General features: G+C 39.8%; 3 protein-coding genes across 9 annotated transcripts; 2 read left to right on the forward strand and 1 right to left on the reverse strand.

Annotated features, from left to right (window-relative positions):
* Positions 1-15,442: 15,442 nt before the first annotated feature.
* On the reverse strand, positions 15,443-39,789 carry TRA2A (transformer 2 alpha homolog). Of its 5 annotated transcripts, XM_041466131.1 has the most exons (9): positions 39,526-39,772; positions 30,894-31,205; positions 30,482-30,615; positions 28,757-28,922; positions 26,162-26,350; positions 17,955-18,070; positions 17,384-17,491; positions 16,610-16,677; positions 15,443-16,430 (listed from the first exon to the last, which is right to left on the reverse strand). In XM_041466131.1, exons 4-9 carry the CDS (start codon positions 28,787-28,789, stop codon positions 16,420-16,422), a joined length of 525 nt encoding a protein of 174 aa, XP_041322065.1. In that variant the 5' UTR covers positions 28,790-28,922; positions 30,482-30,615; positions 30,894-31,205; positions 39,526-39,772; the 3' UTR covers positions 15,443-16,419. The 5 variants fall into 5 exon arrangements, with proteins under 5 accessions (XP_041322065.1, XP_041322064.1, XP_041322063.1 ...); XM_041466130.1 differs by lacking the exon at positions 30,894-31,205 and having other exon boundaries at positions 28,757-28,916; positions 39,526-39,789; XM_041466129.1 differs by lacking the exon at positions 30,894-31,205 and having other exon boundaries at positions 17,384-17,488; positions 39,526-39,789.
* Positions 39,790-44,260: 4,471 nt separating this feature from the next.
* On the forward strand, positions 44,261-59,642 carry CCDC126 (coiled-coil domain containing 126). Of its 2 annotated transcripts, none has more exons than XM_041466563.1 (4): positions 44,261-44,783; positions 54,637-54,776; positions 55,380-55,783; positions 58,043-59,642. In XM_041466563.1, the coding sequence occupies exons 3-4, from the start codon at positions 55,546-55,548 to the stop codon at positions 58,222-58,224; spliced, it is 420 nt and encodes a 139-aa protein (XP_041322497.1). In that variant the 5' UTR covers positions 44,261-44,783; positions 54,637-54,776; positions 55,380-55,545; the 3' UTR covers positions 58,225-59,642. The 2 variants fall into 2 exon arrangements, with proteins under 2 accessions (XP_041322497.1, XP_041322498.1); XM_041466564.1 differs by having other exon boundaries at positions 44,261-44,576.
* A 6,284-nt stretch (positions 59,643-65,926) lies between these two features.
* Positions 65,927-74,738, forward strand: FAM221A (family with sequence similarity 221 member A). Of its 2 annotated transcripts, XM_041466658.1 has the most exons (7): positions 65,927-65,982; positions 67,853-68,026; positions 68,475-68,665; positions 70,656-70,862; positions 71,668-71,778; positions 72,539-72,627; positions 74,321-74,738. In XM_041466658.1, the coding sequence occupies exons 1-7, from the start codon at positions 65,927-65,929 to the stop codon at positions 74,381-74,383; spliced, it is 891 nt and encodes a 296-aa protein (XP_041322592.1). In that variant the 3' UTR covers positions 74,384-74,738. The 2 variants fall into 2 exon arrangements, with proteins under 2 accessions (XP_041322592.1, XP_041322593.1); XM_041466659.1 differs by lacking the exon at positions 67,853-68,026.
* Positions 74,739-144,179: the final 69,441 nt, after the last annotated feature.

Genomic DNA, 144,179 nt, shown 5'->3' on the forward strand with positions numbered 1-144,179 from the left:
GATCTCGGTTTCCAAGCAGTGGGAGAAGGGGAGACACCAATATTTCCCTTTGTGCTGACCTCGCGAAAGATGCCCCAATCTCACAGCCAAGGAAAAGCCAAAACCACCCCAAAATGTTTGAGCATGTGCGGGCTTTTGCATTAACAATTCACACTTGGCTCTATACATATTTAAATTGGGACATTATTAAGCTTGAGCCTATTCAGACATATGCCCCTAGCAGGGATGCTGGCTCCTCACATTTTCTTTGTGGTGTTGAAGACAGTGGAGACAGAAGAAGAAGAGTGTGTACATGTGTGGTTCCCAAGAAAGTGGATTTCACATCCCTGCATGGATAAAACACACCATTCTTCCCAAGAGCCATAGGTAAATCTGATCTCAGAAAGACTGATGTCCTAAGCAATGATGTTCAGAATATTTCCTTTTCTGCCAGCAAAAGCCAATGGGAAAAGGGTAGCAAGCTCTAAGCCAGAGAGCAAGTCACCCTGTGGGATCTGTATCCCACAAATAGGCTGGATTCAGCCTTACCAGGGTACCAGCACAGTCCCTGCAGACCTGTTCAGAACCTCTCATTTTAATGAAATACAGTCCTATCCTTCCTGGTGTCTTCACATTCTCATTTTCAGGGCAACAGGATCCTTGCTGTTTGACAGAGGCAGCTAGTTGTGAAGTTTGATGTGTATTTACACAGGAAAAGCGTGACAAACCTCTGGTGCTGCTTATTTTCCTACTCAGTCTCTACTCTTCTTTGCCCGACTTGTAGCCATGCCTTTTCTGATTTGTCTGTGTTTCTTTTCTACTCCTTCCTTCCCTTTACAACTCTTGACCTTAATATTCCACCCAATTTTCTTTCCCCAGCTGTTATTCTCTCTCTCCCTGTCTCTTCACCTGCCTCCTTCCCCTCTTCTCCTTATTGAACAGTATTTGGTGCCTCTATCCCTCCGGAAGCCCATTTAGGCAATGAACTATGGAGTGATGTACTCCTCATGTAGGTTTCCCCATTTGCAGGGTTCCCACTTGCCTCTGAGAACAGATTTGGTGAGTATCAGGCTTTGCTGGAGCTTTACTGCTGATTTAGGGAATCCCTGTGAGTTCCAGCTGGGTTTTGAAGGGGGCAGAGAAGAAGCAGCCCCAAGGGGCAGTGAAAGACTGTTTCAATATAATATGCTTGAGCAGTTCCTTCAGGGGATTTTTCTTGAAAAACAGTGCTCAGATATCTTACAACTCTATTTTGATGAGTGATCTCCCATGAGTAGGACTTTGGTGGCGGAAATATCTCACCAGACGCATGGGTGGAGCAGCTGTGGGCTCGGGAAGCTGCTGCTGGTGGAAATGCTGGGGTCAGCATGCTCTGAAGCTCAGGCAGACACTGGCTACAGCAGAGGCAGTTTCTGCCAAGAAATTGGCACTATGCTGGAGAAGAAGCAGTGCAGACCCTGAGCTGAGAGGAGGAAGTTAAAAGCAGATGAGATCTTTGTGGGTTTGCAGTAACCGATGTCTGACAGGAAGAGCAAATTCATGCCAGCATAAAGGAAAGCAAAAAAAGGAGGAGAGCCATAGTCAAAAAATCCATATTGTTCACTCAGTGACTAAACACTTGTCTGACTCCAGAAGAAAAACAGTGTATTAGCTGCAAGAAGAGAAATAAAACTCTTTCTGTAGCTTACTCTGAAACTGAAGTTCTGCTTCTTTATTAATGACTTTTAGGAGTGTAAACATCACCTTCTCCGCCCTGTAAATCTTTCTGCTGTTTATGTAATTTTACAAGTTCCATGGTTATTGATTCAAATGTTAATGGTTTGTACTCAGCAACATACCATACAAATGGATTCATCACAAATCAACTTTCTGTAATAAGAACCTTCATTGCAGCTGGAAGTGAGAGGCGACAGTGTTGCAGAGAGATGAGGTAACAGAGAGGGATTGGTGGGAGGGAAAGTCTTAGCACTGGTTGGAGAAAGCAGATAAAACACTAAGCTCCGGGTAGTGTCATCCACTGCCAGAAGTGACTTCTTGGACAAGAATAATTTCTTCTTCATTTTCATCTTCATCTTGCTCAGTCCCACTCTTCTCCATAGGCAGAAATCACAAAATTTCCACAGCCACCTGCTCCACAGTGTGTTTGGCCAATGGTGTGTCCCAGAATGTCCTGTTTCCACAAATTGTTTCTCTCCAAATTCTTGATTCCAGTAACCCCTTCCCTTCCCTTCCCTTCCCTTCCCTTCCCTTCCCTTCCCTTCCCTTTGTAACTTCCCAAGCATTTCAATCTCTGAATTTTCCAATTTGCACTTCTGTCCTCAGCCTTGTACCTTGTTTTCCCCTCTCCTTGCCCACATTCCAGTGTGGTTTAGCAAAGCAACAGGAAATTCCTTCCTTATACCTCCTTTCTCTCTTCACTTCTGGTGCATTCATTATTCCTGTTGCTGAAGCTCACAAATGCCATTTAGCTTTTGCCAAACACCCAAATGACTGGCAAATCCTTCCTATCTCTCTCTTGCACATGACAGTTTTCTTCTTCCATCTTTGCCAATGAGGAACTGTACTTTGATTATAAAGGTGATGCTGATTTAGGTAACACTTTGTCTTGTTAGAGGAGAGGACCACCTTCCCAGCACAGGAAGAGAATCAAAGCGGATCCTTTCCTGATTAAGCCTGATCCAATGCACCTGGTGAATTTTGGAAATTCTTGGGTACCTCCTCAGAGTTCTACTCACATTCCTCCTGATTAGTAGAAGATTATGGGAAGTTTTTGCATGGATATCACCATCAAGAAAGTAAGCTGGCAGCATGTTTCAATGAGCCGTTTTCATGCTGATATTTAAGAAGCTAACTCATAAAATTATCACTATTGCCATGGAGGCTCATCTTTCTTACTCCAAACAAGTTAGAAATCATAGAATCAGAGAATCATAGAACATCCTGAGTTGGAAGGGACCCACAAGGATCAACAAATCCAACTTTTAGAAAGAATAGTGTGGCAAAAAGACCTTGGCAGTGTTTGGAGCTGTCAGAGTTTTTGGGGCTGCTTCTTCCCTGGGGTTGTTATTAATTAGGGACTCAACACTGGTCCGTGCTGATTTTCAGCAGCAAGCGGGTCAAACAGCTGCTCAGATACATTCAGTTGCCTGTGACGTGCCTTCAGTAAAAGGCAGTGAGACAGCAGAGTGCAGTCACAGTGGAACTAATGAGCTAAAAGTAGAAAGAAGGAGGGGACAAGAGCAGGTGGCTTTAGCAGGCGGGAAAAGGAAGGTTTATATTTCCACATGCCACAGAGGATGATTTTAGCTATCTGGGTAGGTATTCAAGTGGAAATCCTCTCTGCTGCTAGCCAGGCTCAGCAAGAGATGAGCAGAGATGCTGCTCTTAGACCCTGGTTACCTCCCCATATCCATTTCACCAGTCCCAGTGGGGTAAATGGGTGCTGAAGCCCAGAACTGGATACATCGACAGCTGCTCTTGGTTCAACCAGAGACGACAGCAACCCCCTTGCTTGGATTTGCTAAGCTCCCCTGTGTGGGGTGCTGCAAAAGAGGCAGCAGCTGCAATTTACTTTTTCTTTGAGAAGTTGTAGCAGGAATGAGTTGCATCTTTGGGACACTTTGAGACTTTGTCAGAGACAGCCATAATTTATCACCTGCAGCCTCAGGACGACTCTGGGCTGGCTCACGGGCTCGTGCTGGTGGGGGACACAGCTCCTCCCTTGGCACTGTGAGGCTGGACAAGCTGGGAGGGCAGGGGTGGAAGCTCCTCCTGGGTGAGCCGGGGATCACTGTGACACCCCCGCAGGTGTTGGGGGGTTGTGACTGTAGGTCTGTCCCAAGCAAACAGGAAGCCCATCAGGAATCATGAGCTTTCTGCTGTGCTTCCAGAGATGTTTTTCCTATGCTCTCTCCTCTGTGTGCTTTACAGGACAAGTAGGGAAGGGGTAAGAAATCAGGTGTTTCAGAAAAATTCATCCAGATCAATCCCCAAAAGAGAGCAAGCTCTTACAGAAGCTCGAGAGGGTTTTATAGCGTCTCTGTGATAAGCATAGCTTTGCTGCCCATCAAACACCTTAATAACTTGGTGCTTGTGAGACGTCCCAGTTACACCTCTGGAACCACTGTTCCTGTAAGAGTCACCGTTCTACCTCAGCCTTCTGCCTAAGGATTAACACAGGGAATGGTTTTATTAACGTAAAAATACATGGCTATCCAAATGAGTTACCTCAAATGCTTGAAGTCTTTTGCTTAACTTCACCTATCCAGTGGCTGAACTGGGTGCAGAAGACGAGAGGCAAAACTGTCTCAACTCAGGAGACAGTGCAGAGGTGGGAAGCCACCAGACCTGCCCTGCTTATCCTCTGCTAATGCAGCCCAGCTCATCCTCAGGGCAACACAGACCATCTGCGTGGAGAGACAGAGTGACAGTGTCTCAAAGGGCTTATTTGGTCATTTGGTTTGCTTACTTTAGAGGGTAACACCTGTGACACCTTGGAAGCTTGCACTTTAAAAATGGTATTCAGTGCTTTTTTGGGGCAGAGGAGGGAAAAGCAGATGAGTGTCTATGAGTGATTAGTCCAGGCTCTGTGGACTTGGAACCAGGCATTGCCATTTAGAAGGTTACTACACTTCATATAAATAAAAACTGTCTGTTGAGGATGACTAAACCTCACTAGTTTTGTTTAAAAATAAGAATATAAATAAACATTATACACTGTTTTGCCATTGTTCCCAGTCTATTTTTCTAGCAAGTCAGAAGAAGCTGTAGTTTTCTCCAGGAAACAAGTTGTGGATACATTCCTGCTCCCACCCTCCTCTTTCCCATCCTGCTCTTCCTCTTGCTTTCTCATTACATCACTTCGGTTTCAGCAGACTAACAGTTGCTGCAGGAATTGAAGAATCTGCACCTACTCCAAGACAAAGAGACTTGCCGTTAAAATGCTTTAAAAAAACAGTTATTACCAGAAGTTATGGTCAAGAAAAAAAGATGAAGATGTGTTTTAAAAGATCAGAGAGGTTGGATCCAGGCCGGAGCAGATTTTGCTTCTCTATTCAGAGAAGCAAAATCTTCTGAGGTCTTGCCCCTGGTGATACAAGATGTTGCTCCCCCACTCTTGCTGTCTCTTGCCAGGAAGGAGGAGTCCCAATTGCTATGGATTCTGAGTGGGTTTCTGACCACACAATAGAGGAAAGGAGTCATTGTTTTTCTCCTTGTGCCAGAGTGGAGCAATAAGAAATATTTTTGAGTGACTTATATCCCCAAGGGCAGGACATGAGAGTTCGTGTATCTGTGTCAATAACCTAGCTCTCATCTCCAGCCTTACTGCAGGAGTCTTCTCCGTGGCATTGCCTGTAGATCTGCCTCCTTCAGATCCCTGTGGTGCTTATCTCATTAAACACCACCTTCCTCTGACAGTGGCTTTCTTCCCCTGCTAAGCTCTAAAGCTGATGTTAAAGCTCTCCATCTCCTCAAAGATACATTTCTGCATGGGGACCCCAATGTTCTGAGGCAGGTTGGTGCAAATCATTAGCTCTTCTACCTTTTTCTCCATTGAGTTTGAGCTCAAGATCCCTTGCAGAGGGATAGGTCCATGCTTAGAAAACAAATGTTTTGTTTTTAGCTAAGTTTTGGTTTGCTAATTTTGCTGCAAATTTCAGCAAAGTTTTCATTTGACTGGTTCCTCCACACTTCCCCCACTGTGGATACTCCAGCCCTGTTATCTACTTAACTCTCATTATATTTGCTTACTTGCCCCTCTTATGCATTAAAGAGCTCTTGCCCACTTTCTCCTTCCCTATGCAGCTTGCAATACCCCAGAAAGTCAGACACTTGTGGCCACAAGAAGAATTGGAAAAATTGAGAACTGTAAAATGTTCACTTGTGAAAAAATATTTTAAAGATGCTAAAGGAAGAAATAAGCAAGTAATCTGCCCACTGTGGGGAGTTCATTTAAAAAAAGGGCATATCCTTTATAGGTCTAGCAATTTCCCAGCTACCTGCTTCTATTAGTTAATTAAATTGATTAATGATATTCTTAGTCAAAGAAGAATTGCAACAGTCACAAAGAAAAAGACAAAGAAGCAGGCAGATGCTGCTTTTGTATCTCTGGTTGTGCAGTTCCAACAGACAATGAAAATTTTCTCTCTGTGAGTAGCTGGAAATCCACTATTCCCCAGAGAAGTTGTTTCTTTTTGCAGCTTGGGAACTCAGGTAAAATTATTTCATTCAAAGTTTTCCTATTTTAAGGCTTTGATAGATTCTAGCCAGGTATCATCCTCTTGATTTCCCTCTTCTTGTCTCTCTCCTCAGGATTTCATGTGTGCTGTCTGAGCAGTATTTAGCCTGGCTGTGGTAGCACACCAGGGTTGGAGTGAGCACCTCTGCTTTTCTGCTTTTTACACAGCTGAGATGCACACAGGCACCGAGAGCCAGCAGCACCTTGCTCACCTCGAGGCACACCTGGGTGCCAAAACATCACTGGTGTTTCACCTGGACACAGCCCAGAGGGGAAGCGCCCAGGCGGGGGGTCCAAGCCCCCGTTCTGGCTGACCACTGTGCAGGCTTGCCTGGAGCCACTGCTGTGCTGTAGCATGGCTGGGACTTGGATGAAGGCTCCACTGAGTCTTCCTCACTGGTGCAACACAGAGATATCTTTCTCAAACTGAAAAGACAAGGTTGGAGGCATGGCAAGGCAGGGGTTAAGCACAGATGGAAGGGGCAGAAGCAGACATAGATTCTCTTTCTCTGTACTCCCCTGACAGAGGCGGGCACCAGGGACCCTCATGAAGAAAAAATGAGCTTTTTTATTCATCAATTTCTGGACTCCTCTGGCCATTTAAAAAGAAATTAAAATCTGGAGCACAAGTAGCACCTTCTTCCCAAAGGATTCAAACAACAGGAGGGCCACAATTCAAACTTTCTAAATACTTCTGCTGGCCACAGTCCAAACTCAATACCAGTTACTTCCAATCCCACCTGCTCAGACAGCCACTGGAGCAGCTGGGCTTGCAGCACAGTGTGGTTGGGGGATTTGGAAGCTGCCCCAGAACAGGTGATGGAGCTGCTGAGTCTCTGACCAAGCACATTTCTCTCCCTCTTCACCTGGGACTGGCAGGGCAAAGGATGGGGAATCCCCAAGGTGCTCCTGGCTGGCATCAGTCACTGTTCAGCTGCAGGAGGTCTTCAAAGTTAGAAATCCTCAACCCCCAGTTTTGGCAGCAGTGAAATGGGAGAATATATTGGCAGCAGAGGACTGAGAGCATGTTTTGTCTTTCCTAGGGCTGGGGGGTGGGTAGAGAAGCCCCCAGGTTTTGCCCACAACAGTCCCCCAGATTTCAAGGTGGGGAACAGTTGCAGCCCAGGGACCCCTGTTTGACAGTGGGGTGTTGGGGGGTTGTCAGTAGGGGAGAGTGAGCCAAAATCCTCTTGGGTGCTACTGGTGGGAGGTTTAGGCTGTATGATCAGCCTCTGGACTGGGCTGTACAACTGCTTTTTGATTAAACCAGGGATAACCACTGTCCTGAGTGACTCTGATTTCTGTGGTTAATATTTCAGGTTTCTCTGGCTTTGAAGACCTAAATTAACTCTGTGGTAAACTCTGTTAACTCTGTAGTAAAGATGTGCTAAACTGCAGAAATTTAAGGGAATATTAAAACATGGATTCTGTAATATTTTTAAAATGTCTTGGTGTTTGAGCCTGTGTTTCCAGCTGCTCTGCAATGTGCAGCTTGCAGGCACGGTGTGAGTGCTCAGCAAGGAGGGGCCTCCCCTCCAGCACTGGGCTGGGGACATCACGGGTGGGGTGGGATAGGCATGGACTGAGACATGGGGCTCAACCCTTCCTCACACTGAAGAAAGCTCTCTGTTCCTTCATCATCTGAATCCACATGAGAAAGAATCCTCTTGTATTTTTTAGTTCCAGAACTGGATCCTCTGAAAACTCATCTCCTGTGACATCTGTTTGGCACCAGACAGCCCGGTCCTTAAGGCTGTCCCTGTGCATGAGGCCACTCTTACATGTTCTGCGTCTGTCAGTACTAGCTTAGACTTTATACACTTATTTTTCGATTATATCACGTTGTTTAATCATCTTTCACAGATCCTCTTGCAAATCGCCCACCATCTTCCAAGGCTGGAACAGCCAAAATAAAAAAAACATTGGAAGAGCATTTATTAACTTCATACATGGAAAACTGGGAGCAAATCTTCTCTCCAAGGTTACCCATGTACCCATCCAGTTCTCCTACATTCCCACCACACCACATGACTCAGTCCCAGTAGGAATTTTCCTTTGCAGGGAATATTTTCAGCTATATCAATATTTAGTCCAGCTGCTAACTTCCATAAGGTTTTGTCTTTTTGTATTTTGAAGATCTACTGTTCTCAACTCCTTTCTATGAAATTCACAGGTGAGTTGCTGCATGGGTTCCCTTCTAGCCTCCAGTAGATAGAAATTAAACACACTGTATATAAAACAGTCTGGAAATCTAGACTTTGATAGAATGTTTAACTTTAAAACAATAGAGAACCCTGCTCTATATGTTCTACTCTGCCTGTGAGCCCGGCACTGGGGATTTTTGGGGTTTTTTAGGGAAGTTTTGCTCTTGCTACCTTTTCTCTCAAGTGCCAGCAGTGGATGTGGTGGTATCACATGCACCCTTGGCAGAGCCAGCTGCATTGGAGGGATATTCACCATGGCTGCACAGCAACAGCCGTGATTATTTGTGCTACTGTCACTGCTCAAGCAGAAGATTTGGCATCAGCCACTTTAAATATTACTTATATTTGTTGTAAACATATGAAAGACACTTGGACACAAGCAAGAATCTGGTCTTCAGCTTGGCAAATAACCCTGCTTTCCCTGCTCTAGAGAGGCAGCAGGTCTGCTAGGTGCTCCTTTAGACATGGCCCAGTGGGATGAGGCTGGCATCCTCCCTGTTCAGATGTCCACTGATACACGAAGAAGAAAGGCTTTGGAATGTGAAATGCAGGTTAGGACCTGTTATCTCTGCTTTTTTCCCCCTCTCTGCCAAGGAGAACAGAGCATTCAGCACACTTTCATATGCTCCACACTTTGCAGGGGGGAGAAGAGAGCCAGTGAGAGCAAGAGGTGCTGAGCAGGAACCCCGCACCTGGCTAGGGGCAGCAGCTGGGAAGTCAGTGTTTAGCTAATGGGAAACTTGACTACTTGTAGTTAACCTTCCTCTAAAGTTAATTAATTGCTTGGAAGGAAGAAAAATATCCATGCCTCCTAGAAGTATAAATTGTCAGACTGAAGTTATATTTGATGAACTGTTAAAATCTTTGGGGCTTGGGGTGTTTTTTTGTTGTGGGGGTGGGGATAATTGTTTTGGGGGACTTTTGAGTTTGGGTGGGTTTTTTTTGTGTTTGTGGGGTTTCAGAGGGTTTTGGGGGTTTTTTTGGTAGTTTTTTGTTGTTGTTGTTGTTTTGTTTGTTTGTTTCTTTTAAAGAAACCAGTTCCTAAGCATTTACCACACAAAACTGTTAAAGATACAACGCAGAAATCCAAATTATGAGCTCTGCCTGGAAGTAAGAATCATCAACCAGACAGAATTCAGCTGTAAAATAACTATGGGATTTGACATCTGGGATTTTTCAGTGTGAAAGAGATCACCTTTTTGTTCCTTGGATGATACTCCTCTCTGCCCAATCCTGCACTGAATCCAGTGGTCCGGAGAAAGGGGAAAGCTGACATCCAGATCAAGGAGGAGACAAGAAATAGGAGCACTGGGAAAGCATGTCAGACTGTGAAAGGTGAGAAGCAGGAGACAGCTGCTGGCTGGAAAAGTCCTCCATTCTGTTGCCATCCTAAGCACAGTTCAGATCACACCAAAATATCCCAGCAGTGCACGTGAGAGTCATCAACCAGTTGAATGTTCCCTGGTGAAGGCAGTTTGTGTGTTTATTGTGAGATTAGATACTAGACAATATTTGTAATGATGTGTGTTGTTAGTGTAGTGGAATCATGTATCACCAACAGTGATTTAGCAATCAATGCTCCATGGTTCCTCTCTCCGGCACTGCTGTGGGAGTTAGGCATCTGCTTCCACAGAACCTGTAAAAGACAATAGAGTCACTGCAAATTATTAAATCCCAATATCATATAGGATATGATACCCTACCCATCAGCTACCTTTAGCCATCCATCAGGTTATCTTTATCTCCATGACTTTTACCATGGATTTCTACCATGAGACAAAGAGACCTCTTACAATTATTGAGGTAGTACTGCAAATACACATCTCCCTCATAACCTTGGATCCACAAACCAAACTGGCAAAAGGCTGGCTACTTATCATGCTGAGAACAGGAGCAAAAATGGAACAGTGAGAAAAAGGGGGTCCAGGCAGCCCATAGTTCCACCATCCAGAGAGTTGCAAGACTGCACTCCACACAGAACTGATCCACTGTTCTACCCCAGTTAGTTTATAGATTTTATTTTAAAACAAATATAAAGGTCTGTACAAAGCCCTGTTATACACCTGAAAGCTACTTGAGGAGTTCTCTGTCTGTACTTTTCTTTGGGGTAAATGCTGAAAGACAAGGAAGCATGGTGGAAAATTACCTTGTGCCTGTGCTGCTTATCACTGCTGCTATTATCCAAGTATTATGGGACTGGTTCAGCATGAGAAAATTGAGCTTGGAAATTTTGGCAGATTCTAAATCACTGAACTTGAGATGCTATGCAGAGAGTGCGTCCTTGTCCTAATGCAGTACTGGAAGAAGAGCAAGGGTGCAATCACAGATCAGAGCTGGTGGAACTGCTACATCAACATTGGCTCTTGGTAACCACAGCTCTCCATTCTTGATCCCTAACGTATCAGATACCTTCCCAGTTGCAAGGCTCCACCAGAAACAAAGGAAAAAGAGAAAAAGGAGGGTACAGAGAAACAACTACATTTTAAGCTTAAAAAATAATCTTACACAGGAAGTACCACTAGCCTTTTGCACAGTGGGACAATTATTTCCACCATAGCACTTGCACATAGACTTAAAGAAAGGTTTGCAGACCTTTGTTGACAAAGATCTTTCATGTTTTGCCGAAACAATTTAGTTGCTATTTGAATGTGAAAGAGATCTACCATTAGATATCAAAAATGTAACCTCAGTTGCTACTACAAAGGTTAAGAAATCATTCTGTATAAGGTGGTCTCTCAATTCCTCAGGAAATTCAGCAACAGACGCACTGAAGTGGCTTGTAGCCTTTCTAAGGCCATTATTGTATCTGCCAGTTTTAATGAATGTTTCAACTTCTGTATCTAAAGCAAGAGAAGGAAAAGTATTAGGGTTTATTTGTTCCAATTTAATAACAAGATACCTCAAACTGAGAAAGTGTGATGGTGATATTTTTTGTGCTCTCTGGACATACTGACCTACTTAAGGCAAATTGTTTTCTACCTTTACTTGATCAAAGTGTTGTATTTACAAATACAAGTGCATGAGAGACAGAAAAACATCCCTCTGCTGAACCTAACAGTCCCTACCCATCTATGTACAGATGCAGTGCTACCTGAAAAATTTTATGCAGAAGTAAAATGTCAGCAAGCAAGAAATTGTCTACAGGCACTGCAGATGAGGTGGCTTAAGTGCATTTTGTGTTCTCCTTTATGCTGCTCTTTAAAAGGCAAGGGCAGTGACTGCGAGAATGAGGAGAATTCATTCACATCATGTGCCCAGCCAAAAAACCAAATTGCTTTTGTAGAAAGCAATAGAAAACGTTTATCCCAGATTGTTTTCCTTCTCTGGTTATTCACATTAGCTCTAGAGGACTGCAGCAGCTAAGTGGACTGATAGTAAAGGGTGGCAGTGGTCAGGCTAAGTCTGCCTGACCTGTTGTTACTTCGTGAAGCCATGCAGCAGAAGGTGCTTTCCCAAAAAGCATGCTCTAGCTGCCTGGGCCCCACCATTTCCACATCATGCAGTACCACAGTCAAATGCTTTGCTGAGTACTGCAATACCAAGTCTTAATGTCATTACAGATTTGGAGTATAGTTACACAGGACAAATGACTAAACAACAGTCTTGATGAACTTCCTCTTACGTACATTGTCTTTATGCACACACCCCCTCTTGGAAGGTATTCTGTCTCCACATGTGAACCAGTATGTCTCTTAACTGTTGCCATCGGGTGCAAATTTTCCATTACATACACAGTCTCGGACTAGCCTGGGTAGCAGCTGTTGTGAACTTCTTGTGGCCACTTCTCGGAAGCATTTGGGAACACAGCATATTTAAGAGCAAGTGTTATCTTGCATTCTCTAGGCTACGCCTAGAATTGAGGCTATACATAAACCCAGATAAACGTCAGGTTTGCCTAAAGTCAGTATTTAAATATTCCCTGCAGCTCATTGTGAACTTTGGCTTCTTGTGTATTAGCACAGAGTAACATCAAGGTTTTTTACTTAGGTTGACTTGTTGTCACTCTGTTGTAAAAGTGTAGTATTTGTTCAGAGTTCTGACTACACTAATAATTCACCTAGGACAAGAAGTACAAAAATGTCTAGAGAAAAGTATGTATGTTTCAGTAGCTGTGTTTGCAGAAACAGTGTAAAAATTTGGCTAATTAACTTCATATATAGAACCTGGAGCTTAAAGAAACCATGTTCCTAAATCCATTCACAACAAAGCAGAGATGACACTGCCATTCCTGGGGAGAATGCAAGCCACAAAAGTTAAAAAAAAAACCCTGCTAACCCAGAGATCTCTGCCCAAGTGATCTCAGTTAAAAAACCCCAACCAACCAACAAACCAACCAACCAAAAAAACCCCACCCACAAATGAGGAAACAGCTGCAAATGACCCTTTCCTTTCAGGACTGCCAGTTTTAGAGATGGCCAATTAAGTCCAGCAATTATTCATACATTTCAGACAAGTATGTCCAGGACAGTAAGAATTACCACTTTCACCTGTTCATCAAGTGGACTGCCTTACATCACTGAACATGAAGCACAAAATGAACCATGTAATACAATGCTGCTATCACTGATAACTTTATAAGGACTTGTGCTAATAAATAGGACATTTAGGTAGACAGATCTATCTGTTGGAAGATACAATTGCCAAGCTAAGTATCGCAACACTTCTCCGGCTTCCAGGCAACATATTTGCTGAACTGCTCCCCAGCTGGCAAATACAACTTCTCAAGCCTGGACAGTTACGGGCCACAAATACCATAAACTGCAGAAAGTAGCCACCTCTCTCTCTCACTTCCTGTTATCCTAATTCCCTGAGCCTGAATGCCTCCCTCAACCCGCACTGCAGATACTCCCCATGCTTTTGCATCTGGCTGCCTCACTGTTTCTACACACCGTTCCATAATCCATACAGAATGATCCAGGCTGGAAAAGACCTCTGAGATCAAGTCCAACCTTTGACCAATCACCACCTTGGCACTAAGTGCCACACTGGAACACAGCACCTTCAGGGATGGTGACTCCACCACATCCCTGGGCAGGGAATCCATTCCAACATTTAACCCTTTCTGTCAAGAGATCAGAATGTCTGACCTGAACCTCCAGAGGCACAGCTTGAGGCTGCAGTCCTCTTGTTGTATTGTCTGGAAGAGGAGACTAACCCTCAGTTCTCTACATCCTCATTCAGGAACTTGTAGAACGATGCAGTCACCCCTGAGCCTCCTTTTCTCCAGGCTAAACGCCCTCAGCTCCCTCTGACATTCTACAGAGATCTTGTGCTCCAGACCCTTCCCCAGCTCCGTTGTCCTTCTCTGAACACACTCCAGGGCCCCAAGGTCTTTCTTGAGCTCACAAGCCCAAAACTGGACACAAGATTCGAGGTGTGGCTCTCCAGTGCTGAGTAGAGCGGAACAATCACTGATCTTGCTGGCCACACTATCCTTGATCCAAGCCAGGCTGCTGCTGGCCTTCTTGGGCATCTGGGCTCACTCCTGGCCCATGCTCAGCCAGCTTGTGGACCAGCATCCCCAGGTCCTTTTCTGCCAGGCAGCTTTCTGGCCACTCTGCCCCCAGCCTGTAGCACTGTCTGGGATCGCTGTGACCCAAGTGCAGGACTTGGCACTTTACCTTACTGAACCTCAGCCCATCGATCCAGCCTGTCCAGACCCCTCTGCAGAACCTTCCTACCCTCCTGCAGATCAGTGCTCCCACCCACCTTGCCATCACCTGTGAGCTTGCTGAGGGTGCACCCAATCCCCTCATCCAGGTCACTGATAAAAGACATGGACAGGATGGGACCCAGTGCTGAGCCCTGGAGAACCTCTTGGGACTGCCCAACAGCTGGATGTGGCACCATTCCCCTCCACCCTCTGGGGCCAGATATCCAGACTGGCTTTTTATTCAGCAAAGAGTCCCAAACCATGGGACTGCCAGCTTTTCCAGGAGAAGGCCATGGGAGACAGTACCTTTCAAAGGCCTTGCTGCAGTCCAGGTAGACAAGATTCACAGCCTTTCCCTCTCCCACTAAGTGGGTCACTGGGTCATGGGATGAGATCAGGTTAGTCAGGCAGGACTTGCCTTTCCTAAACTTATGCTGGTAGCGCCTGATCCCTTGGTTGTCCAGCATGTGTGATGGCACTCAAGATACCTGCCCCATGACCATCCTGGGCCAATAGGCCTGTAGCTCCCTGGATCCTCCTTGCAGTGTCACACTGGCTAACCATATTTTGAAAGAAAACCAAAATTAAATATAGCAATAGTTCTTTATCTTGAGATATTGGGACTTTGGTTTAGAGAGAACGATTTTCCCAACATTTTCTAATTTGTCCGGATCACCAATAAATATTGGTAAATTCATCAGAGTTGGAAGATTTGGCTTCAGTGTTTCAGCTACTCTGCTTTCAATTTACTAAGAATTTTCAACTGCAATTTATGGTAAGACATCATGGATTCAAAGGTATTGAACAACAGAATTTGTTCAAGGTATTGAACAGCTAGAATTTTTTTTGTCACCAATTTCTCCTGGCATATTCTATCAGGCTTTTAAGATGTGTGCTGGTGTTTCTTTTAACTACTTGTTAATAGTTCCTGGCACCAGCACTCAGAAACAGCTAATGCAATTACATTTTACACACTTAACTCTGTTAAAATCATGACAAACTCTCTTGCTGGCCTTCCCTGACAATCAGGATGAAAATCTGCTGCAAGGGCTTTGTGGCTGTATTCCTCTTCCTGTGGCAACATCAACGTTCAACCAGCCACTTGCCACAAAACTAAAGAAAGTCAACAGCGTTTCTCTTATTCGACCATCTCACCACAACTCCAGCAAGTGACAAAGATGGCACAAGAGAAAGCTGGACTACCCACCCTGCTTAGCCATCCCGTATGATCCAACATACTGATTCTCAGGGAAGACAAGGCTCCTGAAAAGACAGGTAAAAGCTGACTTTATCATCCACACCCCAGTATCAAGTATTGTTTAACCAAAGTGACACAAGACGCAGAATGAAAGACAAGAAACCACATTATCAGTGGACTTAACTTTTATTGAGGGAAAAAAAGGCTTACATGTAGCTATAGGTTTTTCTATCTACACTTCCAAAAGTTCAAAAAGGACTGGAAACAAAACTTGCTCCATCATTATTTTAATACCAAAAAGTTGGCCATTTTTTATTTCATGAACAGCAAATTATATAACTAATTGCTATGTTCAATAAATATTTTTTTCTCCTGCACCAATTAAGGGGAAATATTCAATGAAGTACCACAAAGACTCCAGAAATTTAACAATTTTAATTTCAACTGTTATCCACTGTGTAGCAATCCAGAAACTTTTTTCTATAAAACACACAGCCTTAATTTTGAGTGTACAAGGATCTATTCTCCCAGTCAGTCAAATACCAAACTCTGATCTAGCTCAAATAGTCTACTTTCAAAAGTAGACAAAAACTACTTGACAAAAAAAAAAAAATTAAAAAATCCTCTGGTTCATGACTATCTAAGCAAATTCATCATTACAGAAAAGACTCAAAAGTCATTACTTGTTTATCAAAGTAATAGGTAAACATTTTAACAGAAAGATTAACAAGTTACTTGGAAATGCAGGTTTATGTTAAAGTATCCGAGTGTGTATACTACATATGACATGCAAGCTTTAAAAATATCAATGTTCTCTTCTGATTAGTCAGGAGTCCAACTGTCTTAGAAATAAAATAGGAATGACTTCCAAAATGTATCAGCACTTTGGGGTTCTCTATTTTTTTGCTCAAGATGTTTTACTACACAAAAACTACAACAATTACAATATTTAAGAGTATTACAATAAGAAGGGATCGAAAATGGGAATACTTCAACTGAAAATATGTATATCCTAAATGAACCAAAGACTTGTGAAAGAGCTGGAAGGAGGACAAGAAAGGGAAGATGGAAGGGAAAGCAGTAGGGATGCTAAAGATCTGAACTTTGTATTTAAAAATCAAGTCCTCAACTGTAACTCTTCTGATCTTCAGTAGCGCCCTGGAAAACACAAAAGATGACACAATTACTAATTACACAATCATAAACTAACTGTACACATTATCTCAGCTTAACTGTGCCCAGCTTTTTTTGCTTTCACGTTCAGAATCCCCAGTGATCAATTCATATAACAATGTTTGTGTCAGCCAGATTCTGTTTATTCACTTGTATTTACTTACTTGGACTATAGGAACGGGATCTTGATCGCGATCGGTATCGACTATAATAAGGCGATGGTGATCGTCTCCTTTAAAGGAAATTAAAAAAGAAACCAAACAACATCCATTATGAAAGAAGCCTTATTCACATCACTTCTACAGAACAGAACCACTTCCTTAGCACTGAAAGACTTGGCCTGCATGAATGATTTCTGCTTTATTTGGCTGTGGCTTATGGTTACTTAACAAATGCTTTTATATTTCTCTATTTGATGTATTTAAAGTCTAAGATATTCGCAGACAAAGAATTTAATAAACTCTCACTAGCCTTACAAACACATGAAGTGCTTTTCCAGATGCCTACAATTCTTGTTGAACAACATTCTCTGAAACCAGATAACTTTCAAAACAGCAAGATGGTTATGAAATGTCAAGCATTAAAAATCCCATCTACAAATAATCCCTTTTTAAACAGCAGTGTGTATCAGCTGTCCCTGGTTCTATATACAGCATAGAAAAATGAGTTCCCTTTTTATCTGTCCACTTGATTCCTGGGATACATGCTCTACACCTCCTTCACATAGCAAAATTAACCCCTTGCCCCACAGAAAAACCAAGTTACATAAACACTGAAGATTCTGACTACTTCACTATAAAACCTAAGGGAATGAGGCTCTAACACATAACAGGCATGTATGCAGAATATTGCTACAAACTGAATAATATGTTTTATCATCTAACTTTCCAACAAATCAACAAATCCACTGTTACAGAAATGAAATAAAGATAAGGTACCTGTATCTGTAGTCATATTCTTCATATCTGTCATATCCTCTGTCATACCCTCTATCATAATATGAGTCCCGGCGACGACCTGCTCCACCACCACCACCTCCTCCACTGCTATTAGGGGAAAAGAAAAAACCAAAAACAAAACCCCCTTTATATATCTAGTCTTCATCTTGAGTTAAATCATTAGATACAAAGTAAATATAAATTATTTTAAATCTTTTTTAAAGTAGTCTTGTAGTAAGTCAGACACCTAAGACTATATCACAAAAATAGACAAACAAAATATTTAAATAAAAACACCTTCAAAATTCCCAGAAAAATGAAGGATTTGACCCTAATTCTCAACAAAATCAAAGGCAAGTGGGCACCTTAGTATTTCAGCAGGCTAAGGATACATTAATTGATCATGCTAGATATTACTTTTTATTAACAGGTCCTTCAATATTTTTATAAATAAGGATACAATAAACAACAGTAGGATTTAGAAGTGTATGTGAACCACAGTACTGCATTCTTTATGTTAGTAATTTCTTCAACCAGAATCCAGCATTCAGTTTAAATCCACTGAACTTACTGTGTTGGCCTGCCCATGTAGATGCCTGGGGTGGGTGTATGTGCTCTTTTGGTGATTGAATAATCCACTCGAATCCTCCTGCCATCCAGCTCCATGCCATTTGCATGCTCCATTGCCTGCAGGAGAGACAAGGAACAGGGATGTGAAATCTGCAACCACTGGTAACTATGGAAGGCTATGTACAAACACATTATTTTCCACCAGAAAAACAAGCCCGGAACTTGTCTTGTTTAGGCTGGTTACTAGTGCCCCACTGTGGCGACCGGCTCATCTCTTGTCCCCATGCCTGTCTGCCGGTGGTGTTACAGGACTGCACTGGGGCGCCGAACTAATGCGACTCTCAATCCCTTCTTAAGGGAGCACAGGCTAACCACTAACACAGCCACTCTCCCTAGACTTTATCTTCTACCCATCTGAAAGGTAAACTGAAAGTCAAACCAGCTTTTTTCTGAAAATTGCATCCTTCCTACCGCCGTCTCTGACCCAGAGGGGACGGGCGGATTCAAAAGCTGTGCAAAACAGTGGCTTCCTGTAGGGTGCATATGGCCGGATTACTGCTCGTCGGCTGCCATTTCATGCTCTCCCAGCCTCCTGCCATCTCCCTTACAAGGACCTACTTCAGCAGAGCTTAGTAAAATGGCGGGTTCAGCCTACATGGATACCTAATTACAACCTTCCTCCCCACTCCCTCTCACAATAGCAGCTCGCTTAAGTGATACACACAAGGGTCTGCGCTCAGACGCCCGTGCCTTCAGAACTGCCCGCAGCCCCTGCACGCACTCGCTGGGTGTTCCAGCCCCAGCTTCTCCACTCTGAGAATCAATACAATGGCCTTTCACAAACTCAAACCATCAAAGTAAGTTATTCAAAGGAGCACAATGTACTTTTGAGATTCACAGTCATTCAAAAGTAACCTAAAAACCCAAACCCCAACAAATCCACAGCAGTTAATTTTAACAGCTAATGATGGACTTTCAAGGATTCTTTTTTAAATATGCTTTTTGAATTTTAATAGCTTTTGTTTTCTGCTACAGAATCCCTAAAATACCAATACACACCACTTACTTCTCAACACTAAGCACAACACTTAGTCCAATACACATTATTTTGATTTTTCATGTCTGGAGAAGAGACACTCTTACAATCTTGAGTTAAAGAACACAGCCACCTTGCTATTTTTTTATCTGCAAAACACAATACACAACCTCAAAACATGAAGGTGGCTCTAAGCAGAGAAATTTTTTTTCTTCTTTTTAATAATGAAACATTTATTCAAAAATCTCAGCGCTAACAAGAGCCTTACTGAACTTACATACAAATCATAAAGGAGATACAGAAACCTGATATCCATATGATTTAACTGTTGTGTCCAAACTGGAGGTGACTGATGATCATGGATGTATTTATTGAGAGCGAGTTTGTATTTTAGTAATGCTGTTTGTGTCCATACTATATCGCCACCTAGTGATTTGTGTTCCTGTACAAAACTAACTACATTTAGCCAACTGCAAGGCACAGCAAAGAGCATTCCCAGCCTTTTGACATACACTCAGGTATATTTTGTGACTAAAACACATTCCTCAGCTTTAGCCTTGTAGTCTTAACATTTTTTTTTTTTTTTTTCCCCACAAGGACGATGTAAATGAAAATAAATCTGTGCACGCATCCTAGGAAAGTATGTGTGCACAAGCCTAACAATGAAGGCTGCAAATATCTGGCTAAAAAATTACCTTCATGATGAAACACATCTTTCTGGAAATGCAGCAAGTTAAATTGTAAGAAATTTTCTGCTGCATGGCATTTTCAATTCCAGTCAACAACTTGCAGAATAATAAGCTTAGCTGACAAGAAGCCACCTCAAATCCAGAACATCTGGCATGTTTGTCTTATTTAGTTATGCCAACAAACACCTCTTCCAGAGGAAGAATTCTTTGACAGAGGGAGCAGTATAGAGAAGACCAACAAAACAGTAAGAGAAATGAAGAATTAATTTTGAGAGTTGCCTGTTTGTTTTAGAAATACCAGGAAATGTATTACATTTCAGTGGATAAAGATCATGGTTAGCAGACTGCACAGAACTCCTGACACCCTGGCCATAATTTCTAATGTCCTACCAAATATTAAAACATTTTATTTTAAGAGCTGTCAGGAATAATTGCCAACTAAAATTTTATAAAATAGAGAAAATCTTTAATAGATAGACAAAAACAACAAAGCCTCTTATAGTTCTGACTGCATCCCCAAACACAGGAAAGCCAAAATCTACAACAATTAATAGTATGGATCATTCACATTCAGTAATTAGCAACTGGAAATTGCTTCTAAAGAGAAGATTCTCTGCACCACTCTTAACTGCACACCTCAGGTCATTGGAGTAAAGTACTTAAGCTGACATTTTTAGGTAAGGACTGCTGCAAGATGACAAAAAGCTCTCTCTGAAAACCTGTGTTCATGTAACTGATAAACAGTATTTATTTTGTATGAAGGCCGTAAAAATATTTAAGTGATCCTAATCACAGGCAAATCTGTGCTTTATTGAAAGCTGAAGTAGTTTACAAGAAAATTTTGGATTTTACAGTCTTACTGCATGCCATATTGAAAACAAATTTCAGTTTCCTTTTCTTGATGGTTTTGGGTGTGCATGACTGCTGTGTTAAGAATATTTGAGTGCCAAAGAGAAAAAATTGCATATTCTCTCTAAAAATGCTGAAGACATTCTCAAATACTGTTTAAGATGATGAAATTAAACTTTAAAAAGAAAAAAATCAAATAATATTGGGTTTAAGACAAACAGTGCCCTCTTAGGAGTCTTTAACGATCAACAATCTATTTTTATTGCAGCCTGGATTATTTTCCAAATATCTGAATGCCATTAAAAGACTTGCATGGCTTTTGCTAGAGGACAGTAAGCAAGAACACAGCATTCCTATAAACATACAGTAACAATTCTAGTAGCAAATTCTAAGGAAAACTTGATTTTTGTAGGCTAGAATATACACCTATATGTTTGCAGTCAGAAAACAGAACTAGGACTGGGAATGGCATAGGTTCAATCTTGGATCAAGTTTTTAAAGTTTTGGAGTTTTAAACCTTCAGCAGACTATCCATAATGAGAAAACTGATTATCTATAAGGTGTTAGTTTACAAAATGCGCAGTTCCTGAACTACAGTGTCATCTCCAGCGGCTCAAAAAAGTCAGAAAGCAATAAATTTAAGAAAGATTTCAATGTCATTTGATATTTAATGCAGTATGTAATGTTTTCTGCATGTATGACCAATTAGGTAGATAGAGTAAAAAGATTGGAAACACAACTTTTAATTAAATGCATAAACTTACATGGGTGGCTGGTATTAGTTAATCCAGAATTCACTAAAAAAATTAGAGACTTTCAGTCTGGATAACTATTTCAATAACTTTCCATCACTACAAAGTCAGACACATAGAGACTGAATATGCTTAAATAGTCAAGCACAAGCAGTTTATATTGTGACTTATTTTAAAAATGTGTTCTCACGATTTAAAAATAACTGCACAAGGTACTGCCTTTTCTTTTCCTCACTGCAGTTTTTGGAGTTTCTTTGTTAGTTTTTTACCAGAAGTTCTCTACTGCATTTAACGATGCTGAGAAAAACATCATCTCCATTCTATCACAGGTACAGCAAGGGATGAAAGACACAATGGGTTAAATTCCCCCCTCCAGTAATTGATTACTCATTCAGTTCTGGATTTACTGAGAACAACTAAAAAAAATTCTGAAAAAAACCCCAAACTGATGGAATTAATAAAGAAACTCATCTTTTTACACTTGATGCAGTCTGCCAAGCTCAATTCAAGTGTCCATTTCACTTTTGAACAACATTCATTTTACATTCTCCAGTCTGAGATTTCAATAACGTTTAAACATATACAATTACGACCTTCAGCATTGATTGGTTCAATGTATTATCTTTAAAGCATACTTTAGAGCTTCAGAGTCAAGAAATACAGGATTTTAGAGAACCAGAATGAAGAACTGGATGTCCCTGCAAGTATTAGCAATTCCATGGTATTTCAGAGTGTCCAGAAGTCTGTAACTTGTAATTCCAAACATCTGAGACCTTCTAGTGCTCTTTTCTGGTATATCAGGGGCTTTTTTGATACCATGAACAATACTTAAACAATACTTAAAAATACTTCAACAAGCCATGGGAGTTTTGTTCAATAACATTGGTTATAAGCAAGTTGCTTGCACCACAGATTGTATGTTTTTCAAGCTGAACTAATAAACTCCATTATTATTTTGGTCTTTGGCAATTGAATGATGTTACTGGTTTGTGTTGATTGTTAATCAACAGCACTTAAGAAAATGGTTCTGGAAAGGTACTCAAAACTTTTTGAAGAACAACATCTAACTAGCATTAGAAAATTCCATATTGCCAACAGCTGCTGTAGCTGATGCTTCTTAGATGCGTTCCTCCTACAGACAGTACATTCACAGTAGCCTCAGTTTAAACAACTAACACTTCACAGTCTGAGCTACTGAAAAGTTGGTTTAGCAGCATATGACATCCCTGGTAATTGTAGTAAGAACCACGTCGCTAGAACAGCCAGCACTTTTCACTCATGATTTTCTCAATTTACTGTTAAGTAAGACCCTGACACAATCAATTCTCCCCCATCAACCTAATTTTTTTCTCATCCTAGTACATAGAAATTTGTAATCCTCTTAAACACAGGAGGAAAATCCTTATGTGATGGGCTGATAAATATCCTCTATAATTTAGTGAAAACATTGCAAAACAACATTACAACACTGGCTGCATGCCAGTGTTGCCAATATTGAGAACTACGTAACAGAGTGTGAGAAACAAGTCTTGAACAGATGTTTACAGATATTGCCCTTTGCATGTTGCACATGCAAAGGACTTGCACATTCTGAGGACTTGGAAAAGAGTGGCCAAGACAAAACACTGCACCACCCAAGGCAAAAAAGCAACACCAAATATTTTTAAAAACCCATATAAAATAAAACAACCTTACAATAAATGAAACCCACTATACTCATTCTAAAAACAGGTACATAATGACAGAAGCTTTTCAAACAGGTTTTGAACAAGCTGAAAGACAAGAACACTGGCACAGCAAATCCTCAGGCTTCCATACAATCATCAGACATTCAACAGTTGTTTCCTAGACACCCATCAGTCCTTGACATTTACTGTCTGCTATCACACTTTGAACTAAAGACAGTGTCCATGAGCATCTTCAGAAAGGATCAAAACCTAAGAATTCAGACGAGTGTTATTTTGCAAACACTGTACCACAGCAATAAAAGACATCAGATGGAAAAGGAACCTTATGTCTGATCATGAAGTTTCATCTTAACCTTGGCAGAGTTTCAAACAGAATAGAACATATCCTACAAGAAATCTCCTGGACTGGACACATGCTTTGAAAACTTCTTTCTCAGTACTGTTATAGTGGAATGTCTGAAGCTACTGTGATGCTTTGGCAGCTTCTCTGGGTAGTAGTTATCAAAAGCTAAGCTTCTGTTCCTCTTTATAATAAAGATGCTCATGAACAGCTACCAACAAGGCTGCTATGGTGTCACAAACTGAAATTCTGAAGTTCTAAAACAGTTTAAGTAAAAGTAAAATGTCCATTCTGTATTTTTAGGACACTGAGAAGTATCACCTTTAAGAAATGCTATTTTACATTGTCTTTGGTGTTCCAATACATTGATTTAGTTGACAACTTAAAATGTCTTTACCACCATATGGACACTGCACAACTTGGTTTCAAAATCATGACTCACAGCAACATTTTAACTAGTTCAATAAATGATCCAGTTAGTAAAAGCGGTAACAGGGATGACAAATAACCTGAGGGATTTTACCTGCCCAAGAATCCATGCACAACTGACAGTGATTAATCTTTAAGTTAAGAAAGTTTAAATGTAACTACTCACAATTAATTTGATGTAAAATTTTAGTATTAGCTGTATTTCAGAGCATGTCTGCTGGGAAGCTTCCCTATGCTAGCCTTCCTGAAGGGCAATAGTAAAGATTATGAAAAATCCACCTTTTTCTCTAGAGGTCTACTCTCATTTAATCCATCTTTCTTTAAAAGGGCCGGAATTTAGTTCAACATATCAGCTCATTATTTAGATGTTTAGGATGTTGGAGGTTTGGGATTCTGGTTACTGTTTTTGGTTGGTTGGAGTTTTTGAAATTATTATTTTTTTCAGAGGAGTTAGTTATTCAGAACAGAAGTAATTCAAGTATCATTGCTTTTATACACACGCAACCTTTCAGACTATCTTCCAAACACAGAATTCCTACATTTCCTTCAGTGTTCTCCTACAGGGCCTGTCACAAAATTTCACACCTACAGCTGTCTATGTATCTATATTTATATATCTCCCCTTTTACTACACCAGCTGCTGCTTATTGCCATCTTCACATCTGTCCTCAAGGCTCATGAAATAAGTAAAATAAACAAGTTTTGCTTCTGTCCTTCTTGCCAAAGTATTTCAGTTATTTAAATTCCAGGTGTTGGGAGAGTTTGCATCCTTTCCCCCCTCTTCAGGCACCAATCCATTGGAGAAAAGAAAAATGGGTTTAATTACATTCCAAATTATTTCAGTTCCTGCTTAAGGCCCTAATCCTTACTTCTGTATTTCTGAATGGAAGTAACATCCCTTTTTGTTTTCCTTTGCATTCCAGTTTCATAGCATCTGCCAAAACAGCTTTATACTAAACAAATTACTTCATGCTTTTTACACGGAACATTTTAAGAAATGCATGGTATCACACATGACCATTGCCCGTGGCAACCAGGGAAAAAACCTACCTCTAAAGACATATGAAGCTGTAAAACAGACAAGACTGGTATATGAATGTGCCAAGAAATACTGTGCAAATATTTCAGATGTGAAATGTTTTACAAAACAGCCACTTTTTTGGCTGTTTCAAAATCCCAGCATATTCAGTGTGCAAAGAAATACAAAGCCAGAAGTTAGAACAGAGCAGGCCATTAAAGACAGATGGATATACAGCTGTCCACCCCATTAACCTCTCTACCAGCCTCTCCAACTGAGACTGCAGGAGAATACAGAAGGGACACTAAAGGAAGTTTTGTGTCCTTTTACTTACCTCTATTATTTGCAATAACCACACATATACACATCTACAAGACTGCTCTTCCCATAAACTGATTCTCAGTTGGATCATACCAGAAGTCAAACACAAGAACTTAGTTCAGTCAAGTAATCCAAATAAAAGTTTTTTTCTTTTAAACAACATCAAGTAGCATCGTCATTCTTATTTTTCAGCTCCTGATAGGTTCCAGAGCTGTCATCCTCCCTGCCTTCAATACTAAATGATCTATAAAGAGAGGAGTCACATTTAGTATCTCCTTATAAATAAAACTTAGCAAATGCACACGGCACATCTGCCCAAACCTATTAATCCATAAACAAGATGAAGTCCGTGACTCTGTCTTAAAAGAAAGAGATGCACAGAATGCAGGCTTAAAGATGATTTTAGAGGGTGTCTTTACTTTTAATAGCAACTTTATCTATGAATTTCAGTTTATGTGGTAAAGTTCACAGTATCATTACAGCGGTAAAAAAACTACTGCTTATTGTAAATTGTGGTGAATCATAACACAGGCTGCTGTTCATATTCTTTGATTCTCTCTTTACAGATCAATTATACTAACAACTCAGTCTAACTATTAACAGCTATCTGTTAAACAACCAGGAAAGCAATGGACCAAGGCACAAATCAAGACAAACCCCACTGTTTTTCAAATGTACAATGACATGCCTAAAAGGGGAAAATACACAGGGAATCTCCAGAATTTTCATTCAGAAAACAACTTAAAACTTTAACTTCCAAAATGTTTCAAAAATACTTTCAACATAGGAGCCTTAAAGACTTGCATTTTGAAGTAACAGACTAAAATCCAAGTCCAGCGCTTATTGGCGATTTAATAATCTTATTTTGAGCTTATGCTCAAAATCTGCCCATGCACCTGAACACTGAACTCCAATGCTCCATTTGTTTAGAAGTGCCACATTGCTTGAACAAAGCATTTAAAATTAATCTCAGTGTGAGAATCTGCACACGAATACACACTCAAAAACTTGTCTTTTTTTACAGGCAGTTAATGAAGATAATGCATAAAGAGCACACCTGAAAAAAGTAGCAAAGCATGCATTTACCTCTTTAGAGTCATCAATTCTCTCAAAATACACAAAAGCAAATCCTCTTGAGCGTCCAGTCCGTTGATCGTAAACCACATTGACACCAGTCAGAGGTCCGTAACGGGAGAAGACTTCACGCAAATCTCTCTCAGTAGTGTACAAACTGAGACCAAACACTCCAAGACAGGTATTAGGATCTGGATTAGCCTGGTAACACAAATGTTCAACTCAGTTTTAAAAAAATTAAAAACTGAATATTCTTATAGCAAAAAATTATCAATTATAAAAAATTTAATCTGAAGAAAACTAAACAGGTAATACACAGTTTAACACTTTTAACAGTTACCATTTTAATTGTAAGATTGTTTCAAAAAGCAACTACTTTCAATGGGTTTAATTTTAGAAAAAAGACCACGACAAATTTCTCATATTGGTAAAAAACTCAGTTGACAAAATTTAGCATTCTGATTTACAAAAAAGCTATAGAACAGGAGTAACCCATGCTATTAGTATTTCATACGGAAGTTACCAACAAGGGGCAGGCACCACACACAAACCTGTGCTGAGAACAGGTCGGCCAGCCTGAACTCCCACCTTCAGCCCTTTTGCACGGTCATCACAGGCACTATAGAGTGCACACTGCCTGCAGCTGACCACACTACCTGTGAGCACTTGAGCCCCTAAGCACAGACAACTTAACTATAATCTAGCTTCTACTGAAACTTCCTCCACCTCAGCATTTCCTATCCAATATACTGAAAGTCAATATTTACACTTGTCAGTTAATCTTTCCACTTGTAAGCTGGATGAAAGGCACCCGATTCTTTCATCTAGAAAGCAGCAAGTGTTGAAGGCCAGTTCTGTGAAACTGTAATCCAAAAGCATGCGTATTTCTTTAGCACAAAACTCTTCAATCTCTATCATGATGTGGGATACTTAATAAATTTCACTTCAACTGGACAAAGTCAAATATGTAATAGTACAAGGTTCAAGTTCTCTTTTAGGTTCAAAATTTCTTTACATGCCAGAGAATTTGTATCTAATGCCAAATCCTCTGTAGGAATTATTTTGATCAAAATCAACGTATTTTTCAGTTAGGTCTCTGGCACCTCTAATACGAGATGCAGCAATTTAAAACACCAGCAACAAGCAAAGAGATTTAATGTTTCTGCCAAAATAACAAGTGGAAGCTGACACAGCTGAAATTTTTATTTCAGTTTCAGGTAAGTCGTCTATGCATAATAGTTTATGTCTCAGAGCCTGCTTTTCAGCGTGATTCAAAGACTGAAAAGGTTTAGATCGTCTGTCATATTTTTTTCAGCACATTTGTTCAGGAACCTATTGTGAAAATAAGATGCCTGCACTATTCATCTATTTGAAGTTCCTTTCTTTCCATTTGTCGAAGTGCAAACTTCTGTTTTAAGATACAAATATTCTGCAATTCCTCACTATAGCTGAAGAGCACAAGACCTGGCAGTTTGTAACTGAGAAGTTTTAATTATATACATCAAGATATGTAATTTATACTCCATATTTCAATGGCACTGGCAACTGCACTAATTTTATTACTGAAATCCTGTAAGTATAATGAAATTTGTCTTTTAAATCATTGTTCAGGTGAATTCCTCCACACATCCATACCTGTTCCATGTTTTTAACATCCCTCTTACACTTAAACCCTGTTAGTTTTTTCGAAGCAAGAGAATACTGAGGTCAGTCTGCAGACCCTAAGAGCCAAGTGACAACTACATCACCACTGGAAGGCCTAAACAGATTGCGGACAACTAGAGGGCAGCTTCTGTATTAGGTTTTTGTACTGCCTCCCATCAACCTAGTATGCAAGCTCTCTCTACAAGAAGTGGCAAAATTGCTTACCAATTTTCAACCCCAACCATTCTGCTGTTACAAAGAAGGCCACTGGGAGAAATCTCAGAATGACAAGATTAGTATTTTGGATTTTGGCTAGTGTAGCTGTATTTCCTCCTGCTCATACAGAGACATTTCTCATCTATATTTTGAAAGACTTACTGTGCCACCTTTTCACAACTGTAAGTTTTTCTAGTCTACTATTAAGATTTACTTATTACCTAATAACACAAGGCTTTACTTCAAGGTAAACCAAATTAAATAATCAGAAGTATAAAATCACAAGCAACCTTCAACATATGCTCTACAAGCAAATAAACACTTGGGAATTTCCTTCTGTGGATCCCTATGTCAATCTTATTAATACTTGCAGGTTGCCAGCACACACAGATGTGGTCTCATTTTTGTAAAGGTTACATATACTTTTTTTAAAAAAAAAAAAGAATCAGAACAGCTCAACTTCCAGAGCTGACTGAAGCCCATGTCACCATACCTGCACATGCTGACTTGCAATAGCATGTTTTTCAATTAAATTCTACAACTTCCCTGCCAGTTAGCTGCAGGCCCAAGAAGTAAGTGCTCAGCTGTAAGGACAGATTGCTCCACACATAACCCCCACTCCCACACAATTCCTGTACCCTCCAGTTACAAAACAGCAGGTCAAACTCAGCCTGCAGGTAAGCTGGACTACACTGATACAAGCAGCAATTGTTTTGTCGATACTCAGCCTTTTTGAACATGACATACTCTGCTGCCAGTGTGCCTTCTCCTGTTGGACATTGGAGAATGACTACGGCTCCTGCGACGACGGTATTCTGGTGTGTACGACCTGCTTCGAGAACGTCTCCTATGGGAATGAGAATGCGATCTGGAACGAGTGTAACGTCTGTGCGAATGTCTTCTGGACCTGGATCTTCCACAAAGAGAAAGCCTTCAGTCAGGTCAAATGCATATGGTCATAATTTATTGAACTGTAAACAGTACATTTTCTAGAGAAAAATCTTGTTTTAGATGGTGTCTACAACATTAAACCCATTAAGCTTTTTCTACCTTGCACATCTAAAGATTGCATGGATCTCTAATCACCTGCTCAGCAGCACCACTTCTAACTCTTCGAGAGTACTTCTGGCATACACTAAGGATTGTATCCACAACAGTTTTCAGGAATTTCAGAGTTTAAACTTACATCAGCTTGGCTGCTTATTTAACTAACAACTACACAGTGACACAGAAACTAGACATGCCACACTGCAAAATACTGTTTTGACTGAAAAATTGAAATATCTGGCAGGACTACAGTGTTGCAATATCTACAAGCAAAGTTTACCTAGGCATGAAAATTACTCCACACAAAAATAAAGCAAACCCCAACATCTGCTCTACTACTCAAAACTCTTCCTTGCAAATGTCTTGCTGATAATAACCTGTTTAAAACAGGTAGGTAATAATCATCTGGCTAAACATTACAAGAAGAGAAACTGTAACATTAATAGAACTTTGGCAATTCAGAGCACAGCAACTCTTTCAGCTGCTCTGGAACAAAATGTATAAATAGAGAAGATGTATTACTGATCTCTCCCAAGAACTAGGAAGGAGAAACAACATAAGACTATTCCTCTTTCCCCTCTAGTGCTACAGATGCTGTTTCCTGGTTTCTCCTATGGTTGTTAAAGAAACATTCAGTAGCTCTCCCCATTTTCATCAACATGTTGCTAAAATGGAACAGAGAAGATGGGCAGAATAAACCAGGTAATATTTATGGCATATGTAGAGAAAAAAGCCTGACATTTCTCTTCTGATCCATGCAAGCTCCATCAGACCTGAAAGCTATAAAGCTTTACCTCCACACATCCATACTTGGGGGTAGAGAAGGAAAGAGAAGACATGTGCAGCACTGAAAAATTAATGTAAATCTTAAAACTCTCATAAATAAAGAACCTATCCACACCCAATTTAAGACGTAGTTTTTGATTATATTTTTAAAGCTTCCAATGAAAGAATGTCAGGAACATTCACAAACACTGTTTTCCAGTATTTCTAACAGTTAGACAACTTACTCTTTTTATCTAACCCTTATGCTTTGCACCAAGTCTGACCTGACTTTTTTTTTTTTTGTTTTTCCCCTTAAAGGAGAGGTCCACACAAGAATTCCTCCATAAACAATTTCGGAAGAAGGAAGCAGGAGCTTCACAAAATTGAAACGCAATCCATTCTCTCTCTTCTGGACGAGAGAAACCCATATATTTCAGCAGTGATTTCTACATTACTACTTTTAATAATGGTATTTCCTCTATTCATACCCATGAAATCATTTCCCAACTTTGTACACCTATATGAGCACAAACAGGCAAATTAACTGTTAATACATCCCAAAAAGTTTGTCATTTTTACAACAGGGAAAAATAAACTTTGTCAACCTACCAAAATAACAGCAGTAACACTCAGCTGACATGAATAACTTTCTGAACATACCTTGATTTTGATCTTGACCTAGAGTGCGACTCAGAATGTTTGGAAGCCCTCGATGGACTGCGAGATCCTGACCTGCTCTCTGATTTTACACGAGCAGGACTCCCAGCTGGAGATTTTGACTGGGAGCGAGACTCCTAACAAAAAAGATAGTATTAAAAATGGTATTGGTTGTGTAAATGCCTAACTCCTAACATTTAAAGTACAGTAATTCTATTATATTGATTGCTCCTGGAAAACAAATGGTTAGACAATACCCTCCAAAAAAATTTCATTTTGCTAACCCACTGTTAATATTGTATGCTTGCCTCAAATAGGTCCCTGCTTGAACCAGATCACCAATTCTCTATTAACTAAGCAATCATGCAAATTCATCTACAACTTGATCATACAGACACTGGAACATAAACCATACATTTACTTAACCTAGGACCCATTCATTCTTCCAGATTCTTTTAATTCTACTTCACTCTTGCTTTCTACTTTTCTTCATTCTTCATTGAGTTTTTCATTTTTCATACTTCGTGTATTCTTCCCCAATTCAAACAATTCATTATAGCCTTAAAAAAATATTCAAGTGCTTCTATCTGACCAATCTTCTGTTCAATTTTTTCCCCCATTCAATTTTAATTTTCTGATCTTTAATACTTTTCATTAGCCTTCTTTTATCTTGATTTATCTTCCACATTCTTGGAAAAAACTCTTCAATTTCTTCACGAACATTAACCTTAATGGAAAAAGAACATTTAGTATATTTAAGCACGTGGGGATTATAAAACTCTGCTGGAGTTCAGACGTTATCTACCAAATTGAAAAGCCAGCAGGTAAAGTGCAAGAAACTATTTTATAAAACAACTTTTTAAAAAAGATATCTTTAAAACTGTATAAGTGTCTATGTTCTAACAATAAGCTTACTGAGTTCTCAGTGTTTTACTGTATTTGCAAAGCTACCCTCCTCCCCTCTGAGATTTTGTTTTGTAAGATACATAGATACACTAAAAACTAATTAGCACAAATATACTGAAGTGTTGGTATCAGTGATTCCCCCCCCTAAAATAATAACTATGCGCTTCCAATATTAAATATCCCAAATTTTACTCCTACAGATTACTAACACATTAAATTCAACAGAATGGCCCAAGATTTCCAGTCAAAACCTATCTATGCACATACTTACTTGCATAATACATGCACATAGGTATAAGCAACATAAATTATTATTCTTCCTACTTTTTCTTCCTCATTGTTATCCTGTTTTCCTTATATAATCCATATAAACTAAGATGTAGAACCGTACAGTTAAAGCAATCCAATAGAAGTAAAAACAGGAGGGGTTTTTTTCTTGCATGGTAAGGCACACAAGAGAAAAACTAGGAAAACAAGCAAACAAAGAGCAGGTTAGGATTTCCTCACATTTTATAGTGTACAGCATTTCTAGGGAGCTTAGCTATAAAACCCCTACAGAACAGTATGCTATATACATTTGTAACTTTACGAAATACTTAATGAAAAAATGCATACCAAGTTCACCTCCCCAAGGTGTCACATTTCATGTTTATTTGCATGATTTCTTCTCCTGACCGTCCTCACAATTTTTTCTCTTTCTTACTCTACCTATATCCAGTTTCTTTTGCAGTTAAAATTCTTCACTACCTTGGGTGGGAGTTCTTTTTCAAAGGATGCTGTCTTCATATTTCAAGACAGTAAATTCACCAGAAATGGAACCTGAGAAGCCCCTTACTAACAACTATTGCAGGCACACTACTGTTCCCCTTTACCACAATAAAAAGGACAAAGGACTCATGGAGAATGTCACCTACCAGGATGATAGCCTGCCAAACTTTAACAATGAAGGCCAAATTCAAAGCTTGGCTGTAAACGGCGGACCATGTAACCCTTATGAAGATGGCTATGTACTGAGCTAACCACAGGACTTCACTGAAATCAATTATGAACATGCCCTTAAATATTATCAAATTTGGTGGTTTAACATTTGAAATCCACTGTTTGCAATAAAGAAAAATTTCTCATATAACCACTAACATGATTTTTTATCACCTCGCCTCTTTGTACTCTTCAATGTCTGACAGCCTCTTAAAATTCTTCTCTTTATAACTCATCACTTGCAACAATTGCTGATTTCTCTGGGAACTATTTGTATTTCTCTCCCCAGTCAAAATGAACAGTAATAAAGAAAAGCAATCAAAGTTACATCAGACTTAGAAAACACCCTTCAATAAAAAGGCAAAGAATTCACCCTCCTCAGACACTCCTTCTTCATAAGGGTACTGCATTGTCCATATTTTTTACATCTGAAAGATCAATTCTTGAATCAGAACTCTGGAAACTTGAACAAAGGCAACCCCCATCCCACCCCCCAATCCTGCACAATCTAGAAGTGTTGGGAGGTGCCAAAAATACCATGGACACAATTGCTCCCATACAATGTAGAAGTCAGCTTAGTGTTCTTGGCTATTCAACTGAAGCATCTTACAATACCCACCCATAGAGTCTTTAATAAAATCAGCTATGACACCAAAACTATATAAAGTTAACAAAAGCAAATATTACATAATTAGATATTGTTGAATATAGTTTGATATAGTTTGGAAGTTTGAGACCCTTATGGGCTGTATTCACAAACACACAACTTGAAAACTACAGTGACACAGGGGACGATGTAAATTCTTAGAGATTTCAAACTTCCTCAACCAAGTAACTGTGGATGTAAACTGCGGCTGAAGAGAGATTACCTGATAGCAGTTGCACACTGTCATTGGCAACCAATTACATCTCATCTTGTAATGCAATATAGCTCACCTAGTTACAACTCCTACAATGCTTCTAAAGGAGACTAAGAGAATCACAATAACCTCCAAAAGTTTGAGGACTTAAGGACAATGCTGAAAAAGTGCCTCGTAATATTTATATCAGCAAAACTACAGGCAGGGATTAAGGGATTCAGAGCTTCAAGGAATCACAAAGAGATTTTAAAGAATTTTTCTTTTCTACTTACCACTATAATTAAACAATTAGCAAGCTGTATATTAGTCTACATCACAGGCCAACCCAATTGTTCTTCATTAACTACTTATATCCATTCTGCAATATGTATGACAAAAGTCCTCAACACTCTTAGTATGTAATCTTTAACATAAGAAACCAGACAACTCTACTACCCCAAAGCACTAAAATGCCTTAAACGCCTTAATTTTGTACCAGTCTTAAAGCAACCTATGCATTCTCATCTTAGCTCTGTTATTACCACAGAAACTAAATATTGTGTAGGAGAGAAAAGACTAAAATTGCACTTTGGATCCTCAGCACTTTCTCATCTTTCTGTTCTAAAGATCCGTAGTCATGTAAGGGTCACAGATGAGACTCAGCTTTAACTCAGCTCCTCATCCCACCAGCTTCCTACAGTACAGTACCTATCTTAATGCCTTGGGCTTCATTATGCAGCTGTCCAGTCACTACTTTCACCCTTACAAACTTGTAGGCAGATAATTCACTATCCCCATGTCAAACTATCTAGATTTGCTGCCACTAGAGTCTGCAGGAAAAGAAACAGAGCTTTGTAAGATTCTTCAGGTAAGACTTCCCTTTCAAAAGACATCCTGCATCTGCCAATAACACTTTTCCCAGGAAACACCTCTCCCCAAAACACCAAAAACACCTCTCCCCAAAACACCAAAAAACCCCATACACCCTCCCCATTGCCAATAACACTTACAAAAACCCAACTCGATTGTAACAGTGTGCTTCTTTAGAGTAAGATGTAAGTGGTTTCTTCAAATACACACCAGGAAATGGGACTAATGATTCACCACGAATTGAAACTTGGAGCCAAAATCTTAGACAAACAATAAATCTAAGGTTTGCAGCTTCAGTTACTGATTCTCTGGATAAAATACACAACTAGAAGCATTTAAAGAGAGTTCTGAGGAATATTTTTAATCCTTGTTACTGTCCTTTATCCCAGGAAGTAACAAACCAAAGTGATATAGAAAGGATCTCTCCTCCACCCCCATTACTCCACAATCATATAAACCCAGACACTGAACAACTATCAGCAACTTTGGATGATCCATCTGAGCCAGGCATCAGTCAGTCCACGTATGTCATCTATCCTGGTAAAACAGTTTAACTGATCAAAAAGTTCTATCACTTAAATTCCTTGCAATTTATGAAAGAAATACTACTTTCCAATGTAATTACTATTTTAAAAGCATTTAAAACACTTTTATGCAGAGGAGAATTGCAGAAGTCTTGAAGAAGTATGCTTTCCATTTTCCAGCCATCAAGAGAAGGTATGATAAAGAACATGGGGGGATCCACAACAAACAAAACAAACAACTGACCAACCAACCAACACCTTTATCAAACCAACCAAACAAAACAAAACAATCCCATGTTCTTTCACACTACTCTTCTGTCCTGAACTTGTCATGCCTCACCCTAACTCTCACCTTCCAATTTCAGAGTATGACTGAAAGGCTATCAAAATTTAGAGTGAGATGCTAACTAAAAATAAGGACGTAAGTTTAAACTAAGCTTTCTATAGCAAAGCATGGGAAATTAAAAAAAAAAATAAATCCCTGACATTAAATCACAAATTTCAGGTGAAATTCATTTGACCCAGAGTGAAAAAAAAAGGACAGGACAAGTGGTCTAGCAATACCATTTCCAAAAATCTTATTAAAAATTCCTACCCAAACTAGAAAAATAAATTAAGTCAAACTCTATTAAAAGGGGACAAAAAATATAAGCAGTCAAAAAAGATATATGAATTTAGCAGCAGCCCACATTTGCTGGATAGAACTGTTAAGCTAGCGACATCTCACTTATGAGGACAAGATTACTTTTTGGCAGGAATCTACCAACTTTTCTTGAAACTCAAAAGAGAAGTTAAACCCTTTTTGCTTCATACTGTGATGTGCCACCATACTAAAAAAAACTGGATCCCTTAATTAGGTAATCGTCTATAAATATGACAACAGTACATGCAATAAGCTTCTGTATAAAAAGCATCTTATAAGTTGTTATCTAGAAGACCTGGATATTTTAGAAGTTACTAAAATAACCAAACTTTATGTATTTCTCAATGATCCACCTTATGAAAAGAAAGAAAAGGTTTCAGCAGTAAACTTTTTTAAATTACAAGCTAATCTTCGCACTGAGGCTTGAAAATACACCTCTTCAGGGAGGGTTCTGTAGCCATTCCTCTACCCCACATAGAAGACAGTAAAAAGAATTTTTGTTCAAATTGAGCAGTTTTCCCAGCTGACATGGTCCAGAACAATGCAGAATTTATTAAGCTTGATTAAAACAATAAAAATTAAAAAACTGACTCCCAGAAAAACTCTCCCACATTGTCATTAGACACCGCAGGGTGACCACAGCACTCTCCAAGTGAAGGCAGAACCCCTGAGCATTAGCAGTCCATTGTGCTTGTGTTTGAAAAGGTGTGGGAAGCAACATTCCTTCCTTTCCATAGAGGTGGCAGAGTGCCACTGCAGGAGAGGTGGAATACAATAGCAAACAAGCCCTTGGGGTTTTTTTTGCCAAAGAAATCATCTCAAAGTTGATCAGTTAGGTAATTCTATACGTATCTAAGTATTTTGCATCCAAACTTCATGAAGAAAATATAAAGCACTTTCACAGCTAAACTAACCCAAAAGCCACTTGTGTACCTATAAAATAGGCATACTTCCTTCAACAGGATGGACCACATGCAAAATCCTGCATTTCTTGAAGTGTATTATTAGATTATACTATTTATTCCCCTACAAGATCCTGCATACTGCAGGTTCATTAGAAGGAAGACAATCAATACAGAGCTGTAAAATGGAATTTTACCTTTGTTCTGATAAAAGGTTTTGCCTATTTAGACAAACAACACATTAATACTGGTAGAAAACAACTAAACTGTTAAGATTGCAGAAATGAATTGTTACCAGAAGCTCAACAGAAAAAACTGATCAAAGTTTCAAGTGGATCTACTGAAGTGCAGGTTTGTTTAGACTCCCTTCTGTTCATTGCTCTGGGAAACATCTAAAGTTGCACCACAGATTGAACACCAAATAAACAATAGCCCATAAAAAAATAACAAAAAATATGAAAGGAAGTAAGAGTTGCCTGCCATCTGACAGAAATAAAAGATTAAAAAAGCCTCATTTGTCTAACTGCTCACAAAAAACACGCAATAGTGATAAAATACTTTGATGTTTCCAAAACCAAGTCACTGGATAAGAAGCAGAATTTAAAATCTTTTTTTATTCTTAATGTCCATAAACTTAGCTCTAGCACATCCACTGTATTAATAATTCCTCTGTCAATTTCTTTCTATTAAATAACCATGCTTGAGGAGGGGATTTTCTTCTGTTCAACCAGCCACATTCTTAAGAGAGAACTTGCTTAAGTTGAAACAAAATGGCACAAAACCAGAGCAGATGTTGATTAGTCTGAGCATATTTGATTAACATGTGCTTTAAAAAATAAAAAGTCAATAAAGGAGTGAGTTTAAGTAGGAAAAGCTCTACAATGATTTCACACCCAACACTTTAGAAATAGAAGTTTTAAAGAATGCAAACTAAGAAATTTCATTGAAAGTTATTTCCATCATTACTACTGGCCTGTTCAGGTTAGTCAATATGATTTAAAACAAATAAATTAGAAGTAAAGCACATACAGTATCTTACTGTCGATAAAATTAGCATTTGAAACAATTCTGCTGATACTCAACTTTCACTAAAGTGCTTTTGGGACAATATGCATTTACACAGATGAAATATAAAAGGCCTCAAAGTAAACTTAAAACACCCTTACTCTTTCGGCATTCAGTTTATAAAAGCACATCACACTAATTAGCACTTAAACTGACAGGGGGTGGAAGAATTGAAAGGGTACTCAGAATTCTTATTTGTGCCAAATTCCATGAAAATAGGTTATTTACAAACTTTCTTCCAGTTTCTGCAGTTCTTTCTCCCAGTGACAACTTCTGCTTTATTCTCAGTGCCTGGATGTAGCCAACTGAAGCATCAGGACATTCAGTGCCTGACAGAGTCCTATCCAATTGGGAATAGCAGACTGAACACTACAGCCCCAAAATTATATGTGCTTAATTTTATGCCTGTGAGCACTTTCAGTGGAAATGAAAAATAAAACATTACTCTGAAATATAATTTCTTTTTTCAAGAATGTTAGTACCATCAAAACAAAGCAGCATTACTGAAGAAAAAAAATGAAAAGGCTTACAAATGTTCTTCAGTAGAACCACAAAACCCCCAACTAGAAATCAATCGAGTACCTGCCATTATGCTCAGCTATGCCATACTGATTGAGAATTTTCAGTGTAGGAAGCAAAAACAAATGAAGTTTTCCAAATGAAGACTCAACATAGTCATCAGTTCTTTCCAACAGGTAAATTTTCCATCACACCAAAAAAAAAGAACAACTGATAAGCAGAAGTCACAGAAACTGCTACCGTAGGACTTTTCAGACTTCATGTTCTCTCAAAACATTTTACTTCTACATTTGGGAGGAGGTGGTGTGCAGAAATGCTGAAACTACAGAGCTGTAACAGCTTTGTAACATAAACAACAGACCCATCAAAGAGCCCAATACCAATGTTCTGACAACTAACCTAACATAACCTCTTTCCTAACAATAACCTATACTGGGAATACAGATAACAAAATAATCCTTAAAGATATAATTCTTGACTGTAAAATGGGAGATTACTGTCATCTTAAAAAAGAGAAAAAACCAACCAAGCATACTCATTGCTCATGTTTCTGAAACTTAGCTGTTTCCCCTTCAAAGATCTGTTTATTTACCCCAATACTGCTTAGCTACACAGCCACCTTTTGTCCAAGCAACCAACACAAGGGCAGGTTTTTACCTCGCGCGAGCAAGCAGCAGTACTTATTGCATAGCTAAGTAAAGAACTTGCAGCCTATGGATTTTTTTTTTAATCACCACAAAAATGGCAACAATAGTAATGCAAAAGTAATTTGTGGAAGGTAATGCCGTTCTTCCAAGATTTTATTGCTCGTTTCCCCAGACAGTAGCTATATATGTAACTGCAAGGCTGCTGTCACTGGATCATCACAGAGAGTCACCAAGAGGATGCTCAGGTGTTCTTCTACAGAATCTCTTAAAAGAACAAACAAAAAGAAAACCTCTGCAAAATTTAAAAAAAAAAAAAAGTAAATTGTGAGGGAGGAGCGCACATTTCGTTCCTGTTTCAAGCAGCTTCTAATTCCTGCTTGACTTGATCATCACTAACAAAAAAAAAAAAAAAAAAAAAAAAGAAAAACAAAAAAAACCCAAAAAACCGCCACAAAACCAAAGTCACAAAAACACTGAAAATGGAAGGGACCTGTCACACGTGTGCATGAAAACCCGCAGCCATCAGGGGGAAGACACAGGCCTAACGAGGTTACAAAGCCACAGCAGCTCGTTCGAAGCCTTCAGCTTCACGATCGATGACTTTCAATGGTTTAATAACGACGGCCGGACCTCCCCAGTGGCGGGAGGGGGCTCCCGAGCCAGGACAGACCGCTCACCTCGCACAAAAGGGCGCGGGGTCCCTCCACTCTCGGGCGGGAGGAGGCCTCGGCGGCCCGGCCGGGGGAGCGGGAACGGGCAGGACAGCGACCCCCGGGCCCGGCGGCAACCAGGCGGCTGGGGACCGCGGGAAGGGAACAGAGCAGCGGGGGGAACCCCGGGGCTACAGCAGCGCTGTTTGCACAGGATCAGCCCGCGCTGGCTGGGCAGGGGCCGGGCCGCAGCACCGGGACCCGGCGCCCGCACCCCGCCGGGACGATGGGAGCAGGGAGCGTGTGAGGAGAGACGCGGGCAGCGGAGAGGGACGCGGGTCGTCACCCACGGCCCAGGCAAGCCTCGGGCGCCTGAAGGAGCCATTTTAGAGCTAAGCTGCGCTGCCCCCACCCCCACCAGGCCCGAGGACGCCGAGTGTCGCCACCCACCGCTCCCGGGTCCGATCCCCCCTCGACACGGCCCGCGCAGGGGAGGCCACTCACCCTCCCCTCGAAGTTGTTCTCCTCCACGTCGCTCATGTCGGCAGAGTCCTGGCCAAGGGGCTGGGGCGAAAGGGGGACGCTAGTCCCGATTAGCAGCAATAACACCCACGGCCGCTGTTATCGCCACCGTTACCGCTATTACCGCTACTGCCGGCACTATCGCCACAGCCACCTCCCGCCCGCGCCTCCCGCACCGCCGCAAAATGGCGCCGCCGCGGCCGCTCCGTCTGCGCCCGGCACCGCGCTCGGGGCGGGGCCGCGCCCGCCCCTCACAAAGGAGGCGACGAGCGCTGCGGGGAGACCCGCCGCGCATGCGCGCCCCCGCCGCCCCGGGAGCGCGCCCTTGCCAGCGCGGGAGCGAGCGCGCTGATCCCAGACCCGCCCCGGCCCGCCAGGTGTGCGGATGTTGCTGCCGAAATGCGGAATATGTAAACAAATCTTCTTAAGAAAGGATGTTCTTTGATGTCTGATATTTGTGAGCTTTCAGGCCTAATGAGTAAGAAGAGAGATTTAATCCCTGAAACAGGCAGCTGTCAAGCAAGCGCTGAGTGATGTCCCGGCGTTAAAAAGACAAATTAGCTGTCGGTGGAATTGCCTTGTCAAGGTTCAGGGCTGGACATGTTTCAGTGATATCCGACCTAGGGGAAGGTTAACAAAGCCTGGGAAGAAGGCGTTACCACTGATAGTGGACACAAAGAAGGCAGAATTCACGGGAGAACTCCCAAGATAAGGAAGAAACTGCTAAAGACAACTTGACGATGTGCGGAAGCAGCTGACTGGGGAAAACGTAATTCCGGCAGGGGGAGATGTGTGACCGACTCAACAAACCCACCGACCCAAAAGAAGAGAAAGACTGAGCATGCGGGCCAGTTAGCATGAGAAGCGAGAGAATAGTTAACCAATAGAAGATAGAATACTAGTAAGAGAACGAGGTAACTTGTAGCCAATGAACATTAGCGTCTTTGTTGCTAAAATGTATAGTAGCGAAAAGTTTTGGGAGTCGTCGTGAAGGCTTTGTGGATTTCCCACAGCACCCCTTTCTGCGCAGAGCTGTCAATAAACCAAATACCTCGACGCTGTGTGTGGACTGGCCTCTTGCACACCGGCTGAAGGGAACTTATTTGAGACAACAAGGGGCAGCGCCGCAGCCCTGCTGCCTCTCCACGCACAAAGCCTCCTCCTCTCGGCTACCAGGACTGCTCCTTCACACCGTGAGAATTATCAGCCTTGCTCCTGGGTCCCCTTATCTTCCACCTCCCCAGCACATTCTCTGTGCTCCCGCGGTGCAAGGAAGAACGTTTATATGAATGTGTTTATGCAACCATATGAATTTGCGTGGGTCTGTGCCATCGGGGGTGCTGTGTTATGGCAAGAGGATATTTAATATGCAAGGCTGGGGGGCTGCTTTTATTGTACACACGTGGAGGTAAAGTCACAGGATCCAGTCTTGCATGCTTCTATGAAATAAAGGCCTAAATTTTGACTTGCAATCATGAGAATTGCATTTTTAACCATGGTTTTATTAAAAGCTTTATCCTTTCTGCTCAGTCACCTCAGAAAGGTTTCTCTGATCCTGTATCCTATGCAGTTTTGGTGCTTCCTCCTCCAGCATGCACCAATAGCTACAGGAGCTGATACCTTGCAGGCATTTGAGACCAGGCAGAAAATTTCCCAATGTGATGAAACATCTAAACTTGCTCTGCCAGTGCAGGAAAACACTGGATTCCCAACAACTGCTTTGTCCCAGTGGAGACGTCACGCAAACACTGGTAGCCAGTGGTCACCACAGCTTGAGGTTCTAACAGAGCCTTGACATACACTCTTTACAGGAATGGTTCTGTTTCTTCCTACCTGGAGCATAAATGGTGGTTGTTTTGTGCTTCTGTTGTAAATGGAAGGCTGGAACTCTACATGCCAGCCCTTGCTCTTTTTCCTCGGTGATTCAGAAACAAATAATCAATTGAAGAGTAAATTATCTCACAATGGTAAAGAAGGTAGTATTGAGGATGAGTCTTCCTTGTCATCTAGGTCTGCAAAATATTTAGTTTTGGGTAAAAGTTTCTTGCACGTCACTTACTTAAATAGTTTCAGTCATTGCCTTAGTCAGTTCCTGTTTAATTACAATTAAATTTTCATTCCTAGGAGGCTGGCCTGAGTTTTAGCCTCTGCTGATGTAAAAACAATTCTGAATCCATGTCATAATCTGTCTTTTATAGCAGCTCTACTCAGTTCAGCTCTGGTACATAGATTTGTTCATCTCCCTTTTCAAATGTAACATTATTAATAAAGTTCTTATTCTACTGCAAGATCACATACTGTTCTGCCATATTCTGATCCTGTCTGATGTTGCCTATATTTTAACTACAGGAACAAAAAGAAATGAGCAGGAAAGACATGCTTAAATTCTGAGGTGAAAATACCAATCAGTCTTCTACCTTAGAATGGATCACTGAAAAAAAAAATGGAACATGAAGGACCCAATGAAAATACATAATGGTTACACTAAAAAATAAACCAAAACAAAAACAAGCTGCAGAGGGAGGAAAAGTTCAGGAGAATAGAGGACAGGAATACAATTTTTGTTAACATGTACATGTATGAAATCTAGCTACAGTCCACTTTGTGATTTCAGTTCCTGCGCATTAGTCTAGACCTGATGCACACATTCAAGACATTTGCATTATTCTAGCAGAATTTTTTCATTCCTGTTATCCTAAAATGTTCTGGCAATTAAACCTAAAATAAAAATGGCAGTTGCTGATGCAAATACCTATTTTTCAAAAGTCTAATCAATTTTACATTTTGAATTGAAAACTACAAGCTGCCTTCACCATTTTTCCCTGTAACTTATCTGCCTTCATTGTTCTTTACAATGACCTCACTCTACAATGACTTCACCTGTAGTTTCCTGGACCATAAAGACAGTTATTATTTTATATTATATTTCAGCTTTCACTATTTATTAGAAAGACTCCCAGGTTGATCTGGGTCATTGGGAGTGTCTCTCCTAAATGGAAGATGGTTTGAACACAGAAAACATCTAGAGATGGCCTAAAGGATACACTAACATGACATAATTACATGTTTTTCAAGCATGCCTTATAGAGGTTTTTCAAGGAATATTAATACACTGGTTTAATACAGTGTTAGCTTTAATGCAGTAGTAAGTATAGTGTATTTGGAAAAAAATACACTTTGGGGGGAAAGATAGGCCCAGATCAGGCCCATTCCCTAAAGGGAAAGGGTATAAACAACTGGTAAGGGATCAGGGAAAAATAGGAGTGGCAGTAAAGCAAGTATAAAGTTGCATGTATTCTTATCTGCATATACAGATTATAGGATTAACTACTTAAGCAAGGAAGCAGAAGCTATGCTAATCTCACAGCATATTGATTAGTGTGCTGTTCTCTAGCCATTACCATTTAGCAGTTTAAACATATTGGGAGAGGAAGTTCTTAATACATATTTAAAAAGGACGGAGCAATAGCTATGCAAATTAAATTTGAAAGGAGCGTCTACAGATAATGATTGGCAGGAGAATGAAATAACATTGCAGCAGCAATCTAATTCTGGTGGGTTTTTAAAATTTATTATTATTTTGACAAATAATACAGAACACTTCAACATACCTGCAATCCTGGGCTTTTATCTACCCCTTGAAATGATATCAAGAGTATTATTACCCAAAATGAAAGGACTATATCAACACTTTTAAGGTGTGATTTTCATATGCCACTGAAAAGAGACACTGTGCTTGATATTGTTTTGTCATATAGTTTTTATCACACATCTCAGATTCATCAGCTGACATAGCACCTGCCAGGAGTTTTGTCTGTATATTTAGGTCTAGACCACTAACCGCTCTGATGTATCATTGTCCCTTTTTCTAGAACAGCATTGCATTTAAATGCTGATTTTTCCTGCAGCTAACCCATGCAGAATACGCAGGCTGGAAGCAAGGAGAAGCCATGTGGGAGGGAGGGAGGGAGGGAAACGCACGCTGAAGGGATCCAGATAAGGTGACCAACAGGTACCTCTGAATGCTGTCACCTCCGCAGCTGTTGAACGTGTTCTTTACTTTGCCCTCATGTTCACCTTTCCTTAATGGACACCAGCTTCCTTTAAACAGCACCTTGCAGGAAGAGCCTGGGGTGAGTCTCTAGCACAGTCCTGCACTCACAATGAATTTTATTTAGGCGATTATCACGGTGGGCAGCGGGGGTTATATACCACCCCAGCTGGACAATCACAGAATCCTTAGGGTTGGAAGGGACCTCTGGAGATTCCCTAGTCCACCCCTGCCCAGGCAGGGTCACCTAGAGCAGGTGACCCAGCAATGTGTCCAGGTGGGTTTTGAATGTCACCAGAGCAGGAGACTCCACGACCTCCCTGTGCAGCCTGTTCCAGTGCTTGGCCACCCTCAACGCGAAGAACTTCTTCCTCATGTTGAGGTGGACCTTGTGTGTTAGTTCACGGCCTTCGCTCGCCGTCCTGTCGCGGGGCACCACCAAAACTCTGGCACCATCCTCTTGGCACTCGCCTTTGAGATATTTAAAAGTATTGATGAGACCCCCCTCTCAGTCTTCTCTAGATGAAACATGCCCAGAGCACGGATGAGGACAAACTCCTCGCACAGCCGCGGGGCGCGGAGCCCGCCCCCTCACGCCGCTGCCGCAGCTCCCTCCCGCCGCTGGGGGGCGGCCGCGGCCCCGGCCGGGCAGGCCCCGACCCCGACCCCTGCCCCTGCCCAGCCCCAGAGCCGCGCATTGGGCCGGGGCGGCGGGAGTGTGTGTGTGTGGGGACCCGTCCTCCCGTCAGTCCGCCCACCCGTCCGTCCGTGTTTGTTTTCACGGCGGAAAGGCTGGGACCGGAATGGCGCGGGCTGGCTGCGGCTCTCCCGCACTCGCGGGTGCGCGCCGCGCCTGAGCACCCGCGTTGGCCCGCCCCTCCTTCGGGAGCTGCGGGACGGGCTCGTCTTCCTTCGGGCTTCCTCCCCGGCGGGTCCCGGTGCCTGCGGCGGGGTCGGTGCGGGCCCGCCGAGGGCAGGCGCGGTGAGCTGTGCTGGGGCCGGGTTCCTTGGCCGCGACCCGTGTCCCGGGGCTGCGGTGCAGTGTCCTTGGGCGGGGAGGGAGCGGTGGAGCAAACGAGGGCTTTCTGGTTTCCTTCGCCGTCAGCAGTGGGCTTCCAGTCTTAAGCTATGACTGCAGTGACTCTGCAAGATCGATGCCTTCTGCTGTAAGGACATAACTTCCAGAGAGGTAAAGCATGATTAGAGTGATGCGATGGAACTCACGGGAAGGGAAAAAAAAAAAAATCATATTCAGGCAAACGCAGGATCCTTAGCAATGTCAGGTTAAGTGATCTTCCGGCGCTAGCAAGTCTGCGTAAAAAAAACCCAAAACAAACGGGTAAATATTTCACTGAAATTTGTCTCGTTGGTACCATTGAAGAAATAGGAAAAAGTAATATTGAATGAAGTCTGCAAGATTTGAAACATTCAGTTTTAGGAGATTATAATGTATGGAATTTTTTGACGGCAAGAGTTGCAGAACAGTGCTACATATAATAAAATTGGTTTTATTTGTAACATCTGATGATGCTTTGGCTGCACTTACCTTCGATTTTGGTAAACATGTTTAACGTACTATTATCTCCACCTTATTTCAGTAACTTTGTTCATCATTCATTATTAATAAACTCTCTTTTCAGTTTCCTTACCTAACATGGTATCATCCTGTAAATTTTCTTTTATGTCTCTTGTCATCTAAAAGATACTGACAACTAGAGTGCAGTGTAATTTCTGTGTTTGTGTGCCACAAAACAAGCATAGATGATTTTTGTTCTATGCTATGACATGATGTGGAGTTTCCTTAGAACTGTTCAGATTGGGTTAGCTAGATCTCTTTGGTTGCTGTTTTGAGTTTTTTTTCTGTTGTTGTTTTCCCCCCCCCAGTAGGTGAACTGGGGGCAGGCGGATGTGTTTTTTCACTGTGAAAAGCGATCTTTGTAGGAATTGCAACTTTTTATTTCAAGAGAACCCTGAGAATGTGAACATGATGTACATTCTAGTGTGCATGTGATTTGTCCTAAGTGTCACATTAGTGTTAATTTTGGAACAGATGTAATGAATTGCTGTTTTACTCTCATGAGACTATCAGAGAAAGGAGACAATATGAAGATGGTATTAGATTGTGAGTAGCATCTTCTGTTCGTGTCACAAGCGCTGGGATTGCACTTTTAGACCAAATGTAGAAATTTATTGTTATCTTTGTTCCTGTTTTGACTGCAGATACCCGTGTGTATAAAACCTAAGTTATCTAACCTCTTTTTGGTATTTTAGGTGTCAAAAGCTGCAGCTGTTTAATAGGTACTCGAGAGCTCCAGAGAATTAAGCAATTATGCTGGAATTCCTTTGGTCCTTTCTTCCCTCTCCTCCCTCCCCCCCCCCTCCCCCCAGCTTTTCCTTTTTAAAGCTTTTGTAGTATCTGCTTTTAGAGACTCCTTTTGGCTGTTATCTCCTTGAAGGAGGCATTGGTATCAGCTAATCACAAATTGTGATGCATCTTGGGGATTGGATGTCATTTAGCTGTTAAAATATATTTCCTCTGGAGTTCATAATCACTTGTACCTTTTCTGAGAATAGTAAAGTTCTAGTTCTTGCATCTTGCCTAAACTCTAAGTGGGATGAATGCGTGCTGTCAGCTAAAATTGTCAGCTGTGTAGTCAACGTATCTGAAAACTAGTAAGTGTCAAAAATAGCCATTTTCCAGTAGCTGTGAAAAATCTGTGAGACTCAGTCACTCAAATGAATCTGTTTTTCCTGGTACAAGTTTACTGATAAAATGTACTTTATATGCTGTTTGTTTATTAACAACCTCTTTCACCTGTGGTTTATAATTTGTGCCATTTTATGAGCTGGGTTTTCTCAACTGAGCATTATTAATAGCAGCCTTTTATATTTTCTTCTGTGATTTACTAAAAAAACTTTATAAACTTTACAAAAAATAGGTGTATTAGCATTTGCATATGTAATTTAGAAAATAATTTTGGATTGCTTAGAATTGAATGGGTGCTTTGCCCATGTAAAAGAGGGCCTGAACCAGGGGCATTGACGAGGAAATGTAAAACTTATTCCAATGAAATTGGTTTCTTCAGTAATACTAAAGAAATAGGAGGCTACCATGTTATAAATAATCTGGTTAAATTTGGGTACGTTTTCCTTAATGTTTCCTTAATGTTTCAGAAACGTCCTTAACATTTCCTTAATGTAAGAATAAAGTATTTTGCAGTGCACAGCACTGAGGTGTTACAGATAACAAATGTCTGTCATAATCCATTATTATGCTACATTGAGCTGACAAGTCAATCTAAAAGTAAGATTGTAGAAGAAAAGATGTAGAAGAAATCACTTGACTGTAACATTTCCTCCAGTGTTATTTTTCTGAAATCTTCACCTGGGTCAGCCTACTGGGAAGGAGCATGAATCCAAAGCCTCATCTCTATTGCAGTTTTACCAGAGAAACATAATTTTGGTGGACAAATTCATATGCAGTTTGAATTGTACAGGTTTCTTGAAAGAAAATCAGGCAAGTTAAATTCTTCCCTTCTCCCCAGTGGAACAAGTGCTTTTTTTGTTGCCGTTCTACAGGAATAGTGTTTGTGTGGTGCACTGTGTGTACATGTGTGAGCAGTGGCAATCTCTCCCCCACTGCAGCTGTCACTTGGTTAGTTGTCTCCCCCCTCCCCTCTTTATTCTCTTTAATGACACCTGCCTTCCTTTTAGGTCTCTTTAAAACGTTCAGTGAAAGTCCCTCTCTTACCAGTAACATACATGCATCATTTGTAGGCTTGGCTCTCTGTAAAACTAAAATTAGCTAAACATCTCAGGAGGAAGTTTTGGAGTCTCAGGGGTTTTGGAAAGAGCGATACAAGGACAGCTGTGAAATTTCACAAGGGAGTACTATGGGCTACTTGTTGTAGCCTGCCATTAATAAATCGTGGCAGTGTTACTGGGAAGTGAGAAGCCAAGAAAGTGCCTTGTGCTCTGTTGTGACTCTTCTCAAGGAGCAAGGGTCCTACAGGGACCTGAATGGTGGCAATAAAGCATGAAGACAAAATAGAGAAAAGTGTGCCAGGGAAAATTAAGCTGAGATTTTTTTTTTAAAATACTTTTTTCTCTATTATTATTTTAAGAATCTGAAACAGAGACGTAGAAATGTTTATAGGCCCAGTGGGAGGAGGGCAAGTTCAGAAAGTGTAGCATACTGTCCCTATTGATATACTGTCCCTATTGATATCTGCTTGCTTTAATTTTCTTCACAAGCCTTGCCAAGCCCTTTCCCCTCAAAATCTTGGATCTTGGCTGACTGCCCACAGGCAAGGAACAAAGTATTTCTGTTTTTAAATGGTTGGTTTATTTTAAAAACATTCATTGGCAATAGTAGGCAAAATAAAAGGGGAAGGTGTTGAAAAAAAGAAGATACTCTAAGGTACTTGAGAAGACTTCTTAGACACAATGCAAAATGAAAATAATTATTGGTAGAAAGTGTAAAACAAAAGCAATGAAAATAGGAATGCATGCATTTAAATAGAAACAGCTTTCCAGTATTTCTAAAATACTTATAAAAGGTAGTCTAGTGTTTGGGCTCTCAGATAAATTTATACCAGAGCCACTGTAAGCTTGCTGTGTGGGTTTTCAAGTTGAAAGCAATATGTTTGTGCTCTCAACTCCAAGTTCATCTACAAAACAAATTGGTGCTGTTCTTAGAAGCCTGTAGGAAGTAAAACCGTTCCTGGTGTAGGATATGTTTGAGGTAGTCCCAGCAACTCGTCAGCAGCAGCACTGCGTCTGCTAGATGAGCTGTGACTTTTGTTGGCCCATATATCCTTTGGCTGCATCGAGAGACAGGAGCTGTTGGGAGCACATAAGATTTTCTTCTTTCTTTGTAGAAGAGTAGATATTTTTGGTAGTTACCCAGTTTTGCTATTCCCTTAAACTTCATGTTTCTTTCATTTGGAATATCCATTAAAGTGTTCCCCAAAAGGCAGCTAGCAACAAGACAAAAGGATTTTTTTTTTTTCAGTGTGCCAAGGTAATTGCAAATCTTGGGCATGTAGAAGCAGGGAATGAAGGAAGACATGCTGTAGGAGAAGATATAAAGATAGATGTCCTGGAAAAGACACAAAGGCAGACTTCTTTGGCAGCATGCTCTGAAAGTGGTACAGAAACTGCTAAAACCTACAGCCCAGCAGCCGTCATAGTGGTAGGGCAGCTTTATTTGCCCAGAAGTGTGCCTTCTTACCTGCTCTTAAGATAGCAGCATGTTTAATAGCATTAATATTTTCACATGAGTGTAGCAGCCATTAATATAAATGGTCTCTTCTATCTACTCATCTGTGATGCAGTCTGGAAAGACCCTTGAGTTTCATCAGTTGCCTCAGTTTTGGTGGGCTGAGTTATGTCAGGCATTGCTGATGTTTTGTCAGTACAGATCCTCTTTTCCCTCTCTGCTGTGATATTTTTCTGTTGACCAAATTTTACAGCAGCAATAGTAGGAATACTTGAAGTGCTGAGAGTAAATTTTATCAAAAGACAGCTTAATGTGGTTTTGCTTGTCTGGGAACTGGCATTGCTGTTAGTGGTTGGTTCCAAGTGGAATGTCCTGCTCTTTTATGGCACTGTGCAGCTGTCTGAGTGAACCTGATTAATGAACCTGGGAACCAAAGGACAGTCACCAGTATGGATGTGCCAGTACAGGATAGCAGTCTCATTGGCCTCTTCTTGAGAACTTGTGTACTCATAAAAATATGAGGAATGTGGTTCTTCCTTACACACCGGTTTTAACCAGGGCTCTGTGTAAACACTTCACTTCTCTGGGCACCTGTTTGCCAGCTGCACCTCATGTAGATTTTTCACCTACTGACAAACCAACAACCATCTAAGACTGCAAATTACCAGAATACAAGTATCATTTTTGGCATTCCAAAAAGCCTCAGCATGTGAGCTCCTGGGCTTCTAGCTGCTTATTTCATTGTCTCAATCTTTTACAATTAATTGAGTAGTGAATATGTTCTGTAGTGTTTTGCTGTATGTCAGTCATTCTTTAGACTTCCCATTTGCATTGCTTCACAGAAATGACTGAGGGTTTTCCAAATAACATAGAACCAACTTGTCTGCTCTCAGAATGGTCAGCACAATTGATTCCTCTCAGCTGAGTGATGCTCAAAATTTTCTGTTGGAAAATTAGAAAACAAAATATTTTGGAGGTGACAGAGGTAAATGGGCCGGAGGGTGCACTCTGTAAATAGATGCAAAAGAGGGGAAAATAATAGAATGGAGATAGATGCTACTGTGAAATCTTTTTTCCTGGTATTCTGTAATGCCCAGTGATTCTTGTCTTCCTGAAATGTTTGTTGGCTTTGCGATGAGGTATCACTCTGCATATTTAGAGACAGTTATTTGTTTACTGATACAGTACCCTCTCTGTACTGAGGGATATTTGTTGCCATGAATTTAATAGTAATTTCTTGTACAGATGTAATTTTACTGTGGTAATTTAAAATTGTTAATAATTTCATAAACTGAGATGGTAATAAATTCTGATTTTGTACTGTACAATTATTTTATTATTAATTATTCATATTAATGTTATTATTAATGTCAGCTTTTTTTGTCCCTGATTTCTGTCTTCTGTCTGTTCTATTACAAGATTTTTTTCCACTTGCTCTTTAATTGGATGTATGCCTCAAGGACTGTATATGGCTTTTTTTTTTTAAAGCTCTGTCTTGATAAATCACTTCTTTTTATGCAGTTTATCTGGTTGCAAAGCCAGATCTGCTCTCGAATGCATAGTGTCCTGTTGCTGTTTATCATCATTTGAAAGTGAGGAACTGATAAATATTGTGGTAGTAAGTAATAGATGGAGTAAAATTCCCACTTATCAGGTCTACTTTCCTAATATATGAGTGCATTAGAGACTAGGTCTCTAGAGTATCACTGAGGAACTGCTGCCTTTGTATTTGAGATTCTGTCTTTCAAAATATATGACAAAAAAGGTGACTTTATTGGACTGTATCTTAACAATATTCTTTTCATTGCATTTTTCTTGGCTTTATTCTTAAAAGTATTTTTGATCTTTGAAACAAATAGGTTTCTCTCAGGCTTTGGTTTTCTGTATTCTTTGCATCTGCAAACTTCTTATTAACACCTACCAAAAATACCTGATGGACCTGCTGCTTTCTTTTTCTCTTACAAATAATTACTGTCACCTGTCCTGTACATTTTTCAAAACTAGAAGGTACTCAAATAATCTCTGCAGGACAGGTTTAAATTTGCCCTGCAACCATTTCTAGTGGTTTAGGAAGTTTGGAGTCTCTTGGGCAGGCTAGAAAAATGATGATGAATATGTGCCAGTCTTTCAGGGGCCGATTGGCTGGCAGAAGTGACAGTGCTGTAAGGTGAAATAAGCTTTTAAGGGTTTAGGTATGCCTTGTTTTCAGAGCATGTACGAGTCATTCCTTTGCATTATAGACCATTTAATTTTTGTGTTGCATGTTAATATAATCTCTTGGTTTTTGTGGGAATGAGTAAAGAGGAAGACTTTGCAACAAAATTCAAGAAGGATGTTTTGTAAGTATGGGCTAGTTACCGTGAAGAAGGGTCAGTATTCAAACTGAAGTCTGATGCTAGTTAAGTAGTAGTTAAGTATAACTTTGCTATATTATGGAACATATAATACATTTTCTGTAGCTTTTTGTTTTGTCTTTGCTCCTTTTGTTTCATGTAGTCAATAATGTAATTTATATATGACTGATTTTGAAATACAGGAATGCAGGCTAGAGACATGATTTTATTTTGGAGTGGATGAGTGTCTTAGTTCATTGCTTTGTTGCCAGATGGATTTCAGTGTTGTGGTACCACTGGACAAAGTTTATCCACATTGGCTGGTTTGGTAATACTTTTTTTAGACAATCAACAGTGAAGAAAACCAAGCTGTTTATATGTCTGTGAAAGGCAAACCTAGTGTCAGCTCCTCATTCAGGAATTGGTTGTAGCTCCAAATTCTAATGTTGCTCCTGGCTTGGGCTTGTAACTTTCAGAATAATTTAAATATACATGTTGATTTAAAGTACTTCGGAAAACTGGCTCTTGATTCAGTTACTTTAGGCTACTAATTGAAAGGATTATGTGGAAGACATTCTTTTCTTCATGGATTCTTGAATTGCCATTTTGCCTGAAGTCAACTCAGGGGTTTTGTTTGATTTGGGTTTGTTTTGTTTTGGGGTTTTGTATCTTTTTTTTCCCTCCTCAGATTTTCAAATTTTGTTCTGGTTGTACTGCTTCATCTTTACGGTTGTCTGCCTTTGTCTCAGTCTCTGTGATTAGAGATGGTGGTAGGAATTGTAGCAAGGTGTAGCTGTGATGCATCCTTTTTCCTGTTGCTCTCTGCAGTGCTTTGCCTTTGCCACAAAAGTCCCTCAGCTGCGGTTGGAAGAGTTGTGTGCCAGCATTTCTAACCAGGATAAATCAGCGTGAAGAAGGAAGTCTCAGCTTCCTTTTTTTCCTGCTCAGGGAGGATTTCCAACTCAGCATATTGTGTGCTTTGAGAGAATGAGGGAGAATAAAGATCACAAAGTACACTTACTTTCTTTCATGTGTGCATGTATCTTATGGGATACTGCCTCTAAATTACTGAAAACAAAGGTCCATTCTGGGCCCAAGTTTTGAGCTTAGAAGTTTTGAAACTATAATGTAGTTGTAGAGATGTGCTGACCCTTCAGGGCAACAAGAGGTACAAGAATATTCCAGTCCATCCATCTTACTGTGCTATTTCCTTCCTAATATGTGCGCCTGCTGCTCCAATACTCTTTTTTTTTTCCTACTTACAAATCATTTGGGCATAAGCTTACTTTTTTTTTTTTTTTTTTTAATTTATTTTATTTTTTTTTCCCAAAGGGTGTTGCAGGGAGTGTCTTATGAGTCACTAGAAGTGCATGCATTTCAGGGGGAAAGAGGAGACCAAATCTCCAGAATTTTGAGATTACACTGCAATTCATGAAGAGGGAATGGCCTTTAAAAATTTGTAGCAAAAGTGGCAAGTACAAATAGTTCCCTTCATTTTGGTAATCCTTGCTCTGAGTTCCTTTGCCTTGTGTCAGTATATGGGTGTTATGCAATTTCCCAGCAGGTTAAGTGCTTGATTTCCATTAGTTTCAGTAGTCAGTGTGTGCACTGTGAATCAGATATGCATGGCGATGGCCCAGTCTGCAATTCCTGCTGCTGCTTGGCAGGAGTTTATTCAATCTGTTCCTCTTGGCTAGACCTCTTATCCTGGCTTGTGGTCTTATTTACAGTGTGATGGCAGAGTTATTTCTACTCCAAAGGACTGTAGTGGTATTGTCTAAATGCTTCAGGATGAGATATGGCTGGAGATCTGTGGAGAGGTGAACTCAATTTAAGTTTTGCAAGAGCTATTTGTTCTTTTTTCTTTTTTTTTTTTTTAATAGAAAAAGTAGAGACTGTTGGGAATGGGGTTTGAAACTTATGATGTCTTCTTGAGAGATACTGTTTGGTCTTCTGAGCCATCACATGAATACTCTTCTCCTGGACCTCATAATGTTTTGCATCATTTTTGATACTGTTCAGAGATAATATAGATACATAATGATGTAGGTGCAGTTTATTCATTGAAGTCTGAGTGCAGAGCCATGGATTTGGCGAAGAGCTAGGGAAAAGAAGTTTTGGTTAGTGCATGTTTAGGGAAGATCTGTTTCAGGAAATCCTAAGCCACACAATTCCAGATATTCATGCTATGGAATGTAAATTTTTATTGTTTTCCCACTTATTTTATGTTCTTAAGACAAATTAGTATTTAAAACCAGTTTTAAGGGGATTAAGCACATTCCTTGAACAGAGTACTTCCCACTGCATTTACAGTGGGAGTTCAAATTGCTGTATGTTGGCTGTCTGTCCCTGTGCACAGTCATACCCCACGGTGGAGGGTGAGCTGAGCTGTTCTTCATTCAGTGACTAGGGATTGCCACTGGCACTAGTGCACCCAGCAGTCAGTTTATGTACTGGCAGTGGCTGCCATATGGCATTTTACACACAGCTGGTTGTTACTTTATGTCAGCTTTGGTGTCCAGGTCCTGATGTCGCCCCTGCCTTGGGTTAATCATTTTCAGAATAATTTAGATATGCATGTTGATTTTAGAGCACTTCAGAAATTTGCCACTTGAATCAGGCGCGCTGGCTCGCCTGTTGAGAGGATTATCTGGAGAGGGAAGGGTAAGCGACAAGCAGCGCTCGGCGCCCTGCTGGCAGTCACACTTGTGTTGGCAGCAGACAGCGGGGTGTCGGCATAAGGCTGATGGAACTGGCCAGTGCAGGGGATGAAAAGTGCCATGGAGGCAGAGGTAGGGTTAGATGGGAGCTCAGCAGCTCGAGAAACTCGGTCTCAATATTCTGATACAAACCGAGGTGTAAGTGCCACTACAGAAAGTCTGGTGAGGGTCTCTATTACATGCATAATTTCAGTCTAAGTGGTGCTTGTGTCAGGTAGTACGTGGGGAAGAACTGGGAATAGTGAGGAAAAGTGTAACTATTGTGTAAAATGGGTAGCTTTATCTGGATGTTAAATAATAGAAAACCTCTTTTAAGAAAGTATTGAACAATTGGAGTAGTGTCAGAGATGGATGAAAAATGAGAAATATGAAGTATGCACATGGAAAGAGTCTAAAAATGTGGGATCTGTTTGTGGGGTAAAAATTAGTAAGAGAATGATGCCTGTGTAAATATGTGTGCATGTACATATATGATGAACATCTGTTGTCACTGTCTCATAACAGAAGAAGAAGGAGATGCTCATGAGATTGTTACCAAGCCTTCTTTTAGAAGTATGTTGAAGTCAGTTACTGAGCATTCAAGTGCATGCATTCATAATAAAATGGAGAGTAATTCTATGTTCTTCCCTAACAATTGCTTGAAGTTAGGTTTGAAAATGTTGTTCTGTTTTAAAAGCATGTATCTTGAAGCCTTTGACTGCAACTACTCCACAAGTAAATGAAGATATCTTCACTTTTTGTTTAAATCTTTTTTTTTTTTTTCCCCAGGACAGACATTCCTGAAGATGTGTGGCTCAAACTGCTTCCAACTGTCTGAACATTTGTTATTTAACTGATGAAGCTTTCCTACCATTTGCTTTCCTCCTGAAGCCTTCATCTATTGAAGGATCAGAATTGGGTATACTATGGTAAGACATTTTTTAAAGTCGAAGTAAAATGCTGAAATGCAATGTGCCAATTTATTTTAGTTTTGTCTCTTTGTACACCATTAAGGTTTTTTATTTGTTGTGATGCCTTATTATTGAATAAAGTCAGGAGAGGAAGCTTTGAACTGGCTAACCAACCAAGTGTTGTCTGTTCACACTTGCACTGTACTTCAAAGTGAAGAATAAGAATCAAATGAATAATTTCACAAGATCTTGTGTTTAGATGTATGTGTATAACTCATCACCATGTTGTACAGAAATGTTATACAGGTCTCTTCTAGATACTGCATCTTCTTTCAAATGCATTTGAGTTCAATATCAGTTTAAATTACAATATTTAAAATACTTGTGGTGCTTTGTGGAAGCACAGAAGTTTTGATTTTTGGAGAGTAAAAATCTGTAAAAATAGGAAGAAGAAACCTTGTAAATAACAGGTGAGAAGGAAATATAACTGAACCTCTAAGCAGATAAAAGAACTTGTTTGTTAGATGATGCAATAATACTGTATTTGAAAACTGATATTTGTTCTTGATATCAATAGCTGTAGCAGTTTTGAATAACCAAGTGGTACTTTACAAATTTCAGGAATCAAGACCAGCTAAAACATGAGAAGATCTATTCAAGATGATCCAGCCAGAAGATTTTTCACTTTATAGAAATATTATTTTTGTTTAATATGTAATATAATTAGACAAAGCCAAATTCAGTTACTTTTCCTGAAATTAGGACGTGCCTGTGGCCTTCATCAGAAATGTTTCTAACATTTTCAAGAAAAAATATGTCCCAAAAACTGAGTATGTTTTTACTAATCTTTGGAATCATTTGGGGTTTGATGTTGCTACGCTACACTTTTCAGTATCCAAGACGCCAAAGCAGTGCTGAGTTGCGTGGACAGATATTAGATCTCAGTAAAAGATATGTCAAAGCACTGGCAGAAGAAAATAAAAACCTGATGAATGGTGGTGGTGGAGCCTCTATGTCAGGATATGGTAAGAGGAAAAAAGCCATACTAGTTACTTGAATATATTATTTTTCTCTAAAAAAACTGTAAAGTTATGAATTTTCTTTATTTTTAAAGTAGTGTATGTTCTTCAGCAGAAAAAAACTTCTCTGTATTAACTGATTTGATTTTAGTTTATTCAGTGAAGTTGAAGATTAAGATGAGTTGCAAAATCAAGCTTCATACATGAAATTTTTGCTTTCCAGGATTTTTTTTAGATCTCTTCAGGTACATGAATACAGTTACTTAGAGAAGCAACAGCACACTTGTCTGTTTCTGAATCTTCAGCTATTAACGAATAAGCACGTGCTTGATACAGGGACAAAGTTTATATAAAAGTCACTTCAACATTCCAGATTCTTCTAGTACCTCATTGGTAACTTCCTGCTTTTATTTCTTGAATTTTCTTCACCTTAAAAAAGCAATGAAAAAGCAAGATACTAGTTGAGTTTGCAGTCTGGAGACTGCAAGGCAGTTATGAATTTGGCAGAATCTCTCCTTGTTTTACAAGTAGCCATAAGAGACAGTGTCCCTTTTCTTGTGAGCTGTAATACTTGGTGCATCATATCTCTGACTTGCCTGTCTTGTGCAAGCTTGATAAATAGGTTGCCAGTATTTACTATCTGCTGCAATATTGAAAAGATAACTAGAATTGTTTATTTTAAAAAATAGTATCTCAAATAGTATCTCAATAGTATCTGAAAAGACGTATAGTAATGAACTTTGATCCCCTTAAGATTTGCTTAAATGACTGGTAGGATGCCCTTTGCAGGCATTTGATAAGAGTGCAAGCAGCAAAAATGTGTCTGAAGTCTTTTTGCTGCTGCTAAGGAAGAAGGAAGCAAGTCTGTGATGACAAGATGTGCAGGAACAACCCAAGAGGAACAGGAGAGTAAAAAGTGTTCAAACCTCTAATCTTTTCATTCTTAAAATTAATTTTTATCACAGTAAGAGACTACCTTCTCTTTTCTTCCCTGTTTTCTCCTCCCACCTTTTTTTTTTTTTAATCAAGGACTTCCTTCCTTTACTGTGTAATTATTTTTTTCTGTCATTAAAAAAAAAAAAAAATCCTTGTGTACTGTAGCTTTCTCCTGCTCTATAAGTCTTACAGCATATTTCCAAATGAGACTTGTCTTCTGTGGTTTTGTCTGAAGTTTATATTAAACTTCAGTCATCTCTTGATCCACCTGCTGATCATCAGAATTAAAATTTGACAATTCCCTCCATCAGATTGTTGAGCACAAAATGATACTGCAGAGTACATGACCCACCCTCTGTTATTGACAGCAGACCTTGCTCTGTCTTGAGTTGTTTAGCAATTTTTTTTTCAAAGTAAGCATCACTAAACAAGAGCTAGTTAATTTTAGAGGGAGGTACTTATTTTTTTAAAATTTAATTTACTACTAATTTTTAATTTTATCTGTTTTACTCCTATTTTTTTCACTTTGATGCCTGTGTTCTTTCTCCCCAGTCTTTCTGCTTAGTTAACTGATTAGATAGAGGGCAGGGGGTAGAGACAGAGTTTGTAGATTTCTTTGTGTGTAAGGGCAATCTTAACACCTTGTAAAACCTGGTAAGTTTGGTAGTGTTTTTCAAATCTGAAAAAGATGGTGATTGGCAACAGCATAAATAGTTTTTTATTGAAAGATGTTACTGTTTTTTTGTTCCAGATCATGAGAATTTTTTACCATCTTTTCTCTTGTTTTTCAGTCAATAAAGATGTAAATAGTTTTTTTTTACCCTTCTTTTATAGCTTACGTAAGAAGCAATAAGATGCCTTCTAATAACAGCTTTTCTATGGGTGAAATCTGTCATTTAGGGGAAAGCTATTAACTACCTTTTTTTATGCTGGAAAGTATTTAGATATATTCTCTGGCATCCAAGGCTAAAAGATGACATAGCTGAGTATTCCAATGCTGTTATCTGGATGAAAAATTAAATAATATTTTTGAATAGCCACTTCTAATGTTCCAACTAGTGTTTTTGCTCTTATACTCTAATATTAAATTGGCTGCCTTCACAGTTCCCTGTTATGGTGGTATCTTCCTTCCCTAAAATAACAAAGGAATGTTATGAAAGAAAATTCAAGCAGCTGTTTAATTCTGTACTTCTTGATCAATCTGCATTCCTTTCCAAAAAGTATGCTAGGCAGAATAGCAAGTCTTAAGATGTGAATATGTTGAAATAGCAGTTCTTTTCCATGCAGAGTAAATAACAGGCTGTAATTTGTTTTTTCCATTATCTTCAGCTGATCTTAAGAGAACAATTGCTGTTCTTCTGGATGACATCTTACAACGCCTGGTGAAACTGGAAAACAAGGTTGATTACATTGTTGTGAATGGCTCAGCAACAAATACCACTAATGGAACTAACCATCAGGTGCCAGTGACTTCAAACAAACGTGCAAAGCCAGCAAGCAACATCAGATAGCAGACAGGCCCGCTTTGTGTTGCTACACCATTGATGGATAATATTTAAGATAAGCTTTTTGTCTCTGGCTAGGGCAAAGCAGTAGTTGACTCTAAAGCAAGCATAAACTATTGTATTCTACAACGTGCTTGGATCTGTGTAGGCCTAACATGTGCTTAGGTTCCCAAAGCATTATTTCATTGCCTCTGAGCAGTGCTTCTGAAGTGATCTTTGTTGTCTCTAAAGATATTTTGATATGATTTGATGTAGTAGGCCATTGGATAATAACAATACGTGGAAAGCAATGGGAAACTTATAGGTAGGTTTCTAAATATATTTATTTAAGTATGACTATAACGTATCTTTTGGATAGGTGAGCAGTATTGTAGTTTATTCATTTTTTGTGATCTGCATTAAGCCAAGGTAACTGAGGAAAATGTGTTGCTAAACAGATGTTAGAAAATGTGTACACTTAAAATATTTTCTTACTTATTTACTAAAACAATATTAAATTGAGGATAGCGTTGGTGGTAATATTTTAAAATTGTGACCCAAAGAATGTCTTTATTTGCACTATCTGTCAGAATAGTTAAAGAGAATTTACTGTATATTTAAGAAAATTTATTATAATAGGAAAACATTCTAGGTAGTAACACTGTCCAGGTTTATCTTTATGCCAGAGATAGGGCAGTTAGATTATCAAAAGCAAATCATCGTCTGTGATATCTTAGATGATTATTTCTTAAAAAGATATTTAAGTGTATGTATTTTGTAATTGCAGATAAAATTATTTAAGTGATGGAAATAAGTTTTGAATATGTGAATATAGTTTATTTTTAAACATTGCTGTTTGTTTTAACATTTTAATGCCTTGTAGTTTGAGTTTAGTATAGCACACCGTCTGCCTGAATTGCTTTCTTGATCGGAAGGAAAAGCAATGAAGGGAATCAAGGCATCTCTGCATTTTACAGGGGTGTGTGTACTAAGGGTGTCTAATCATGGAATATTTGAGAGCTAAGATCATGTTTGCCTTATGTCTAAGTCAGCCTTACAGCAAAGTGAATTGCATGCAGTGTTGGGTGCACTGTATCTCAAATGTTACTGAAATCATATTGAAGTGCCACTGAACCTGTTTTTTAAACTGTACTGAATGTTTGGTGGGGACAGAATGTTCAGGGACTTTTGCCAAAAGTGTCCTGTAAGTGAGGTTTTGGGGATGAGTAAAACCAGAGGCACGGGGTGATACACCAGGCAAAGTTATGTGTTTTTCTCCTTTCTTCTGTTTCCCTGCTTATATTCTCAATGGTTATAAAGGAAAATACAATTGCAATCTCAATTAGTACTTAGTATCCAGATGATTTTTTTTGTCACATTGTGTGTAAACATGTCCTCACTTCAATGCAGAAAGAGAAAAATAAATTTTTAATTGTACTTGTAAATGTTCCTGGGTTTGTTTGTTTGTTTGTAATTAAATGGTCTTGTCATTCTTGCTACATGTGCTCGATCAGTGTCTGGATTGGAAAATTGTACATCTCTGAGTTTTAGTAGTACTCTTTCTGGTATTCTTCCTTCTTAGTCACTGAGTTCTTCTGCTCTTGAAATTCTAATGCCCTGAAACTTTGCTCAGGTTAGAGGTGAGGGGAGAAAGAATTGAAAATAAAAGGATCTATTTAGATCTTTAATTGCAAAGACTTCACTGTTTAACCTAAGAGTAAAGAAGATCTGTGCAGAACTTCCTTTGAACCTGCAGATTGACAACGTGAAGATGATAGATTTTTTTTATATCCATCTGTCTGGTTTGTTTCCTAGATACTTGGTTTTTACAAACCGAAACCTTTGTGCTATAAACACATAGTTCTTTTCAAGTGGCAAAACTTAACTTCATGTGTGCAGACCAATGTAAAAAAGGGTAAGGAAGGGGTAAAGGGAGGGTCTCAGCTGACTTTCCTGTTAACAGTAGTAAGGAAACATCTGCATGTTCTAGCCTGCAGCCTCCTGTATAGGACACGTGAGAGGTGTGGCAGCCCTGCAAAGGTAGGAGGTTGTGTAAAGAGGTTGGTTGGTTGGTTCTTAGGCTGGATGGGGTTTGGGATATTATTTCCTTTTCTTTCTTCTCCTTCTATTCTTTAGAAGGCAGGAGGACATATAACCTCTCTTATATAAACAGCTGCTGATTTGGGGGATGGGGGAGTATTTTGGTTTTATTTTTGAAATCTTTTGGTAAATTAGGGGACTTGAATTTTCTCAGCTGTAATTTGCCTCGTGAGTGTTTATCAGCTGATTTGTCTAGGTAATTAGCACTACTTCTGTGCCTCTAAGTGATTGCTTAATGTAGCAAAAAAAATGACAAGGTTCACTTCCAAACAAAAATTCTAATGAAGAAAAATGGAAAGAAAAGACTATATATTGATTGCTGTCTAAATAGACAGAAACAGCACAGGTCTCAATACAGCCCTTGAGTTCTACAACTAAATATGTGGCAGGCAAAAATCTTGGGGAAATTGTCTTTATTCATTCTTCCTTTCTGTTGCTTTTCTCATCTAAATAATTAGTTTTGAATCTCTGCATGGTAATCTTAATGTAATGAAGATATCAAAATATTTTCTCACAATTGTATGTGAAGAAGTGCTGAGGGGTTCCACATTAAAAAACTTTTGAGATGAATGGATGGTCAGATGGACAGACACTCTGAAAACACACTGATACAGCTCTTAACAAGTTGCCTATCCACTATTAAGATCACAGAAGTTTGCTGATCTGTTTTAAATTAAATAAATTTAAAAATAGAGAAACGTGGCCCGGGATATACAGGTTTTTGTGTTTTGTGTGGAGAAACATCAGTATCCTTGACACCCAGTATTGTGCATCACATATTGCACAGTTGTCTGTTTTTCCAAGTGACTGCTAAATCCTTGTTTTTCAGTAACACAATCATTTGAAGAAGCTGACTGGATAGATCTGAATTCTAATTAAAATTATTTGCTAATTCAGAGGTTTCCAAACCACATCATGTTTGTGATGTGTGCAAGTTGCTTTAGCAACCAAGCTCCGCCTGTGCAGGTACACGTTCTGGGAGTGTTTGCTGCTGTCACAACCTTTGTTCATGGGAATGCAGAGGCAGAGTAAATTTGGGTACTTCTCTCAAGAAGTTATTTAGAAAAATGATTGCATAAAATTTAACATCCCAGTTTATTACGTTTTCTTGAAAACATTTTAATTCCTAAAAATACACTGACTAATTGAATTAACAGAATGTCTAAAACATTCTTATGTAAAATTGGTGTGGTATTTTTAAAGGTGATATAAAATGTAAATTAACAATTAATCCAAATATGACCCTCCTTACCTAACGATTGTGCTCTTTTATAATTTTGTACTTTACAAAACAAAGGGTCTGCTATTTTGGGGCTCAATTTAGTGTATCTGATAGCATGCCACCTTCAAAGGCAAGGGCAAAATGGGAGACTTCCCTTTATAGCAGCCAAAAAAGTGAATTAGACTTTTCCTATGTTTTTCATGTGGAAAAGACTGGTACTGAATGGGTATTTCACTAATCTCAGTTTGTTAGCAATCATGCACATAGGCATTTGAAGATATTCTTTAGGTTATTAAAATGAAGTCAAATTTTAAAAATCACATTACACACATTCAAGGAATCACATCTCTTAACCACCAGTGGCATCACATGCTGCTGAATTATCTTATCTCTAAGTGATCTTAATTACTACAAGTTTCCTAACTGTGTTTGTCAGTACCTCCAGCAAAAACTGTCATTATTAATTGATCCTTACTTGCACATGAGCATTCCCTGTGGCATTCATAAACTTACTTTGTCAGTTGGTGTCTAATCGGGTTCTGTTTTTCTAAAAGCAAAACTGAAGGAAAACATGTTAACACTTTTAAATACTGTAAACTAGGTTTAATAATACACAAACTAATTTTTATTGTAGCATAGTATATGGTCATGCTTAGAAGTTTATAAAAGTACTGCTTGATTTACTTTTAAGTACATTGGGATATTGATAACACGTGTGGACGGAGGAAACAATTTGACAGAGACTGTTTCTGTTATGCTTTATGCCTCTTAAATTCTTTTTGTTTTCAGAAGAGCTAATCAGATAGTCATTGACCAGATCCATAGAAATAGAATGACTGACTACTACTTCAAAATGATGACTTGAGGTTTAAAATATTAAAACAGGTTTTTCCTAAATTAATTATTTTTGCATTGGTGAAGTGGCTATCTTCAATTTATAGATGTTTCACTGAGAATAATTTTAAGCACTTGTCAAATTTGTGAGGGTTTAAAAAAATTTAAAGGGTCACACGTTTTATTGTTAACAGAGGGTGTTGAGAGAGACTGTCAACACCCTGTGAAGCATTAAGCTGTTGCCTTTGATGTGTAGGCAGCACCTTAGGTCTCACAGAGCTGTACTGTAAGTATGTGTCCATATGTTCAACCCACTTTGATGTGTTCAGAGATCTTGGGCCAGCAGTATCCGTATGCTACATCACAGCTACAGGAGGTAAAACATGCCATCTGGATTCCTGTTCCTTTTACTTACCTTGTGTCATGGCTTCTTCACGGTAGCAGAAAGCCTTCTATTTTTATTTTTTTTTCCCCCTGCTATTCAAAATTATTTGGTAGTTTACAAAAAAATCTGTTTTTTGAGCAGGCTTTAATGAATTTTAGTTTGGATGTCTATTAACAATTTCCTAGAAGGGATGAGTTTTCTAAATGGGTTTTCTAAATTCAAAATGTATTCCAATACTCATGCTATAACAGTAAAAAGAGTGTTTGAGATACCTTTATTAGCTAAGAACACCATTTCTGTGTTATCAAGTACTTTTTATATCCCAAGTAAGTCTACTGATCTGGATTTGGATCCAAGCAGATCTTGTGGGGGTCTTATTACTGGGTGCTAATAAACTGAATGCTGTCTGTATTGCAAAACACTTGCTGTGATCAAATCCTGGGGAAAAAAATCCTCCATTTTTTTGATGGGAAGTAGTTCATAAGACAGATGCCTCACAAAAAAAAAAAAAAAGACTTGATTTCCTAGTCTCAATAATTTCTCACTGGCTGTTCATGCATAAACACTGACATGAGTGACATATAGACTAACATTTGTACCCCTCACTGAAAGCTGCTTTATTAAGAAACCTGGTTCTTCTCCCTGAACCCAAGCTGTATTTCAGGGGACTGTTTTTGACAAAGATCTTGCACGGATGAGGCACATCAACCCATGACACAGGAGCTCTGCTCATTCTGTGTGAGCCAGGCTTGCCAGAGCTCATCCCCCACGCCCACACCTCCCCCTTTACTGGCAGTGCTGGGATCTCTGGCACCAGCAAAATGTGCATACAGATAAGGTATCTCAGAGATCTTCCGTTTTGTGCAGCTTCTGTGGAGCAGTGTGTTCCTCAGTATGTTCAAACTCTTGCTGCAGAGCTTCTAGTCCTGCTTTCAAGGTCCCCTTTCCCCCATCTGTTTATTTTTTTAAGTTTTGGTCAGGAAGGATTTTCTCTTCCCTGAATTTTCCCCTGACAATCCTGAGGTTTTTTTGGTGTAATTTTGTTTTTTTCCACTAGCTTACTTGAAGATGTATTGAGTGCAGTGGGCACTTGCTCCCTTATGTTCCTGCCTTTGAGGGTGACCTGTTTGTGTTCAGATCTCAGTGGGACAGAATGTGTGTGTTGTGTTGCAGTGCTGCCTGCTCTGCTGAAATTTCTTATACATGTGGCATAGCCACAGGACAAATGCCCAGACCATATGCCCTATCACCTTATTTGGATACTGAGAGTTTCCCTGTGGTTTCATCTCCTTCTGGGGGATGTTTTGGCAAAACATTGCCATGGTCCTTGTGACATTCCTCTTCACCACCTTCTGCTGTATTGCTGGTGGCTTGCCCAGTTCAAAACTCTGTGTGGAGATTTCCCTGAATTGCTGTATCTTTTTTTTTTTTTTTTTTTTTTTTTTTTTTCCTCCAGGGAAGTATCATTGTATGGTATGGAAAAAGCCTTTCCTCTTGGATTTCAATTTGATAGTCTGAAGGCTCATAGTTTATACTAGCAGGTAGAGCACGATTTAAATACCAATTTCCTAAAGCTCGGATAAGGAAAATGTACTATATTTTTCTTCACATATTTGATCACTTTGTGACCAGTCTGTTTGTATCAAGGGGAAGCAGTCAATTTACACAGAGAGTGAGTGTCAGAAATAGCAGTCTGTGGGAGATACACTAAAAACACATTGGAGTTGTTCCAATATGGTTACATTGATTGTGGCATATGGAGAGGAATTGGGACTTACAGGTTGCCAGTCTAAGAACCATCTTTGGTTAGGAATGTTTCCCAAAGTTGGCCTCCCTATAGTCTTGAACTATGAGCAAAAGATATTTTCTAATGGAACATATGTTTTTTTTGTAAAGGAAAAGGAATCAATGACCAACCAAAAGTGCCCCTCACCTACCCCCCAGAAAAGTGGAGCAGCAGAGGGGGATGTGGATGCAGGGCAGGCACTGGGAGGGCTTGGATGCTGTGCTGTGTGGCTGGTGGCACCCAAGACTGTGGGTGCCCTTCTGAGTCACTGCACTTGTGGGTGTGTGCGGCCGTGCCTGACACAGCTGCTCAGGGAGTGTGTCCATGCCAAGGGGCACAGGGGGGTGACTGCTGTCCCAGAGATTGTGTGCACACCATGCCTGTCCTGTTCTTGATATCGAGCCCCTCAAGATTTGAATCAAACTTTGCAATTTTTTTTTTTGTTGTTAATCAGTAGCCATAGCTGGACAGTTATGCTTGAGCAATTGCATTGTGAACGTCGTATGCTTGGCTAATTTTTTGTTTTAAGGAAAAGAGAAGACAATTCCAAGATGAATGGACTGTCTGGATGAGAGCCACCAGGAGTGAAGCCAGCAGAACCGAGCTGTAACTCAGTAACTGTGGGAAAGGGAATTCCAGCTGTGGGCGAACACGACCACCTACTCAAAACAGACCCCAGACTCAAATGGGCAGAACTGTGCCTGGCTACTAACTAGCAAACAGGGGGCTGAATAATAATTAGTAGAAAAATTGCACAATTTATGGCCAATGAACGCCGATGCTTTTGTTAAAAATGTAATCAATAGCGTAAAGTTTTGACGACCTAGCCTTTTGTGCGTTACCACCTAGCTCCCTGCTCTGTGCATGAAACAAAGCAGCACCTCGCCCCGCTGCGCGCCCGGTAACGACAACACCGCGGCCGGGACAGCACGGCGGCGCGGGGCTGGCCGCGCCCGCGGGCCCGCACACCGCACATACTGCCCGTACACACCGCCCGCACACACCGCACACCCCGCACGCACCGTTCGCACACACCGCACATACGGCCCGCACACACCGCACACACTGCCCGCACACACCGCACACACACACCGTACACACCGCACACACCGTCCGCACCCGCACGTTCCTCAGCCGCCCGTGCGGAGCGTGCTGCGGCGAGCCGCCCGCCCGCGCCCGCCTCCCCTCCGCCAGCCTCCGGCTGCCTCCCGCCTGCCCCCCGCCTTCCCCCGCTGGTCCCCCTCTGTCCCCCACCTCTCTCCTGCCTGTCCCCCGCCTCTCCTCCGCCTTTGCCCCGCCTGCCCCGGCGCCTCCCGCCTGCCGCTCTCCGTGCGCGGGCGCCGCCCGGTGCGGCCGGGGCCGTGCCCGTTCCCAGCACCGTGCCCCGGGCGGCCCGGCGGGCATGGAGCGGCTGCGGGTGGACGCGCAGGCCCTGGAGGAGTACGCGGAGTACCGGCGGTGAGCGCACAGGCGGCGCGCTGGGGTCGCTGGGGCGGGGGCCGGGCGTTTCCAGCCGTGCCGCATCCCCTGCAGCCGGCCGTGGCCCGGGATTCCTCTCGGAGGGATGTCCGCCTCCGGCCCTCCTGAATTGGCCGCTTCGGGGCGTGCGGCGGCTTCGTTGAGCCACACGGGCCGCCCGCCGCTGACTGTCGCAGCCGGAGGTGCCGAGGCTGGTGTGCGCCGGTGAGGACGCGCTGCAAGCCGCGGCTGTCAGCGGTGAAGTCGCGAATCGTCCCTCGCATCCAGGGCAGCGCGAGATGCGCTGTGAGAGGCCATCTGGTCTACCAGCGGCATCCCTGCCCACGGCAGGGGCGATGGAATTAGGTGGTCTTTAAGGTCCCGTCCAGTCCAAACCATTATTTGATAATCTGCCAGCCGTACTGCGCTTTCAGAGTACAAGGAATTCTGTGCATCATGAGTTCAAAGTTTTGCGTTGTATAGGTCCCTTACACTGCTGCGTGTCTTTGCTAGTCTTGTCAGCAGTCGTCTCAAAAGGCTGAACAAAAATAAACACAGTCATTGTGATGAGATGAGATCTTAATTTAGTTCAGGAAAACCTTGAGTAAAACACCAGAGGAGGGCACAGTGGTATTTCTTACATAAGATGTGCAGTGATTCAGTGGGTGTTGGCTGGGTTGACACGCAAATGATAGTGCTGTGTTGGCACATTAATCTGGTTCTGTACAGTGCTGGCAGTGCACAAATCCACAGAATATTTGACAAAGAATCACTCGTTCAGCATATTTTAGCATATCCAATAAATAATAACTGAAATATTTGCAGACATTAATAAAATCACTTTTAGCATAGGTAAGTGCTGCAGTTAATTCTCAATTGTATTTTACATATTTTATTTATTGTCCCTAATTATTTCCATAAATGCAGAATTTGGATTCTGCTTCAGAGTTCCAGCTATGCAGTGACCTTGAATTTGAACATAGTGATAGCTTAATTGAGGGATACAGCCCCCACTAACTTCAGCTGCAGAAACTAGCATACTCTTCTTGCAAATCAGAAGACAACTTGGATGTGTTGCTTGTTGCTTTGATGGCAGTGGGGTTACCTGCTTGCAGCTGAATAATCAGACTAGACTAAGATCAATCTCCTGACACAAACAAACATTCCTCTCTTGGTCAAGCAAAGCTTTAGTCAATTATATTTTTTTCCCCATGGCTAATTGCGATACAGAAAAAATGAAGAAAAAAAATGTCACATACATCAGTAAACACCAGATTTCAAACTTGTGCACTGGGTGACAAGTTAAAATTACTTGCAGCCAAGAAACTGATGAAGGTACAAATAGCTCCAAATTAAATGGTGTGTTTATAGCTACTCTTGTATTTTTGAAGTGACCTTTTAGTTTTGTACAATAACAAATTTGCAGTACTGCTTGGTGTAGATGGGTGAAGTGACTTGCCAGAGGTCAGTCAAGAAGTCTGAGGCAGAGCTGGCTGGTTACATGATCCTTGATGCTTGTTGTTTGGGTTTTTGGTTTTTTGTTTTTTTTTTTTTTTTTTTTTTTTTATTTTTTTTTTATTTTTTTTTTTCCCAAAAGGACCCCTGGTAGTTTGCTGTGTTAATTTTTTTCTTCTCTCTTAGAACTGTTTTTCAGTCCATCAGAACAAAATTTTTAAAAGAGCATTATTCAAAAAAATATTCTCTAAAAATCAGCTATAGTTCTGTTAAATTATTAGAAGAGTAATATGAAATACAAGATTTCTTTTGTATTTACAGATAAAGTTCTGTTAGAATATACATATTTTATATCTGAGAAATCTACTTTTATTGTCTTCATTTTCTTATGGCTTTTTTTATGCCGTGCATACAGAATTGTAGGTGATGATGATGGAGGAAAGCTCTTTACTCCTGAGGAATATGAGGAGTACAAAAGAAAAGTATTACCAGCTCGGCTACAGAACAGGCTGTATGTGAGCTGGAGATCACCAACTGGCATGGACTGTAAGCTTGTGGGACCAGAGACACTGTGCTTTTGCACCCACCGGTGGGTAGCTTCCTCCTTTTACACTTCAGTATTTTTAAAAATCAGGAAAACGTGAAATATTCCTAGACACATTACAGCAGCACATTGACAAATTTATTTAAGGTTTAAGAGTTGAGAAAATCGGGTTTTAAATAGTAAGAACTGGTTGTACGTGTAGATGTCAATATATTTTTGAAACCAAAATGATTTTGTAGTCTCAGTAAATTCAGCTGCAAGACATGAGTAGATTGATTCTGGTAGTGCTCTCAAAATGAGGATATGTGATATTTATGTAATGAATAGATGTAAAACCACCTGCTAATACGCATTTAATTGAAATTTCATTATTAAGAGTAAATAGTACAATTAAAGCTACTTCAAAAACAAAACTTGTGAATAGCGAGCCTTTCAGGTAGTTTTCTGATAAATACCAAGAAAGTCATAAAAGTCATTACTTCTCCTGTTTTAGGTATAAACAGCACAAAACAGACTACGAGGTGCTTCCCAAGGAGCGCCCCATCAGCGTGCCCTGCAGAGTGAGGCGCTGCCCGTGCCAGTCCTTCCACTTGGTGCCCCTGAACGGCACGCAGCCCGTCCGCTGCCGCTGCAAGCACTTCCCTGACCAGCACAGCGCTGCGCCCGGCTTTCCCTGCAACTCCTGTGAGTCCCTCCTTGGCCAGGAAACTCAGCAGGAACAGCAGGAGGGATCTGTGCTCTGCTCAGGGTATTGGGTGTGCGCTGCTCTTGTCTCCAGTGCGTGTTTTCAGCCTCGGGAAAGGATGAGAAGCGGGAAGGAAGACATCACGTTTTGCACAGGAGGGTTTAGAACAACATCCTTAGTTTCCCGAGGTCCTGTGAAGGAGTTTAAATCTCTGAGTGCTTCAGATAGGTGGTTATGGAGACAGACAGTATGAAAGCACCCTGTCTGCAGTTTGTCATTTCAGCTGCATGCATGTGCCTTTTCTACCTGAACTTGGTACTTTGGGAGACAGAAGATCAATGGCATTGATCTCCATTCCTCTATTGCCTAGCTGACTAGAACATTAATATATTTTTATGTCTTTTCTCAAATCAACAGGAAGTAGTACTCTGTTCCCAAATAATTCTGTTGCTAGCACTCTGTTCATGGCCATAGAGATTGATGGTCTAGAAATGCAAATGGGAATGGAATTTCAGCAAGATCTTAGAGAAGGGATGAAGAGGAAGTTCTTTGCTACATTTGTTTGAGGTTAATATTATGAAACAACAAAAATTATTAACAGCAGGAAATAAATAATGCGTAAAGATGTTTTAGTTTGAAACCTCAAATTACATAAGATGAAGGCTTTTTTTCCTGGAGTTCTGTATTGTTATTAAATTTCTTTCATGGAATGCCTCTATTTTGTACAGAAAATAAAATTGTAAGCAGCTTTTGCTGGTTGAGAATCGTATCCCACAGAATAAACCTTAAAATATCTACATGACAGCCTTTTAAGAATTTGCACTAAGTAATGTGAAAATCTTAGATATGCAGCTGGATAATTCAGACCGAATCCACAGAATGCAGTGTTTTCAATATTAATATATATAATGCCTTTTGCTTAGTGTTTCTCAAAAATACCAGACACTTCTGAGGGCTTACGGATTTTGCAGTGAAGTGCCAAGAATTGCTTCTATTTTGGACTTCTTTTGTTTTAATGTAATGGAATTAGTCTTGTCCTGTGTTGATAAATCTAAGATGACAGATAAGTTATAAATGAAAAACGTAACTGCTTGTTGCTCTGGATATGTTGCATATACTGTATTCTATGTCCAAACATAGAGTTCTGTTACTGAGGAGTGCTCAAAATAATATGAAAAAACCTTTAACATTTTCAAGAATGTGATCAACATATTAGGAAAGACTTAAAGAATTTTTTCATGGTGCTCCACAAAATGAACTGGGAGCTGGGAGCAGGGTGATTTGTATAGTGAAACATTTGCAACATCACTTCCTCAATTTCTTGGTCGCATCATTGCTCCAGAGGGGCTTTGATGACAGTTTTAGATGTAGCTAGGGCAGACAGGTCACTTTGTTTCTGAATGCCATATAACATTGTATAACTATTTCAATTCCATCCTCTGGCTGTGTAAGCTTAAAAAACCCCTGAAAGTCAGTCTAATGATACTCCTGTACAGAGCCCATTTTGTTGCTTCCACAGTCTCTATTTGCTACTGAGAAAATGTTGCTAATTTAAAAAGATATTTAAATTGTGATTTGTGTAACAAATTGTGGTATGAAGTTTCTTAGCCCTGCAACGTTGATACATGCTATACACCTTTGGAGGCAATGGTGCCAAAATGCTGGCAGGTTGTCAGCTTTACCTAGATTCAGAACTTTTCTTTTTATTCATTGTAAGTGGATGGATAGGTGTGCTGCTAGTGACAATGAACACAAGTTGCAACATAGGAAATACAGTTAGAATACACAAAGAAATTTCTGATCCAGCATTGGTTCAGGCTGCTCAGAGAGGTGGAATCTCCATCCTCAGAGGTACTTGAAACTTGGCTCAGTAAGATCCTCTGATTAATGATCTAATCCCAGGAGTCATCCTTTCTCTTTCATACAGGCTTTTCATACAGCTGGATGCTTAAATCCCATCGCCATTTCTCTTATTTATTTGTTTCTTAGGTTCCAAGTGCTCAGGTTTTCATAGCAGCTTTACCTGTGCATGTGGTCAGCCAGCTTACGCTCACGAAACCGTTGTGGAAACCAAAGAGGAGCGCCTGGCCCAAGGAAAGCCCGTGGGGCAGGATGTTCCTTACGCTGCCATGGGAGGACTGACTGGTTTCAGCTCACTAGCAGAGGGCTACATGAGGCTGGATGACAGTGGAATAGGTATGTGCAGCTGAAATTTTAATTCTCCACCTAAGTTTTGAAAAGTACTAAATCAAAATAGAGTTTCAAAGTTTGAAGGCAGTTTGGAGGAATAGGGGTAGAACTGCAGAAAGACTGTTCCTTTCCAGCTGTCCTCAAGGTTTAAGGGATCACACTGTCCTACTCACCGTAGTAAGTTGATAAAAAACCTCTTTTTCAACAATTCTGATGTTCAACCCAGTTGCTTCTGCTTGAAAGGCAGCATATCCTTTAGAGAGAACCTGTAGCTTTCCTGTAACCTAGTACTTCCAGGTTCTATTCATGTTCGTCCTTTAGCCTAATACTGTCCAGCTATTTCTTTGTTACATATTTACAGAACTTTTGTTTCCAAACTGAAAGGCTAATAGCTGTTCAGCATAAAAAAAATAAGAGGCAATTGGTAGAACTTTTTAACAGACATGTTACTTGGTCTTGATGCTTTTTCTGCTCTGTAATTTTCTGTCATTTAGTATCGCACGTGTTTTGTCCCGAAACACTGTTTTATCTATTATTGCCACATACGCATTATTTGTTTTTAAAATTCTGATCTGGATTCCTGGATTTGTCTGAAGTTTAGAAACTAAAACATTACTATAGTAATTGAAGAAACAAAGCTTTTCAATGCTTTTGAAGTCATCCTTGTAATGCTTTTGTTAATTCCAGTTTATGGGGTCTGTGCTGAGAGTTGTAGATATGAATCTGTAACCTTGTTTTGACCCCAGCATGTGTATTAGGACTGTATCTCCTGGAGTTAATTATTGTTTCCATTCACCTTATTTTCTGACAGGTGCTCCTTCTGCTGAACTTTTAGAAGCCCCCATTACTAGCATGGATCATCCATTTCTAAAAGCATTTCAGGGGCCTTCGAGCTCCGCTCAAACCATGCCACAAATAGCAGGTGATGTATAAGTAGAATAATACAGTTATACAAAAAGAACTTAATAGATAATGAATTGATTTTATCAATGAATTGCAGGATGCTCAGGGCATTAAAATGAATATTGAAGATTTGCTATGTGATAAGTTAGTGCAACATTCATGTAGTTCAAATGCTTAGAATAACTTAATGCTTGTTATTTTTGCTTGTGATGAGTTTTTTACCTGAAATTATGTTTTTTTTTAGTGCTTGTTATCTTTCCCGTCAATGGTGTCATGTATTCATTGCATCAGTTTTTAAAATTCCTAATTCCTCTTAGAAATTCATCATATCTGAATGGGTTGTACGTATTAAATGCAATCCCATGAAAGTGCCTTCTGCCAGAAAGCTTTTTCCGTGTGGGATTATGGATCACTTGCACTTATTTTATGTTCCTTATTTAGTACAAAAATGTACCAATTAATATAACAGTAGAACTCCTTTAAAACAATTTATAGTGGGTGCAAGCCTAGACTAAAAAGGTTTTTCTTTGGTCCCAAATGCTGGGTTTTGTACTTGCCTATAAAGGTCAGTTCCAATTTTAAATGGGTTTTGCCAAATGTAAAACACATCTAATGGAGTATCATTAATGAAAAAGGGGTTTAATAAAAATAATAATTAATTTTTATTAAAAAAAGTAATTTATTTTTATAAAATAATTTAATAAAAAATTTAATAAAATTTAATAAAATTAATTTAATAAAAAAGGGGGTTTTGTTTTCTGTTTATATTTTGTTTTCAGGTAGTTCAAGTGCCACAGGGCAAGTTTCTCATGGAAAACAATCCGAAGCTGATGACATGGCTTACTTTGAAAAACGCTATCAAGAACGGGCAAGTCACTTAACTTGCATAATTTATTGCTTAATTTAAATACTTTTTCACAAGAGTATATCTAAACCCCATAAATGTATGATTTAAGTGGCATATAAATGCATTATAGAATTCCTTCTCAATTGCTGAGAAAGCTAGCTTCTTAACATAAATTTTAAAAACCAGTTATGAGCTGCTATAGGATTTCAGTTGTCGGTCATGTGTGGGATGGCATTTACCTTAATCAGGCAGATTTTAACTGAGGTAAAAATCAAAACATTTTACTATGTGACAGAAAAAAAACAACAACACAGAGTCACAGAAACTCCCCTGTGACTGTATGTTTGCTACCTCACTTATAAAATTTTTTTTTTAATTTTTTTTTTAATGACTGTCTGTCTAAATTTGGTTAAATTTGGTCTGCCTTTCTTAGATGATCTGTATCACTCACTTAGAGGTGCCTCCTCCACCACACTATCTTTAGTTTAAATGCCCCGTGGTGTAGGTTATTCACGTTTATATACCTATTTTCTCACACTAGCCCTTTAGCTCCACCATCTCAGCTGAAGTATGTCTCGACTGTTTATGAATTCTTTTGTAAAGCAATGTTGCATAATTAACTTTTAAAATCTAAACTGTTTTGCTATTTTGCTTGCTGGCTTGCAACAAGATTTTTTGTTATGGAGAAAGCTGTTCTAGCCTTGTGAAATTCAAAATAGTTTTCTTTGTTTTGTAAATCATCGGAAAATATGGACAGGTGTTACAAATATTACATTGGTTCATAGAAAACATCAAGTTCAAATTTCTCAGTTTCTTTTTCCCCCAGAGATTTTATTTTCTTTGGAAAAGGTAGTTGAAATTTTAGATAAAAACCTCAAGCCTACAAAGGGGGAAAGGTGATTTAAAATGCATTTTTGTGCAGATCAACAACATTTGCTTAGCAGTAAGTTAATTTGTAGACATCCCAATGAGGTCTTGTTTCCTTTTGGTATTATTTTATGATGGGAAAAAGCATGTGAATTCTTTTTTTCCTGTATTTTTAATAGCAGCGTATGTGTTAGATGAGATGCAAAAGTCTCTGCATCCCTTTTATATAATTGATCTAAATATGATTTCATTCACTAGTGTAACAGTACTTGAGAAAAATCGTGGCCTCTAAAACCAGCAGATATATCTGTTTGGATAAATAGTCTTACTACTAACTGACAGAATGAAATGTGTATGTGTTGATAAATTTTACAACGTTACAAGAGCCTGTTGTGTAGAAAAAATCTTACAGGAGGAAGTCATGGCCTTGTGGGTGGGCAGGGAGCCTCTGGGATGAAGGTTCAGAACCTTTCCCGCAGGGTTTAAGTGTGCTGGCTCATCTAACTGTGTCTGTTAGACATCTGCAATAAAACCGCTCCACCTTTCATTGGCAGAGATAAACCCTGGGCATTCCTGAGGCGCACTGGCCTTGAGGGATACTCAAACACCTGAACTGCCCTTAGCAGAGATAAGGCAGCCTGCTTTCGGCAGGGGAGGTGCTCCTTTGTCTGCTGGTGCAAACGGGAGCAGCGCTGGGTTGGGATAATAATGCTGTGTACATTTCTCCACTGCATGTACCACCCTGGTAAATTTGTGACTGGCTGGAGAAATTTAATATTGCATTGTTAGCCGATTTGCAAATCAGTGTTTGAACCGCTGCTGGTGTTTTTTTGTTTTTTTTTTACAGCTGAAAATGGAGAAGGCTGCTAAACGGAAAGAGAGGAGTCCAGTGCCATCAAAGAAGCCATGAGATTAATAAATAAATATTTATTATTTGGCACATTTTTCATTATTGCATTGAGTATTTTTCTCTGTGCCTACCCACATAGCTGTATTTATTAATTTATTTATTCTGTTCTTTTGTTCCTTTGATGAAATTAATTTTTAATTATCTCATTGTAATAAAATTGGTTCTTTAATCAATGTGTTTCTAATCTCCAGAACTGTTACACAGATATTTCTTTGGAAATGGAGAAGAATATTTATAGAGTTGCAGGTCTGAGGGTTTAAGCACTGACAGTGTAAAGTCTGAGAGAATAACTTTGTATTCAAGTATTAGGTTGTAGGAGGGCAAAGAAAATACATGTGTTCTACCTAGACTTTTATGATACTTCTTTATTTGTAGAGTCCTTTAAACTCATCTTAGTTATGGATTTTATGTGATGAGATTTGTTCTGTTAATATTGACATTTTAATATTTTCTTTAAATCTTTTCCCCCTTTCTGTTGATTTCATCTCTTTGACATAAAATTCAAACATACCCTTCTTGTCTCACATTTCTGTAGGCTCCGTTCTTGCCATCACATAAATATTTTTTTAAAATATGACATTCTGTACACTTGCAAACCCACTTCCACACTTATGAGCTACTTGAAGGGATCTTGCTTGTATACTTTATCCCAGATTTCTCTGGTGGTATTCTCCCAGTTCTGTTTGTCTGTTACTGTCATAACAATTATTACACTAAAATTCTGAAAACCCTAAGTGGAAATGGTTATGTTATTTATAGCATGTAAAGCAATAATTGCATGCTGCTTGGTACAAACTTATTTATCCGAGAGATTCATCATGTCTAATCCAACACAGGCTGAATCATCTCAGGGAGATGTGCTTCTGTATTCTTTGTCCATATTCACAGCTGTGGCAACATATGTTGTATTAAAGGTAGTGGACAGGAAAATGTAAAATTTAGTGAATGTGTGGTGGTTTAATTCTGCAAAGCAGCATAGCACTAATTTGGTACAGAATTACTGGCAGAGAGTGCAGCTTAGGAGGCAAAAGCAGAGCCTGAGTTAACTGATTCTGCTTTGAGAACAGAGAGGTGCAAGTCAGTTTGCTCTTAAAAATACCGGGAGGTGTCTCTTGGACTGGAGGCTTTACAGGAGGTGTGCTTACTGAGGCTTCACGGCAAGAATTGGGAGAAGCCTACAAAGCTTTGTTTCCCATTGCAGAGAATGCCTCCATGTGCCTGATGGGCAAAGGAAAAGAGGTGATTTTGAAGGCATTTACTGCAGGGCACCTTGGGTTTTGTTCAGATATCACCTGTGGTGTGAAGGTTCAGTTTTAAGAGAGCCTTTTACCTTTAACTCTGTCCTATACTGCCATTACTACAGATGCCAATCAGAGAGACTAAGCTGTCACTTTAATTTAAATGCATAATGCATCAAAGCGTCTAATTAATGTTTTAAAAGTACCTTTACTGTTAAATTCTACAGTTACAAGCTGCTTTAGCCTAATAAATGAAAGTGCTAATTTGAGCTCCCTCTTCTGGCCCTGGCAAGCAATACATTCTGCACATCTTGGTCTTGAAAATAAATGGGGTTTTCACAATGTAATCACAAGAAACCAACAAATACAAATAACATTCATAAAGAAAAGTTAAAAAAAAACCCAGAAAAAAATTTCAATTTTTCAAAGAGATCATTGCAAACTTAATAGTGGAAGTTTACTCTAGTTTCTTGTTTATCCCTTGTAAAGGGATATCCTTATCTTGTTTATTTTTGTAAATACCCATTGGGGAATGCAGTTCTGGAAATCTGTGCGTGTGTGTGTGTGTGTGTGTTGCAGAAGTGAGCTTTCTCACAGCAAAATATTGTTAAAGAGAGAGGTTACAAATAGTTACAAAAACTTTTATTTTGTGTTCGTTTTGATGCTGGGAGCATACATTCTAGGAAATAATTTATTGTTTTACATTTTGAGTTGACAATATATGTTTTAAATGTTATCTCTGCCAAATTCAGTCCTACTAAACTGTACTTTGATAATCAAAAACTGGTTTTATTAAAGTAATTAAAAAAATATTCTGTGCTTTAATGTATTTACTCTTTCCACTCTAAGGATATAAAAAAGTTACCACATTTATTTAGTGGTATTTCTTTTTAGTTGGAAAACAGGCTGGATCATAAAAATATCAATGGCATTAAATACTGCTTAGGAGTTCTGACCACTTTTCACTCATGTTGATGATGTCCAAGCAAAAGAAAGTTGCTTTCCTTACTAGAAGGCATGTTTTGACTTCTTAGTATTTGCATACTACTTTTTTTTTCTGAAACTTTATTGGTATCTATACATGAAAAAGCAGGTACAATATATCTCATAACGTTGCTGGCTGTGAAAACTGGACACTGCTGTCATATCTTAAGTGAAATTTGAATTTATCCTAAAAACCCAATAATCTTTTTGCAGGATCAATATTGCAACCTCCAATTCTATTAAAAATTTCTTTATACACCTGTTAGAAAAGAATTTTTAAAATTTATTTATAAAAGCAGAGAGCAAATTCTAGTACGTGTGCCATTAGCAGTGCTCATTAAATAAAGAGCTGGGTTTAGCAGGTACTTGCTGGTGGTTTGTTTTCCTGAGAGCAGCCATGAACTTTGAACAAAATATCATGGGACAGATAAGTTACCAATTCATCTGTGTGATTTATTGGGTGGGTGTATATCTGTCGTTCAGCTGGAAGCATTAACTGTTTCTGAGCCTAATCCAAGGGATCAGGCACAGGGAAAGGGTTTGTTCTCATGCACATGAGTGCTGTAAGCTGTTAAAGCCTAATTGCACAGGCCCTGGGCAGTGCTTAAGCATGTCTTATTTTTAAAATAGCTGGCTTTCAAATCAGTATTTTGCCAGTATTATAACATTCCTAGAGTGCACAGCAGCATTTTTTCACCAGTTTGGATCATCCTGTGGAAAGGCTCAGATGTTCCTTGGCTGTTAGGATAGTGGACGGTGGTCAGTGATCCTAAGAGGGGAGCAAGGAGCTCCCCTCCATTCTGTGTGTTTCTGATTCTAAATATAAACCACGCCTGTCTGTCTCAGGTTTGGGAGCGAGGGGAACGCGATGTGTGAATTCACAACCAGGGATGGCATCCGTGCAGTGACTTTGTCAAGTTGTCAGTGTCTTTGCAGCATGTTGTGCATATTAAATGACTGGCAGGTCTCATGGCTGTATGTGCCAGAGTCCCTCTAGAAGTAGTTTATAGCCATGCAAGCAGTGATAGTATTTGTTCTTTCTTAGCACAAATATAATCGAAAAAACAACAAAAGTTTTCCAGTCTAGAAGACCTCTCACATGTGTACCTGTTATGGGTTTTTTTGTAAATAAATATACTATTTTTGTCTAGAAGCCACTCTTGCTCTGGAGCTTTTAGCATCTCTCTTCTGGCAGAAGGAATCATTACTTGCTTTACACTGGGTTTAGCTCTGATTTTCCATTCACTGTACCCATGCTGTCTGGCATGGCTGGGCTCTGATCCCTCGGGCTCCTTTAGTTACCTCCCTAGGGAAGGTCCCAGGCTCAGCCATAACCTGTCACCTGCATGATGCTGTGTCACAAACAGAATGGGAACCCCACACAAAGTTGGTTTTATTTAATATTGTAGGGTGCAGAGTGTAGGAGTGTGCTTCTAAGGTTATGAAAATATTCAGTTGCACAGGCATTTTCTTTCCAGCTCTGAACTCTGGATCTTTTCCTTTGAATTGCAGGTAGAATGCTGTCTACCAAAAGCCATATTTCTGGAACTGACCTTGTTTTGCAATGGTTCAGACACTAAGTTATAAGAGGAGAAGCTATGCTTCTCTCAGCCAACCCAAACCCCAAGTCTTTCATGTAAAAAGGAGTGTGCCAGAACTGCTGTCTCCTCTGATTTAGGAGAGAAAGAGAATGGATACCAGATACATGCTAATGTTTGTGAGGAAGGATTCAAAAGTAAAATCTACATACTTCTACCTGGTAATTAAACTGTTAAAAAATGTTCATTGCAAACTATTTCTCTGAGGTACATTACCTGTCCTGATCTGATTCATTAACTCTTGGAAGAAAATGAGAGCAGGCTTGCAAATGCACCTAAAATTATAAAGACTGAAAGCTTAAGGTGGGGCATTACTTGTCTCAACAGCAGTGCAACTGTTTTGATTAAATTTTTGGCTGTTATAAGCCATCAAGCACCTATGAAAAATGACAGCTAATAATTTGTATGCTCTCTCCACACTTCGAATGCCAGGAGATGTAATGACTTCTTGAAAACAAACTGTGTGTTGACAAGAGCTTGTCCTCAGACTAATGCAGTTTTTGGCAAACCTGGTTTTAGTAAGGTAAGTAGCTTGTATATATGTGGATTTTGTTTTTTTACCTGCATGTGAAATCTTTAATTCTATGCAACCATTTTTCAAGGTACTTGCTTCATCTTTGGATATGTTGTAGGTTATATTCTCTGAAGTTCTCTTTAAGAACTGTTGGCTCTCCTAAACAAAATGTTTATTTTGTGTGAGCAGTCTTACTGCACTTAATACTTCAGTGAAATCATGGAAGCACTGTTTTGGTTTTCTTTAACACTCAGGAAATCCCATAAGATGGTAATGTACAGAATGCTGAATTCTCTTTCTTCGTCTAATATGCATGATGGGATTTCTTTAACAAGAGAGCAATACTTTTTTAAAAGAAGTGGTTCTTTGCTCCGTCTCAAGAAATAAAAAAAGATCTTTTAAAAACCTATAATGTTGAAGGTGTTGGACAAAGTATTCTTGAGAAGACAACAAGGACATATTTAGTAGCAGTTCTGTGACAAGCATAAAAAGGATCATGGCAGCTTTTGGTTTTGTGTGTGAACTACTGGTGGTTTTGCCTATTGCAACTAAGCCAAAATTAAAAGGTATGTCTGAACTTTTTGTGTGTGTAGGTAGAGGACTTTCTACATTCTTCTTGGAAAAGGAACAAAATAAAACCTGCACATTTATTTTGTGACTGAGCTGTTTCTTTGTCATGTATATTAAGTTGTCACTGTCAATAAAATGTAGCAACACATTAAGAGAAAAGCAATGTGAGGCTGCTGTGTAATGTGTTGGTATTTTTCTAGTCACAAAACATTCTTTGATCTATTGTTTTTAGAGGATTATATTTTTGAAGCATTAGCATATATTTTTATGAGAGATAAAACATCAAATGCATTACTTTTTTCCCCCCCATAATTCTGTCAGGATAATTACAGGAAAGTGTAGAAATAAGACCTGTATTCCATTCCACAAATACCAGTTTGACATATGCTTATATTTTCATAATGACATTCTTTATCTTTTTATTTCTAAATTCCTAATTTCCTTAATTTCCAAATTTATGGTGGCTGTTCTGAAGACAGATATTGGTACAGCAAGAGATCAGCAGTGAATAGGCAGGAACTGTTTTATTAAAGTATTAAAGTTGTTAATTGTATGTCAGTTCTACATACAAAATGATAGTAATAAATGAATCTTTCTCTTTTTGAAACCTGCAACGTGAATTCATTTTAAAACAGTGAATAATGTGGGACACGCATTCAAGTGACCTACAATTTAAAAAAATTGTAATGAAAAGACTGGCAAACATGACATATTTACAAAGTTCTGTTTGCATCTCTTGATAAAGAGATCCATAAGTGATAGCTAATGTTGGTAAGAAATGTAATTTAATTTCAAAACTTCTGTCTGATGAAAATGGTAGGCTTTGTGTGACATGTTAGCACTGATGGAAATTACCTGAAAGGGCTGCTCATCAGCATTAGGAGACTGATCCAGAGGGCTAGTAGTTCCTCTTTAAAATGTTAATGTCTAGACATGTCCTTTGGCATGGAAACATTAGATTACATTGCTGGTCATGAAGAAAGTCTTCCATATTGCTTCTTAATTACAGCCTTTAGAGACAAAAGTTGCCAGCAGAGATCTATTCTGTTACTTAAAGTTTTGTCACTGAGCTTTTAGACAGATGCCACTGTAAGAGATTTCTCTCAGTTCCTTCCTCTGAAGGGCATCTGGCTGTGGTATGGAAGATTCTGACCTCTGCAGCATGCTTATATTCTAGTATTTGTCACTGCACATTTCTGCAGGAGGTTTGCTTAATCTCCACTGATTTCTGTTATCTCATTAAGCTCTATTAGGTGACTGTGGAAAATCTAAAATTCTGAATAGACCAAACACATTTAAAATTCCACTAAACTTGCAATGTCCAAGTGTTGATGAGAAGTACAGGCTCTGTGCACTGCAGATACCAGCTGGTCTGAACTTAAACAGGTGTGACCAGGTGGATAACAAATTTTAAAGAATTTAGATGACAGGATGTGTAACAGATGCTTCCAAATACCAGCACAGTGTTGCCCAGAGGAGTCTGTTTAACTGAAAGCAAGGCAGGCTGGGAAGGACTGTCTGATCTGTTGCCATGGACATACTCTAGAAATTAAATGGTTTTGTCAAAAATGGTTCAGGATGTGCTGGGGAAGTGATTTTTACAGTATTATTTGCCTCAGGTCTATTTCTGTCTGACTCAAGTTCTTTCTGGTGCTGAGGAAACAAAGTACCTCTGCTTCTTCCCCTTCTGAGGAAAAAACCACCTTCCTTGGTCACAGAACCCACAATAAATTCAGGTGCACCTGTGAGCTGCTTGAATGCCTGGGTGCTGTGCAAACTTTTGGTCCAAAGAGAGAATAGCAGGTGGGAGTAGGAACCCTGTTGCCCCTGGCCAGCACTGAATATGAAAGGCTCAGGATCTGATGGCAACAGGACTTTAAAAAGCTTTGAGCCCTTCTGAGGTACACTGGTGACTCTTGGACAAGGTCTGCTAATGTCACTCTCCCTTTCAGGGACACCTTTCACTGACTTCAGGGATGGGCTCTGGCACTGCCCATGCTGCACTAGACCATGGCTTGGGAGCAGAGGTTGCCAGAGGAGGAGGCAGGAGCTTCTGTCCAGCTTGCTCTGTCTGTCCATCTATCATACAGAAGGGGTTCCAAGAGCCCTTGTGCATGGCCTCAACCCTGTGGTCCTATTGACATTGCTAAATGTGATTACATAGATGTTGTCAATTCCCTGGAGTGTTGTGTTTGCTTATTTTTTCCATTTTTAAAAAATTATTTTTGAAAATCTTTAATAGTTTTTATTGCTTGAGGTACCTTTTTATTTGCTTTCTCTGTGTAGCTTTCCAGACCCGATACCCTTCGCTCTTGGTTTCAGCAACTTAGTTTGCTTTCAGAAGTGGCAGGGCAATAAGAAGAAAACCCTGTTAATAAAAGATTAATTTCTCACAGATGTCCTGCAAAGGTCTTGGGTGCATTCCCCAGTCTTTCTAAACCTTTTTTCTTTGATATTATGATGAATCTGATAGCTGCCAATTCTGGCCTTTCCCAATTTCTGAATGAATAGTAACACTCTGAGTGAGTAGACGCCAGCTCAGAATTTTGCTGGAAACCATATATTTGGCCCAAAGTAAGACAGTGGAATGTCACAGGACACTTGGTATAAGTAATCTGATCAGCTTAGTTGCTGGGATGGGAGTGTATGGGAAGATGGGAGTGAGTAGCTAAAACATGAATTTTAATTCCTGTCTTTTCATCAGCAGGCAGTACTGGTGCTCAACAGAAAGAAAATACATGTGGGTATGAGTGCATGCTCTGGTGGTGGGAATTAGGACATTAACCTATAGAAAACCATTCATTAGTAGTGCTGCTGCTTGGAGAGCTTGATCTCCAGATTTCTCTGGAAATCTCGTTTGATTTCCAGAGACAGATTGCTCTTATGTATCTTAGTGTAAGATTTTGAAAAGAAGGAAGGGATAGCAGCTTGTAAGTAGAGGAGAAGACACCAAAAAGCTTTGTTGAAAGTGAAGGTTGCAGGACATGAGACCTCTAAGCAGATTTTGCAGGGTTTCTAACACCCATGTAATTTCCATAGGCCTGCCCTCGAGGATTTTTGTAGGTATCCCCTCTTCATTTATCTCTATTAAAAAATCACTGTACACAAATATGGATTGCAAAAGCGTACTTGCCTACCAGGACAGACATATTATGGTGGTTTAGTTGTGTTGGAATGTAACAATGTGTGCTTCTATGAAATAAAGGCAGCTCTCACAGTTTGAAGCAAGCTGTTAGGGGATAACGGGTTTCTCTGCAACTTGTGGTTCCATTGACAAGAGGTGCTGCTAAGTTGGCAGATACAGCTGTTGTCAGAAATCTTTTTTGAGAGACTTGTCCTGCAGTTGCTAGGATTGCCATGGCAACAGGCTGCTGAGGAAAATGCTTGTGGGTGGGAAAAAACCGTACTTGGCATTCAGAAAGTTGAGGTGGTGTGAGGAGTAGAATGTTCTCCAAAAAAAACTTGTTTAGGATTTGCTAATGTTCCATAATTTGAGTTTTTGGAACATGTTAATTAATCACCTGAAGGCACAGCCTTCCACATACCAGCAGACTATCCAATTGTGGTTTGAAGTCAGATCATTTAGGCAAGTCTGTGCTGTTAACAAATACTAATATGAAACGAGGTGCTCTTCAAAACAGACTAAATTTATAGCAAAATGCCTCACACTGAATTATTTTGACACTCTGATCTGCCCCATTTTTTGAGTTAGAGTTGTGAATAGGATTTTTTTTTAAAGGAAGAAGCCTTTTTGGGTTTTTTTGGCACACAGTGTTGAGATACTTTTATGTACAAAGCTGCCCTGACTGGCCTGAGCAGGGAGAAGCCAGCAGATTCTCTGTCTGATTTCTGTATGTTTTGCACATCACAGGCATTTTTGGAGTAGCATGCCCGGGAAGGAAACAAGCTAGGATGTAACCAAAGCCATGCAGGTGAGGATGGAGTTGGTGTGGGGTGTAGTGGAGCTTTGGTAGTGTGTAGTATCATCACAGTACTCAGAGATAGATTGCTTCACATCACTCATTTTTGTTACAGAAAAAATTTTAGGGTAGAGATCCCAAACACCAACCCTAATGTGCTTTGGCTTATTTAGTAGATGGGAGATTTGAGCTACAATGGACCTTGAATTGTATTAGAACAGTTGAATTGGTCTTGTATTATAAGATATATGAAAGACTTGTAAGATATAAGTGTATTGTAAGATGGTTTTTGAATGAAAAAGAGTTTTGACTCAGTGACTGGGAAAACACAAGGAGTTTTCTGTATTTTTTTTTCCTTACACACAGGGAAAATCAGATTTTTGTGTGTTTGGCTAAAAGTTCCTAGGCATCAAAGACTCATAGCAGTTGTGGAATTTCAGGGTATTTCCTTAACTGCTGCCTTATGAAAAGGATGCTTTTGTTTCTTTCTGGCATTATCTGAGAAGCACAGTACTTATTAATAGTTGCTGGTACAGATAAAAAAACTGTGAATGGTTTTAAGTGTGATAAGGAGCAGAAACATGAAGGGACTGTGTGAAAAGATGTTATGTTTGCATGAATTCAGAAAAATGTTGTACAAACAACAGATACGGAAGGAAAATCTGTCAGTGTGGAAATCCCTTTGACACCCCCAAACCTGAACTTGCATACAGCTGTTTCTTTTTCTTGCAGGCTAAAATTAGTCATAACCAGCTTTGCTACTTGCTTAGCTTTTCCTAGAACAGCTGTTTCTACATAAACCAGACTGTGATGGTGCGGATCCTCCATCCACTGAAGATACAACGTTTGTGCACTTCTGTGCAAACTGAATTTCCACAGAACACAGCTAAGAAAAAATATTTGAATGTAAGGAAATCCAACAGACAGTCTGATGATTTTTTAAAAATACTGTTTTCTACAAATTTTAATTGTAGAAAATTTTTTGTGTTGAATGCAAGTAAATTACTTTGAAAGAAAAGGTGGATATTGAATTAAGTGAGAAAATATTTGCTCACTGCTAAAAACACTCTGGTAGGCAATGATTTATTTGAGAAGGCTGATTTGTGGTGGCTTTGAGGGGTACTTAAAAAAAGCACCATCATAAGACTGCAGGTGCACATCTGAAAATTATTGAAATCCTTCTGGTTTTTTTTGTTTGTTTGTTTGTTTGTTTGTGTGTGGGTATTATTGGTTTTGTTTTTTGTTTTATTATCATATAAATGAGTCTGAAAGGCTATGACATTTAAAGACTATTTCAATACCTAAAGAGGACTTCATAAAAACATGTCTGTGGAATGAGAGCAAGAGTTTTAAAATTTAGGTTGCCCCTTGAGGGATATAGCCTGATGTGGTGTTTGGGCTTTTTTTTGGGTCAAGAATATTCCTTATTTTGTCTTAAGAGTAGTCCTTGTAGGAAGGTCAGGCTGGCTGTACATAGAGTGAGAGTTTTGCTGCACCACTTTGAGGCGTGGCAGTGATGGGAGTGAGGAGTTTAATGAGACCCTGGACTACATCTCCCTGAACTAATGGGTAGGAATTTTCAGCCGGGGAAGAAGAAATTCCATGTTTTCTGGAGACCTGCGAGCAAATGGGGAGTAGCTGGAGAAACACAGTACTGAAATGAGAGGAAGGAAATTAGCCATTAACCTTTTCAAAGCTATTAAAGAAAATAAAATTATTCTCATTGGTTTGTATGTCTTTCTAGGCATTTTGTTAGTGTTTTGAGGAGGGCCAGCTCTGTGTATGTTTATCTCAAGTTTTCAGAAGTCTAAACTGTGGTCTGTGTGTTGGTAGCACTGGCTGGCTGTTGTGACTCTTGATGTATCTTTCTCTGGCTTTGTTGAAACACTGCTCCAAAAATGATAAATAATTCATAGAGAAGGAAGCATCTAAGAAAACTGCTGAAAGCTTTGAACAAACCCTACATACTTATATTAAAATAAAAACATGAAGTTTGGCTGCTAGGGTGAAAGCATCGAAAAAAAAGCCAGGTATGTTTTTTTCAAAAATAGGACTATTAATCATTGCCTTGCTTATCTCTTGAAGCCATGCCTGCTTTTTTTTTTTTTTTTCCAAAAGTTTCATTTTCTTAATTTTCTAAGAAAGATGTAGTGTTGCATGCATGGAGAGAGGAGTATTTCCCAAAAGCATGGCTGAAACACGGGGTTTTTTGGCAGCTAGTTTTGGAATTTGCATTTTCTGCCTCTCAGTGCTTATCAGATGACTTCAATTCCCTTCTGCCCCTTTACTAGAAGAGCTTTCAATTCCATCTCCAAGGAAGAAGGAGTAATTAGCAAATTCACCTGGTTGCTAGAGGTAACTGGTTAGTCAGAGTTCCTTGGGTGTTTGTATTGCTGTGAGAGGAGTATCTCTTTAGGTAGCCCAAATTACTTCTCTAGTTTTAGAAGAAAAAACAAAAGTGCAGTGGGAAGAGATTTGATATAGAAGAGGTTATCAGCTCCTTTAAGAAGGAAAGTGTATATTGGTGTATGTGTGTGTGAAAGATGAGTTAAAAAACTACCAAGAGAGGAAATAGGACAAAAGAGAAATTCGGAGCAGGAGGGAATTGCCATGTGCAGCCTGGTCGATTCTGAGGTGTAATGAGTGTATTTTTGGTCCTTCACATTCCTTAAAAAAAAACCCCAATAAGTGTCTTAACATCTGAATGAGACAAATTGCTGCTGCTGCCTTTTGAAAGAAACTAAATCAGTAACATAGCAGATGTTATCTGAAAATCTCTATGTTCAAAGGGCCTGAATAGTGTTAATTTTTAAACTGCTTGAGTCGTGTGTTATTCCTGGTTGCCTGAGCTAAGGTGCAAATGAATGATGACATGTGTCACATTCACATTCTCTGGAAAAGTCTCTTCACCCAGGATTTTTCACTATTCCTGGTTGCCTAAGCTAAGGTGCAAATGAATGATGACGTGTCACATTCACATTCTCTGGAAAAGTCTCTTCACCCAGGATTTTTCTCCTGGGAAGCTAAGAAGCCTCAGAGAAAAAGGAAAACAATAATTATTTCATTTGCTTCTCCTGTGTTTTGCTCCTTTGGAATGTGGTTGCAGATTGTTTACCAACAGGTGATTGTTTCATTGGTTTCTGGCGCGAATTATTTTGACTTAATGGCCAGTCAGTGCCAAACTGTGTCAGGACTCTGGAGATGGTCATGAGTTTTCATTATTATCTTTTTAGCCTTCTGTAAGTATCCCTTCTGTATTCTTTAGTATAGTATAGTTTAGTATTCTTTAATATAATACAGTATCATAAAATAATAAATTAACCTTCTGAGAACATAGAGTCAGATTCATCGTTCCTTCCTTCATCAGGGCACCCTGCAAATACAATAGACATGAAATCTTCTGACTTTTCAAGAATATACCATTGTAAAAAAAAAAAAAATCCTGCTATCTGAAGTGGGGAAGTTATCATAACAATCTCACAAATATTCTAAATGGGGAACAATGAAGAAGAGAGGAGCTCTGCTGAATGTCAGGTATCCCCCAGAGAGTCTGAGTGCTGCAAAGGCTATGCGAGTGGTAATGAGTGTGGAAGAGCAGAGCTCCCTGCAGAATTAATGAAGTTTTCAAGATGACTAAGTAGCAGCTGGAAGCAGCCCATCTTCAGACTCTTGTGGAATTTTTCCTAAGTATTGTGAAATCTTTGGTAGGTGAAGGATACAGAACATGAGTTTTGCTGGCATTGTGCTAGAGTTGTGGAGCCACAAAAGTTGTCCTGTTTTAATGCATAGGATAGTGACTTAACTTTTTATTTTGCTGAAAGTAATTTTTAAGGATCTATTTTCTGTGTTGTACCATTCCGCATAATCTTGGCTATGGTATTTTCAAGCAGAAGAAATGTCCAAGATCCACGCAGTAAAAGTATTCTGCCTGTCATAGTCACTTAAATGATACTGACTGTAGGTAGGCAAGCTAATATTTTTGATAGTGCACCCAAGTGTGATAATGTCACTGATTTTGTTTCCAGCTCAGTTAAAATGAAGTTCATGCAAATTCATTGTAGAGGAAGCCCAGTGAACCCCAACAGATGGATGAGATAGCTGGCTATTAAACTGAAGCAGACTGTTTAATTCTGCTTAATCTGTCAACCTAACTGTCAAAATTGGCTTTACTGAGTTAGATCTTGCTGTTCAGTTGCCTGAGCAATGTGCTCTTCCTTCAAGATCCCCGAGGTGCTGCTGCCCTCTCTCACTGTCACAAGCCTCACTTGTTTTGAAGCTCTTGGAACTGAACATCTTGTCTTGCCTTGGGGAAACCTGGTGCATGTCAAACAACTATCACAGGTGTGAGTAAACCAAATAAAGCTGGAGTGCAGAGTAAATGGCATTACTTCAGTTGTTGTGGCCTGTTTTTTCTTAGTTTACGCAGGTTTAATCGTGTCTCTCCTGGATACTGTCCCAAAACAAAGATGAGTGACTGGAACATTTGTTCTTAATCAAGTACTTGTAAAACGTATGTCTTGGAAACATAAGGAGATAATCAGTGAGCTGGGATATCACTGGGACATTGTGTGTATGAAAATATAACAAAGATAGTTCTTCTGGAGTGGAAAGGCTTAAAAATAATTTCGAAACTAATAGAACTTGATGTAAATTCTGTGTCCAAAGAGGAATGTAGTGGTGCTGACCAATTTACCAGCTCTCCTAGGAAATCCTGCAGAGAGGATGGCAGCTTTACAGACAAAATAACAGGGGTAATTAGAAGTTGCCTTGATTGCAGCTCAAGCAAGTACTCACAGTAATAGCGTGAGATGTACATACTGACTTTTCAGACACTGTGGATTGTTTTATGTGGATGTATCTGCTAATTTGTGATTTTAATTTTGAAACATCTTGGAGATTGTAGTGTATATATTCAGCTTATTTTTTGCTGGTGGGAAGAATAAAAAAATATTCATGCTAATGTTTTAAAAAGGGGAACTCTTCAGTTGCTCATTAAAATAAAGAAGTGGGGGAGGGTGAGATAATTTGAACCATTGAAGGATGCAAGTTGATGCCAGAGCTATTCCATATACTTCAAAGTAGTAACTTGCACTAAAGGGAGCTAAGACCTGCTCTTGTGGACTTCCATAAGCATTGCTATGGTTATCAGAAACAAGATGGGAAGCTGGCTTGGAAAGTGATATGGCTGAGTCTGGTGGTTGATTATGTGGGGGGGTTTGCATGGTGGTTTTTGTTGTTGTTATGTTTTTTTTCTTTTTAATAAATTGAATTTTGCAGTTTGAAAAGCCTTTAGCCTTTTTTTAAAGGAATTTAATTCTACTGTTTGCTAGTGTGAAGAGCTTGCATCTTTGTAAAGCAGGCTATTAGAATGCTGCCTGTGTACTTAATGCTCTGTGAAGTTATCTAATGGGCATTATCTCAGCCATTAAATGTCTCATGCACACAAGTTGGAAGGAGATTTGTCCGGTGGCTCCCAAGCCATCTGTTGATCTCCTGGATTTTCCTGTAGTCATGTGTAGACTGCTAAATTTTCTCTAGTGCTTGAACTGGTATTAACTGGAGTTTGGTTGCCTGGTTGAATCTTCTGCTACATTAAGTTTCTATTCCTCTAGTTTTTGAAGTAATATCCTGCAGAAATCTTGTCTTGGAAAGTGTTCTTCATGAGATGGGGTCCTTATTATTTTTCATGCAGTGTGCTACAGTATTTTTTTACAAAGTAGCTCTTGCCTTATGCCGGAAAAACAGAAGGAAGCTTGTAACAAAAGTGTGTGCCTTTGGTCACCAGAGATGCCCAAAAGTGCAGGAGTGCCTATTAAATATTTTCTGTTGTTGTTTCATATTTTTAAGTGTTGAAGGAATAAATTGTGTTCATCGTCTACAGTAGAACTTAATCCACTGGCTTTTGTTATTCAGCCCATTAATGTCTGGATGAATTATAGCAACAGTTCAATTGCTAATCTAAGCTTTTAGAGCAATGTTTGCTACAACTTCGGGGTTTACTTTTAGTTGGAGTTTGTCCATCTTGCAATTTCCAACCATTGGATCTCATTCTGCCCTTGTTTGTTACAGGTAAAAGGTTTCTAGCCAATCTGTGGATACTTAAATATTCCTGATGAAGTCAATTTCTAAGAGTCACTTGATAAACTAAATTTAGAACACTTCAGAACCTGTGTTTTTACACACAGGTTCATACTTATTTTAAATGTATCTGCAGATACATTTATGTTATATATTGCTTGTTGCTAGGAGATGTTAATTTGATTGCCCATCGGCTCCTTGTGAAACTCTTGGTAACTCTTCTGTCGTGTCTTTTTTGCCTCACTAATTTCCCTCCACACTGGACTTTCCAAGATTTTGAGGCAAGTGTGTGTGTATGGTAGGGAAGAGAACACGTGTGTTAGAGGTACATCAATAATTTTATTTACCTTTTTATTTTTGGAGATGAATGTAGAAGGGAATAGGAAATCTTTACAGCAAGTCTGTAAAGCTGTAGCTTGGTCTTCCATGTTCATACATATTTTCATATTTCTGTGGGCATGTTGGGTTAAGTCACAATGAGAAGAATGTTGCAAGCCTGCTTCTGAGTATGGATTTTTAACTTCCTTCATCCATTTAAAAAGTTTTGTTTTTTGCTGAATCTTATAGATACCTTGTCTGATATGAATATGGGGTTCTTCTAACTAATCCTGCCAGTCATTCAAGGAAGCTTTTTGGTTTTTGTTTCTAGAAAATTATCTTTAGTTTAATGACCTTTCTGCTGATAATCAGTAAGGAGTTCACAGGGCAACTGCTTTTCCTTCTAGAAGGAAGAATTCCTTTTTATTCTAGAGAATTCTTTTCCAGCAAGAAACCTTTTGTAGTCTGACTTTGTGGATGTTTTTTCGGATGTATGGACATGTGGATAGTCCAAATTTTAAATTTTGTAATATAATAAAAAACTGGAGGACAGCTAGGACATTTTAAGTTTTCAGTGGCAGTTAAGACTCACACTGTTATTGGCAGTCATGCAGAAACTCTTCCTCTTAGTTGTCTGATAATGTAGTCATGTTTTTACTCCGTGAAGAAAGGCAGTCAGGTCATAGGAGCAGAGGTTTAAAAAAATTGCTTTATCACTAATTTCTCATCAGGTGTGCATTGTGTTACGTGTACTTCACAAGGATTAATGCTTTTTTGGTATCAGTTTCTGGGTCATTTGTGTGAGAATTTCTGGCTTGCTTTTCCTTCTGCATAGGAAGGAACAGATGAATTGATTATCAGTGAGATGAGCTGTGGCAGAATTTACACTCAGCAGTGACAGAATTAATTTTGGAAGTGGATCAGCTGCCCCTCTCTGAGCACTCAAGACGATTACAGGTGAGGAAGTTGCTCTGATCAGAATTGATTTTGAAACACTGAGAACCTGTTGAGGGTGTATGCTCAATGTGAAACATTTTATAGTTGGAGCAGCAGATGAAGCTCTAGGTTACACTTTTAAGTGAAGCTATACAGCCGACACCTGTAGCTCTGAACAGAACTTTTGATCCTGGTCTCCTAGATGTTTTATTTCCAGAGGGCAATTATTATCTAGATCCTGGATTTGAGCATTAGCTTTTCTTTTATCGTACTGTGTTTAGTGACTGACAAGACTTCACCAAGAGTAGAATATTTATAAGTCAAGTGTTAATGAGAGAACCTGCAATTAAAAAGTCAATGCATTTACCCTGTAAATTGTGGTACTGTGTGGGTTGGTTTGTTGGATTATATGCTTCCCCAGCAAGAGTCTCTTTTCCTCCCAGCCAACCCATCAACAGAAAGTAGGGATATAGATGGGGAAATAGGCTCCATAGTGGCAGCAAGAACTTTTGCAGGGGACTTTGCCAATAAAAATACTGGCCTTTACTATTAGAAATAATATGTTTTCTTCTTTTTTACTTCAGAAATATTACTGCCCTTAATTTTGACTGTGCAAGTGTGTGTGGAGAGGGAACATTTTGCCGATAGCTGGGCAGCTTGTCTGTATAAATTCCAGAGATTTTTATTCATCCACATATATATGAGATTGAATTCTTATGAATAATCACTAAGGTTACAGTCTGCATGTAAGTTTGTGTAAGATTGGAGCAGTAGTAATGAATTGAAGCATTCAAATTTTCATGGAATTACTCAATTTCCAATAGATTAATTTCTCAATGTCATTAAAAAATGTTTTATACACTTTTATTTTTAAAATGGTCTGAGATGCAGATTGGTCTAATTGGAAAAGATAGTGGATAGGTAGCATTCCATGGCTCTTTACTACTGGAGGCTCTGTGAGCTTCCTGCTCCTTCAGATGGAGAAAGGTTGTGATGTGTTTTTTTGTAGGTTTTTTTTTCTGTTTTACAGTTGGTTTGGGTATTTTTCTCTGTGTGCATGCTCAGAGGTTATGCTGTGCAAATCCACTAGGTGGTAGGCATTAAGCGTCTTCTAGCTAATTGTACAGCAGAGAAATTTTAACAGTGTTTTGCAAATATTTGAAGGGGTACTGAATTACTGCTAGTAAGTGTGTTGATTGAATTTTGAGGTTTAGCTTAACAGGGTTTGATGGTCCTCTCTTCTGTTAGGAGCTGGAACCTGCTTCTGCATGCTCATGCTGGTGAAATTGCCAGTGTTTTAGAGAACTGTGTTTGTACTATGAAAAATAAATGGGAATAAATAGGACATAACTTACGGGATTCTTTCCTTGAGGACAGCCTGGTGGAATACACGCAGATACTCCTCTGGTGTGACTAGTGCCATTATTTTTGTAAACAGAGTGTGTGATATTGGATATTACACTGTTACTGATCACTTTTCTCTGCTCTGTTACCCACTTTGGGCTGCTGTTAAACTGGCTGATTTTTTTCTCTCTCCTTCAGAGTGTTCCATTTGAGCCTGGCTATTACCTTGCCCTGCCATTTTCTACCCATGTGTATCCTGGTGTATTGAATCCCAGCTGTTAAGAAAATGCAAATGAATTATTTAAATAGTCTCAATAAATACAGCACAAACCTCTTCCTAGTACTTATTTAAAGGGAAGCATATTTGTACAAAGCTCATGCCACTTGGCTGAGTTGAAAATTGCTGTTTAAACAGCTGGTTGTATGGAATGAATGCTGCTCATTGTAGCAGCTCTTCTTATGAAAGCAGGTTTACAATTTTATTAAAAATACTGTTTGCTCTGGTTTTTTAAAATTTTTAAATTTTTTTTTTGCCACTGTATTCAGTAATTACAATGTGAGGAAATTCTTATTTTGGCCCCAGTCTGAACTTTTGCTGTGGTGTGTCTGTAGTGCCAGTTCAGGTTGTGGCATCATCACGCATAGTTCTACAAAACTGGTTAAACAAAGCTGGTTGAACTCACTTCCTCACCTCCACAACACCTGCAGCCCTCAGAAAGGGGAGGCCACTGCTGTTCCAGCCTCTGGTGGTGGTGTCAATCATTTTACTTGGTGTTCTACTTGGTTGCTCTTATCTCTGCATTTCAAGGGTCAAAAGGCTTTACATTCAGAAGCATTCCTGGGCTGCTCACCTTGTTTCTTAATACAAATTCACTTTGTTTTCTGTTTCTGACATTTTTTTCTGAGTTTGAGTAGTTGTCTGAGGAGCATTATAAATTGAACTCCATTTGGCTCTTTATCCTGATGAGCAGGACCAAGTCCATTGGCGAGAAATAACAAGAATACAAATAACTTCTTATGAGCTGTTAAGCTTTTCGTGGTGTATTTTTCTTCCATGCTTTCAGTTTAAAAATCAGAGTGGATGATCTCTGTGTGAGGTTCTTTTGTGCATTGCATTTTCTAGTAGACATACTGGCACTTGACCTCATAAGAAAGTGGAATGCAAAATAAAGTAAAATATGCTTCACTGGATACAGAAAGAGACTTTTGTAGCAAAAGTAATTTTACACCAGTAGATAGTGCTAACTTTTTCTGTGATAAATGAATCTTGATTTCAGTAGGTTATATATGGTCACAGAATTCATCAGGTATGCAAACCTGTTTTTGTTTGATTCACTTGACACACAGGAGCTGACAGCTTCTCTGGAGATGATGTATGGTCAAGATTCTGAAGCAGATGACTCAGGAGGTATTTCAACAGTTCTTTGAGTGGATGAGTGTTAAAATGAAGAAATTAATTTGTGTCAGAAATAATATGGGCACAACTCTGCAAATTCTTGCTGACTGGTTCAGTGACATCTAAAAGGTATGAAGAACAATCAATCTTTCCTATTGGTGAAAATGATGAAATGTGACACTGCCTATCCAAGCTTGTGAAGGATAAGCATTAGTAGGGACAACTGTTTGTGGCAGGGAGATTGTGCATATGAATAATGGCTCTAAATCTCAGTGTCTCAATACAGAATGAAAGGTAATGCATTGAGGAATAGAGTGTTAATTTTCCTTTATCCTTGGTGCAGTGAGCTGGAGTTTATACAAAAGATGCCCTCTCAAAAGAAAACAGAAATGCCAGTGCTTTTATGCAAATATAATTTTGGGTGTGCCCTTCCACCTTGGTTGTGTGACTGAAAAGCTTTAATTAGTTCTTTCAAGCTGCCTTTGGAGAGAAAGATTTCAGATTTTAAAAGGTTCTAGTTCAAAAATGTTTCTTGATGAAGGATTACATAAAGAGCAGCCAGTCTGACGGATATGATGTGGGCACAGGCTGCAGACAAGCACATAATAGATTTTCTTTCTCATTGAAATACTGAGTGTGGAGAATTTATACAAATAAAGTGCAAACCATTCTGCATTCTGATGTTCTCAGTCTGAACTGTAGGAGATTTGGAGCAATGAAATTGGCTGCAGGTTATTTGTCTTAAAAGGAGATGGATGGTGCAAATGGATTACCATTCATTGAGTTCTGCTTGTAAAAAAAGCAAAAAGTAGGGAGATAACTTAGAGAATTTCCTACCCCTGTGCTTAATATCTATGTTTATTCTCAGTTTAGGACTCAGTCTTCCTGGAAAGACTGTCAGCTGCTCCTTTTCTGTTCCTGCAGGCCCAGCTTCTTCAAACTCCTTCTTGTCACAATCACACATAAATATTCTGTTTGTGTCTGCACACCCTCCCTTCCCCATGTGAGTTGTGCACAATCACAAGGGCTGTGCCCTCTCATGGGGAATCAGTTTTTGCTCTTGAATTTCTTTGTACCCAGAGCATTTACTGTAGCCTGATGCAGCAGTTTAGACTTAGTTCATGTCATGTAGAGTATAATGTTAATGAATGTAATTACTTACAGCTGTTTATAATCATGTTGGTTATTAGGGGGGCAAACAAACATGCAGGTGGGTTTCTGTGATTGCAGTTCTGAGGGGTATTCTGCATGTAGAAGCATGGCTGAAGTTTGTTAGTATAGTAACAACTTTAGCTACTTCAAATCTGAATTTTTCTGCAAAACCTTCATAGGTACAGGAAATGTACAGAAATTTAGTATGGATTGGTATAGCACTAGTTGGTAGATCAAGGAAGAAATTTTCATTTATCCTTCTTTGTCACTTCAACTTTTGCTATGCAATTTTTCTGTTGCAATTTAACTTCTACCTCCTTTAAAAAAGGGTGAGCAATTGTATAGAGGAAATGCTCCTTTGAAGTGTTTCCCTTCTCTTTATTTTCAATACATACTCATCTCCCTCTTGTTCTGAATCCAAATTCATCTACTGTAGCATCTATGAGAATCTATGCAATAGGAAATATATAGGTTTGGGTCAGTGACAGACAAGGACAATTTCAGAGCCTGTATGACTTTTTTCCAGTATGAATCTCCAGGCTTTCAGGAGCAACATTGTTTGAACTCACTGTTCAAGTTTTTGTTGTTGTTGGTGGTTCTTCTTTTTTTTTTTTTTTTGGTTCCTTTCAGCTTAAGACAATAAAGTGTTTTCGCAATATTTAGTGGAATATGCAAGTTTGATAGGTAGGTGCATGAACAAAGTGGAGTTTGCAGGTTTCTCTTATGACTGTGTATCTTTCCTGTTAAATACAGCACCATATTTCTCTCTTAGTTCTGGTTGCCAGTCTGTTGCTCATATCTGTTGCAGATATGAGCAGCAAAACTTTACTAAAAACAATGCTCACTGTAATTATAGGCTGATCTTACGGATTTTTCTCTCTCCCTTTCTGCATTTTATATCTTGAAGTTATTTCTGTCTTTTATGAAAGTACTTATGGTTTCCTGGTGACATATTTAACCTCATGCCACACTTGATAAACTGTGAAATAGATCCCAGGATGTGTCTTCATCTCTGCCAGTACCATATAGGAATGGAAATCTTGTGTACTGCTGTGAGGGCAGCACATGTTGATTTTTGACATGAAACTCAATAGGAGAGGGATTTTGACTCTTCTACTGTTTCATATTTTGATAAAAAACATAATGAGATTAGGAAAATAAAATCCAATCAAGGGAATAATTAACTTTATTTTTGCCTGGTGAATCTCAAAGCTGTTAGTTCTAGAAATTGTTATATTACTCAAGTGAGAGGTGAGATCTGACACGAATCCTCATTATATTTCCAGGAGGTTTTTTCTAACTCTTTGCACTTCTTGCATGTTTTTGCTGTCTGACTGCTAACTTCTTATTTTCAATTGCAAGGCTGATTGCTTGGGTAGGTTTGGGGTATTTTTCCTTTCTGCTCTTTCAAGTGCTGCAACCTGATGCCATAAGCATCTTCAGATTCAGAGGAAGTGGTTCGCAGTGGGGATAAAATTCTTGAGTTGCCTTAACTAAGAAATATTGGGAAAACTGGTTCTTCCTTCTCTATGTGCTGAGAAGCTTTCTTTGAGCTTTACCAAGTTTTTGTGCATGTGCTGAAAATACACATGAAAATTCTGTTTGAAATAACGGGATTTCCCCTCTGGGTCTATGTGTATGCATAAATTCACTTTTACCAGTCCTAAGAGATTAACAGTTTTTCATCACTTTCATTTTGCATGGGACAAGTGTTCTTGCCTTACCAGTACTCTTTTTCTGTGCTGGTGTGAGCCTTTTTCTCAGTTATTTACATTTTCCAATAAGCATTTTGCCCATTCTCTTTTGCTCCCTCTGAGGTACTTGCATTGTCTCCACAATGAGAGTCCCTGCTGTGCCAGAGTAGGGCAATTTCAGTAGATATTGCATCTAGATATTGATGTGGCATCATACTAACAAAAAACCAGGAGTTTAGCTTGTGACTGCTCTTGGTGATAGAACCAGTGACTCTCACTCCTTGTGTGCTTTAATATTCCATATCTATTTCACTGTGCTAGCCCTAAAATAATCTTTAGTAGCATGTGGAATACGAAATTGGACTTCTGCATAGAAGTACCAGGTAGTTTTATCCTGTTGAAACTCTTGGATGAGCTCTTAGACTTGCTAACTTCCTTTCTTGAATCTCTGTAAGAAGAGAGAGAAAAGTCTGATAAAATATTTTTTCCATTAACAATGGAATTTCTCAGTCAAGGTTTCACATCTTAAAGGTTGGTGTGTATAAAGAATGACTCTCAATCTTTGTCCTCTCTCTCTCTCTCTCTAACTCAGTCCAGGAGCATGATGAAGCACAAAAGGGAGTAATTATGAGTACTCACAATAAAGCTATATATAAAGTTCAATATGGGCAAAATGTAACCACTGTCCTACAGAAAAGATACTTGGCCGGTGTTGAGGTGAGTTAATGCCTTATTTATTTCTAACCCTTTTGGATACAATTTCTTTTTGGTGAATGTTCATTTATCTTTTCAGAAGAGAATTCTAGGAATATATTGGTGATGAGACGTTTGTTGGGTTAAAGCTCCAGAATCCCAGTGCTATGTTGCCTTAGTCAATGCTTAGTTCCATACATTTAAGTACAAAGATAATTTTTTTAAAAATAAAGCTTTGAAAGCTGGAATCTCTAGATTGGTGACAAATCAGTAGTATGTAACTTAAGGGGATTGAGCTTTAAATAGAATGTTGGATTTTTAGAAGATTTCTAATGTAATTAAAATTAAACACAATGAAAACCCTCTTCAGTGGGGAAGGACCCTGAAAAGCTGAATTCAAATAGGCTCCAGGCTGTTTCTTTAATTCATTCGAGTAAAACATTAAAGTAGAAAGACTTAACAATTTCTGATTTTTTTCTTTTGCTCCTAGTTCCAAAAACCATGCAGAGGAGTGTTGAAGAGAAGACATGTTATTCACTACTTATTATCTGTTAAGAAAACTGTGAGAAGCTTAAAGGGCCAGGTAAAGTGGAAGCTGTTTGAAAAGAGCAAATTTTATAATGTTGGCATTTTTTGTCTGTGTTGTTCAGATGGGTTAAGAGACATTAATTTTGTCTATTCCAAGTAAGAGGTAACTACGTAAAACAGTTTGTATTTTCTGAGTTCAATTTTGCCTTTAAATGTGAAAGTTTTACAGGCCCCTGAGACCAAGCTTGAATGGTTTAAAAAACAAAAAAACCCCACTAACCAACCACTGAGGGAAAAAAAAAGTATATAGACTTTTCTGTTTCAGTCTCTAGCCATGACACTGTGCTTTTAACTAATTCCCTCTGGCCATAGGTGCTGTTCACAGCATGAGCAGTGTCGTCCAACTCTTTCTACTGTGCTGGTTACTTCTAACTTTGTTGATAATGTGTGCATCTTCTCCTTGGTGACAGAAGGCAGCATCTCTTCCAGCTTTCAGGGTTCCCCACTATTCCTCAGAGAGCTTCAAAGAAGGAAAATACTACTTCAGCTTCACTGCTGTTGGCTTGATTGTACATTAATTATTCTAATGATGATACTTATAGGAAAAAAAGAACCTGTACCTTTGTCTTTGAGCATTGTAAGGGGGCAGTGAGCTCCCAAGAGGCCTTTAAAATGAGATGCACTAAGGAAACCTATTAGGAAAAGGATTCTTGAGTAATGAGGTGACATGGAGAAAATGCCTTCTCACGGGAGAAAAAAGTGAATGAATTATGGAACCTGGTGTTGCTGGTAGATTAATGACATTCCTGTGACTTTTATATGTGATCAGCTAATTAAAATAAATTAAATAAAAAGCTCTTTGTCTTAAGAAACAAGTAGGCAAAAGGCTAGAACATTTGGCTTGTCACATAAATAAAGGGAATACCTTTCTCAGTGATTAGGTTTTCAGAGATTCTCTTGGGTTTCCAGGAAGGAGACTGAGTAAAATATGCATTTGAGAATACATTCAACTCCACAACTGCTATATGGAAGCTGTTTTTAAATCCTGATGTAGTAGATTCCTGTTGCTTGGTATAATAGCAGAATGAGAATTATATACAGACTTGGTTATTCCTAATGCAGTCGGATGATTATAGTGATTTTGAAATGACATAACAAAACTTCTCTTTTACTTAACATAAAAATCCATTCCCTCTGTCATAGACAGGGAATTGTACTATTTCTTGACAGCTGAGTTTTCTGAAAGGTCATTCTAGGTAGAGATGGTGTAATTGTGAAAAGTACAAGAGCTGAGGAAGACTTGCAGGCATGGGCTATGCTGAAATGAGCAGCTCATGTGACAGAGCAGGAAAGTTTCACTCCTGGTTCACAGCCTGGATCAGGTTTGTGCCTTCCCTGCAGGGGTGTCAGTACTGCTCAGTGCTCCTGCTTTCTGCATGGTCACAAAAGGATGGAGCTGGCAACTGATGTGTTACCAAGGGCTCCTGCCAATCTGGGAACTTGTCTCCTCCAGTCTGGCCAGAGCTGTGCTGGCTGCCATCATGGAAGGGGGTAGAAACTCAGGGTCTGGCTTTTATTTTGACAGTAGACAGTCCCAAAATATGTTGTAAACTAGGAGGGTGGGGGAGCAACCAGTAACAGGAAGGCAGAGAATAAAAAATAGGCAACATGGCAGAATGAAATTTTTCAAGATAGTGCTGGATGACTTTTTGTATTTGTAATTTTTTTTTTTTTTTTTCTGAGAAATTTATTCTTTTGTATTCTTTGGCACCTTATGAGATTTAATAGTTTCTTAGTGCATCTCTAGGAAGGAGAAAGCAGCCAACTTTCCTGCATTAGGTGGTGTGTTAGACAGCACCTCCTCCACCTCCTTGTATTCTGGCACTGTATTGCTGCCTCCCCAACTCAGCAAAGCTCCCAAATCTGAAAAGCCACAAGCTATCCAGCAAGTGCTCACGTTCCCATGCAGTGATTTTGCATGAGCAGTTAATATATTTGAACTGGTTTGCAGAGTAACAGCTGGAGCTCCAGGTATATGGGCGGATCTTCAAGGGAAATATTGGCAGTTCATCATCTCTACAGTGATGGTTTCAGCAAAGCCTCCTGTGCTGCTGCATTTTAAGAACAGTTCCTAACAGAACTACACATGTGAACTACAAGTTGATGGGTAACCACTTTTGGCTTAGAAAATTATGCTAATTCATATAAAAGTCACTCTTCATGGTGTTTTATTCCCCATTTAGAGACCAGTTTCTTAAAATTAAGTAATTTTTTCTATTTGGATAAAGGAGTGATGGAATAGATTAACTAAAGTGTAGCTTGATATCATAGATGTCTATAAATTATTAACATGGCAGGATTTAGTTGGAACACTTTTGCTACCATTATTCAGACCTTGCTCTGTTCTAGAGGGTTTTTCACATAGAATCGAGGACAAAAGAAAATGTAAAGAAGCCCAACCGAACAAAAAAACAACCAAACAAAAAGATTCCCCAAAAAAACCCCCCACCAAAACCAAAAGGAACAAAGGCAGTTTTACAAATGACTGATTCTTCTTGAAGAGAATATCTGGGACAGACATTAGGGAACCTCATCCAAGTTTGCTAGGTGAATTTCAGATTGTTCCACATGTAACTAATGTTCAGCTCAGACTTGGTGTTGCGTTGATCATTTGATGGAAAATTCTTAGTATTGTGTTCAGCAGCTGCCAGTTTCACCTTGGACATCTGAAATTGTGTTCTCCCTCATTTCATAGAAGTGCCACTTCAAAAATGGAGGCAGTGAGTTTTCAAGGTCTCTGCTGATCTGTGTCCCAAGAGCCCAGCACTGACTAAACAGGTTTCCTTTTGCTCTCTGTGCCATCTCTCAGGACAGAGGCATTTTCAGCTTAACCTGCAGGCAGTGTCTGAAAAAATGCTGTACTCATATATGCTTCTAGGCAATAACAAAGACTGGGGGGATTTTGCTTGGTGTATGAGTACAAAGTTCACATTTCTCAGAGTGCACTTACCCCATAGCATTTCTTTAGCATAAAACTTGGGCAGGCACTTTTCAGTCATATTTTTAAAAGTCTATTTCTTTTGACCTCATAGAGTGTCTTCTGACATTATTTTTTCCCTCTTCTTTCTGTGTATGGGAAACTTGAGCTCCTTGTCTGTTTTACCCTCCTGTAAAATTACAAAAAAAAAAAAACCAAAAAAAATTCCTTGACATTTTTTCATATCAATCCATTTTCATTTGGAACCTGGTGAATCTCCTTGACTGATGTTTGGTTTTGTTAAACTAAAGGGGTAAACCGACCAGTGTTATGTATTATATATCTTTTCATTTACAGCTTTGCATTCAAACCGAGGAATTTAGCATGAAAAGAAGATGGAACACATGAGGTAGAGGTGGTCATGGTATGTCAGTTGTCAGATGAGGAAGGTAAGGCTGTTCTTGTGTGGAGGAGATTGGTTGGATTTTAAAATGAAATATTTCGTTTGAACTGCTGGGCTGAAAAAAAGTTCTTAATTGACTATTTGCATAATTCTGGATAGCCTGTACAAATAACAATTGAGAAGGTAGGAAGCCCCAGAGTTCTCTTAATATTTAACTCAGATCTCAGAAGGAGCAACTAATAATTGAATTATATTGTGTTATAGACTTGGAGAATAAGTCATGGAGATTCAGCCTCGAAGGAGGTGTTTGTATTAGAAACCTATTTTTTTCTGAAGTCAGAAGTTGACTTTTTAAATCTTTCTTACTACACAATGACTGCACAGTGTTTGAGCATTATTAAAGCAGCCAAATTAAATTTTAATCATGTAAATGCAGTTGAAAATGTGTATGGGTTTTTCTTTTTGGTGTTGGTTTTTTTTTTTGTGTTTTTTTTTTTTTTTTTTTTTTTTTTTTTTTTGTTTTTTTTTTGTTTTTTTTTTTTTTTTTTTGTGCAGCAAGTTTTCCTATGCCTCTGAAACAAATCTACAGATGTAAGTGAACCCTGCATGATACAAATTGTTGATGTTTTCATTCTTTCTACTCTCAACTGTTATTCTCTGCCTGCCTTAGGACAGCAGCCGGTGCCTCCTTGAACTCTATTTGCAGGCCCTTTTCTGAAGCTTATCCTTGCCCAGGGTCTCAGTGAGAATTCTCTTATTCTCTCTGAGAATAAGAAGTAAATCTGTGTACCTTCATGCTTCACAATTTGGCTCTCCAACTTTGAAATCAATCTGCACTAACTTACCTTTCTCCTGGATGCTAATCATTAGCACATAATTTTACAGCCTCATATCTGTGCTTTCTTTACCTGAATTGCCTTTCCTTGGGTTCATTTTTTTAAGTAACTAGTTTCGATAATCTTTCAGTCTTCTGGCCAGGAGTCAAGGCCAAATAATAAATCCCTCTTTCTTCGTTATGCTTGTGTATTCATGATTTGCCAACTTTACAGAGATGACTGTTTAAGCATGGAGCTAAATTACAAGAGTTGTGTTCATTATGAGCTTAATGTATCCTGTTTACTGTGTTTGGGTAAGGAAATGTCATGATCCAGTACCAGGCCAACACAGCTGTAGCGGCTTCAGTGTCCTGGCAGAGTAGTTTATGTATCACTGCACATCACCTACACAGTACAATAAATAATCTCATTTTGTTACATGACTTCTCTGCAGTGTGTGTCTTAATACTTTCACTTTTTCTGCAGTGGTGAAAACATTACTGATAATGTACAGGACTGTCTAACAAATCCTTCTGCAAAATTATTTCCAATGGGACACTACCACAGAAAAGAGAAGAATAAAACATGCAGAATTTGAGCAGGGAAGTTATCCTGTAAATAGTGTACCTTATTGCTCATTATAGTTGATGGATTTTTTTTCTAAAAATTAAGTGAACCTCATGAAACACACAATACTATAGGAAAGACGATTCAGTACTTCATGACTGAACATTAGGACCAGCTAGGGGGTTTTAAATGTATTTCACAAAACTTATACAGAACTTCTGCCCAGAGAAGCATTCAGGATTGTTCATAATAATTCTTAGATACTAAAACCCCCTAACTTTCTCTCATGGGTAAGGAAAACTTCTACTTCAAGGATGTAGAAAAGATTACTTGAAACACTGAAATAAGTAGCGTCACTTCTGCTTTCCATAAAATTTCTGCTGTGATAATGTTCTATAAATAAGGTCTGAAGTACAAAAATAAAAATTTTAATGGCCAGTTTCAGGGTATTATGCTTCTGTGTTCCCCTGTCACAGGTAACCTCTGAAGTGCAAAGAGCTGCTCTTTTCTCACAGTTAATTCTCATAATTAACAAATTTAGCTGGTATTGATTTTAGCAGGGATTAATAGGTTTTACAGCTATTAATAAGAGCAAATTTCTTTGACTTCTTTTACCTGATGAAAAGAAGCATTTGATTTTGACTGTGTAAGGTGATGCAATCCTAATCAACATAGCTCTGCTGGCAGTTTTTAAGGATTAATTCTGGATGTGTGTACATGCATGTGCCCCAACCACTAAAGTTCACCAGAAGGCAATCTGTGCTGCCTGCAGAGTACAGAAATACAGATGAGAGTTTTATTAAGAACTGTAACACTAATAAATATCTTCCAGCTGTTTCATGGGGAGTCTTTTAGAGCTCTGGCTGTTAATCCTTGTCCCAGTTCTTGGGGAAAATCTATTTTGCTTCAAAGTGCTTTATCTATAATCAGCTTAGTCAGAATTAATCTCCATGCCCATCTGCAGGCTCCTGACAGACTGGTAATTTCCCTTCCATCTCAATCTCATGCCCAGAGGAATTGCACACTTGTAACCAGTAAAATTTTTGTTATTTTCAGCAAATGTAAAATTGCCACAGGAAAATAATGTAAGGCTTTAAAACAGGGACATTAATGTTAGGTGACTGTGTAGCAAGAGCAATGTTTAGCAGTAAGATCTTGCAGCCACTCATTTAGCCACACCAAGATTCAATGTTCAGTCTGTCTCAACATAGAGTTTTGTGTATTACAAAAAATAAAAAAGCAAGTAAGATCAAACACAAAAAAAAGGAGTAAACAAGACGAAATGTTGTCCTACAGCCGTATTCCTCGTGGAATCAATTTTCAGTTTCCTTAGTGTGAGAAGGGGATATTTGTTGTTGACAGACATTTGACAGTATCTTGAAATGCAAATACTCAAGTACAAAGCTTTTCAAGCTCTTCAAATGCTCAGATTTCTTTCACTTTAATTTTAAGTGTGTAATCATGGTTCACTCCTGCATTTCTCTGCATGCATTTGGATCCTCTTAGTTAGAGATTTTCCTTTGAGTATTTAAAATGTTTTATAAATATTGAACAATCCTTTATGCCTGCAAGATCCACAGTTTTCTATTCTCATCTTTTAACCCAAATTTCAGGTTTCTTGGGAAGTTACTAATTCTCTGGAGCCATTCTGATAATTAGTGAAAGAGTTGGAAATGGCTTGTTTCTGTCTTCAAGTTTTTGACTACTTGTGTACAATCTCTGACATCCCACATCCTCTCTGGGTGAAATAGGGATAGGTGAAAGATGTACAGTTATCCTGTATTTTGCTGTTAATATTGACCCGGGTCAGAGGAGTTCCTGGCTTGGAGACTGTGAACAAGCAAACCTTCCTGTGTGAAAATTCTGTTTCTGTTGAGTTTTGGTGATCTAGATTTCTAGCTCAGCATTTGAAATTGTCTTCCTTGTAGTCCCCTTACCCAAACCCAGCATGTGCTCTTCCTGCTCACAGCTGGTATTTATGCATATGTGTAGAGCTGTGGATTCATGTTTTGTGTATGGAGTCCAGTGCTGCTCATGTGAAAAGCATTTAGGCATGTAATCCCTTCTGATAAATCCAAAGAGCCTAAGTGTAAGTGATGGCAAAATAGCTGCTGTTGATTTAGAGTCCATTACTTTGTGTTCTCCTCCTTTGCTCTTGTAGAGAGATAACACAATATGACAAAAGTTAACTGATAACGTTACAGAAGGTGAATGGCACCTGTTTAATTTGTTCTCAATAGAAAGATCAGCTTGAGTATTTCTGTAATTTAAAGGGGTTCAGTGAATTCATATTTCAACATTTCAAAACCTCACATACTTCTGGCTGGCACTGGGTTGACAGACCTGGCACTGAACATTTGCTTGAATTTTGTTGTTAATGAGCACTATGATGTTAGGTGTTGCTGTCCATTGGGAATGCTATGGTACCACATCTTTTGGAGGCTTTAGGCACTAAGAACTCATATGATGTGTTCATCAAATGCTTGGTTGTTATTTCTAATCGAGTTTGTTTTGCTTACTGATGAAATCCTTCTCCCTCTGTCTGTAGGATGATAAAGTTAAATCTCTTCTCCTGAATTTGTTCTGCTGTAACAGACTGATGCTTGAGCAGGTGCTGAGGAATGATTGCTTCCTCACAGTTGATGTGATTCCACTTTCACTGCACGCAGGTGAAGAGTATGAGCCGCATGAAAAACAAAATTCTGAGACAACAGATTGAAAAAAAAACGATTAACTGTGGAGAATGGAGCAAACCCTACTCAATAGATGAAAACTTTTCCATCAGGTGTTTGAAACTTCTGTTTTGGAATCATTGACCTGATCTGAAATATCAAAGTATAAAAAGTTTGGTAGGTGCATTAATTTTTTGAGATTATACCATCTTAACTGTGTTTTCAGTATATTTTTTTTTCTAATTAAGTATTTGAGGTTATCAGTGTGATTTTACTGGTCGATTCTTGGTTTGTCAGCCTTTTTCTTTTACTCATATGTAGACTTTAAATTTGCGAAGATGAGTCTTGTTATGGTTAAGTCTCTGATGCCAGAGATCTTTAAGATGAAACTTTAGTGAGTTGTTTTTCTATTGAGTTTTCTGTCCCTCTTCATGCTCTAAACCCAGATAACATATTCCTCTTAAAGGTGTTCTAGGATATTATTTTTTTGCTGAAGATTTGTTTTTATTGCACAGACCATTTGTTCTTATAGTAACTGCCTTCAGGCAGTTTAAGTAAACACCCCAATATTCTGCTTTGAAAAATGGTAAAAGAAATGGTGAGCACCCTTCCTCTTTTCTGACTTTCTGCCTTTGAAAAATGCAATTTTGGCTTTCTAGAGAGCAGCCATTCTTCTAGTTGCTCGTTTGCTGTGCTGCTGCCAACCAAACTATTCTAAAGACAGCTTTGCAAAACCTACTGTTTACCTGCTCTGTGTGCATGTATCACCTGTTATTAAATATCTTTTTTTCAGTAGCTGTGAGGGTGTGATTTTCATGAATGGCTTTGTTTGGCTGCAACACTTGGCCGTTGATATTTCTATTGAAAAATTTTGTCAGCTCTTTATCTGTACAGGAAATTGTTGTTTATCTTCATGAAGGTTTCCTTTCTTCTCAGGAAGGAACGGGTCAGAGTGTTCAGTGTTGCTGTAGCAGTGTATTTAGCCTCTGGGTGTTGCTCTTGGACAGCGCTGTTGGCAGGCTGCTATTTTGCAGGAGAGTTACTGAATCTGCTTGTTGTTGGATTAAGAATGTCAAAATGCAGCATGTAATGGGCAAGCAGCAGCACCAGGGGAACTGGGGATCCTCCAGGTACAATAATATGGTCCACAGTGGGTAGAAGATACCCTTGGCAGACTCATGTTTGAAATTATTCTTGGTTTTCTATCCTCAAACCAAAATTAGACTTTTTTATATGGAATGATGTGCAAGATGCTCATCCTCTTTTCATTATATGATGCTGATTTTTTGATTTCTGTTTGTAAAGTGTACCGAACCAAAGTAAAATACCAAAAGTATTTTCATGACGTACAAAGTATTTTTATGTAGAATTTTTGGTTAATGTGATAAATATTTTCATTACAGAAATCACAGAAGAAAATAACTTGTCAATTTTGTCAATAAACATTTAAGAAGTTTTGTGGAATGCTTTCCAAATACTGATTGCACTCTTTCCCTATTAACTAACATTTTAATAATTTCATTATTAAAATTCTAACTCTAATTTCAATGACTATTAAATACTGAAGAGAGGTTAGAACTAACCTGATTGTTTGTATCATGCTGTGTAACAAATGTTAGAATAAATATTTGCCTGATTGTCCTGCTCTGGAGTCCATGCAAACTAAAGTGTGCTTAAATCCCCAAACTGTTAACCTTCTTGCTTTTCTGAAGTCATCATTTGTGCTTGATTAAAGAAAAATATATTGCAGATTATTCAAAATTTCTTTACCAGTTGTAAGTATTATGAAATCTTTTGTTATGTATGAGCCTTTTCTATTTGAATTAAACATTGGTTAAAGTTTTAGTGTCACCGGTTCTGTTTGTTTCTATGCTGACATTTTTCTATGGTATTTTTGTAGCTCAGGCTTTCTTTTCCTTCCGTATTTGCCGGAGGCCTTAAGAAAATAGGTTGGTTCAGGGTGGTGTTGCACAACTCTCCTGCCAAAGCTGAATACTAATCTATGGTAATGGACTGCCTGCTGGGTGGTTTGAGACATCTCTTTCAGCTGCATCTCTTCTGGCTGCAAATGGTATGTGCAGGACAGGGAAGGGAGGCTGAAATGATCCCGTAGGAACCGTCTGCCTCCTTGCTCACTTGCTGCTTCCTCCAAGAAGCCCAAAGGAAACTGGTCTCACTCTTCCTTGGTGCCAGCAATCTGCAGAGGCCTTGCACAGAGCAGGATGGAGAGGGCCAGTCAGGGCTGGGTATTGCTTTACTGGGAAGTAAGCTATTCAGCCTTCAGCAGCAAGCCAGCAGTTCCAGCCCTAGGCACTGACAGCTTTCTTTGGTGAGGATTGCCTTCGTTACTTATTCAGAGTTGTGTTCTCTCCTCACTTCTCGCCTTGATGCTCACCAGCTGTGCCTTGGAATCAGCTTTGGCTTTTTCCCAGTACATCACACCCAAGCTGGCCACTACAGTTGCCTTCTAGGGTGTAGAAAGGGTGACAAAGTTACCTCAGAGGAAATGCTCCCTTCAGGCACCTGCAGCCACCTCCTCTGGCTCTACCCAACCCCGCCTGCAGGCCTGCCACAAGGCTGCTTTTCTTTGGGAAGAGGAGTTCTTTCAGCACATTGAGAGAACATCAGCATTTCTGGAGCAGGAGGAATTACTTCAGTTCTGACGGCTGCACCTCTGGTCAGTTCTGGAGAATCCTGCTCTTCTGTTCAATACCTCTTATTCTTCATGCCTTAACATCCTTAATAACATTACTACATCTTTCCAGGCAGTTTGCTGCTCACTTCATCAGTATTTAATACTTGTGCCTATGTAGTTTTGGGAAGGGTTGAGGTGGGTATTTTTACTTCAAAATAGATTTCTGCTACTTAAGGGTCATTCTAACTAACACTCACAGGTATTTTAACAGTTTTTTCCTGCATGTACGTATAGTCTGCAGGTTAAATTATATTGCTTCATAGGTAACTGCCTCAAGAACTTCCCCTAAACAGGCAAAGATTGATTTCATCTGCAGTCACTTAATTTCCCCAATTTGCAAAGAAACTGGCATGAATTTATCCTGATTTCAAATCGGGAGTCTGATAGCTTGCAAGTTGATGACTTTCTAGACTGTGATGAATGTTTGAGAGCCTGATCTTCAGTCATATAATTAAAACCCTGGTGAAAACTTTCCTCAGATTTTTGGGTGTGTGCTGACAGGCACTAAGACAATGTGCCATGCCACAGTTCCTGCAGGAGTTCTCTTGGACTGTGTGTTTTTCACAGCAGACACGCCATGGCTAGATAAACAATTTTCAAATTGTCCTAAATCTGCTGCTACCACATGTGGTGATGGCACACGGGATCAAGTGTTGGAGTTGGATTTTGGCAGCTTTAGATTCAGGGTCTGCAATACATCAGGACCACATCACGTAGAACGTTGAGTTAAAATGCTGAACTGCACTTTTTGTAAATATATTTTAGTATGTTATATATGCCTAGCATTTTTGTGTTAATGCTGTAAGTTATGTTACCAACAGGTGGAGAGAAACAGGATTTGCTCTGCTGTGTGAAGATGTGATGCTGGTTTGTATTTGTCACCTGCTGTGCCGCCAGCAGCTATTTAGCTGCCTGAGGCCTGTGGGTGAGACCCCTCCCACTTTCTGTACTGCAGAGATGGGAAAGCTTGCCAAACCTCCCTGACATGCCTTTCTTCTCTTGTGAACTTTCAGCTGTTCAACTTCCCTGCAACCTTAACAATTGGTAGCATTAGTGAAGGTCAAGCAGACCGGATCTGTTCTGTCTCATCTTGGCAGTCCTGGTGTGGACCAGAAGTTTCTGGTATTCTTAAAATGGTGTTGCAAGTTTAATCTGTCATCTTAGCAGCCCTCTGGCTTCTTTCTGATCTCCTTTTCCAACTCCATGGCTTGGTGTTTCAGCAAAGCCTGGAGCTGTACCGCCTGGCATTGTTACCCTGGACACTGACAGATGTGGCAGCTCTGGAGAGAGTCCTTGTTTGAAGTCAAAGAAGGTGGTGAGTGTGAGCCTTGGGACTTTGAGATGCAAGACGATATTCCTTTGGATGCCTCAACAGCAAGTTTTGCCCTTATTGGGTGTGTCTTGGGTTTTCTCTTCTCCCAGAAATGGCCTAGGCTGCTTGTACTGCAAAAGTGCATGTTACAGCCCTGGGAGCATGCAGTTAGCTGCAAGTGCTGAGGGAACACATACATCCTCCCCTCCATCACTTACTGAGCCCTCCATGCTTATTAATGCACTCCAGCAGCTTTTCTTTCTAACCAAATTCTTGAGAACTTCTCTTCTGTTCTCTCTCCCTACTCTGGCAATAATGACATTTTTCTGCTGCTCTCTCACTAATGACAGTGGTGTTAGTGGAACCCGAAGATCTGTGAAATGCAAGTTCTTAATAGTGCTGCCTGATGTACACTGGAGTGGGTTCAGTTATTGCCCTGCCCAGGCAGCAGCAGAGTAGACACAAGGACAATTCTTGAAGGAGAATAAGAGTTATATATCCAGCAGACAGTATTTCCAGTGTCTTGAAGCTCTGTAGAAGGATTTTTAAATGGTAATTAACACACTTCAAATTTTTATGCTGTGTTTGCATGAACTGTGGTAAATTGCAAGCTGTGCAAGTCCTCCCAGCTGAAACACTGAATAAACACACAAGAAGACTTGTGCAGCATAAAAGGCACATGCAGTGTGAATCTGTATAGCCAGCACAACTCAGAGGGTTTCTTTGTGTACAAGTGTTTCTGCTTCCAGGATCGATTTAATCTCCCTCAGGAGACAAACCAGGAGAACTCTTCTGGAGCAAGTAGACTGAAGATGGTTTGGTCCAACTACTGTGATGAAGGCTGGGTTCAAAGGAAAAGCCCCTGCTGACCTCTAGATCAGGAGATGCAGGTAAAGGCTGATGGAAGTAGAAGTGTTATTTTAAAAAACCTTCTTTTTCCTCATAGGACTTTGTTGAAAGTTCAAATCTGCTGTTGGGAAATGCAATTCGATTCCACAGCAAATTTTCTTCCTTCTAATTTAAGAAAATTGTCAAAATGGTGGTTCCACAAAAGCAAAGCCAAGCTCTCCTTGAAGGCTGGTTGCAACTGGCGGGCACAGTTAAGGCCACAATTTTCAACACATCATATGAAAGAAAGAAAGAAATGTTACAAAATTTTTCTGGTTGGACAACAGTATGTTTACATTAATGCCTTTTTCCTAATATTTTTTTGAAATATTTTGTTAACCAGGGCCTGACTTTATTATATTACAGTGACATATCTTCAAAGCTGCTACATTCTTGAGCTATCTTTTGCTGTTGGGGCTATGACTCGACAGTCTTTGTATTTCCTTACATTTATTCCTAAATGTAAGTATTAATTCCTTACATTTCCTCTACGAACGTTGCTATTGTAGATAGTGAGAACATTTTGGTGCTAGTGTTCTCTTGGAAACACTGTTATTTATTTCATGGTGCCATTTGTAAGTAGTGTGAATGCTAACGTACATAAACTGTGAGGCTGAACATTTGGGTATTTTGTAGTGATTTGCCTTTTTTCCTCCAACTTAATAGACTTCCAGCCATGTGTGCTGCAGATTTTCCCACTGTTTCACTAGGGAAGAGCTATTCTTAAAAGATAGGATCAAAAACCTCACTCTTATTTATAGTCTTCTGTTCCTACTGCTGCAGACAGGAATGGTGTGGGGAGCTCGGGGAGATACTGGATAACAATGACTTGGTTTTTGAATGCCTCTTTTTCCTTCCTGGGTATTTTTGTTTCAGTGAAAGTGTCTCTTAAAAAAGACAGGTTTTGATAGGAAGCTTAATAAATATGCACTGGAACTTGCTCTAAATAGTTCATCTGAGGCATACTTGATCATGCCTATACACACCACCCATACACTATTTCAAACACAAGTAGACCAAATTCTTGAGAACTTCTCTTCTGTTCTCTCTCCCTACTCTGGCAATAATGACGTTTTTCTGCTGCTCTCTCACTAATGACAGTGGTGTTAGTGGAACCCGAAGATCTGTGAAATGCAAGTTCTTAATAGTGCTGCCTGATGTACCCTGGAGTGGGTTCAGTTATTGCCCTGCCCAGGCAGCAGCAGAGTTCAATGGACAATTCTTGAAGGAGAATAAGAGTTATATATCCAGCAGACAGTATTTCCAGTGTCTTGAAGCTCTGTAGAAGGATTTTTAAATGGTAATTAACACACTTCAAATTTTTATGCTGTGTTTGCATGAACTGTGGTAAATTGCAAGCTGTGCAAGTCCTCCCAGCTGAAACACTGAATAAACACACAAGAAGACTTGTGCAGCATAAAAGGCACATGCAGTGTGAATCTGTATAGCCAGCACAACTCAGAGGGTTTCTTTGTGTACAAGTGTTTCTGCTTCCAGGATCGATTTAATCTCCCTCAGGAGACAAACCAGGAGAACTCTTCTGGAGCAAGTAGACTGAAGATGGTTTGGTCCAACTACTGTGATGAAGGCTGGGTTCAAAGGAAAAGCCCCTGCTGACCTCTAGATCAGGAGATGCAGGTAAAGGCTGATGGAAGTAGAAGTGTTATTTTAAAAAACCTTCTTTTTCCTCATAGGACTTTGTTGAAAGTTCAAATCTGCTGTTGGGAAATGCAATTCGATTCCACAGCAAATTTTCTTCCTTCTAATTTAAGAAAATTGTCAAAATGGTGGTTCCACAAAAGCAAAGCCAAGCTCTCCTTGAAGGCTGGTTGCAACTGGCGGGCACAGTTAAGGCCACAATTTTCAACACATCATATGAAAGAAAGAAAGAAATGTTACAAAATTTTTCTGGTTGGACAACAGTATGTTTACATTAATGCCTTTTTCCTAATATTTTTTTGAAATATTTTGTTAACCAGGGCCTGACTTTATTATATTACAGTGACATATCTTCAAAGCTGCTACATTCTTGAGCTATCTTTTGCTGTTGGGGCTATGACTCGACAGTCTTTGTATTTCCTTACATTTATTCCTAAATGTAAGTATTAATTCCTTACATTTCCTCTACGAACGTTGCTATTGTAGATAGTGAGAACATTTTGGTGCTAGTGTTCTCTTGGAAACACTGTTATTTATTTCATGGTGCCATTTGTAAGTAGTGTGAATGCTAACGTACATAAACTGTGAGGCTGAACATTTGGGTATTTTGTAGTGATTTGCCTTTTTTCCTCCAACTTAATAGACTTCCAGCCATGTGTGCTGCAGATTTTCCCACTGTTTCACTAGGGAAGAGCTATTCTTAAAAGATAGGATCAAAAACCTCACTCTTATTTATAGTCTTCTGTTCCTACTGCTGCAGACAGAAATGGTGTGGGGAGCTCGGGGAGATACTGGATAACAATGACTTGGTTTTTGAATGCCTCTTTTTCCTTCCTGGGTATTTTTGTTTCAGTGAAAGTGTCTCTTAAAAAAGACAGGTTTTGATAGGAAGCTTAATAAATATGCACTGGAACTTGCTCTAAATAGTTCATCTGAGGCATACTTGATCGTGCCTATACACACCACCCATACACTATTTCAAACACAAGTAGTAGGTAGCATCAGCTCCTGCTGCTCCTAACTCAACCAGAAGTTACACTTTTAGTCCTTTGCAAGAACACAGTGTCAGAAAACGACCTGTTAGTGCTGTTAGGTGAGCCAAAATGCTGAATCTGGTTTATTGAATACTTGGTGTATTGAAAACTTCCTAGTCAGAGCGTGCTGACAGGCTGGCAAGTTGTGTTAATATCTTAATACCTCAGGGCATTTATAAAGTTAATCTTTTGACATTATTATTTGCTTTTTGGCTCAACATCATGATCAATTTTTTTCTCTTTTAAAAGTTCAGTTTATGACTGTCATTTAATTGATGATAACTACAAATTATACTAGCTGCAAAGCAATAAATAAAAGGAATGCAAGTAGTATAATTTGGGACACAGTAATCTTAGTAGCCTGAGTCATGAATTTCATCATCTGCTGCAGTTAGTATAATTTTATGATTCATAAATCTATTCATTTCTTTTTTTAGTGTGTCATCAGATAAACAGTTCTACAGTAAAGTGGCAGAATTGTCTTGTCTCACCCTCCTTGTGAGAGAAGGCAGGTCTGATTGTTCCTATGTATGCATAGTAAATCTGTCCCTCTGACCTCTTAAATCTGCAAAGCAGTTTCCTGTGCTTCAGTGTAGCACTAGCTCGTTAAGGCATTCAGATTATCAAATGACCACTACCTCTACCTAAAATTTATAGTTTGTACAAATTGTTTAGAAATGCATTTGTTCATTTGCTGAAGGTGACCTTCCACTACGGATCAGTGCACAGACACTTGCAGAGTGATCCTGGGCTGACTTAAGCAGGAAGCCATCAGCATTTGCTTAATGTTAAGTCAGTGCTAATGCAGAAGTACCGTCAGGCCCTCAAATAGCTGATGGCTCTAATTTAATTACAGAAAATGTGCTTTTCTGTTACTCTCTGTTGATTCACTTACAATTTAAAATCCTCAAGTGGTGTGATGTGTTTTGGAATGTCCCCTCTTTCTAGGTGCCATGCCAGCCACAGTACCTGCCACCTACTAAACCTGAAGTTTGAAAAGCCCTACAGAAAGGATCAATCTTTAGATAGATAGGTAGGTAGAGACACATTATTAAATCAGAACTTGCCTTAATTAATGAGAATAAATTTGCTCTAGTAATGTTGCTTTTTCAGGAACTGGTGGTGAGAAGAAACAAGTTATGAGGCATAAAAATATATGAACAACATCTTTGAACCCATGGTCATTCACTATAAAATCAGCATCCTCAGTTCACAGAATCACAGAATTGATGAGGTTTGGAAGGAACCACATTTGATCATCTAGTCTAACCTCCCTGCTCAAGAAGAGTCTTCCCAGAGCACAGGATTGTGTCCAGATGGCTCTTGAATGTCTCCAGTGAGGGAGACTCTCTGGGCAACCTGTTCCAGTGCTCGATTACCTGCACAGTAAACAAGTTCTTCGTATTCAGGTGTAGCTTCCTGTGCATTGTTTCTGCTCATTGCCTATTGTCCTATTTTTCAGCATCACTGAGAAGAGCCTGGTTCCATCCTCTTGCCATGCTCCTTTCAGATGCTGATAGACACTGATGTATAAATAAGCTCATGTGGAGGCAAATGTCACACAAGCTGAAAGTGCTGGGACATTGGCTCATGGCACTGTCTTGGCCAATTAATGACACAGTCGCAGGGTGACACAAAGAGGCAGCACTTTTCAGCACTGACCCAAAGCCTGAGTTTTAGAAATGCTTGCCAGGGTCCCTCTCTGCCATGTGTCTATCCATGTTAAGGACAGCTGAAACTGTCCTGCACTGGCGTGCATACAGGTATGCATTTTGGTAGCTGTGTTTAGATTCCTCTGCGACTGCTGCTTTCTGGTTTTCATTTAATTCACCTACATCTCTGCTCTGTGAGGCTCTGTGAAAAGTAGTTAAATTGTGCCACTGGAAAAGATGTGTTAATTTTGGAATGGTCCAGGAACTATCAGCCACTGTACAATATCTCTGAATTTTTTTCATTGTTTTTACAACTCTTAGTATGACAACTCACTTCCATTTGCATAAGTTGCTTGCAAAGGCATGTCACTTCTAAAGAATATGCAAAATCATGTATTTTGTAGCCTAAAAACCAGATTAAATTGGCTTTATCAAGTTAAATGCCAAACAGCTTCAGTATAAACAATTGGAGAAGACAGAATTTTTTAAGACTTAAAATGTTTCATGACTTCATTCATTCATTCATTCATTCATTCATTCATTCATTCATTCATTCCTGACTTCAATGCAATGTTCTCTCATTTCAGTAAAATAACAGAGAAACTCTTTTTGGCCAAGGTACCTTTTCCAGATTCCAACATCAGTCATCAAGGAAGGATAAAAGCTCACCAGAGATAGTTTAGAGAGGAGTATAAGAAAGTCAAATGTCTACAAACTTGGATCTGTGGGCTAGAAAAAAGACTTAGGTGAAGAGAAGGTTTAATTCTTCAAAGAGGCAGAAATCTAGAACAGGGCTGAACAAAATGGGGCATTGTTCCCATGTCTTTCCTTAGGGGATAAATGGATTGAATTTACAGCAAAGGAAGTTAAGTTAGGTGTGGCTTCAAACTGAGAATAGGTTTAGATCAGATATTATGAAGAAACTCCTTACTCTGGGGGAGGAAGAGGTTACCCAGATAAATTGTGGATGTCCCCATCCCTGGAAGTGTTCAAGGCCAGGTTGGATGGGGCTCTGAGCAGCCTGGTCTCATGAAAGCTGACGGGGGTTTCAACTAGACGATCTTTAAGGTCCTTTCCAGCCCAAATCACTCTATGACTCTATGATATTAGCAGGAAAAAACCCATTCTAATTCAGCATAATTAAACTCTGGAATATATGGCTTTGTAGTGAGATGAGGTATCTGTCTGGCAGAGTGTCACAGATCTGTATAGTTACTATTGAGTGGGGGCTGGGCTGGAGAACTATTTTCTGTTCTACTTGGCTCTGTCTTTTGAATATTTTTTAATGTATCACTTTGCCTTAAGCCATCACTATTAGGTAGGTTGCTTCCAGCAAGAAAAAAAAAGTGTGAACTTGAAGTACCTTGAAGTAGGTAAATTAAAAAGAGGAAACCTGTGTCATAAACTCTCTCTTGCAGATGGTAGGGAACAGAGACCTGGGTTAACTGTATGCAATTGAGATGTGTCAGCCCAAGGAAGCTTAAAAAGTGGCTGACATTTTTCCTTTATTGGAAGCTGCACACGAGTTGCTTTGGACCAAAGGCAACCTGACATTTGGAGAGACCTGCAGCACTCAAATTAATAGGTTCTACTTGCAAGGATGATTTTAACAAAGACTTTCTTCATTATAAGGTCTTGTTCAGTACATCTCTAAATCAGTTTTAAAAGTTTTTAATCTATTTTATGCAAAAGCCTGATGTCCTTAGCTGGCTGTCAAATCCATCGCTGCAAGAAGCAACTCTCTTTTGTGGCCAGAATGTTACTGGTAAATGATCAGCAAGACACTGAACTTTGTTTGGATACAGGGCTGAAAATACCCACAAGGGCCTCATCCTGCTGGGCAATATTCTATTTAGAGTATGCTGCCTATATGTCTTTCACAGGGGAAGACTTGCCAGGTAAGACACTGCCCTCTGGCAAATTGTCATCGGGCTGGGCAGGAAACTGCATTTACATCAGTATTCGTATGGGGTCCAACTGACCCCCAAGTATCTGCTGTAAATGGGACTGAATTTGTCCCTTGAGGGAGTTTACCAGAATCTTACAGGCTGTTTTTATGCCTCTTCTTTTTTTACAAACAACACCTGACTGAAGAAATAGTGTATCTTTCTATACGGGTCATAATTTGCTGTTGATTTCCCTGTACTGTGTTTTTTTGGCATATCTGCTGCAGAGGCACTTACGTTGATCCAGTCATAGCTGCTTTCAGACAGAGAAATAAGCAGCAGAAGGAGTGGAATTTCTGAGAAATACACCTCCTGCTTTTGTTCAGCTGTTCCTGGTAGGAGTAATATTAATAATAATACTCAAGTATGATGCAAGCAGACTTGTTTTTTAAAGGGAGCAAAGTGTTCCAGACCATTAGCTCATACTGTATTTTTACTAACAGCCTGTTTCTCAGGAAAACTGAAGATCAGAGGCTGAGGGGGAATCCTGAACCAGGAGAAGATAAAGAAACCCACCTCACTCTTTGCAAGGTTGGAAAGGGTAGCAGGAGATTGTCTAGTCTCATCTCCTGTGCAAAGTAGGATCAGCTACAGCAGGCTGCTCTGGACCATGATTGGTTGGGTGGTAAATAGCTCCAAAGATGCAGACTTCAAATGTCTCCATGCAGTTTGTTCCATTATTTGATCAGCTTGACAATGAAAAAAAAACTTTTTTCTTATGTTTAAATGGAATTTCCTGTATTTCAGTTTGTGCCTTTTGTGTCCTTTCATTAAGAGTTTGGTTCACTTTGTTTTACATTCTCTTATATAATATCATTATAAATATATGTATATTTATACACTTTGATAAGATCACCCCTGAGCCTTTCAGTTTTCAGGCTGTGAGCTCTCCACCTCTCCGGGTGTGGCAAATCCCCTCCTTCCATGTAGCATCTTCATGAATCTTTGTTTCATTTTCTCCAGTATGTCCATGTCCCTTTTGTAGCTGTGAGCCCAGAACTGGACCTCGTGGTCCAGAGGACTCACCAGTGCTGAGTAAAAGGGAACCTGCTGGTGTTTGGCACAGGTAGGTGCTTCCCCTCTGCCCCAGTAAAGGGAAGATCCCTCCTGAGATTTCTTGGAGGAGGTGTTTGGATGGATTGCTGTGTACCCGCAGAGCTGAGCAGATGTGTAAATACTTTAAATGTGTTTGTGATCTTGGTGGCTGATGGGAGGAAGTTTGCATCTGAAAATACTTGGTGTAGTTTAACTGGAAGGAAAACCTTCCCTTACTTGAATGACAAAGGACTGCTGAGGTGATCAACTCTGTTGCAGACATGTTCAGCAGCTAATTTGGGGATCATGATGAGTGGGGGGCAGTTTCCCGGACTGGAAAAACCCCAAGCAAGCTCAAGGTCCCACCAGGAGCTGGCAGCTTGTGCTGGCACATCATGGAGGGGAACAGGAGTAAGGATGACCACTCCACTGCAGAAAGGGCAGCTCTGGCTCTTTGCAGTTTCATCTTGGTGTCTGAAATATTAACAGGGCCATACATGCTAATATAATTACTGAGCTCTGACACATGAAAACAGCCCAATCCCCCCATGGCAGCTTAGTGGTGATGCTCCTGCTCTCCACTGCTGGATGGTGAATAGCAGAAACGGGGTCTGGTTGATACAGGTTGAGAGTCTTGCCTGAAGTGAAGCATCACCAGTGTTTCTTTGGTGTCTAGTCTGTAATTTTGTATTTGAAGAACACCAAGTCCTTGGAGGGCAGATGGGAAGTAGGGGCAGGGTAGAATGACCAGGGAAACTTGGTACTAGGCAAGGTCCTTTCTGCCATGTAATGCTGCCAGCTAAGTTCCACTAGGTATTGAACCATTGTTCAGCCAAGGTCTTGCTGAGGATTAAGCATTCCTGTTCTCCATCAGACAGGAAAGGGACAAGATTTGATTACTCCTATCCACCACAAATTCAACCTAGGAGGTACTGCAAAGTGGGAAGTGTGCTCTCCAGCTGTGACCACTGAGAGATACAGCAGAGTGCTCTTCACTTTCTGCAGAGTCTTAGGCCCTGTGGCTGGTGTGAGAGGTGATGAAAGCCTTCATGTTCCCATTCTCTTCCACATGTCATCAATGTTGCAGATGCCTTCCGTGGAAGTCTTGTGCTGGGACTAATTATTATGGGTTGGAAGGCCAACTTTAGAAGTGCTTTGGATGTTGATAATCAGACTTCTAGGCTAAAACTGCTTTGAAAACAGTAAAGGAATAAGAGCTGACTCCTGTTAAAGCAGCTGTCCTTGAAAAGAAACCATCTGAATCTTCATGTAAGTCTCTTGGCTGCGAGTATGCTTCAGGTACCTGATACTTATTAACCTCCCTTCTATGACAAAGTATAGGTATTTTGATTCCAATATCTTATTATTTATTTTAAAAAGCATGGGTTTTTTTGTAGTATATGGTCAATCAAACTCACTGACAGACCAATCATCTCATGACACTTTAATTGTTCTCCTTTCATTATGAAAATAAAGAACTCTGTGCAAAATCTCCTGCTATAAGGCAGGGCACACACATGTAATTATAGGATGCTTTTGGAGTTTGAAAAAAAAAAAAGGAAATTAAATGACTAATACATTTTGCTGGTGGAATTGACAGCTGTAACAAACCTGCTTCTCTCATCAGCTGTAAGCTTTTATCCCTGCCTTGTACTAATGAATAAATCATCTTATTACATAAAATTACATTCTAATTGCTCCCGTGTCAGTCTATTTCAAGTTAGACCTAGGCAGTAAGGTTCCCTTGGTGCCTGGGTTTTCCCTTCCTGCTTGATTGCTGAGCAGTCACATTTACAATACCTAGGAATGGTCTTGGAGAAGAAATAGTGGGAGAAGGCAGGAGACAAAGGGAGAGCAAGACAAGAAAGGATATAAAAGTGACAAGGAGTGATGTAGGAGATATGAGAAAAACCTGAAGGAGCTGTTGGATGGAAGAGCCAAATGAAAAATACTTAAAAAAGCTAGTGGGATGCGAGTGGGAAGAGAGGGAAGATGAGTCAAAACTATGGCAAAGCTTTCTGTGTTACACCTTGCGTGGAGCAGCTCGGGGGAGTTCTTGGTGTTGGCTAAACAGCCGTGGCCATTTCTGTGACAGGAGCTTTTCCTCAAGCTCTGATTAGTTGTTATCATCTAAGTTCTCCTTTTCCTCTTAACTTAAAATGTTACATGGAAAACATTAATTAGTCATTTAATGCTGCAGAGTGAAGGGATGTATCTCCCCGCTCCTCCACATCTTCAAGTGAAATGATTGATTCTCAGATAAGAAAAAAAGGCAATTTCAGTAGGCTTTCTGTAGGAGAGAAAGTATTTCCAATTTAATTGTAACTAAATGACTTGGAATACATCCTTCAAAGACCGACAGGCAGTATCAGCTCTCATATATTGATTTTGTTTAGGCTGATTAGAAAAAGGACAAAGTGCAAGTAAGACTTCCCTGAACAAAAACAAGTGCACCTGTGTAGATATCATGAAACTTTAATTAATTAGGTTTAATAACAGATTTAATTGAGGCTTTCTGTAGTAGATAATGCATTTGGATAGTGCAGCTCCTAAATTACTGATGTAATTATTTGCAAAATGGAAAAAGTAAGACTTCTTGTGGCTCTTCTAAGATGTGATAAAGAGGCATATAGAATTTTTGCTTTTGTTTCTTTTCATAGTGTGAGATTATCTTACCTACCTCATTTTTTATGAAAAACTATAGAGTACTAGAAGGATCATACATTATAAACAAATGAATTTGATTTACTGAAACAAGGTGATTCTTTGTTCTAGGATTGTTTACAATTCTCTTCTGTAGGTTGTCTATAAAATAGATTTATCTTAAAATCCTGGCAGATGGAAGAAAAGCTGTCAATGCTAAACTTGCAGAACCCTATTTTCTACCTGATATTTCTGGGTTGCTTTGGAGTAAAGATGTAACATTTTTGACAAACCTAATTTTTTTAACAAAAGTGCTAAACAAAGAGAAGACTTACATCAAGCAAAACAAACCATTTATTCTGCCTTTCCAGTACATAAAAAAGGGAGTCATAACCCTTGCTCTTTTTGTTTGCTGAGTCCCTGCCTTAGAATACCCATATTACTGTAATTTGTTCCAAGAAAGAGTCGCTTTGCAGAGGCTGCACAAGGAGTGTGCGGTATCCTTGTTTTTATTTCGAGTGTGGAAACAAATGGGCAATCATTTAGTTTTGTTGGGAAAAAATGTAGAGGGAGTTCTGTGTCTTTACAGAACCGTGAGGCAAGAATAACCCAAACAGATGAATAGAGGTAATTCCAATCCTTGATTACCTTTCCTGTATGAATGCAGGGAAATGGGTTTACTAGAGACCTAAAGGCAAAGGTTTGTTACAATTCCAAGTTCAAATGTTGTATCATGTTTTTTCCTTCAGTTTAATTGCCACCATGGACATTATATTGAAGGAGCATTGTGATTTCTGGGCATTGCTATTAAGGTTTGCTTTTGATTTAGAGTCTTTCAGATAAAGTGGGTTTTATTTTTGCTTCTATTCCCCTTTGCCAGTTTTCTCCCTCATGCTAGTTTTCTCCTTCTGCTGCCCATTGTCATGATGCGCTTACCTCTTCCAGGTGACAGGAATGCTTGGTATCTCCTCTGAAGCCGGGAGATTTCCAGGGAGAGGGCAAAACTGCTCACTTATGAGAGCATTTAATGCAACTATCCATCCATCTTCTGGCTGCTGTGTGCAGTTGGAGTTAAGGACTTATGCACTGACTTCACACACAGTCCTCTTGGAGTTTAAGCAGCAGGGGGACTTCACAAATGGGCATTAATTACCATGGGGAATGCCACTGGTACCCTGAAATGGTGCTGGTGAGAAATCCTGTTAACAAACAAGGACAGAGGGATAGGCCATGATGTTACAGTGAATCAGCAGATTCTGACCTGTTATTTGTGGTCTTTGGCCAAAACCAACCGAGCAACATGGAACTGATCAGCAAAGAATATTTAAAATATTTAAAAGGATTAAAGGAGAAAATCCTTTTTTTCTCCTTTAAAAGGAGAAAAAAAACCAATTTGGATTGATAGTGGCTGGAAAGAGAGATCAAAACCAGAGAAATGGGATAAATTAGTTGTGAAAGAAGAATATGCATGGAAGAGTGAGAGTGAGTTAAATTAGTAAGAAAGGCTGGATGACCAGTGCAGATCTGTTTGGATTCCCAGGTAGGAAGTATCTAAGGAACTGAGCTAAATGAAAGAGCATTTCTGGTAAACTGTAAGAAAAAACTGTATAGAGGCTGTTTTGAAGGAATTCAGATGGTCAAACATGAGATGGTAGGTTTGGATGGACTGTGGTGCTGAGGAAACCTCTCTGAGCAGGGTGACTTTTCCTGGTTCTGGAGGAGGCAGCAGGCACTGGTCATGCATGGGTAGAATCAGCAGAGAGAGGATGCTGAAGGTCTGCAGTTCCTTAACATCATAAGAAACACCATAAAAATAGGAGTAGAGATGTGCTGTGGGCAAAGGGAGAAGTGGTACAAAGGCTGGAAAGTTAATCTTTGGAAAATCAAGATAATTCCTATACAATATCTAATAAGAACTGCATCTAAACACTACATGTGCAAGCACAAGACTGCTGGGATGTCTGAACTGTTGTGGTCACTTTTTCCATATAAAAAGAAGCTCTACTGAATGCAGAATATAGGGAAGAAAAGAAATCTCATACTATAAGGCGTGTGTGTGAAGACAGAGCTGTGAACACCACCTTTATGGTGCTTGTCAGTAAAAGCCTTGGCATGATTCAGGAGAACAGGATTTGTTCCCAGGTGCAGAAGAAGCAACTACTTTGTGATAGAATCAAATACAATTTTTATTTTCCAAGGAAATAAAAAAAAATGTTTTTCCAAGAGTCCTCTAGCTTTCATGTTTTTGCCAGTTTCTTGAAGTGAGTAAATCTTACATGGCAGAAGGAGCTGATTCACACATCATCTATAAATAAGAAAGCCTGCTCTGCTGAACTTGTGGCACAAGTAATGCCAAACACCAAGATTAGGTCTGCCCTCCGCATTTTCTGCTGTTTTCCAAAGGATGACTCTTGGGTGTTTGATACTTACTTGCAGTGTTCATTAGTAACCTTCAGGCTTTGGGGGTTTTTTGTAGTTGTCCTGTGTACTTGATTGAAGGTCAGAGCGAAAGCCCTTATTGATTTCAAAAGTGCTAAGTAAAGATGTAAGTTTTTTGCCCTCTGTACTAATGTTTTTCCCATTGTGAGTTGATGGAAGCACATGTCCAGGCTGCAGTGTGAGCAGACTAATCTTGGGCTGCCTCAGCAGGACTGAGGCAGCACAGAGCTGAGAGCAACATTGAGAATTTGGTGATTATTGAACAGAAGGTGGCTTGAGGTATATGGAAACTGCTGCCATGATAACATAAATGAGGGAAAACCCAGACCTAAGCAGTTAATGAAATGGGGAAAAAGTAGCAATGGGAACAGAGATGAATTGGTAAGACTTTGTTTAAACACCTCCAAGGAACAAGCTGCTGGGTCTGGTGTCAGTGGGGTGTGCATTAAGTAGACTGAGTGGGAAGTTAATAACAGAGGAGAGTGGTGTTGCTGAGAAGGGCTGAGTGTGCTCTTTGTCTTACCATTCGTTGGAAGGACCACAGGATTACTTTCTCTGGAGATGTTTTTTGTCTTAGAAAAGGAACTGTAAAGCTCTGTGAATGTCAGATCAGGTACACCAACAGTTGCTGCCATTAAGCAAAGGGTAGTGTGTAGTCAGATCACCAGAGAGTTCTGCTAATATAATCAGCCAAAACATGCAGCTTAATTAATGGTCTGTGCATTTTAGTTATTTATACTGAAAACTCTATTAAATATAAAATTTGCAAATCTGTTTTTTTTAAGAGTCCCCAGCTCATTAAATGTGCAATACCCCAGGAGATGCCTTTTGTCCAGGTTACCTGTGTAAGAGGCTGGCACACAGAGAAACTGCTGTTACAGAGCAGCAGCTGCTGGGGTGTGAGTGAAGTGTGTCCTTTACAGCCCCCTGGGAGAAAACAACCTGTTGGAACCTAAATTTGGGGTGGGAAATTAATAAATTAATAGTAAAAGGTTTTTTGGGGGCAGGGCTGTATAGGATAGTTACAGAGCTGATGGATGTGGTTAGTTTTTCTGTCTGTTTCTCTTTCTTTGGATGCTGTGAGAGTCATGTTTTGTTTTTCAAAGCTGTAGCCGTACAGTCTGTGTGTCAAAATTGAGCATATAATTAGGATGCAGTACTTCGCTTTACGATCTCGTGTTTTTCTGATTGCTCTCTGATCTCTGCTGCTCCTTTATGGATTTTCATATTCTCTCTTGTTGGCCTGTGAAGACAACTACATACAAAGACAGAAGCCTCCACCAGCAACAGTGCTTTTGTCTGTAATTTCATCACCCCAGACAGCACTGACCTCATGCTGCTTTAGAGACTCTTCATGTGCAATAGCATTTGTGTGTCACTGGGGCCAGTGAGAGCCAGCCCATCATCCTGCACAGGCAGAATGAATGGTCTGGAGAAGATGAGACCCCCAAGAGCATTGTGAGTCCCCTGACCATCAAGCAGATAATCAGGGCCTGTCTCAGACAAGCAGCAGCAGCATCCCTTGGATGTGTGCCCACATGGCACATGCTGCCTTGCATCCCAGTGCTAGCTCGTGTCTGTGGTCTCTGATGCCCTTTTACTGTCTCTGTTGCTTGTGGATGCTGGAGTGTGGAAGTGAAGGACAGATGGGATGGATGCTTGGAGCAGTGGGACAAGTGAGGATGGGCTGAGATGGAAGTGAGACAGCAGAGAGAGGAGGGGCCAGTAGATGGGAAGAAAGATGGCAGGTAAATGTCATTCATTGCTTTCCTTTCAGGTTGTCCTGATTCTCCCTTGCTGAGTCTTAGAAGGGCAGTGTTGTTTCATGAACTTAAAAAATAATTTAAAAAATCAGGGATGAAGCAAAATAATTGAGCCTGAATCTGCACTGGGACCTGGAATCCCCCCATTGATTGATGGAGATACCTGCTGTGAGGTCAGCCATGTCACCTGGAGAAGTCCCATGGCTGGTGTGCTGCTCTTTCTGAAATAGCATCTAGAAGTGCATTTTTGTTTATGAAGCCAAATTGAAATCAAGGCTCTCCTTTCCCCTTCTGCCCCTGTCCTTGGGCATGCCTGTCCTACCTGCTTTATAACTACTGTTTGTATATGTGCCCTGACAGCCATTTTAGCTCTTTCTTCTTTCTATTTTTAGTAACACAAGCTGAGTTAGTTGTGTTTCATCTCATCCTGGCATTTTTGAGACTTGGCACTCTCATACATCTTGCTGTGTCCCCTGTCTTTTTTTTCTTTGTATTTGTACCTTTTTTTCTGCCTTAGTAACCTACTCACATGTTGACATAGCATCCAAGCAAGTGTGCCCTACTGTTCCCCAGTAAGAGGCAGTGTAATTAATTTCAAAGACCTTCCACTGAAAGAAACCTTTGCCTTCCTCTGAACAAGGAGAGCTGTTCAATTATACTGGAAAGCTGCATGTGGGCCCAGGCAGAGAGACACCCCCTCCCACTCCCCTCCCAGCACTTTCTGAAGGACTGCTATATTGTTATCTGACAGAGTCACTCATTTCCAGATAATTGGCTTTTTAAAGGGCATCTATAGGACCCAAATAACTCCTGGCATACTGTTTATACCATTGGCCTGCCAGGTTAGCAAAGGTTAGACTTAATTGCCTCATTTATGGCTAATGCATTCCAGTTTTGCTGTTGCTTTTTCTCTGAGGATAATTGCTCAGACCTGTATTTTTGTTTCTGAAATCTTGATGAATAAAAACAAAGGTCCTGCTTTTTGAATTCAGATGTTGCTTTTATTGGGAGAGACAGAGGTCACGTAAAATTCTTACGTTTAGGAAGTGACCACATCCGTGGGTGAGAGGTCGTCTGGGTGAGCCTTGCTCAGCCCTTCGACAGCTCAGATTTCCCACTGTGCTCCATCATCAAATCTCTTTGTGTAGGGCAGCTTATTGCAACAGAAAGCAATTTCCAGGTAAATTGTGTGCAGCAGTGCCCTTCTCAGTCCTGTCCAGAGAGCACATGGCCTGTGGGTACAGGGGTGGCATAAGGGATGCTCTACAAGCGCTGCTCTCCTCGTCACAGCCCGTGCCTGAACATCCCCACATGCATGAAGGCTGGTGCTGATACAAGAGGAGACACAGAGCACCTTCTGGGATAGTCTGGGGTGTAAACACAACACTGCTCTTGTGTACTCTGCAGAATTAATCCTGATGTTTCTACAAACACATTTCGTATGTATCTATCCTGTGTGTCTCCAGAAATTTTACTGGTGAGGAGGAGCAAACTTCTGGCAGCATTTACTTCAGTTTCCTGGCAGTAGTCACTGTCCTTTCCAACACCAGATGATGTTTCTCTTTTGTTAGGAGTAAAACAAAAGCTGCGGACTTCAGTGCTTCTGTTGCGGTTTTGTAAAGCCAACACTCTACACACAATTGTGGATTTTGTTTATTTTATGGTCAGGGTAGTTCTGGTATCAGGTTTTGAGTGAACAGGTCTTAGAAAACAATGTCATGGCTGTCAGGAGGAGATCACTCCAGCTTTCAGTAATGTTCTGAGGTTATTGAGGGCCAAAAAATGACAGCCAGAAGAAAAGCCTTCTGCCTCTGGCATCCCAGGGCACCCTGAGGCTGTCAGCATGGGGATGGGGTGTGGGTTGGTGTCCACTCATCATGGGCTTCGCATGCTTAGAGCTCTGCCTGCAACTTCCCACCAATGATGGAGACACCAAATTGTCATATTTGCCATCCTTCATAGCTTGGTTTGCAAGGCTTCTCTGGATTAATTCCCATTTGATTAAATCACATTCTTTACATAAAGAGCTGATCTTGATTGACAGCCTTCCTCATAAAAATGCCTCCAATGTTCTCGTGCACAGGGTGAGAGAGGATCATAAATTTGCTGTAAATGCTTTAAAAGGTGAGAAAGCTGAGTGTCAGCTGGTGCCAGCCTTGCCAAATCTGTGCATAAGGAGGAGAGCACTGGGTCTGAAGAGTAGCAGTTAGCTTATAGTAGTGAGGACACTGGCTCAGGAGATCACCATCACAATACATTTTTGGGAGTGTGTGTGTCACACAAGATTGAAAGAGAAAGTAATCAAGGAGACAAATTGCTGTTGGATATGATGGATCTACCATTTTTCAAGGCAGGGTTAAATGTCTTTAAATAATGTGTATTGTACTTCTGACAGAAGCGATTAGTTTAGTGTTGGAACTTCTGGCATGAACATTTTCAGAGAACTGTACTTCTGCTCTTGGGGATAAATCCCTGAGGAAGGGTCTCAGAAGTTCAGTTCTGGTCACTGGCAGCATATATAGCAAGGAAGGAGAGAGGAATACACAAAGACTGATCACAAATGCCAGTGAACACTGGATTTCATTTGCAGAAATTTTAAAGAATGTTGCTCACTCCACTGGGCCAACTTGCTCTGTTTCTTTCAAATCACCTGCCTTCCTGAGGAGAGAATAACAAACCTCATGAACAATTGGTTATTTTTGCTGTAAAACTAAAGGTGGTTGCACCACTATCTTTAAACATGGAGTTTTCAGTCTCAGCATGAAGATTGTTTTGTTCATAACATTGGAAGTGGAATTTTGCTCTTCCAGGAAAGAAATGTGAAGCTGACTACAAATGGTTGTTTAAAAAGGAAGTCCTTTATGTCTTGGTTTTGAAAGACAGGTGTCTGCTAAGGAAGGCAGGAGCCCCTCCTGAAATGGAAAATGTAAACCCCCTCCCTCTGAATTGCTGTAAATTTTAAATTAAGGGGCTCTCAGGCAAAAAATATGGGAGCAGGAATAACAGTTCTTTATTAGGGAAGAAAAGAAAAAGATAAAATAAACAATGCAGTAAAGCAAAACAACACTGACAGAGAAGGAATACAACCTGACACCCTGTTGGTCAGGATGCTGGTAGCAGTCCAATTGGAATTGTGGCTGCAGTCCTCCTGGAGTGTCAGGCGTGGTTCTGCTGGAGCAGGGATCCTGTAGAAAGGGTGTAGTCTTCCTCTCAAGATCCAGTAGAAGAGACAGCTGCTCCTCTGGGAAATCCAGTGGAGAAAAGCTGTGCTAGCGTTCCAGAATCTCCAGATTATATCCAGGTAGGAATGCTTGGCTCCTCCCTCTGGGCGGAGCATCTCACAATGGGATGCTATAGTTCTTATCAGTCATGCAGCGACATTCAATAGCCTCTTATCAGCAGATGTCTCCCTGGAGGGAGGAGTGGTTGTGGAAGAGATAAGGAAAACTGTCCACTTAACAGAAGACAATTGCCATACAGATGGCAAATAGAATATAATTTGCTGGGCAATCCAGGACACTTTTTTAGACACTTAAGGGACGGTTTAAAGCAATAAAACAGACGATGCTTTTATTCTTGTTTTATGGAACTAGCAAAGAACTTTTTAGCATCGTTTGTCCTGAGGATTTTGATCTCATGTGAGATAACAACCAAACTTTTAAAATGCCTCTTGGTGCTGCTCTGAATGAGGGAAAGTTCTAATACTGATCTCAGAATGACTGGTTAAGGTGATGTGTGTCCTGGAAGCCAGGAGTCAATGTGAATCCCTGCTTCCCCCAGGGTGTGCCTTAGTGGAAACCTTTGTTTGCACAGACTGTTTGCTCCCATCATGATGCTCACCCTGGGTCGTGCACGCCTGCGGGGCTGCCTGTTTCCAGACAGCTGCAATAAACCCTGAAGGTCAAAGATGTGCTCTGCCAAGGATACCGTCCCAGCCAGTCTGAACACACAGCAGTAAAGGCCACCAAAGGAAACCGCCAATCCAATAAAACCATGTGGCTAGCGGGACCTGGGTGATTAAACACCTGCATGCAGTGATTGCAGGACTAATTACTGCAGTCAGAGCAGCCGCTCAGTGCAGTTGTTTTCAATCAGTGCCTCAGCCTTAGCAGATGTTTAGAAGAAAACAGCTCAAAACCCCACCTTCACCCACTCTTTGAACTGATGAAACTTGCAGCTTGCTTTTATCTTACTCTTCATCTCCTTCTCTCCAATGCCTAATCTCATAGATGTTGTTTGACTTTGGATGCCAAAACCTACAATATTGAGGATTAAATGAAAGCCACGGAGATCCTAAAATCGTATAAAATGTTTATATTATTCTTGCTGAGCCTAAAACGGTGAAGCTTATACTGCTAAAGATTTAAAAATGGAGAAGAAAGAAGTACAAATGCTATAACTTGTAGTAAAGGAAAAATATTTAGAAGCAAATGTTACGTTTCTTGTCTGCTATTCTTGAAATCATGTCTCTGGATTCAGTGCTCGTACAAGCCAGTGATCCAGCATTGTGCATCTTTGGTTCCCATCAGGCTGTATAACATTGGAAAAAGATGTTTTCTGTGTTTCTGGGAACACTGATCAATGTAGGGTTGCTCTGGAGAGAACTGGAAAGATTTCATTCTGTGTACTTCCATTTAGATGACCTGTCACATGGGTGCTCTCCCTCTCCAGAGCATTGCCAGTACTGATTATCCAGTTTTCCTTGATCTTAAAGTAGTTAGAGACCTTTTCAGTTTTGAAGGAGAAACAGGAGCACTATTTGAATTTGCTGTAGGAAGACCACTGCTAAACAAAATCATGCTGAGAATAAAGCAGAAAAATCTGGGGACATCACTTGAGGAGAGGAGATAAAAAGTAGGGCAAAGCAAAGAATAGAGCCTTTGGGAAACTTGTGCAGTCATACTTCATTTAGATTTTCTTGAGAAAAAATTGTCTGCAGTCAGAAAAATGGAGAAAGCCTTTTTTTTGTTTGTTTATTTGTTTGAATATTACCAAATCTAAACTCTAGTTTGCCCCTGGAGACCCAAACAGATTTTTTTTTTTTTCCCTGAGCATTTTCATACTTCTGAGAAATGACCAGTGTTCAGAAGTGCAGAATTTTGTGGTCAGACTTTAGCTCCAGTCCTACAAAGGGGCTCAAAGTGATGAGAATAATAATTTATTTCTAGCTGCAACATTTGAATGTTTTAAACACAGACAAATGATTATTTCCTTTTTTTATTTCATTCCACAATGTTGCCTGAAATGCCTCCAAATGTTGTCTGATACTGAAAACCAGAGTGAAAATAAGCTCCCGATGTGGTATTTTTATACGACTATGAAAATTCTATCATAAACATGTCTAATTCTCCATGATACAGAGCAGTGCTTGCAACAGTCTCTTCCATCTCAATCTTGCTCTTCAGATTTAGAGATTTTTCTTTGCTATGGTGTAGAATATATGATCACACCAAGATGAGGGGGTTTCCTATCTAGCGGATGCTATATATAGCAGTAGCATTTGCCAAGTTTCACCTAAGGAAGCACTGATGCCTTCAAAAGACTCACTGGAGCTCAGTGTTCCTTGTGACAGTACAAGGGCATTTATTCCAGGTATGGATGATAAATTTGAAGAATAAGGCACCTGTTTTTAGTGTGGGAATACACACTTGTGGTGTCTCCACCTTGTACGCTTCAGGACCATTCAAATATAGGAAAATTAAATCTTTGCATATTCTCTACTGAAGTGCCAATAAATTTGCATTTTTTTGCAAAGACATTTCCTCTCCTTTCTGACACTGCAGATTCACCAGCTCATTCTCCATTTCTGCTGTCTGCAAGTCTGGATTTCTCCCAGTTACACAGCAGGTTTTTGAAACCAGCAAGGACTTTATCTCCAAATAATCTCCATTCTTCATTCTAACTCATTTTTTTTTTAAATGCTTTATATAGTGAAACCTCATACTTTGCCAGGGTTTCCAGTGCCTCACAAGTGGCAGATTTGAGAAAGCAGTGCTCAATCTTGTGTGTACCGAAAAGCCCAAAGCAGGTGTTGACAGTCAGTAGTGCAGAAACTGGGAGTGTGGCGCTGCCTCCTTCTGCCTCCTGCTGCATTGGGTGACCACGGCGGGGATGTCCCCTGTGAGAATAGACCAGGTTCTGCCCAGGCACCACATGACTGCCTCCAGAGGACCCACTGCAAGACACAGCTGAACCCATCAGCCAAACTGGCAGTGCCTCTGGGAAAATGTGCTCAAGAAAGGGCAGAAAATACTGGACAGGCAGAGGAGGAGGGAATAAATGGTGAGAAACAACTGGGTTCAAAAACAAGACTGGAGGAGAAGGTGCTTAGGTGCCAGAAGAGATACCACAGCCCAGGGAGAGACCATCCCAGACTTCCTCGATAAGGACTGTAGCCAGTGGAAAGCCGTGCCAGAGCAGAGGGAAGATGTCAGGAGGAGGGAGTGGGAGATAGGAACTGCTGTGTACTGATCATAATTGTCCATCCTCATCTACACCCAAACCCAGGGCTGGTAGAGGAGGCAGGAGAGAAGGAAGGAGGTTGGTTGTGGGAAAGGCAGGGGAAGGAAAGGTATTGTTTCAGTATTTGTCTTTTTGTTTCCTGCCACCCTAATCAGCAGGAAACAAATTAAATTAATTTTCACTGAGATGAGTTTGGAACAGGAAGCAATCTCCCTGTTTTTATCTCACCCCTAGCTTTATATTTCTGTTCTTGCTGTTTACTTCTCTGTTAAATAAGTTTAATAGGGGATGGCCAGGAACAAGCCAGGAGGTGTGAGCATCTCAGGCAGAGAATGAGCAGCTGAGTGGGAGTTTGGCTGATTGTTCAAGCTGGCCCATCACACTTGTTCATGTAGAACTGATCTCCCCTTCAGTTCTGGAAAGCCTGGAGTTTCAATGCAGCTCATGGTCCAAAGGGTATTACCTAAGGAAACCTACAAGCTTACTACTGCTCTACTCTGTGACAATATTACAGCTGTTTTCATCATGAGTTCCTACCATAGTGATGCAAAGACTGATTTTGCAGTTATGTTTCTAGGAAAAATAGGGTTTTTTGTGTCTTCTGATGTATTGTCACCCACAGATCCCTTAATGGCAATGAAAGTGCTGATTCAGGTGATACAATGCCTTGATGGAGATGTATTTATGAAGATGTGGACTGGGCCTGTGTCCTGCCCCTGTGGTCCAGGTTTTACAAAGATGAAGTCACAATGTTGCCCCAGGTGATGAGGTGGTTGTAATGTTTGATTGGTGCAAACTGGGGGTGGGCCAAGGGAAGAGGAGGACTCTTCAAGTGGATTTCCAGCATACATCCAATTGATTCTTCTGAAAGATGTAAGATTTCTTAATTTATAGCTTATTCTAAAACCCATGTATGTGTATAGACAGACACTCTGTTTATGCACATGGGGTACATATTTAACAGAAAGGGCTAACAGCCACTGTGTCACACAATATAACATAAAAACTGTGAATCTACACAGCCCTTGGAAAGTGAGGAGGTGTCTCAACAAGAATTAATGGTCTTTGAGGCAGAAATTGTTTGTCTGTCACTGGTGCTTCATAGCAGCCTGGACTGTATTGTCATAATCTTCCTGACAGGAACAAAAAATCCATGAGTGACTTTGTTAAATGTTAAAGCTGCTTCTAGAGCAGTATTTTTGTATTGCCATCCTCACAAACTAATCTGTAGCACAATGTTTCTTTATGGCCATTGCTAAGAAAAAGAAAGATCATTTTATGGAGTCAAGATTAAATTTAGGCTGTTCATTATTAGTGAAAAACATAGGATTTGATACATTGGGGAGATTGTATTCTGCTTGCAATTAGGTGAATTTTAAATCAAGAGTTTATAAATTGTACAGATATGCCATTATATAACATCCATTATTCTAGTTATCTCTTTTTCGTGGCTTTGCCTGCTTCAGTTGCCAAATTTGAACAGTGACATGCAGAAATATTTTTCTCCAAAGGCACAACCAATCTTGTTCAATTGTTCAGACTTTTGTTCCCCAAATGGCACTAACAGTCTTTCCTCAGGATTTATCACTGCAGAATGCCAAATAAAGTGAGTTAATAAACTATCAGGTATTGCATAATTCATATTCTCCTATATTATATTGCTTGTTTAATACTAATCTGTTCTCATTCTTATCTTTTCTAATTCATGTGTCCCTACCTGCAGTCACACCTCAGAGAAATACAAAAAAGTTTAGTCATTTAGGGTTTAGCAAAATTTGGTGCCTAAGTTCTAAAGGGTAATTTTCAGGCATTTCCAAGCCTCCTTTGGGACCCAAATGACGAGTGTGTTTGTGCGCTATAGAATTTCCATCCATCAGTCTCTATGTCTGCAAGACAGCAGCTGGTACCTAAAGGTTCTTCTGGAAATAGTGGTCATTGACACTCTTGCCCAAACAATTGGGTAAACTAGGGTCAGTTCCATTCTGTCCTCATGTATTTGGAGTTGCTTGGTGGTTATGAAACTCATCTATGGGAAATGAGAGACCTGGCATTGTTGGAACCCAGGACATCCCTCTGGGTGCCCTGGAGGGCTCAAAATCCTGACAGGGGCTTGGAGACCCTGGCAGGAAGTCAAAGACACTTGGGAATTTGATCTCAACCCATGGAGCAAATTACCAACTTTATATGAAGAATTACAAGTCACAAAAATTTAAGTAGCATAACAGTAGTTGTCACAGGGTGAAAAGTGGAATTTTGAAGATTTTTACTACAGGGGTCTAGGAGGCACGATGGAGGGACTTGGGCGTTGTCCTGTCCTTCTTCCTTCTTCTTCCTAGCCTCCATCTTCTTGGTGATGGTGGCACTCTGGGATTGGTGTAAAGTAGAAAGTCACTATCTAACATAGGTGATAGGTATTGGAACATAACTGTAAATATCAAATAAGTAGTTTATAGTATAAAAGACAACACTAGCCCTGTGGGCGGGCAGTGTGCCTCAGACTGACCTGCAGAGCAGACCTCGGCAGGCCAGACAGAAAATGTTTTCGATAAGAAATAACGAACAACCTTGAGAACGACAGCCGAAGACTTCTGATTTCTTCTTCGACAGCTGGGTTGGGGAAAAGAGACTTTTAATACGTCTCGGGGTCATCTTGACCAGAGGAGATCCCGAGATGGCATGAGCCAGCTAGTCATTTCCTTCTCAGCATCTTGCTCTAATGATGCTGCAGTGGGAATCTTCCCATTTCTGCAAAAACACTGGTGGTTTCTTTCACTCACAAGAACAAGCACAGCTCTGGTCCAACAGTGTGGCTTCTGACAAAATGTGGCCAAAAATATTTTTCCCCCCCTAAACATCTGCAAACCTCCAGCAGCTTTAGGAGCATAGATGTGTGGGTTTGAATCCTCTCTGGTGCCAGGCATGCAGAAGTCCTGCCTGCAGATGCTCAGGCAGAGATGTTACTGTACAGAGAGTGGGGGCAGGTTCTGCTCCCAGGCAATGGCTGAAATGGCTCCTGCTCTGCTTTAGAAATAACCTGTTGTAATCTAGAACACCTGTAAATCCCAAACTGATACAGGTATTCAAGCTGTGAAAAAGACTGGGCCTGAAGATGGAGTTTCCTTGCTGTGTAGCCTATGTGTGACACACAAATGCTCTGACAGCTGTTCCAAAGGTAATTCTGTTCTGTTTTTTTTCTGTAATTCAGAGCTACAGATTCTTCTGCAGGTGCCTGAGAGGAGGTTGCACATCACAGAATCACTGAGTGGTTGTGGTTGTAAGGGAGATGACCTCTGGAGTTTATCTGGTCCCATTTATGCCGGTCCAAATGCAGGCAGTTTCCCCAGACCATGTTCAGATGGCTTTTGAATATCTCCAGGAAGGCGGATGCCACAATCTTCCTCACTTGTAACACTTCTGAAAGGAGCCCTTTCTTTCCATGAAGAGTGGTAGACTACTGCAAAAATGGCAATATCTGCAAAGGGCTGATCATCTGTGACAAAGAGTGCTTTCCCACCAAAAGGCGGATGCCACAATCTTCCTCACTTGTAACACTTCTGCAAAAATGGCAATATCTACAAAGGGCTGATCATCTGTGACAAAGAGTGCTTTCCCACCAAGGCTGAGACCTGACAAAGTACCCACAGGGTAAATCTGGTGAATGGAGCAATGGGTGAGAGAGGTACTTCTTGTCTGCCTACACTGAGGTTCCCAGAAAGGTGTTTGACACACCTGATTCCCATTGACATGCAGCTTGCATGAACATGGAGTTGCACTGTCACCTTTGAGAACCAGGTCCCAGATTGGTTGCATTGGTTTTGTGTCAAATTGTACATTTGGGTAAAATCTGTTAAAAAATAAATCAGGACCAAAAGAGCTAGTTATTTGCTTTTCCTGCTAAAAATGTGGTAATAATTAACAGCTACATACTGTTTTACTCCTTTTTAGAAATTGTTTCTTCTCACTTTGCCTCGATTCAGTCTGAAGGACCTACTTGCATTTTTAAACTGTGAAAGGTCGGAGAGCCAATGCTGTCAGCTCTGAAGCCTGTTGTTATTGTGTATGAATGTACTTTGAAAAACCTTTGGTTGTTATTAGCCTCAAACCACTGGGTTTTGTTTGGTTTTGGGTTTTTCCCCTGACATTTTCTATAAATCTATTTGTACATTTTTCCCTTGTATTTTAGGTTTGCATGGCAGCTGGTTTGATGTATGTTCAATAGCTTCTTTCCCTCCCAGTACGGGCCTAGTGACAGCTTCTGTCTAGGATTTAGATGGTTGGAAATGCTATTACCATATGAGATACTGACAGCTATCAAAAATTCCCTGTAGAGATAAATCTGTATAGATGCTCTTGGTCTACTACACACTTTGAGTGCTGTGGACAAAGAGGTGTAGATTACAAGCTGTGGTAATAAATGGTTATAAATCATATTATTAAGAAAATTGATCCCTTCAGATACAGACTCTGATATCCAGATATGTTCATGATTTACTGCTTTCCCAGACTCTGGGAGAAAGAGGTGCTCCAAAAGGATCAAAGTTTCTTGATTTTTTACCACAAGTATGCTGTATGTTATCTTTAAAAAGATTGTCCTCTTCCATTGTTAAAGCAAGTTATATTTCTTGTCTACTTTAGCAAAAATGAGCTAAGTTGTTTGGCTTAAGTGATGGTGGCACTTAATACTCTTCAGCAAATGAGAATAAATCTAATGCTGATAGCTGACTGCTTGATGACTCAAGAGAAATCTTGTTTATTGGACCATACCACAAAACTTTGAAGAAACAAAAAATATAGAGTTTGTGGCTTATCTTAAGCCACTCTGAGTGATTCATCAGGAGAGTTGGGATTTAGTGACTTTCATGTCACAAATCAAATAAGAGGCAGACCCTCCCTTATTGAGTGGCTGGCAACTTCATACCCTGTTTTACAAAACTCTTTTAAATTCAAGTTTATATCCTCTAAAGCATGTTAAGCCTGAATCATTAATTTTTACCACTCACTCATCAACTCTTGCTTTGTTCTATTTTCATATGGAAAAAATAGCTCAAGCTTTGATAATTGTTCTCTGATTGTTTTTTATTTTCTGAAATTGGAGAGTGTATTTTTTTCCTCTGGTTTTTTGTTTGAATTATCTGCTACACATAGCTTGCTGACCTTCCAGGGCTTTAAGATTTCCATGTGGAGATCTTAAAGCCCTGAAATGTGATAAAAATATAATCTTAAACTTCATTTGCATATTCTCTATCTGGTGCTTTCACACAAGTATCAAAACAATACTTATTCCCACCAGGCCTCCCAAATTATACTTACATGGGACATACTTAAAAAGTGCCTACAGTGTCTGTTTCTTAGACCTTTTCTTCCTTGGAGAGAACTTCCTCCCATTTAGCACACCTCCAGAGCTGTTCCCTGAACACTGAGAAAGACCTTTGAGGGAAACAGTTTTGTGGATAATCTCTGGTTTAGAGGTCCCACCATGACTGTCCCTCATTTTGTATTTGTTGTAACTGAGTCTCTGCTGTGAGATGGACAGCCTGCACAGAGCCAGATGGTTGAAGAATCTGTGATTCAAACTACAGTTTTCTTCCAAATTCTGCTATTTGTCTTCTGTCTGTACATTTAGGTTTTTAAAAAGAAATTTCTGCTAACCAGAAGGGACCCCTGATATTCAGGCAGAATCACAAGGCATCTCAGGTTGGAAGACAGTAATCTTTAGTTAATGAGCTGAGGACCAGTTGATAGTTTTATGATGATAAATGCAACTCAGATAAGAATTTTTTTGTCTCCTGATGTTAATCTCACATACATGTATTTGGTAACTTGTGGTGAATGCCCCATTTATATCAAACCAGGTAAACTAGAGAAGGTAGACTGTCAAAGTGTAAGGAAAAATTATTCATTACATTGCATGTGGCTCCAAGAGAAATGTCCTCAAGAGATGCTGCACCAAAAGGAAAAGAGGATTTGTGCTGTGGTGTAGTCTAAGGAATTTTACAAAAGTGATTTATTTCAAATACTAATCCATAGGGATCTCGGTAATGTTGATTACCATCACCATGGCTGATGCATAGGGCAATGGAGATTGAATAGGAATTTGTGAGGAGATAAGCAGGTGGAAGATGGAGCTCTGTCCCCACTTCTGCGGATAGGGCCTCCTGGCTGTTCCAGAAACACATGTTATGAGGCAAAAGATGTAACAAACTGATGTTCCTGGGAGCTGGGGCCTCATGAGCAATGTAGGGATTGATTTCAGGGTGCAGTTTCCTAACAGGTCAAGTTCATCTAAGTCAGTGCCATCTCTGAACCAGCCACTGCTGCCCTTTTTCTGCCTGCCTTTGTGTGCTCCTTTCCCTCTACCAGCACTGACTTACAGGCAGCTGTGCAGTGACCTGCATCTGTTTTCAGTCAGCAACCTTACTTTTCAGGGTTAATTTTCAATTGTGCATCAGCTTGTGAGTCTGGGCAGCCGGATGTTTGTGCGAGCCCAGCCTCTGGCACTGGGCATGAACGAGTGGCTGGGGACAGCTCTGTCTCTCCTGATGAGAATGTGGGCTTACATCATGTCAATCCAGCTGTGAAAGGGCACCAGGAGTGGATAGGCAGATGTGCTGGACTGAGGAGCTTGACAAGCCAGTTTGTTTGGATCTGTTTTGTTAACTTCAGCAGCCCTGCTCATCCTGAGAACTCTTGTGTTGTGTGGGAGAGAGGGAACACATACTACCACTCAAAATAGCCCTTACATATTAAGGCTATGAGCCATATTTACACCCCTCTGAACACTCCTCCTGTACGGCTGGAAAGCTTTTTTTCCTCTCAATGAGCTTTGCTATGTAGTGCTTTTTAACTATTTTTACTGTTGTCAGGGAGCAAATCCAAGACTTGGGCCACTCTAATAACAAGGTTTAGTTATAATTATTATGAGCGAATTTAAGCAAGTCATGATTAATCTTTGGTTAGTCTCCTTGTGTAAAATTTTTAATAAGCTTTTGTACTCAGCATTTTAGCTTTTTTCTTAACTTGTTAACGTAAAGAGAAAAAGTTGCATCTGTAAGTATTGGAACATCTCCACTGTTGTTTGCCATGCTTCTCTACCAAAGCTCACTGAAGGTGATGCTGGTAAAGTTGGAGCTTTTTTTTTGCTTCTCTGTCTTGAAGTCCAAATGCTATTTGCTGGGAAATGTCTCATCATCAGACTTTTGAAATTTTCTTAGCATCTTTTTCGTGTCTCTCCGTGTGTGCACACATGGCCAAATGGGGTTGTTTGAGTGGCTGTGCATTCTTCACTAAAAAACAAGTGCTGGTGGATTTGAGGTGTTTTGCAAAGTGTATATTCACAAATGGGCTAAATGGGCTGCATGCACTATTAACCTTGCTTTAGTGACAGCTGCTTAGAGCTAGAAGCAACCGTGAGTGTGTTAGGGAGTAGGGATGTTTGACTCCAGTGTACTGAGTTGTTTATGCTGAACACCCCGGGACATGGGTAAGGGGGAAGTGACTGTGACTCTGCTTTTGCTAGGACTTTACCCTAAGATATAGAGGAAACCCACATTTAAATTTGATTTTCTCACATGTCCTTATGTTCCCTTCATTTCAACGTGTGGCTGTGTCTGGAGCAGGCCCAGGACTGCAGTTTGAGGATCTGCAGAGGAGATGCTGTGTGGAAGGGCTGATGGGCCACATTAGTATCTGCCTTGTTTAATAGGGGATGTTGAGAATAGGGGATGTTTGTGTTGAGAAGATGACTAATTAGAACAATCTAACTCTTCTACCACTGATTACATACAAAGGCTTTCATGTGGTAGTTTACACACCCAAGCAGATCTATATGAAACTAGGTGACAAGTCACCAGGGCTAAAACACTTACACTTAGATCATTCTTGAATTATGCCTGACTTTCAGGCATAAATCCAGAAGTTCCTTTTAGTAAAAAGATTTTTCTCCCATTAAGCGTTACAAATGTCTTCATATCTTCTACCTACTTAAAAAAAAAAAAAAAAAAGAAAAAGAAAAAAGAAAAAAAGAAAATTTTTTTCCTTCAATTTTAAAATGAAACAATTCATGAATTTGAAGTTGGAAACTGCACATCTTAGTTTGCTGTTTTTATAAGTATTTAAGATCCTTCAACTGAGCTTAGTATTTTGAATTTAAAAACTAACTGAAATTGAAGAGTAGAAGAAAAAATGTTCAGGTTAGAAATGCTGTGTATGTCATGATTTAAACAATGCAGTGGTAATGCTTGTCATTATAACTTTTTATACTACAAAGATGAGCATTCTTGAATTGGTCTGTGAAGACTGCAAATGAACCAAAAGAGGTTCCTTACAGAGCATCTGGCCAACAGTGAAAATCACTGCTCAAGAAGGCTTTATTTGCAAAGGCTTATCTATGCCAAAACACAGAAAAACTAAAAGAAGAAAAATCCTTTGCCTGCTAAGCAGTAGATCATATTTTTGTTTGAGGATATGCCCAAACTTCAGGCTGTTTGAAGCGGGAAGTTGCACTGGGGGAGGTGTCCTGACACACTTGCCCGGTGCTTGTTCTGTGTCAGAGAACAAGCATCTGCATTTGCTGCTCGTTGCTGTGGGAGTCTGGATGTGAAGTAGACAGCACCTCTGTCACATTCAGAGGGGCTGTTCTTATTAAATATAACTGTTCCAACAAGAAGTTACAAACCTAGCTAATGTTGCTCATACGCTTCAGGCTTTAAGAAGCGACAACTCCCAAAATGTGTCCTCCCTCAGAGGCTGTTTGATAGAACAAGCAATCAATTTTTCTGTGGGTGTTTGTAATGCTGCTGTGACTGATAGAATTTGTTACCAGCTGTCCTTGTCCTGCAATATTTTTTGCAGTTGAAGTTTTGTCAGAAAAATTTCTATCAGCTGAGGACCAGAGAGTTTATAGGATGCGGTGTAACTGCCCTGCTGCATTGCTAGTTTTGGTTTCTGTTTGAGGTAAAGAATGAGATGCAAATGTGGGTAGGAGATGAAGCATTGAAAAAATAAGAAGTTGAAGAAAGTCTTTGCACTGAAGAGACAAGACTGTAATGAGGGCAGGATGGGACTGAGAGTTGCTGGCTTTTTAGATCAACAGGAGAGTTTGTTCCAGAACTCAGACTAACAGCAACAACAAAACTGTCAAATTTGAAGCTGTGTTTGCTTTATAAAGTGGCAGAAAACAGCTGAGAGGCAAGAGAACTGCATTCATAGAGGAAGGCTCATTATGGAAAGGAAATAAAAGATTAAGTAAGCCACTGCTGATTCTCATTGCTTTGGATGATTCAAAATCCAAGATCTCCACAGTTTATATGCGTTAATCTTGCCCTCCCCTTTCCTTCATGCCTCTTGAGATCAGTATTGAACGTACTAGGCAAAGATTTTCTTTAGATTCCTCCTGAGACTGAAATGTGTTGACAAGCTGTATGTGTCAAGGATGCTTACATATGCTGTTGCCTAATAACACCACCAGCTCAGGAACACTGCAAAGCTTCTTCGTTAGGCTTGCAGCTCACACAGACCACTTGAATGACACCGCTTGCTGCAAAATTGTTGGCATCTCTCCTGGAGAGTGACTAGCTTCCTGTGCTACAGGCAAACTTGAACCACAGCACATATTTCCAAAACAATTTATAGACAGATTTGGGTGCTTATTCTTGTATTTAAGAGACTGAACATGTTTCCTTTTTCTTTTGTATATTTCCTTTTTTCTTTATGTTTTATTTTTTAAAGGTAGGGTGGTATTTTCATAAAAGACACGCTTGCTCCACAAAGTTTGTTCTCTTTTTTTTTTTTTTTTTTTTTTTCCTTCAATTTAGAACTACTATGCAGTAAGGAACCAGAAGTTCAGCCAGAATCACTGTCACCAAAGCAGCCTGGAAGTGAAGAAGGATATAGACTCCAATAGATAAACCCACTGCTTTTACTGTTTCAGTCTGCACACTGGCTTGTGCTTGCCAATTACATGAGTGGAAGTAAGGCAAAGCAACTTTCCCTCGACTTTTTTGGAAGTCAAGACTGATTGGTGCAATTTGTAATTAACTTAATTGCAAACAGCATGGAAAAGGCTTGAATTAATGGGGAAGGGATTCTTTAAATGTCTTTTGACCCCAGACCTTTAAATTTTACTGTGGGCACAAGGGCCCTCCACAGTGCAAAGTTTTGCAGGGCTGGGGCCTTCCTTTTACACCCCCTGCAGAATTTTTTCTCCTTAGTTCTCTGAGACGTGAAACCTGATCCTGTGAACAAACAGATCCAGCATTTTTGTGGATTCCTGCCTCTGGTAATGGCTGTTGGAAGCAGTGATGGAATATCCCTGCTTCAAAGTGCTTGGGGTAGTGTTGGTGCTGGCAGGCCAGCACTCCCTTGGCCTTTCTAGGGCATTAGGCCAGGTGCTGGATTTGGGGCACTGCCAAAACCTTTTTGACAAGAGCACAGGATCATTTAGGTTGGAAAAGTCTTCTGAGATAATCACATCCAATCTTTGACTGATCACCTCCTTGTCAACTGGACCACGGCACGAAGTCATTTCTTGAACACATTAAGAAGGGGATGAAGTACTTCAAATTACCCCATTTTTAATTATTCAGTTTCTTTTCTTTCTCAGTGGAGAAAGCTAAAAGGCTAATGTTTCAGATGAGACTGCTCTGAGAAATGTTGTCACCCAGGTATTGCCTCCTTGATTCCATATGCTCTGGTTTAGAAAAATCCTAGCACGGCTGTGGCTTGAGATTAAGAAGAACTTGATGCACATGTCTCATCATCAAAATGGGACTGATATAAAAAAAGCAATCTTTAAGTTAGAAAAAAATAATTTATTTTGTCAAATTATTAATCAAATTATAGCAGCATTGTGTAACATCAAGATGCATATTTGACCTTGAGGAAAACAAACATTAAATGATGTCTGACCCTTTTTCATTCACTTCACTCTGCTTTTCAACAATTTAAAAGACAAAACCAGAAAGTCTTTGAATAAATGCACTCAGCATGGTAAATCTGCCTTGTTTCCTCCTCAGGCATCTTGGCATCACCAGCAAACTGAGTTTTACGGTGGCAGCAGCAGGATTTTGAAGCAGAGTGGAGGGAAGGAAGGAAAGGTTCAGCCTCACTGCCTGCTTTGCCTGCCTCTGCATAGGTACTGAAGCTCATCCATGGGCTGAGAGGAACTGGCTCAGCCCCTCCAACCTCCAGGGAAATCTTGTCTTCTCTAGTATCCTACAAAGTCTGACTTTTTCTTTTTAACATCATCAATAAGAAAATGGTGATGAAAATTTCAGGCCAGATGAAATCCTCTTGATGATCAAGGGAAAAAACATGAGTAAACTCACCATAAAAAGTATTTTCCAAATATATATTTTGACATCAGGATCCTGTCTGTTTTACCTGAAATGATATTAACCACTATTATTCCAAAACAGCATTTTTTCTCCCCAAGGTTATAAAATCATGAGGGTTTGGAAGTGCTAGTTTGTGTTGAGAAGATGATTAATTACAACAATCTGACTCTTCCACCACTGATTACATACCTGGTGGATTTTATATTTCTGTGAGGTTTTTGACAGGATTAAATCTTTTAAAATCTTTGGTACTCTAGTTGCCTAATTGCATGATGCTAAATTTCATCTCATTGGCATCTGATTATCAGTAAGACAGAGGGAGGAACTAGTGTATCAACAGTACTGCAAAATTTCTTGAGTTTGAAAAAGAAATGATCAGTTAAATTACTTCCCTAGAAACAGTAAATATAGCTCTCAAATTGCATTCCCTATATCCTAAATTGTGTTCAAAGCTTAGTTTTACAAATTGAGGGATAAAAACTGGTTGTTTTATGAATGCAGCATTAACAAAAAGGACGGGAAACATGTTAGGCAGAGGAGGAGTAGCTGTTGCACTTCCTTTCCTATAAAGGAAAGGAAGCTATTTCTCTCTATTTATTTTATCATATAATCAGCCTTTATACTTTTTAGTGAACTGTAATGAGTTTGAGATGTCAGTAGGAGTCTATTACATTTATAGCAGTCAATGCCTTTTCCCCCATTTGCTTGTTTGAAAATGGCTTCTTTGTAGAACATCTCACCTGCCTGAATTTCTTTAAATAAATGTAATATAGGCAATTCAAAGACATAGCTGATAATGGGTGTTAGATAATACCTTGGGTACTGCAGCATAAATTGTGAGATGACTATATTCTGTCATGATGAATATTAGATAATGATACCTTGTCCCTATAAGAATAACTTATTTTATTATTCAGAATGATCTTATGAGCTCTTCGGATTCATGGGAAATAACTTAGTAGAAACCATAAACTATTCAGATTTTGCTGAATATTCTAATCACACTTGCATCATTCTTAATTATGAAGTTGAGAGACTGCCAAGAAAGAGACAGAGGTAGCAAGTAACAGCTTCCCATTAACTCTGCACTGTCGGAGGGCTGGCATTGTGAGTGCCCTTGTGTTGTAAGCTGGCTTGGATGTTTTATGTTCCCAGTGTTCTTAGCACAGCTCTTCCAGATCTCCCTCATTGTCTCTGCCCAGCTGTAGTCTTACCACTTAAGAAGGTTTTCCTCATGTACTTGCTGCTTAGGGTGAGTGAACAGAGTTGCTGGCCTCAGCGGGGCAGCAGGACCCAGGTCTCCCCACAGGATGGGTTAAAAATGCTCTGTCAGAACCAGCTCTGGCTGAAAGCTGTGGTATTCCCTGGTGGCTATGGCACTCTGCTGTCTCCTCTGGAGGGGGAGTAACCAACAATATCTTATTTCCCATGGAGTACCTTGGCCATGGGCCTCTTATGTGTGTCTGGAGTGATAATTTGACAAGAGGATGCTGTTGGTAGAGTTGCAGCACTGGGCACCCAAACTCGGGGTCTTGAGAAGTGTTTATAGATCTGTGAGACAGATCCTTTAAATCTGAAATGTTCTATCTCTAGACTGGAAGGTGAACATTTTTCATAGGAAAAAAGCAGCCTACCATTTAGATTTCTGGTTTTGACCCAGATTACAGAAAGATTACACAGATAAACCCCAATGCTACTGATCATTTTTGCAAGGGTCTCTGGAGAAACATATCCCTTAAAAGTGCTGCTTTTCTAAGCATGAGTAACGTGTTGTCTGGGGAGACAGTGACATACAAAAGGCATCCCACCCTGTGTTTTGTCCTTGGTGGCTCAGAGGGGTAGCACAGAAGATGGTATGCTGGGAAGGACAAGTGAGCATGTGCAAAAGGAGAGAGCAATACAAAACTGCAAGTTTACAGGTTCCAGATTGTCACATCTTTGTGTCTTATAGCAGGATGTGCTCAGAGACAACATGATGTGCATTATTGAAGGAGTGGGTTTGTACCTTTGTCAAAAACAAGAGCCTCCAGCAATGTTAATGCAGGTTACGTAGCGGCATTGTGAAATCTCCTACGCTCCAACAGAGCTGCTTGTACTACACGAGCCACAAAACAATCAGGAGGGCTCCAGCTGCTTCTGCAGCAGAGCAGGGTAAGAGGTTTGCTGAATAGTAAACAAATATATTATGAGAGACAGTAAGTGGTGCAGAATTCTCAGGGGCACAGAGTAAATGATGAGAGGCGTTTGTAGGAAGAAAGCATTCAGGGTGTAGAGTTTAGGGCTCTGGCTGCAGACAGCCAATTCAATGATGCAAACCACAAGCAATGACCACAAATTCCATTCTGAATATACCTTCCACATACTCATGGATATGGAGAGATACATATTTATGTATCCCAAAGGAATCCCACAGGACTCCTTTCACTGTGAATGTCAACTTTTGCTATTAGCTTTCAGCCTGTTTGCTGAAGGAACTGGTCTTGGAAGTTTACATCACCTCCAGAGAGTTTTTGTTCTTAAAGTCCATACGGAGAGAGA

This window comes from Pyrgilauda ruficollis, unplaced genomic scaffold (genome assembly GCF_017590135.1).
Source record: "Pyrgilauda ruficollis isolate IOZ18807 unplaced genomic scaffold, ASM1759013v1 scaffold2, whole genome shotgun sequence".
Taxonomy (NCBI): Eukaryota; Metazoa; Chordata; class Aves; order Passeriformes; family Passeridae; genus Pyrgilauda; species Pyrgilauda ruficollis.

Excerpts from the sequence above, each read along its gene's own strand:
- TRA2A (XM_041466128.1), bottom strand. The coding sequence starts at position 39,561 with ATGAGCGACGTGGAGGAGAACAACTTCGAGGGGAGG. Across the intron at positions 26,351-28,756 it reads GAAGGCACACTGGCAGCAGA|GCTAATCCAGATCCTAATAC; the intron begins GTATGTCATGTT and ends TTGTGTTACCAG. Across the intron at positions 17,492-17,954 it reads TACATGGGCAGGCCAACACA|CAGTGGAGGAGGTGGTGGTG; the intron begins GTAAGTTCAGTG and ends TTCCCCTAATAG.
- FAM221A (XM_041466658.1), top strand. The coding sequence starts at position 65,927 with ATGGAGCGGCTGCGGGTGGACGCGCAGGCCCTGGAGGAGTACGCGGAG. Across the intron at positions 68,027-68,474 it reads CTGTGCTTTTGCACCCACCG|GTATAAACAGCACAAAACAG; the intron begins GTGGGTAGCTTC and ends CTCCTGTTTTAG. Across the intron at positions 70,863-71,667 it reads GCTGGATGACAGTGGAATAG|GTGCTCCTTCTGCTGAACTT; the intron begins GTATGTGCAGCT and ends ATTTTCTGACAG.
- CCDC126 (XM_041466563.1), top strand. The coding sequence starts at position 55,546 with ATGTTTCTAACATTTTCAAGAAAAAATATGTCCCAAAAACTGAGTATG. Across the intron at positions 55,784-58,042 it reads AGCCTCTATGTCAGGATATG|CTGATCTTAAGAGAACAATT; the intron begins GTAAGAGGAAAA and ends CATTATCTTCAG.